The sequence below is a fragment of the Agelaius tricolor genome, unplaced genomic scaffold (genome assembly GCF_023055355.1).
Source record: "Agelaius tricolor isolate 1412-34295 unplaced genomic scaffold, bAgeTri1.0.p SCAF_23, whole genome shotgun sequence".
NCBI lineage: Eukaryota > Metazoa > Chordata > Aves > Passeriformes > Icteridae > Agelaius > Agelaius tricolor.
The window spans coordinates 8390787-8532800 of NW_027269283.1; the positions used below are offsets into that span (position 1 = coordinate 8390787).

The 142014-nt window shown below is 43.5% G+C and overlaps 5 protein-coding genes across 6 annotated transcripts; 2 read left to right on the forward strand and 3 right to left on the reverse strand.

The window, feature by feature from the left end:
• Window positions 1-5099: 5099 nt before the first annotated feature.
• On the forward strand, window positions 5100-52843 carry DIDO1 (death inducer-obliterator 1). 2 transcript variants are annotated; one of them, XM_071446905.1, is made up of 17 exons: window positions 5100-5247; window positions 17207-17396; window positions 18981-19085; window positions 19396-20305; window positions 20610-20928; window positions 22829-23041; window positions 23548-23773; window positions 36033-36483; window positions 37363-37522; window positions 37936-38052; window positions 38283-38387; window positions 38824-38959; window positions 39091-39637; window positions 40474-40627; window positions 41604-41693; window positions 42318-42513; window positions 47750-52843. In XM_071446905.1, exons 2-17 carry the CDS (start codon window positions 17312-17314, stop codon window positions 51115-51117), a joined length of 7182 nt encoding a protein of 2393 aa, XP_071303006.1. In that variant the 5' UTR covers window positions 5100-5247; window positions 17207-17311; the 3' UTR covers window positions 51118-52843. The 2 variants fall into 2 exon arrangements, with proteins under 2 accessions (XP_071303006.1, XP_071303007.1); XM_071446906.1 differs by lacking the exon at window positions 47750-52843 and having other exon boundaries at window positions 42318-44276.
• Window positions 52844-54541: 1698 nt separating this feature from the next.
• Window positions 54542-61795, forward strand: TCFL5 (transcription factor like 5). Its single transcript, XM_071446741.1, has 6 exons — window positions 54542-55733; window positions 56445-56631; window positions 57183-57342; window positions 58043-58283; window positions 58697-58838; window positions 59504-61795. Exons 1-6 carry the CDS (start codon window positions 55000-55002, stop codon window positions 59615-59617), a joined length of 1578 nt encoding a protein of 525 aa, XP_071302842.1. The 5' UTR covers window positions 54542-54999; the 3' UTR covers window positions 59618-61795.
• COL9A3 (collagen type IX alpha 3 chain) lies at window positions 60611-97066 on the reverse strand. Its single transcript, XM_071446740.1, has 32 exons — window positions 96659-97066; window positions 95439-95516; window positions 91184-91219; window positions 90549-90620; window positions 90236-90289; window positions 85770-85805; window positions 85157-85180; window positions 84215-84268; window positions 83989-84042; window positions 82868-82909; window positions 81355-81411; window positions 80050-80103; window positions 79455-79508; window positions 79062-79115; window positions 78225-78278; window positions 77249-77302; window positions 76811-76864; window positions 76475-76528; window positions 75892-75945; window positions 74765-74809; window positions 73812-73865; window positions 73391-73444; window positions 70668-70721; window positions 69792-69863; window positions 66896-66931; window positions 65608-65652; window positions 65350-65382; window positions 64818-64964; window positions 64401-64455; window positions 63529-63711; window positions 62434-62511; window positions 60611-61625 (listed from the first exon to the last, which is right to left on the reverse strand). Exons 1-32 carry the CDS (start codon window positions 96722-96724, stop codon window positions 61450-61452), a joined length of 2037 nt encoding a protein of 678 aa, XP_071302841.1. The 5' UTR covers window positions 96725-97066; the 3' UTR covers window positions 60611-61449.
• A 1651-nt stretch (window positions 97067-98717) lies between these two features.
• OGFR (opioid growth factor receptor) lies at window positions 98718-109301 on the reverse strand. The gene is made up of 8 exons (XM_071446576.1): window positions 108986-109301; window positions 105434-105478; window positions 104686-104748; window positions 104318-104402; window positions 103890-103968; window positions 103373-103439; window positions 102945-103093; window positions 98718-102156 (listed from the first exon to the last, which is right to left on the reverse strand). Exons 1-8 carry the CDS (start codon window positions 109196-109198, stop codon window positions 100803-100805), a joined length of 2055 nt encoding a protein of 684 aa, XP_071302677.1. The 5' UTR covers window positions 109199-109301; the 3' UTR covers window positions 98718-100802.
• Window positions 109302-110086: 785 nt separating this feature from the next.
• Window positions 110087-115579, reverse strand: MRGBP (MRG domain binding protein). Its single transcript, XM_071446709.1, has 5 exons — window positions 114630-115579; window positions 113611-113732; window positions 112994-113075; window positions 112429-112506; window positions 110087-111416 (listed from the first exon to the last, which is right to left on the reverse strand). Exons 1-5 carry the CDS (start codon window positions 115141-115143, stop codon window positions 111226-111228), a joined length of 987 nt encoding a protein of 328 aa, XP_071302810.1. The 5' UTR covers window positions 115144-115579; the 3' UTR covers window positions 110087-111225.
• Between the last annotated feature and the right edge of the window lie 26435 nt (window positions 115580-142014).

Below are 142014 nucleotides of genomic sequence, written 5' to 3' on the forward strand. Positions count from 1 at the left end.
TTGTAGGGAGCGGCCGTGGGAGCTGCGGCCCCGCCATCTGCCAGGGAAACGGGCACGGCACCGCCTGCGGGATCCCTGTGCAGCCCCGGCAGCTTCCACGAGTCGCGATCGCTGGGCTGGGAGCTGTCCTGGCTCAGGATTGATGGTATTGCAAAATGCGCAGTGGCTGCTGAGGCGTTCATGAACCCACGCCGGGGTTTGTGGGTCACTGCAGATAAAGCAGGAACACAATGTTGCCAAAATAGGTTCTGTTAAAAACGCCAATCACTTGTTTTTAAAACTTTAAAAGTTTAATAGTAATAAAATGGTTATAAAAATAGTAATACAATTAGAGTAGTAATAATTTGGACAATTTGAATTAGGACAATATGAGACAATAAATACAAAGAGTTACGGACGCCCGGGTACCTTTTTCTGGGCAGCAGGAGCCCGAAAAAGGACACCCGTTAACAAAGGATTAACCCTTAAAAACAACAGCCTGTTGCATATTCATACACCTCATACATGATGCATAAATTCCATTCAAATACAGGATTCTGTCTGGTCATCGTCAACTTCTTCCTCCGAACCCTAACAGCGCCTTCGAGGCAGGAAGAAGTTCATCTCTTCTGATAAGAGGGCCATAAATTCTTCTTCTCTGAAAGATTTAGGTGTCCTGTGGCTGCTATCTCGCTGCGAGTCCTTTCTTTTAAAAAAGTATCCTACATAGCATAGTTTCTATTTTAACAATTTTTATAACCTAAAACTATATTTAACACATTATTTAAGAGAATTAATACAGCATTACTTTCTAACACAACACATACAATATTCATTTTAATATTTGCCAAAAGCCAATCATAAAATACATGCATTTTTCACAGTTCTTGCACCAGGTGAACAAAAGCTAATCCACACACATAGTCGAGGTATTTGATTTATTTACAGTTCTGTGCAGAAACGGTGCTGCGTGGCAAATCCACAGAGCCAGCACACCAACTATCAAAATTTCTTACTATTTCTATATTTTAGCAAATGACTTAGTGGTCATTGGCTACAAGTTGAATAATCTGCATGCTCAGTGTTGTGTTTTGGATCCAGCAGTGGTCACGATCTGCCCCTGCCCTAATTACCTTTAACCCAGTTGGAGCTGATTCCACAACAATTGCTGAATTGGCTTTATTAGTGTCTTCCTTATCTTGGAGTTGTGTCACATGGCCTCGTGGCCCATGAATTCTGCATTCTTTGTGTCCACAATCATTGGTACATCCTTCTTACCAAGCTTTGTTAACTTCCCCAAAACGTCAAAGAACATCCTCCCTTCAGGAAATTTTACATATTCCACATTTTGCAACAAAACCTCGATTTGTACATTTCAAGGGAGAACAAGCTTAAAATGTACACTTGTCTGTGTGAAATGCTGCAAATGATACTCCTGAGAAAAATGTAATTTCACTCACACAGATGGGGAATATGGACACAGTTGTACACTTTTCACTCTTGATTTTGTAACTGCACTAAAGCCCAGGCTCCAAAACTCACTTTCATTACAGCTGTGCTTATGCTGAAACAGAAAAAACCTATGATGTAATAAATAATTTATTAGAGCCATAGAATATCCTGAGTTGGAAGAGACACACAAAGAACCAAGTCTTAACTCCTGGTTCTATGCAGAATATCATGGCCAGCTGCATTTCATCAGGAACCACAGTGGCAGGAAAAGGAAGAGTAGCTTTAAACTGGCAGAGGGCAGGGACACCTTCCTCTGGACAAGGCTGCTCCAAGCCCAGTCCAGCCTGGCCTGGAACACCAGAGATGGAAGTCTTGATCCATGCTTTTTTTCTTTTCCTACTAATTCTCGAAATGCAACGAAAATTCTGCATGTTTGGGGAGTTGAGCAGTATCTTGAGTAATAAATGATACATCTTTTATACTCCAGGAAGATCCAAAGCTGTGCAACAATGCAGGGGAAAAGGTTTCCTACATCATTTTCTCTTTTCCTTGCACCAAACACTGACTTCTGTTAAAAACCTTCATAATTCTCCCAAAAGTTGGAAAAAAACCCCTTTCTTTTATTGCTCAAGGAAAACCTTGCAGGTTACTCATGTGACTCCCAAGTTGGATTAAAATACACAACTACTTTGCTCTTGGGAAATCCTCCCAAAATACATCTTCCATATGCCACAGTTCTACAAGAATCTTACTGTGATGAGGCAGTAGTAACATGGAAAGTTGGATTTTTGGGGGCCAAGATGAAAAAAATTGAGATTAAAACAAATCTGTAACTGTAAGTGCAGTTTCTAGATTTTTAACATTAATTAGAATTTGTTAAATCCTAATTTCAAAGAGGTGTTTTGATGACTAATATTTGGGGTTAAGTGGAGTGAATCCCAAACCAAATCCCACTAATTCCAGTAGTCACAAAAATACTTGTATTGAAGGGAAGGAATTTACCTAGAATTGGAGAGGGGGAAAATTCTGCAAGTTTGTGTCAGCTGGTAAAGAAGGGGGTTACTTTATGTGGACATGATTAAACTTCATTCAAGTATTTCTCTGTGTTCTTCTAGTCTTTTTGGAAAATCTCGAGGAGCTTTGGAGAATCAAGAATCCTGAAGAAGCCTTACCTTGCCACCTGCCTTGCCTATTTTGTGATGTGCAGAGCTCTGAGGACAGAGGCCTTTTTCCACCAAAAGAAAAAAGGTAAAGTTGGAGCACAGCAAAGAGAAATTAGCATCTTCTGGCTTAAATGTATTAATTATCTGTTAAATACAACAAAATCACCAGAGACTGAGGAGGGAAAAGGACCTGCTTGTTTGCTTTCATCTGTGGGCTAACTCCCATCTGCAGTTTTTCCTGGCTGCTGCAATTGGCTCACTCAGAGAAATCAGTGATGGAGAACTGAGGGAAGGAATGAACACAAAATAAGTGTTGTGTTTATAGTTAAGGTTGTGCATCTTCAAACAGGGATTAAAGGGAAAGTGGGTGAGAAGTGACATCCCAGATCTGGGCACATTGTGCCACACAACAGTGATGTCACAAGGTTTTGTGGGTCACACGTAACAACCCTTGTGTAAGACACAACAAATATAAGTGAGGCCAATTTTAGAAACCCAAAGTTAAAAAAACCCCAACAAACATTAATTAGGGAAGGCATAAATGTGTCAGCTGCTGAGGAAAGTTAGTGCACTGACCACCCACTTTTGGAAGGAAGTGGAAAAAAGTTTTAAGGAGAGTTAGTGCTGAGGGATTTGTAGGTATCTCAGCATAAGCTTCTCTGGTGTCTAAGGAGGAGAGACAGCTAAAAGGCTTATGAGACTGTTTTAGAAGCTGGTTGATGGTTATTAGTCCCTTCTAGGATTTCCCAGCAGAGTTTTCATTTCAAACCAGTCACAAATGACCAGCATCTTACAGGAGAGAAGGCCTAAAGTGAAACAAAACTCACATTATAACCAGAAAAAGCTCCTCCTGCTGTGCTGCCAGGATGATGCAGATTCAGACTGGTAACCCAGGAGTAAATTTCCTAAATTAAAAGAAATTAGGCTGTAAAAGGAAAAGAATTAGGAAGACAACAAGGCAGGGAAAGAACTGAGGTGACACATGTTTAGTCAGCAAAGGTAGATCCTCTGACTGGCTTTAACACCAAGGTGTAGAGGTTCTGTGGTTGGAAGTGTAGTGTGCTCAGATTGCATCACCACTACCTTAAAGTGGTGTAAGCCTCTTACTAAACGTGTGTAAGAGGAATTTAATACCTGTTTCACTGCAGGACTCTTTGTGGCAAGCATCCCCCATTCACTGCTGCTGTGCAGTTCCTTGTTTTGCGTGTTCCCTCTCTGTTGGTGTGTAATTCCTGGGTTTGAGCACTCCCTAGATGCTAAATTTATCCATTAAAAGCATGTTACTAGCTTTTCCCAGAGCATAAATCACACTGCAGATTGACCTACCAAACCTTGAGGTATTTTCCCTCCATGTGATTTCATTTATTGCAGCTCTGTAGCTGCAGAACAAAATCTGAATTCCTGCTTGCCTGTAATTGTGGTGTTTTGTACTTTTGCATAGGAATCTGTTGTGGCTTTTTACCTCTTGGTGTTCCTGGGTGAAGTGTTAAAACTGCCCACTTTTACAGCTGGAGAAAGAGGCTGACTACGCCAATAACAGGTTTTCCAGCATTATCCTGAGCTTTTACCATCAGAAGTCTCATGAATAGACTCCTGAAAGATGTAATCAAATTACTTGACAGAATCCTGTAATTCTGTAGAATTATTTCAAGGTAGGTTTTTTTTTTTTTCCCTCATGTTTTCATTCCTTATCTCAGTAAACACTTTATCTATCTGGAATCTACCTGAAACCTTAGTAATCAACCCATGAGGAAAAATGTGCAGGATAGGGTAACAAAAGAGCCAAACCTCGCACCTCCAGCTGTCTAAAGGCTCTTCAGGTGCCCAGGTCAGGAGTCTCTGTGTGGTGTTGGGGGTGTTCTGTACCCCTTGGGATCACTCAGTGTCTGTCAGGAGTGGATATTTCTGGGTGCCAATGTCCCAAACAGCAACAGAAGGAATTCCACATGTAAATGGAAATTAACTCTCTGTAGCTATTTGTAGCAGCTTGGATCCTGCAGTGGTTTTTTAGTAGCCTAATCATTGAGCAAGGATGCTTCCTGTGGAGGCTCCATGTGTTGGATGGGCAGATTCAGAGAACATTCCACTCTCAGCACTCCGAACTCAGAGTCAGAGGAAGGCATTATAGCAGCTATTTACCAAACAGTGTGAGTAGAACAGAAAAACCAACCAAGTCCCAGTGGAATGCGCACAGGTGGGGAGCACAGCTGCTATGAGCAGGTGGCTGTGCAGCAGCAGCATGGCTCCTCTGCCCGTCCACCATAACGAACCGTGGCTAAAGCTGCCGTTGCCGGGATCACCGTGGGGTTGCGAGCGGAGAAACGGGAGCGGGCCTGAGGGAGCGCAGAACGGGCAGAGGGGTGAGGAAGGACCGCCATGGCGCTGAGGGCCCCGCGTGAGGCGCGGAGCGGCCGCCATGGCGCTGAGGGTGCTGAGGGGCGGGGCCGCCGCTCTCCCGCCCAGCGCCCGCCGGGTCCTCCGGGAGGCGCGCGCCAAGGGCGGCGCTCTGGCCCTGCTGCCGCCATCTCGGTGTCGATGGTGGCGGGGGCGGGGCGGCCCCGCCCAGCGCTGCCGCGGAGCGAGGAGGAAATGGCGGCGCGGCGCGGCTGAGACTTTTGGCGGCCGCGGCGAGAGCTCCCCTTCTCTGCTCGCGGTGAGTGCGGGAGGCGGGTGGGGGAGCACCGGGGCGGGAGGAGAGTGGGAGCTGGGCCGCCGCTGCGGCAGCGGGGTCGCGGGAAAGGCGGCCCGGCCACCTTTGGGCTCGCTATAAAATGGAGGCGGGCGGGCGGCCGGAGTGGCTCGGGTGTGGGGGGGGTTCCCCGGGGAGCAGCAGGGCGCGGGCACGGCACGGTCTGGCCCGGTCCGGAGGAGGCGGCGGCTCCGTGCGGGCCCCGGAGGAAGCGTTTGGCTCATGCCGCGGCGGGGCCGGAGCGGAACGGCCGCTCCCCAGGCGGAGCGGGCTGAAGGCGGCTCCTCCATCTTGGGGGGAAGGAGAGGCGAGGAGAGGCCGGGTGTGCTCGGAGCCCGTCGCCGTCATGGCCAAGCTGACACCGGGAACTGCTTCGTGACGGCACCACCGACTGCACCAGCGGCCCCGGGCCCGCGCCGGGGGTGGCTGGGGCGGGGCAGCGCCCTTGGGGACCCAGAAACCCAACCGAGCCCAACCGAAATCGTTCCGGGGCTCCGGCGGGTGGGACTGAAACTTCCCTGCCTTGGAGAGGTGTTGGTTTTCTCGGCAAAGGAGGGATCTCCTTATTGGTGAGTTAAACACGAGGAGTTGAACTTAATCGTGTTCTGCTGACCCTTCTGTGGGGAGAAAAACCAGAATATTTAGACAGTAGGAATTGTAGGTCGGTTTTAAATATTTAATAAATTCCTTGCCAATTCTCTGTCCTTGGCACGAATGTGCTTAAATGGTACTGATGTACTTAAATGCTGTCTCCTGGAGGTGGTGATAATTTGGAGCTGGTTTTTTTTTGCTTGGAAAAAACATTATTTGGTGGCAACCAAATTTTGTTTCATACACTTAAATAGTTTATACCTCCAAGCAACGCCTTATGTTTTAGTTGTGGTTTTAATAATCTTATTATCTTACCTTGTCCTTTTTAATTTGGAAAGAATGTTATAATCTCGCAATGTGTTATAAAATGAACGTGTATTATGCTCACCCTGCAGTTTTTATCTCCCAATCATTTGCAACAGTGTAACGTGCTCTTTTTCTTGCATGGGCTTTAATGGTTTTTCATTCCAGGAACTTCAGGGAGAAAAAAAAAGTTGATTCTTTTTATTACACTCAGAAGACTGTATATAGCATTCCTAAATGCCCTGGATTTTTTTGGTTGGTTATTTTTTCCCTGGATAATAGAGTTCACATTTTTGTCAGAAATAGGTCTTTTGAATACCTAGTAATCACAGTCTCGAATAACTAAATTCTTTGGCAAATAATATTAAACTATATTTTGCCTCATTTTATGATAACTTTTTCCACTGTTTGCTTTTTTGTGTATTTTTCCTCAGTTTAAAGGGTAATTCAAATTACTTCAGCTTTAACAGTCTTGGTGCTACTTCTACAAACAAAATTTACTAGCTGTTTAAGCAATTTAATTGCAGGTCAGTGAAAAAATGATGTGTAGTTACTGTCCAAGTGTACCATGTACTGTGTTAATTGTAGTAGATATTCTGGGTTCTGCTCCACTTTTATGTGTGCCAGCCACTTGTTATTGTTCCTTGACATTTAGAACTTTCTATAGGAATAAATATAGAAGTAAGCTTAAAATAGCTCTTCAGTTAGGCCTTAATTTTTTCTCCCTTGACAGTTCCAGAAATGTGTCACACATAAAGGTGTTTTAATGCACTGGGGTGAAACACTCAAGGCCCATGTTGGCCTTCAGCCTCCATTGATTAGAAAATCAAATAATTGGTGTTTTCAAGACCAGCATTTAAATAATTTTTTTACAAAGTTTTTAGGTTGTTTCTTTAAGGGGTATTTTCCGTTGGTATGCAAATGAAGGTTTTGCTGTCTTGCAAATATATGTACAGTGCAAAAATACCTGCAGCTTTTAAAACCGTTGAAATATAAAATAATAATATAAACTAATATCTATTCACACATGATTCAGAGGGTGTTTGCATATAACTAAAAGATGGATTTTGAATTAAAAAAGCAAATAACACCAAAACCTCAAAAGTCCCTAAGGCAATTCAAATAGAATCGAATCTAGGTTAGTAGATAAAATTTAATAAATATTTTTTCAGTGTCTAGTGGACTTCCAAAAGCCAGTGTTTGTTCTGCTTAATCCAGCTTTACTACGAAGATTTTTCTGGCAGTTGATCACGTTACTTGTTCCTGGTTTAAGATAGCAATTGTCGTTAAAGTTGTAACTTAACGACTGTGGGATTTTAATTCTGTACTGCTTGAAACTTTAAGCTGGAGGTATTAGTGGGAAGAGGAAGAGCAAGGATTAAAGGGGTTGGGCTGAGAGTTATAAAACATAACTGATGGCAGTAGGGGCAGGGCCTGGGCTGGGTGAGAGTGACACTAGATGGCTTTAATTGGCAGAACTGCTGTCTCTCTCTGCACCGTTTATTCTCTGGAGCACTTTCTGCCCTGTGTCTCTTGTGCCACAAGTAGTAGAGCAGTGGTAGGAGATACAAGGAGAGGATTTTAATAGCAGTAAGGTTTGCCCAATTTATGCAAAGCTGATTCCTGTTTGTGTGTGCAGTCAGGCCTGAGTTCTCAGCTCCCAGTTAATGCTTGGAGGATTCACTGCTGGGAAGTTTTTATCTAAGGCAGCTTCTGAAATAAGCTGATATTTCACAGGTGTTATTGACGGTGGTCTCAAGAGCACTGATAGACTGTGAGGTTAAAAAGCTTAAATTTCCAGTTAGGCAGCTCAGACACACATATTAAATGAGCATTATGCCTGTTCTCCCAGTAAATTCTAATCAAAACTGGAAACTCAACTGTGTTTACTGCATCCTTAATAACATAATCAGCGTGCTGTAATCAGTGTTTCACCAAATTTGGAAGAAGTTCATTTCTGTTTATTTAATGAAGTTGTTTTGGTGGAATAAGAATAAAAATGTTAGCTAGTTTCAGAGGTTATATTTTAGCTCACTTTTAACAGATAAAATAAGGGAAAAAGTTGCATAACCACGTGATTTTGTTTTTTACAGCAGCTGTACTGGTAGGATCTGAAATGATAGATTAGTAAAGATAAACAAGCTGTGGGATTGTGAAAAGTTAAAATTTAAGATTCTCTGATTTAGCTGTTGGATTTACAGCTGATTGTTTCTAACGGCCCTGATAAGAACTAATTTCCCTGGTGCCTCGGTAGAGAAATGCCAGGGGGTGTGAATTGCCTTCCCTAAGCAATGTTTCCTGGACAGTTGCTAAGGAATCAAGTTCAGTTGCAGAAACTGAACATTAGGCAAATATATAGTATGTATTTGCAAAATATTTTCATTCAAGATGACGGAAAAGGAGTGCTAAAGATACCCTGGCAGTGTTTGTAATTGATGCTTCTGTTGACTAAACTTTCAACCATGGCTTGTACAACTGGCTTTTGCTGGAGCCTTTAGGAGGTTTCTTGTTAAGAGATGATTGTGCTTGGGCTTTTAATCTAAGCATTTGACCGCCTAAAATTGTGTTCATTGCTTCTTAATCTGTATCAAAGGGAAAAAAACCAAAACAGTAGGACTCTCTACACTGCTTTTATTCTGCTCACAGCTTTCCCTAATGGGCAAAATCTGTTTGTTGCCTGATTTTTGCTCATGCTGTTCAGACCTTGAAAGCAAAAGTAAACCTGACCCAAAACCTCAGATTTTTGGGGGCTAAATTTTCATTGTTAGGGTGACTATGGGATTATCTTACTCAGAAGAATGTGACTAAAGGCTTCAGAAGATGATGTAGGAGTAGTGAAATGCCAAATGTCAGTCTGTTACTAAGTCAGTATCTGCCTAGGCTACCCATGGAGCTCTGACTAGAAAATAAAAATGACATATATGTAATACTTTACTTCCCTCTTTATATTAATGTTTTCATAAATACCAAAAGCACTACAGGGAATATGAATTTTATTTCCCAAACACAGTTAGGGGCTTGCAGGGTGTGCACAGTGCAAGTGCCTTGTGTTAGGGGTTACTGGAGTTTGTCAGTGCTGTTGTCACAGTTCTGTCCCCAGCTGCTGACACAGAGCTGAGCTGGCAAAGCCTCTCCTGCCTACACACTACCTACATTTGCCAGTGTAGCTTCTTCTCCCAAGGAATTTGATTGAGCTTTCCAAGTCTTTCTCCCCCCTTAGATGAACTCTTCCTGCTTGCAGGGGCCTGTGCTGGAGCTGAGTTCTGTGCAGCTGCACTCAGAGCCCACTGCCCAGGGTGGTGCTCACTGCCCCACCCTGCAAACACAGACAGGTAAAAGTGCAGTTTGGAGATCTGATTACAGCACTGTGAGGCACTTGAGCCAGCACAGCTCTGTTGATTAGGGGCTGTAGCCCTTGATGTTCCTGACTTGTGCAATTGTGACAGGCAACATCTGTAGTACAGATAGGATCTGTCATTAAATTAAATCTTCGTGTTTGCCAGATATCTGATGGGCCTGCTGCTAAAGTGCCTTGAGTATTTCTATAAGAAATTGCTATTCAGCTGAATTTAACTGTGAGAACTTCAATCTGGCTCCAAGAAGCTCTTTTTGCTACTTGCCCAGAATAAACTGCCTGTAATGCCTGGTGCCATTCTCATTCTGTGCATGACCCACCCAGCAGTCCATCCCTTCTTCCTTTGACTGCTCAGGTCTTGTGTGCTGCAATCTGAAGCAAGAGGCATCAAAATAAACCTGAGTGTGTGTGTGTTTTGCTTGGCATAAACCAGGGAGCTGCTCTGTGCTTTTGCTTGGTGCAGTTCTGTTGTCTTTGCTCTCTATCTGCTGCTGGGCCCAGTGTGTGTGTGCTGCTAATCTGATAATCTGCTCTGCACACACTGAAATTCCTCACTTCCAGGAGCTCTCCCACATTCCCTGCAAACGTGCAGGGCTGCTGTGCTGTGTGAGCACAGGTTTCCAGCCATCCTGTGAGGCTTATGTAAGGTAAGTGAGCAGCCTGACAGAAATCATGGAAAGCCTGAAGGTGTTTTAGTTTCAGACACAGCAGAGAGGGTTTATAATGTGTGACTAAAGACATTTTAATTTGGGAAGGTTAATGTCTTTATTATTTCAAGTACAGACACCAGATGAGTGTATCTTGTTATTGAGGGAAGCTATTTAATCTTGGAATTAATCAATTTCCTTGTATTTTAAAAAGTAAGCTGTTAGTTAAATTGGTTTGCTCTAAAGTTTATTTTAAAGGTAAACTCTTCATTATTTTCTGCTTTTGAAAAGTATTGTTCTTGTGAAATTTATAAATGTATTAAGTCTCATTTTTCATGATGGAAAAATCTAGAAGGCGATTGAAAACTTGCTTCTGCATCTTTGAAAATTTCAAAAAAGTAGTTAATGTTTGTTTACATTTAAAATCTCATTAGTTGATTGTCATCAGCACTGTGTGCTGGTATGTGGTGTCACGTGAATGTGCACTTAATAGGCTTTCCTGTACCAAGGCAGGATGAGTGTTCATACCATGAATGTTTGAAAGAATTTTTCAGCACCAAACATAAAAAGGCAGAAAGTCTGCAGTCCACAAAGTCCACTGAAATGTCCTAGAACCTCTCTGCAATGGGAGCTGAGGGCACAAGCAGCAGGTCTGAGTAGACTCAGGTGTGTTGTGAGACGACTGTAGGTGTCCATGGTGCCATCCCTGACAATATAATACCCTGCCATGCTCTGTACATCAGAGATTGAGATACTGTCCTGATACTAAAAGCCACCTTAAAACTAGATCTTGGTGATATTTTGTCTTAATTTGGCAGTAAAGAGCTGTTCCTACTGGCCCAGAATAATTAATGCTTCCTGTGGTGTTTAAGAAGAGCACAGGTTTCTTAAATTAGGCTGGGTTCTTCCTGAGGAGCATGGCTGTGTTACTGGTCAGTCTACATCTTGCAAATGTAAAAAGCTTGTTAAATTTTTAAAATGGGAGTAATAGTATTGTAGGTAGAAGTGGCTTTGTTTGTAATCTAGGAATTAATTTAGTGTGTTTAATGATAGCCAGCAAAGCACTTAGGGATAAGTATTACAGGTTTTGTAGCATTATTTCTCTTTGGTTTTATTCTTTTAGGTCTAACTCTAAGCACTGAAATGCTGTGATTTTATACAAACTTGATTTTTAACATGATATGTCAAATGTAAACTTCTGGCATAAAATTCTTGTGTTTACCAGGAATGTCTGGACTTTTGACCTTGAGCTGCAGCTTGGCTATAGCAGTCAAGCAGTGATGTAGTAACTTACTTGGACTGCAGGGGAGGAGTTAGGGCCACCGTTTTCCTGTCTCACAATATCCAGACTTAAGCTTTAGGGCTGTCACCTCTCATTCTTCAACTCTCATTTCCTCTCTTTGTCACAAGGTCCATCTCACAACTGTTTGGAAGACATTTCCCTTCCTTCATAAGACACTTACATTAGCAAGCAGTGGCTATGTTTTACATGAAAATAAAAGACTGTGCTGTGGAATCTGATTTTCTGTTGCTTTCCATGCCAGTAGAGGATCTGTCCTTGCACCTTTCATGGCTGAGCAGGTGGAGGGGGCATCTCCAGAGCCAGGGCAGAACCTGTTCCTGCTGTTCTTGGGGGTCACTGAATTGCACTTCTGTCCCTGCTCTCACTGGAGCTGCTTCTTCCTGTACAAAGCAGGTGATGCCCTACTGGCATCCATAGGGCTGCTTTTGTAGTGCTTGTTGATGCAAGGGATTAATTTTGCTGCTGCTTAGCAGAAGGTGCAGGTTTCCCAGCTGTCATCTTTGCCAAAAAGGGATGCAGAATAATTTTCAATGGGATCAGTCTTCCAAGTAGGAGTGCATCAGCTGAGCCATGCCAACATTTATTTGCATCAGAAATTAAATCCTTATGAGTTCTCACACTGTTTTGTTTTTGCTCATGTGATTGTATTTGCTGATTAGGAATTTTTAACACTTAAAGGAGGTTATTGTAGGCCAAGCCCAGTAACTCATTTACAGAAGATAGTGGAAATTGGGACTGAAATCACTGTTATACCCCCCTGGAAAGGATATTTTCCTGCCCTGTTTGTAACATTCTGCGGTTTCTTTGATATTTAAGAAACCTGACTGGGATATTGTTTCAGCCAAGTGCTTTGCATATGAAGCAAATTCTGAAGAAACCTGTAGAAAAATACATCCAAAAATCAGGTATAAGTCATTCTAACTGAAGCTAGTATTTTATATACTGGGCCAGACTGGATTTCTGTTAGGAGGACATGGACATGAAATTGGTCCCTGATGAATGATACCTGCTTTGAAAGCCTAGCTGGTGTAAAATCATCCTTGAATTTCTTTGCAGATGCAAAGTGTGTCTTCTCACCAGCCCTCACATTCAGAACCTTACAGTGGCCATTGTAATTGTTGAGATTTCCTTCCTGTTCTTGGGGTGTGGCCATTGAATTTCCTTAATGTATCTAAAACTATAACTGGAGTTTCAGTATGAAGACTTTAAAAACCTAAAAGATGTAAATGTTATCACAAGTCTTAAATAGGAGTGAATCTTCCTTCCATGGGTGTTTGTGTAGAGGTGAGTACCTGTGTGTGATCTTTCAAAATCACAGGCATGGCTGTAGAGTTCTCAAGGCAGGAGCAGATCAGAGAATGAGCAGGTGTCAGGTATTAATCATTTGGACTAAAGTATTTGTGCAAGGGGCTGCTGTAATCCCTAATGAGGTACCAGCTTTGGTGCAGATTGCAGCAAATTGGCTGAGTGTTGAAGGGTGCTGATCCAAGATCAGGGAATAAAATACGGCTTTTTTTGCTATCTAGATGTGAGAATGAGGGAATAAAGATCACTGGTCTTTCATGCATATTCCTCAATATGAATTTTTAAAATGGGAGTAATAGTATCAACATGAATAAAATCCCCAGTAAGCGGAATCTGAAAAGTTTATCCTGACTATTGACAGACTTTTTTGTATGCAAGTCCTCAGAGAAGCAAGAAATAAAATTACTTTTTTGGGGATGGATTTAGTTCTGTTAAAGGTTTTATTACTAGGCTTCCTTTCAAGATCATTCTTTAGATTGAAGTCTTCCCAGTTACCTGAAGCACGGAGTTCTTAATGCAGTTAAAATAATCAGCTCCAGAAAAGACAAAACCTTAATGCAGTCAAAGAACCCATTGAGCTTTCATCTCCTCCTCAGGGAAATGAGAAAAAATGAAAGTGGAAATTCCCATCTGAATGAAAATTTGTCATAATTTATTGAATCGTTCTTTATCTAGAAAAACAAACACAAAAAGATGGGCAAACGTTGATGTTCTTGAACTAGTTTGCTCTGTCACCTCAGATGAAGATGTTATCTTGAGCATCCTAAAAGGGCTTAGTGAAGTCAGCAGATCCCGGTGTTTTCAGCCCATCCTGCCATGAATATCTCAGCTCTGTGTTACTGGCAGAGATCATCTCTCCTTTTTCACCTGTGATTGCTTCGGGCTGGCTCACAATAGAAGGCAGTAGATAAGAGAGAGCTTCCGGTGAGTTTTTGTCTGAATGTGAAAGGGAGATTACAAGTGGGATGTTGTTTGATGAGTGAAGGTTTCTTGGAAAGGATTTTAGTGTCTGTTGTGAGGTGTTGCAGTAGCAGGATTTGAAATCTGGGACTCTTTTCAGGCTCTGATTGATTTGCCTGCCGAGTCTGCTCTGCAGTGTCTTCAGTCTGTTTATTGGAAACCACGAGGGTTTGCAGTAGTTGGAGAATCCACAGCTGCTGAATGTGGGTGCTGGGCTCTCTGCCCTTGCAGCGTGGCAACCCTGTGATTTCAGATTTGTTAGTGCTTGAGAATAGTTGACCAAGTTGAAATTAAAAGCTTGTGCCAGTTCTGTGATTTTTCTAAGTTACAATACCTGTATGCTTCCATTGCTTCTGGAGTTTAGGTCCAGAATGAAATCAAGTGCCTAACTTGTTTTGGAAAATTTGAAACATTTTACCTGAAAACTAATGGGAGAGGAAGAAACTAAATAAATGTTTCCTTGAGTGGACCTTCTTTCTCGAGATACTACTGTACATCAGCTTTGTGCTCTACTTCCAGCCAAGTGACTGTTCTGTTTCACTGGAATGCTCATGCTACTGCAGCGACTCCTGATTTGTATTTCTAAATTAATTTATAGTTGATCTTAAAACCTTAGACATTTCCCACTGGAGATTGCTTCTCACAGAAGCTGTGATACCAACAGGAACTCGGCCTTTTGAATATATGTCTGTTAATGTTAGCTTGCCTTTTTTTCCCCATCATTTATTGAGGTTTTTTGCCTCAGTTTTTTCAGAGGAACAAAATATCCTTTCTAATATTCTGCATAATATTAGATCTAGTTTCCTAACATAGATAGAAAGACAGGATGATGCTGATGGGAATTGTCCTCTAGGGGAAATACAATAATTTTCAGTTTCCAGCTGGAACTTCCAATTTCAGAAATGTGATTAATATATTGTGTTAGGAGAAATAAGTAAAATTATCCTGGATGTTCAGCTCGTCTAAAACAAGATTGCCAGTTTTCTGCTTCTGTTGACATTTCTGTCAGTATCTCAGCTGCAGTTGAACACTGAACTTGAGAACAAACAGAACAAAATGAACAAAAAAGTCCCACTGAATCTGGAAGAGAAAGAGGTATTTGAAGATTCCAAAGTTGCCATATGTTGCAGTAAATATTTTTGCAGGCAGTTTGTAGAACATTTGCTTAGAAGTGCAAAGTATAGTTTTGAGTTAGACTTCATCCTTTTGTGTTTTGATAATACTTGATTTTTCAGCTTCTTTTAGGCAATTAAGTTTAGTCTATATTAAGATGCAATTCTGCAAGAGCAGGTGCACGTAAAGTAAGTGTGAAACTTCCTCTTTTTCATGAAAAATATTTTGAACCACATGGGAAAGGAAAAAGTGGAGATACTAAACAATAATAAGAAACAACCAGGCATTTTACAGCAAACATGGGATCTGTAACTTCAGTGTTTAAGTGCACTGTATATTTATATCTCTCAAATTTTGAATTATTTCAAAATTGGAGTTCCATTAAATTTTTTCCTGTAGGTAATGGTGATAATATAGGTAATAGCAATTAGATAATATCTACTACAGCAAAAAAAAGAATGATTCTGGCATAGAATCTTTGTTTTCACGTGTCACAGGTGTTACTGCTGCTGTTCTCTGTTAGATCAGAGCTGGAGCCTGTGGAGCTGAGGCACTGGGTGGGCAGTGAGTGACCCTGGAAAATGCACTTTGTGCTCAACCAGCTGTGTCTCCTAAGAGTTGATGCTGGTTCTGGGTTTGGAATGTTGTGGTGATACTTGGTGACTCAACCATCATTTGAAGAGCAGGTTGCACACAGGGCCTTGAGTGCCCAGGTGCAGCCCTGTGAACACAGCCCTGTGAACACAGCCCTGCACACAGTTCCTTCCTCAGGGTAAATACCCAAACAGGAGCCACCTTTTGTGTGTGCTACAGACTGAGTTTGTTTCATAGCTTAATACAGAGTTAAATGAAGTGATTAGCTGACTTTCCTCTCCCTTTAGGCATATCACTTAAAAATTGAGTGATGTGTGATCAGTTGGAGATTCTGAACAGGGAGATTGAAAGGTTCTTACACAACTACACTGTAGAAAGAGGCACTTAAAACTCAGTGACAGAGTCCCTGGATATAATCCCTGAGTCAGGCAGTGGAGCCAAACACCTATTAGAGCAGGTATTCATAGCCATGAGATAGAGCACCAGGGGTTTTATAATTGGTGTGTTCTGTACTTTTTTGTTGTTTAATTTTTCCTCCTGTTCTTGGAGTGGTAGTGGTTGACTGAGGCAAAGAATGTACATAATCCCCTATAGGAAAGGCACAGGGGGAAGAAGAAATACTGATGTGAGTCTAGCTCTGTACTCCAATTAGTACAATTAGTATTGTTTTTACTAATTCTGCTCTGCCGCAGTCATGCAAATCTTGAGATTTATAGCTGATGAAATAAAGTGATCCACTGATGAAAATTGCATTTGGGGAGGGTTTTGTATTTTCCCCCTTATTTTTTGGGACAGTGACATTGGAGAACACCTAGAGATGATGATTGCTTAGGAAGTAAAAAGTGGTTTTTGAAGAGCACAGATGCTTTAGGAGTTGGAGCTTCAGGGATTTGTGGGGGAAAAAAAAAAGGTATTGTTTAAAAATCAAAGTTAGACTATATATTGGCATGTCTCAGGGATTATCTAACCTATTTTAAAATTTGTATGTCTCCTCACCTGAAGTATTAAAAACTAATTTTTATTCCTTTCAGAGAATTATTATTGTTTTAGTCAGGTCCTACACCTGCTGTGGCAGTTGCCCTGCATCTTTCATTGCAGGGTGCTGACTCACAGGGTCTGTGCTCAGTTTCGTTCCTTTGTCTCCACTAACTGGTGTCATAGTCCAGTTCATCCTGTCCAGCTGGTCCTCCTTTAACTCCCAAGTTCTTTTCCAGTGCTCTTGTATTCTGGTAGGCTTCTTTGGGTTAGTGCAGGCATTGCTGATGATCAAACTCAGGCACTCAAAGCTGCAGTGTCTCCTGGATTGAAATTTTGGATAAATCAGTAAATCTGCCCTATTGTAAGCTGGTGGAATTTAAAAGCATTTCTGTATTTTTCATTGACTGCACTTAGTAAATTCCACTGCCAGAATGCTTTTAAGTTCTGCACATGGACTAAATTCTTCATTACAGTTTTGTTACTGTTCTGGAAATCTTAATTGAATCTAAATGAATAATGAGAGTGTAATCATCTTTTGTATTTCTTTCAGAGGTCTTGGCTGTTGGTAACCGGGGAGGTGGTATTGCTTAATTTTGACTTTTTTTTTTCCAGTTCCAGTGTATTTCTGCAAGTGCAAAACTGTCAAGAAGACAAAATAATGGAATTTGCTTTATAATGTAATAGAAGCAAAACAATTCCAAATTTAGTTCAACAACAGTAAGATCTGTTAATAAATATATCGACGCCTTATTTTGTCCCTTTGTTGTTTTCCAGGAGCCAGCAGGAAAAAGAGGATTGATAGCATTTGGACCTGCTGACAACTCGGAGATTCAGTGTGGCACTTGTGAGTCAGGAAATTCAGCATGTGCTGGCTGGAGAATGCTGAATGATTCTGATCCTGTGCTGCCCTCCTCTGGCTCAGCCCTTCAAGGAGAAACCATTGGAGCCTCTGATGCTGTGTCAGGTACAGAGGACATTGGAGAGCCTTCTTAGTTATTTTCATTTTAGCTGAAATTTCTATCTCAAATTTGGGTAACCTCTGCTTCTAGGTTTGAATGTTTCTTCATGTTCCAGAGTAAACAAAGATGTAGACTTTTAACTGTTTTGACTTGCTCTCTTAATTATATTGTGACATTTTTGGTACAAATATAATTTTAGTGCTGCTAAAAAAAAAGTTAAAAATTAATCATTAGTGTTTTTTTAGTGGGGGCACTTAAAGGAATTTCATATTGGATTGAGACAGTTTGAGCTCTTTGCCTGTGTACTACAGGCTTAAATGTCACTTTTTATTCTGTGTGTAATGTTAAAAGTAATGAGTTACTATTTAAACTAATGTTCTGACGTCTGTTGCTTTTCCAGTGACATTTATAGTATTCACAGTTACAACTGAAGTGTTAATTTTTTCAACATATCTGCATAGATTTTTATTTCCATAGCACTGCCCCTTAGCGTTTCTGTTCCAGCAGTGTGTGTTACATTTAACACCAAAAGCAGAGGATTTGCAGAGGAGGGATTGTGTCAAGACAGAACAGTGATGGAAGTGATGCAGTATATGAAATAAAGGAAGCATTTATTCCCAGGGAACACTGGAAAACTGGGAAAAGCTTGCTGAAGGGTGTCTCTGAAACCTTGTAGCTGTGTTATGTACATCTGTTAAAAGCATCTGATCCTTCAGTGCTGCTGTCTAGGAATTCTGCTCATGTTCCCTTTTGATGTTCCAAAATTTGCAATTCCTCAGCCAGGGATGCACATATCCAGAAACATCCTTGAGGAGAGTTGGGGTGTGTCCTTTGTTTTCAAATAACTTTCTATTTATCCTGTTCTTTGAGGTGCAGTTACTACTGCATGTTCCAGGGCATGCAGCTCATTGGAAATATATCAGCTTTAATTCTTGTTCAAACCCGGTTATTCCTGAATTTATCAAAATACAGATCCTACATTTATTTCTGTCACTTGCTTCTGCCTTCTCAAATAAGAGTCTTCTAATAAGGTGGGAAAGACTTATGAGAAAATAGACCTGGTTGTCAGCACAGACTTTCTCTCTTTCATGGCTGAGTCTGTGACAGTTGGAGGTTCTTTGCTGAATCAGTTTTTTTTGGGGGGGTCATTCTGGTAGATCATGTAGGCTGAAAACATTTTTGTAAACAACCATGTCAAGGACCGATCTTTCTTACATTTCATTCCACACAGAAGTGAGTGGAACTGCTGCAGAGTTTTTGCCCAGACAAACCCCAGGGGGTAGATACGTACCATGAAGGAGTTTTGGGGTTTTTTTTGGGTTTGGTTTTTTTTTTTTTTTTTTTTTTTTTTTTTTTTTTTTTTTTTTTTTTTTTTTTTTTTGAGAAATACCAGAAATCCTAAGGCTACTCAATAAAATATGTCAGTACAGGATCCACAGCCATATGTTTAACTTAGTACTTTAAAGGAACATTTGTGGCTTGAAATCCAAGTGCTTGTTACAATTAATACTGCAATCAGAATATTTACCAATTACTTGGGCTATGAATATTTTTTGAATGAGAGTTTTAGACATTTTGTTTCTGTTCAGCATTTCAGAGTGGGAACAGTGTTGCCTGTACTATGGAACAAACTGGAAACACAGTTCCATTAGAGTCTGAAGCTAATACTGACAACATGGAAAACAGTTCTCCTGGTAAGGGTTCTTCCTTTGCAATTGAAAATGTGCTTATTTGTCCATCATGGGTGATGTGTGTAAATGATTTTAAATAACTCAAGAATTTGTAACAGGAACAGCTGGATTGTGTTGTCACAGTGATCAGTGATGTATTTAATTGCTACTGCTGTTGTATTACATTCACAAGAAAATATTGTATCTGTTTGGAGGCTCATCATATGAAGTAGAGGTACATAGATGTCACAAAGCAAATAACATGTTGAAAAAAGGTTTTATGAAAGCACATCATTGATCACCAGCACTTTATTAACGCTTCCCTTGTTTTTAGCATCAGTGTTGGATGATAAAGGTGAGCAAAGCAATGAGGAGGAACAAAAGTCTGTCAAGCCAACAAGTAAAGAGTTCAGGAAAACCTGGGGGTTTCGGAGGACCACGATTGCCAAGAGAGAGTGTGCAGGAGATGCTGATGTGGACTCCAGTGAGCAGCAGCCCCAGCAGCAGCAGCAAGGCACCAACCTCAGGAGGAGCGGGCGGCAGCCCAAGCGCACAGAGAGGGTGGAAGAGTTCCTGACCACGGTGAGGCGCAGGGGCAGGAGGAGCGTTCCCACTACCCTGGAGGACTCCAGTGAAGCAGCCTCTGGGCCAGCCACTGATGCTGAAACTGCTTCTGAAGACAGTGTTGAGAGCACTCCAGATACCAAACCTGTCACTCGCAGGATTTGCACCAGGAGTTGTAAGGAGCAGAAAAGCCCTAAAAGCAGACCCACAAAAGAAGAAGAGGAAGAAGAAGAGGAGGAGGAGGAAGAGGAAGATGCTACTTCTGATAGTGACAGTGATGGGTTAACACTAAAGGAACTGCAGAATCGGCTAAGAAAGAAACGTGTTGAGCAGAAACCTTCTCAGCTGGTGTTGAAGGATGTGCAGAACCACCTGAGGAAAAGGAACTCAGAAAAAGATCCTGCCAAAGCAGGTGATGTCACACCTGAAAAACAGGATGAGTCTGAGCTGCCTGTCAAACGGGAGCCTGAGACTGCAGACAGCACTGAGATTGCAAGTCAGGTGGTTGTGTCTGAGGAGGACACTGAAGATCTTGAGGCTCAGAAGGAGGAGAAGCCAGCCCTTGGTGCAAAGGGGGCCTCAGATGAGGAAGCTGAAGAACAGCCCAAAAGCAAACCTGAGTCTGAGATCTACGACCCAAATGCCCTGTACTGTATTTGTCGTCAGCCTCACAACAACAGGTAGGCCAAGGGCTCAGCTGCAGACACACAGTGCAAGGACTTGGAATTTTTCTGTGATTAAAAATTAAATTAGATGGTAGTGGTTATTTTTTGAATGAGCTTTTGAGTATATTGAATTTTGGCAAGGAGTTTAGAACAAATATTAAAAAGAGGATAAACAAATACTGAATAACCAGTGAGGCAGAACCATGCACTGGTGCTTTATTGGGGTGCTGAAGTTGTGTTGCTTGAAATAGTCACTGAATGTTAATTGTCTTTTCATTTCACAGTGTTTTACTGTTCCTTGGTGGGTTTTTTTTTTCAGGTTTATGATTTGTTGTGATAGATGTGAGGAATGGTTTCATGGTGACTGCGTGGGTATTTCTGAGGCTCGAGGGCGATTGTTGGAGAGGAATGGTGAGGACTATATCTGTCCAAACTGCACCATTCTCCAGGGACAGGATGAGCCTGTTTCAGAACTAGACCAGCAGGAAGCTAAAATGGAGCAAGGAAATGTGGATGGCACAGAATTCACAAGCATAGGAACAATTGAACAAAAATCAGTTGAGGACCAAGGAATCAAGGGTAGGATTGAAAAAGCTGCAAATCCAAGTGGAAAGAAAAAACTAAAGATATTTCAGCCTGTAAGTATTTTAATTGTTTCTTATTTTTCATGTTTCACTGAGTACATGGAGACAATGACCTGTATGACTATAAATCTGACTTGATTTTAAAGCTGCACATAAGCTGAACAGCCCACCAAACACTGCTGGCTAGCAGAAGTTTATCCATAATTCTATCAGTATAGGAATTAAAACTTAGTTTCAAGTGAGGGATTTAAAAATTTTATGTAGGTGTAGGAAATAGTTTTTGCTGTTCTCCCTTTTTCAATACTGTTTTGGAAGTCAAACAGTGATGTACTCTTTTAATAAAAATACTAGAATGCTGTGCTGTTTTATACTATCTTTGAAATAATCTCAAACATTTTGGACATTTTCAGTGGTAGTGAAACTTTTTACATAACATGAAAAAGTCTCTGTTGGAGTAAATGCCAGCTGCACTTCCAGTTAGTCTTTGAAATTCTGATTTTTGTCCTATACTGCTTTAGGTTATCAGCAAATAGGGAATTTCTTTATACTGCCTTTTTAAATCTAAAAAATATGTATTTGGAACTATTTCAATATTTGAAGTTGAAATTTTGTAATTAAAATTCCATATCCAATTGGAAAGGCATAGAAGCTTCTTCAGCTTAACGTACATGAACTAAAAAAAACAAGTGCTGCAGTGTTTGTCTTTGTTCTGCCTAAGGTGCTGCATTTTTAGTGCCAGTGTCTTGGACATTTAGAGCTGACCATGGCAGGACAGTGAGATTAATGTATAGACAGAACAGTTTGAGCTGAATATATAAATATTTACTGGTTTGAGATAAATATGTGGAAAACAGTATTCTCAAAAATATTTTCCAATACATTTGTTCACTTTTGCACACAAAGGTTTTTGAGAGTCCAGTGCTGTTGGTGTTGGCTCTGCTCCTGAATATCACCAAGTGCTCTTTATCTTTACTTCTCTGTTAAGTGTGTACATAATGGGAAAATTCCCAAATCCAGGTTTTATCAGGCTGCTGCAGATAAAGCTTTGTACTGACTTTTGATAGCAGAGAAGTCAATTGCACTATGCAAACAATATTTATTTAACTAGAAATACTCCTGACAAACTTACTTTTGGTAATTGCAAATGGGAAGAGGTTGTTTAGAACTACAATAGTTGGGAGTATCTTGTATTGTTTTTAGGAGTAATTTTCCAGAGGTGATAGGTTGGAGCCCAAAAAGCTTTCAAGTATTTCTACAATTCAACTTAATTCACTCTGTTTTCAAGGAATGTGTTATTTATTGAATCATAACATTGGAAGAGGAAGTTCTTCATCTGTAACACCTTGATATAAATGGAGAGTGATTTTGAATTAGAGGAAAATTCAGATTGCAGAGACAAACCTATAAACGTGTAAGGAGTAGGAGGCCATGTGAAAGTTGTGTATAAGAATCTAAGTTGGAGACTTCTAAAACTAAAATTGGTAAAACCTATAGAGCAAGAATAATCTGTACACCTGGATATCTGAGTGCTTCCTCTTACATGTGTGCATGGCTGGGGACAGCAGCTGATGGGGATGGTTTAGAGACCTTGCTGTAGAGAACCCAGCATTACATTATTAAGGACATTTCTCACATGATGTAAAGGATCAGTGAAAAGCATTTGTCTACTTAAGGGATTTGAAAATTTAGGAAACCAGCCTCCTTTATCTCAGGACTAGCAGACCAACTACTTGAAAATGCAGCACATCCTGAAAAAAATGTGTTAGAGAAGTGAAATTCTTATATTTGTATGGGTTGTTTGTGTTATGTCATGAACAGCTGTTGTTCTCATGTTGGCAGTTGTGCAGGTCAGAGCTGCAGAGTCTGCACATGAGCTGTGGAAGCATTTCTCCATGTTACAGAGGCTGTTTCCCCTTTGAAGTCTGACCTCACTCCATTTCTCTCTGTATTGAAGGTAATTGAAGCTCCTGGTGCTTCCAAGTGCATCGGCCCCGGCTGTTTCAACGTGGCCCAGCCTGACTCCGTGTACTGCAGCAACGACTGCATCCTCAAACATGCTGCAGCCACCATGAAGATCTTGAGTTCTGGCAAGGATGCAAAACCAAAACCTAAAGAGAAGATCAAACCAAAATCTGAAAAGCCTGGCATACCAAAACCTCAGCAGCAGGTAAGCTTGTGTCCATGATCTAGAGCAGTTGCCCTGGAGCACTGTGCTTTATTTCTGTGCTCTGCTTTTTGACTTAAATAAGACTGCCATGTCCTGCACTGAAGAGGAGCTTTTTGTTACTTTTTTGGTTGTTATTCTCTTGCCTTTTCCTGTGGTAAGGATAATAAAATGTTTTCCTGTAGTTAAAAAAAAATCTTAATAATTGCCTCTAGATGGAGATAGTTCCTTGCAAGGGTTGTCTAGATGGCAACGACTTTTAAGAAAGTACTATTTCAAGTAATTACCTCTTTTTTATTTTACTTTAGTCAAATTAATTTTGGCTTCTTAAACTGAATTTCACATTACTGGGTTTTGGAGTAATCAAGTAATTTAAAATGGTGCACTATAAAAGTAAGGAGTTTACTATAAAAGAAACTGGTGTACATGTGTGTAAACTCTCTCTGCTTGTTTGTGAAATGCAATACATTTGATGATTATTAGTAATCAAGCTACTTTTAATTACCCAGGTGGGCATCAAACCAGTTTCAAACCAAAAGAGACAGTTGCCTGAGAAAAGAGAGGTGAATGTGAAGAAGACTGTTGTGAGCACAGCCAAGCCTGAGGCCAACAGCCAAGCTCCTGCTCGAGAGGCAGCGGCAGAGCCCATCACGCCGTCCTGGGCCAGCGATCATAATTACAATGCTGTAAAGCCTGAAAGGACTGCTGCCATTTCACCTGCACTGTTGTTCAAATGTATGTATGGCTTAGGGATATTCCTGAATAATCATATTTTCTTTGAATACCCATCCATTCTTGGCTCTGCAGAACTAGGGAGTTTAGGATTTGGGGGTTTTTTCTTACTGTGGCACCAAGCTCCTTTTCTCCACCTTCAAAGATTCACACAGATACACACAAATGAGAGACACTTTTAGGAGTTTCATATGTATCATATGACAGTTGTATGATTAAGAGCCTGTTGATCTACCCAGCTGATTTCTGGATGAAAACTACATGGTTAAGCTTGAAATCATTCCCATAAAGAAAGTGTCTGTTTCTAATCTAGAAGGTAAGTATTGAGACATTTGTGTTAAGTTTTACAAAAAGGTTGTGCAGTGTGCACTGTGAATCAGCAATTGCCTGTACTAATTTCATTGTATTTTTGTAATTTAGATTTGGCACCTGTCTCTCAGGTCTTGCATTTTCAGTGCCTGGTGCCAAGAGTGAAATCTTCAGCGTGGTATCCAACGATACTTGACACCTCTGCAAACAGCTTTTAACTGTCAAGTATTCTCCTGCTGCTTTTCTTTCTTACATGAAATAACTTAAGGACCATCCTTTACTTGTATGCTGGGGGGGAGGCAGAACTCTGTTATCTTTATTTTCTTTTTTTTCCCCTTTCTCTGTTCATATTCCACACATTATCCACACACACAAGAGCACATCTCAGCTGGATGTTGGGCAGAGATACTGCCCTGCATATTTTTGCAGGTTTTGAGTAGCATCCTTGTAATTCATGCAAAGGTAAGTAAATACTGCTTTGAAGCCTGAACAACTCTTTTTGCTTATGACATTTTTTTTGATTGACTCACTCTGAGTAGTTTTATAATGCAGTTATGGAACTTGAGATGAAATCTGACATTTCAGTTACAAACCACGTGACCTCCACATTACTCCTTTGAAGAGTAATGAATCAGAAATTCAGTTCTCACAGCTTTTGTAACCACACTTCAGCCAATGTACGTTTTATTTTCATAAGTAAACCTAATTATTGAACACTTACATGTAAAGTAACTGATAACTTTATAAATAATATTTAAGATGAGATTTTTCTAGTTAGAGCTTTTAAGCACTGAGAGAACACCAGCTACCCTAAATTGCTATTGATGAACAAGGCACATACCACACTTATTTTAATGATCTTTACCCACATCAAGTTAAATGGTTGTAATTTTTCTCTGTGTATTTTTGCTGCATATTAGGCCCTTGACCTCTTGTATAGTAAACTCCCTTAAGGTATATATTTTAATTAACTGCCATTCCTTTTAGACTATTTTAAAGAAAGTTTAGCTTTTTTGTCAGAAACAGTAGTGTTTTAAAAATAACTAAAATTAGTGGAAGGACATAAATGAAACTATAAGGGCTTATTTTACATCAGATTTTTCTGACTGTAACAGTTACAGGTGTCCATAGAACTATTTCACTTTAAATGTCCTTATTCCTATAGGGTTTGTTTTTTTTTCCTGAGACAGGAATACAGTTTTTGAGGCAGAAAGTTTGAGGCTTTTTTTAAGGAACTTTGCTTTTAAGATTTACCACACTGTAGGTTTTACAGATTTAACCACTTCCAGTAGAAAACTGGATTCCTGCAGCTAAATAGTGAAATTGATACCAAAACATTTTAAATACCAGACTTTAGCAGCAAATAGAGAACAGCCTAGTTCGTGTGATGAAGAACTCTCATATCAAATGCAAGGAAGAACTTCAGATTTTTTTTTTTAAGGTAAGTTGTATTGATATGTGGAACTCTGCCATTACTAAATGCCCAGATAAATTGTTTGTGTATTTGTGAAAAAATGTGTCCTGCTTTTCAGTGGATAGGTCTGAGCTGTAATCATCCTGAGAAGCTGCCAGTGCACCAAATGCAGAAGTACTCTACCAGATTTTATTTCTTTAAGAAATCTTTATATGCTGTTCAAAACCTAAGAGTTACAGCATTAGGGAAGTTCATGAGAGTCATCTCACTTCACTTCAGGTTTCTAAGAGTGAGAAGTCTCTTTAAGTCTGAGTGTGTCAAGGAAGACATGTTCATTGGACCAAACATAGTCTGGTTTAGATGCAAATCTTAAAACCAAGCAGCTCCCAGATTAGAAATCTGCATTTCTGACCATTGATTATGAAGAACTTGTAGTCCAGAAGAAGCAAAGGACTTCCAAATGCAGCATTTCAGAATGCTGGCACTGTTCTTCCAGAGCTTCCAGCCATGTTCACCAAATCCTTGTTTGCAACTTCAGTGCAGGAGGCCTTTTAGGAATTAAGAAAACTTAACCTGACTGACAGAATCACTCTAATACTCTTTACATCAGACAGTTTATAATTTCAAACATAGATTTATTTTATACATTTACTCAGTACTTGTGAGTTACAAGACTTCATTGTTATTACATGAGATAGTTGTTTTGTGAAGTAGTACCAAGAAATCAAGTCACTTTCAAAGATGTACTGGGTGGTCAGAGCATATAATGTATTTGCATCTCAGCCTACCACCAGGGCCCTTCTCCCAACCTGTTCTGCATTTGTTTAGAAAAGGGATATTTGGTGCTCATAATGCAGAACAGTCACATTTTTTTCCTTCTGTTATCCCATTACTTTGTGTTTCTTCACTTCCTTACTTTTCCTATATCTTTTGGGGATATGAGTTAGGGCTGTACTTAAAAGTGACTTGGTACACCAGAATCTGGTGCCTGAAAAATGACACTCTCTTCCATCTTTTCTGTGCCCAGTGAAAATTAATTTGATTAATTTAAAAACAAGCATGCGAAATACCTTGATTTGATAAACTAATGTTAAGTACAAGTACTTCTGAAGTTTCAGACAGCATTTGAAGGACACATATAAAAGGAAATTAGGTCTGAGTCACATTCCCTTTCAGAAGAGTTGCTTTTACTTTTGTTAGCAAAACTAGTATTAATTTAATATGCAGTGCTCAGCTCTTACATTGCATTTCAGAAGTCATCCTGGCTTCCAAATTCATACAAGTATGTGGCTTGTTGAGATTTATGAACATTGTTCAGAGATCGATGTTACAACAGCAACACTTGTAAGAGACTTTTTCTGTATTTTTGCTAATAATTGTCAAGCAGAAGTTAGCAGCAAATGTGGTTTTAAAATAGAAAATTAATCCCAAAGGAAGGGAGAAGGGTAAACATTTGTAGTATCCTAGTTCTTAAACTACCCAGTCCTAAATATGCTAAGTATTCATTACTGCTTTAAAGCTTTGAAGTTCACCTGATTTATTAGACTTAAATACACAAAGTGATAATTTACTCAATTCAGGTGTTAAAAGGGTTTAAATATCTTGCCTGCTTTTCCTGAGAAGAGCAGCTAAGCATGCAGGAGAGTGAGGAGGGTTTATTAGATAAAAGCTCAAAAGGAAGCCTTAAGTTACTGTTCTTGTGGGAGAACTTCAGAGCAGCAAGCCCTTGTCACGCCAGATCACTGAACTTGTGTTTACATTGTAACTTCTGTTTGCATTAACTCCAGACAGATACAATGTGAATTTATAGCAAATTATGGTCATACCTTGTGTGGTACCAGTATTTCACTAAAGAGTGAGTGGGGTTTGGAAAGGGAGGGGGAGTGGTTCCTTCAGAGAAACCGTCAATGGTTGTGGTCCTGCTCCTGCTTCCCAGCAGGGAATTCCGAAGAGACAACGCTGCCACCTCCTGGAAGTAGGAGCCCTGGCTCTGGTGATAAATTTCCTTTTGTTACCCATTTTCAGTATTTTTAATCTTTTCGAGAGCTGAACTTTTCCACACACAAAGGGAGTAGGATGTGTGTGTGTAGTTACAGATCTTGGACTATTTGTTCCTGTACACGTCTAACAAAATAAGGAGACTCTGAGAATGGAACACAGGGATAGTGGGATGCCCCACCAGCAGAAACTGCTGTGGGTATCAAAATGGCAGGATTATAGCATGCATAATTTATGTGTGCATTTCCTTGTGTCTTGATTATTCTTTTTTCTTTATGTAATAACAGCATGAAGAGAGGAAGGAAAGAAAATATACCACTCTACAGAGAGCAGGAGGAATATAGAGTGCACTAAAGACAGGATTTATGGCTTAGGGCGTAATAGTGATGTAGGGAGCTGTAAGTAGTGATATGAAGAGTAAAAGATGAGGTCTTATCTACCCACAGGCTGGTGCCAGTTTAATGCTGCTTTTGAGGCAAGATCATACCACCTGAACTTGTGGCTGTTGGGTGCAGTGAATGTGGATATACTGCTGTAGGTTTGGCTTAACTTAAAATAATATTTTACTGAAACTTTGCTTTTTAAGCCATAGATATGTTAGCCTGCCAGGACTGATTGTAGGTAAACTGGATTCCTTTGGTTATGAGTGCTTCCCCACAGGAAAAACTAGGCTGTGCCAGGTTCCATACTGTTACAACTGAACTGTTGCTGGCATCTGAATTGACTCCTAGAAAGCCAAAATGTGTTGCTTAATGCTGTGTTCTGCAATGTAGGCCCATCCTGAGAGGCAGTAAGTATTGAGTAGTACCAGGGAAATGAAAAGAATTACTGACTTTGGTACTGTCCACTTTCTGGGACACCTGGCTGCCCTGCATGCAGGTCTGGCCTAGACATTTGAACTAGAGGAGTTTTCAGAAGGGCTGCTGACAGACCAATAATGATCAGCATACCAGAAATGAGTCTGCCAGAAGTTCTGAAAAATTGACCTTGGAGACGTGGCTTTGGAAGGGTTGTACAGCAGAATAACCAGCAGAATAACCTGGCTCCAGTGCTGAACTCCCATTGTGAGACTGGCAGGGGCTGTGCTGGCCTGGAGCTGGCACGAGACCTGAGCCCTGCCTGTGGAGGGAGGCAGACCATAGTGATGAAGTCAACATCCCCTGGGACCCAGCCAGTTAAAAGGAGCAATGGGATTCCTGGGGAGCCATTTTCATCTCCTGCCTGTGAACTCCTGGAGCTCCCCTTCTCTGCTCTGCAAGGTATGTCACACCTGTGGCTGGCAGCCACGTGAAGATTTTTGCCATCTCTTAAGTTAGGAAGGCTGGTCCCTGCTCCTGGCACGTGCCTCTCAAACACCCAGCAGCACACCTGAGGCACTTGGAGACAGCAGGCCAGCACTCCTGCCATCAGGGCTGCTTGGCTTCAGTGTGAGAACCATTGCTCAGGGGAAGGGTTGGGGGGCAGAGACCTGGTACAGCTTCCAGAGGCACTGTGCATATGAGGGTGGTTTATCTCATCATCAACACTGAAAGTGATGAAAGTTTGATTAAAAACACTCACCACCCTCTTGCTGTTTTGCTTTCTTTTACTTCAGTTTTTTGAACTTGCTCACTTGACTGCATAGCCAGTGAAAAAGTTCTTTGCTAGTCCCCAAATAAAAGGGATTTTTTTGAGGTGATCACTTGCACTTAGAGTCAAGTTCGCTGCTGATTCGCTGTGTCCCATCTGTGCTGAACTTGGAACCTGAAGATGGCCTGTCCCTGCAAGGAGTGATGATGCCAATCCATGAACACTGGAGAATAAGAAGCCCTTTTTTTTGCCTCAGACAGTGTTTCTCTCCCTCAAGAGGGGGGTAGGAGTAAAGATGCAGTTGTCTAATGGAAATCAGATAGATCACTACAGTATCATGTAGATTAAAATAAAGCTTGTGTGTCAAAGCTACAGATGTGCATCAGCACAGAGCTACAGGTTGGCTTGAACACAAATCACTGCAGGAAAGGCAGGCCCTTGTCTCTGAGTCTCCTGAATTAACTTTAGGGACAGGTTTACTTTGTGTGCCTAATTGTAGAGGCTTGGCACACAGGCAGCTTAACTGCAGTACAGATCAGAACTGATGGAGGCTTTCAAAGAGCAGCAGTGGGGCAGGCAGCATGTGCCAGACACTAGTGTTCAATAAAGTTTGATTTGGTCTTGCAAGTGGAAGGAGATGGGGCAGGCAACAGTGAAAACTAACACTGAAGCCGATTTAAGAGCAGCTCACCACGTGTGAATTAGGGCTAGCACTGAGTTATCTGTGAGGGAAGTGACAGAAAGCCCTGCAGAAGCAGGTGTGATGAGGAGAGAGCAGTGAAACAGGCTCGGAGCTGCAGCGGTGCCGGAGCTCCTCATCTGCACAGCCGCGGGCAGCGGTGCTCGGTGCCACCAGAGGGGGCTTCGGGGCACCCAGCGGCGCCGAGCACTGCCCGGGGCTCAGATGTCAGGCGGCCGCAGCGAGGACTGGGCACAGCTGGCTCGGAACTGGTAAGTAGCTTCCCGTTGTGGAGTGCTTGAGGACTGACAGCTAAAGCACCTGCTCACCCGCGTCTTTTACTCCGTTTTTTCAGTTCCCAAAGGTTGCACCTCGGAAGAACTCGTGGATTAAAGTTCAGTGGTGGCCACTGCTTGGGGTAGGGGGGTTGGTTAAATTCTGCTCTGTTCAGGTTATTCCTGTCACAAGTCACACAGGAGGGCGTCATCATCACACAGCTGTGTCAGATGGCACCTCTTGGGACATGGGCTGAGTGGCAGTGGGAAACTGCTGAACCACACCAGTTTGGAGGCTGGGAAATCCTGCCTGTCCTCTCCCACAATTATCCAGAGGGGAAATGTTAAATTCTCAGCTACTGGCCAAGGGGTGAGGCGTTTCCCTCGTAGGCCAGCAGCCTGTGCTGCCCTGTGTGCCAGTGGGCTGCTCTCACCTTGCCCCACTCGGAGCGGAGAAGCTGCAGCGCTGCGACAACGGTGCAGGGACGGCCACCGCAGCCACCTGCGGCTGAGCCTGAGGAGCCGCGGGACTTGGAGGCCGAGGTCACTGTCCGGGTCTGGTGTGACACCCAAAACGCTGGCAGGGCAGGGCAGGTCCTGCAGAGTTGACTGGCTCCACTGGGCTGTGCACACCTGTGTCCTGGCAGCTGGGTGTAAGGGCCAGTGCTGGTGCCTCTAGAGATCAGCTCTTGTCACAGGATGGAATTGCTCAGCTCTGCTCATCCTTTACACTGGCTGTGTATATACTTTCTAACAGGTATTAATGGGTTTATTCCAACTGCACTGCTGCAGCACTGTGGATTATTCCCTCTAAAGGCAGAAAAATTACTTTAAACAGCAGTAAATATGATCCGGTTTTGAACAGGTGGATCACAAGTGGCTGTTCTCTGCTTAGGTTGCATTATTAATTTTGTGGAATTTTACAGATTTATTGTTAAAGAAAAATGTTAATTACCAGTTTTCTTACTGTTGGTGCCACAGAAATTCATATATTGTGCATAAGACTGAAGTTAGTTACAGAGTTTTGGTTTTTTCCCTAAAACTATTGTAGTGAGAGAGAAGTCTGAAAAGGAGCAGTAAAATCCAGACAGGCTTGGGCTGACTCTGCTGGACAGTGCCCCCTGAAGTGCTGGGTTCCTGCCGTCCTTCTCCCACTGCAGAAAGTTCTGTGCAAGTTGGACACGACACAGCCATCGGCTCCTCACACTGCCTGAAGGAATTTTATCCTGGGAAAAGAAAGTAGATTATTGTAGATGGAAGAGAACACAGGGGGAACATGAAGACCATATTGGACAGCAGAGACAGTAGTGCTGGTGTATGAACAGCCTTATGCCAAAATCGTAATTCTGTGTAGAAAATTACAGTACTCTACATGGCTGCAAGATGTATTGCACAGAAGTGTTTTATGTCCTGTAAGAGGAGCTGTGATGCTTTTTTAAATTTAGAAAACCACCAAAAAAAACAGCTTTACAGGAGTCATTGTGAAATGGGCTCTTCAGGTGTAACAGCCTCTGGTTTATCTTCATGGCATTTAAAAGTTTTAACATCAACTAGAGCCAGAAATTAAAGTTCTTTTGAAGAGCTGTGATTTAAATAATTTTAAAGCTATACAGAGAAAAGGAATAGCACATTTTTTCTAGTATTGAAAAATTGAAAGAAGTAGGTAATAGTTTCAGCAAACCAGCTCATCACAAATGAGATATCTTACATAGAAATCAGGATTAGTTTTTGTAGTGGCTTTCGAAAGCTCTAACTCCAAAGAAGGATTGGGTGGAGAGGGAAAGGGGAAGGAACCAGAATAGACTTAAATGCTATACAGAAATAGTCTTTAATGATTGGAGAAGAAACAAAGTTTCCTTTGGATAATGTACCTGCTGGTGGTGTAAAACCCAGCCTCTGGGTGTTGATGAGGGACTGGGATACAAGTACAGCCTGCAAATCCTTCCTGTAAAGTTAACAACCCTACACTGTGGAAATCCTGCTTAATTGGGCCTCCACAATGGCCTGGCACTGCTGAGCCACCGTGTTGAGAGGTTCAGAAGTACCTGGAACCGTCAGGCTCGTCTGTCCCAGCAGATGCTGTGGCAGTTCTGTCCTGCTCTGCATGCAGAAGCCTCGTGCCCAGCTGGCTGTTGTAATGTCAAGTGTAACTTCAGGGGGGATTTCCTCAGGGGAGGGGTTCTGGTCCTGTCTGTAGTGAGCACACCAAGCAATGCTGTTTGTTAAGCCTGGGAGGAATGAAGGGGTTTCTGCCAGAGGATTCATTTGGGTTCACCCTGGGAACGTGTTGGCTCCTTAGCTACAGCTGCACCTCGGTCTCTTCAGCCCACACCTCCCTCCAGTCAGTAAGGATCCTGTTCCTCTCCTAACAAGTGGCCCACGGGACAAAATGGGGCAATTAGGAATTGTGTTTCTGACGTCAAGCCAGGGAGGTTTACCTGGGTTTTTAAATGGCTGAATAGAAGAACCACTAAATGCCTTTTTCTAAACTGCCAGTGGTGAAACTCCATGGTAATCTTTCAAGTAGCATAGGCTGATGTTCAGTGCTTGTCTCATCCTTTTATATCAGTTTGGTTTAGGGCATTTATTATAAGTGCACTGGAGCTACTGATGAAAAGATCAGACCCACCATAGTATAAAACACAGTGGCCAGTGTGTGCAGTAGCATTGGCTGTGCCTTCTCCTCATGCTGCCCATAGACTGCAGGGCCAAGCACTTGGAAATCATGGGCTGAGGGAATGCCTGCTCCATGATCTGTCTCATCCATTTGCTGAGCAGCTCTGGCATACATTCAGAAGTAAAGCTCCATATGTGTTGGCATACTGCTCTCAGAAAAGAGCACATTTTTCTTTTAGTGCTTCCAAACAGACACCTACCATGTTCCCATACCTGTCAGGAGGTGCTGTCAGCTTTGGGGTGTGCTCATGTTGTGGGTAGATCAGTAGAGTGAGCTGCCTCCCCAAGAGCCAGTGCTGCTCCTTCCCCACCCTCCACTGGCTGCTCCTGGGTCTTGGATAAGACCTGTGTAATGCACAGTGAGTTGCTTCAGCTGAGTTACGGGGCAGCACATTGACACTGAAACCCAAAACCTAATAGGACAAAAAATCTGATTTCTCATTGTCAAAACAGGATAAGAGGGTTTTTTTTTAGATTAGTCTCACGTACAGGTGTCATGGGTTGTTTGTACAGAGGATCTCTGGATTTTTTATCAAAACCTGCACATGCTTGATTGGACAGTGTCAGTTTGAACAGGACCTTGGTAGTTCTGGAGAACTGAAGGAGTCACTTATGGCTGAGTTAGTACATAAAGAATCTGTGCCATCCATGTCTGATCAACAAGTCCTGCTCAGGAGACACTAGAAATTAGTGTAAAATAGCACTGTAGCTTGCAACTGTCAGGCATGCATGATACTTGGGAGCTCTTTGCATGTTTTCTGTTGGCTAAAGAAGCATAAAATCACACACCTTAAGAATAGTCATGGTGTTAGCTGGCAGCTTAAAGGATGCCTCTGTGTGTCCTTGGACCTTACAGACTCTGCTGACCTTCAGCCCCAGGAATGTCAATCTAGCTTTGTACTAGTAGCTTTTATTTATTTATTTATTTATTTATTTATTTATTTATTTATTTTACAAATCTTTATTCTTATTGTCATATAGCTGTTTGTAGCAGTAACGTGTTTGATGTGGGTATAGTTCTTATATACACACAACATCTGATGGACACAAAACATCTTAGTTCTGCTGTTTTTAACTCTGTCAGTGTAGTTTTTGTTAACTACTTTGAGCTAATCATTAAATAGGTAGTGGTTAGGGGATTGAGAATAAATTTACAGTCATACTTCTGCTGTAACCACAAAGAACTAAACATCTTAATACTGAGGATTGAATTTTGCTGTCACTTTGCAAACCACTCTTCTGTCCTGCCTTGCTGTGGTAGGTCACAGAGTGTGCTGCTGTCCTACCTGCCTGGAAAGGTACAGGTCTGTGCAGAAGAGAAATAAACCAGGAGCAAGAGAATGGGAGTAATTCCTGCAGTGTTACCAGTGCACACGCTTTGGGTACTTGCCACCTGTCTCTTCAAGACTGACCTCAAAATAGGTTGGCTGGTTACTTCTTGGGTTCTGGGGACCCTGCTTGAACAAATCAACCATATCAGCAGTAGTTCCTTATCCTCTTCCTCCCTCCTGGCATTGTCTGAGTCCTCTTGACAACTGGAACAGTGTTAGGGGATACATACAGAGAGACACTGTGGGTCACATGGAAGGTGTCCCTTGCTCAGTCAGACAGGAATCGAGGCCAGTCTAGGGAGAACTCTGGAAGTAGTGTGAGGGTAATAATTGCATTTCATTTATAGCAAAATCATCACAGGCTACGAAATGATTTAATGTACTTTGCCAGCAGGTTTTGTTTTACACTTCAAGTAGTTAAATCTGGCTCAGAAAAAAATCCTCAGTTGTCAAATACTAGGAGAAAGCTGGGGACAAGATAGAGTGTCTCTCCATCTTTTGGTTTCTTGTGTTCCAGCAGAAGTTGAGCACACACCCTTGCACTTCAGCTTACAAAAGGTCAGTTCCTGTGGTGTTTCTTGGCTCCTCTCCCCCCAGTGTCCATGGAAGCTGCCAGCACGGAGGGCCAGTTGCAGGGAGGGGGGTGTGAGGGCATTGCTGGGAGTGCATGCTGCTGTCCAGGGAAGTGCTGGTCTCCACTGGGCATGCAGAGACTTGCAAGACCACTTCTTCTTGAAATAAGGTAGTATCATTTGTCCCTTAAGAATGCTAAATCCTCTGCAGTTTGAGGGATGATTACTTTGGGAAATTGTGCTGATGTGTGGGGTGTTTAGAACCAGGCCCCCCCAGGAGGGCTTGGTCCCTTATCAAGTCCATCTCAGGACAGTTTAGACCTTTTCCAGTGATTTCTGCTCTCATCAGAGCAGACCTGGGAGGTGAAGAGGGGACCAGTTGGTCCTTGGTAAACTTACTGGAACTCCCGAATATTGCCCAGGAGGTGTCCTGCACATTGCACCTAAGGGCTGTGGGCTGATAAACCTACAGACCTCCAACAAGGTTTGAAACAACTCTGTTTTAGGAGTTGAGTTTTGGTAGTTTCCTTCAGAACCCTTCCTCATTTGGGCTCTCAGGATCCATATGCTGCTGTTACCCAATATAAATTTGATGTCTTGGAAATTATGTTCTGTTATAGGGGCATGTGTGTATTTTGGGGTTTGGCTTTTTTTGCTGTGTTGAATTGTTCCTTTCAGTGCCAGAAGGTGGTATAGATGAAGTGCAATTTAAAAACATATTTGTTTTTAAAATCCTGTATAAGTATACCTTTTACAGCTGTGAAAATGAGAGCTTTTATTTAGACTTCATAAATTTTCTTGTATGTGATATGTATCAGTTATTGTAACATTAGGATTTTCAATGGAAAACTGAATATTAGGAACGGTGAGAATAGTGAGAATTACTACAGCCTGACAGCAGTGTTAATATTTAAATATTCTTTAAATCTAGACTCTAGCTAGGAATTGAATAGGTTTATTAAACTTCAGTAATACTCAACTTAGGGTAATACCAGTACAATTTCAAATTCATGGACTTTGTCATCAGGTCAACCTCTGTAATTAACTAGTTCTGTAAAGTGCTATGAGACTTTCTCTGTTTAAATGTAGTGTGTGGATTGTATTGCATTATTTTTATTTTTTATATGTGTAAGTATTTGGGTTGATTTTGAAGCTTAACCATGGAATCCCATTCAAGAATCTTTAAAGGTGGTGCCTTTCCCTCCCCCATATTTTTCTTATGCACAAAATTTTCAACAAACAAGTCAACCATGGCATGTTTTTGAAAAACAATTTTAACAAGGCAAATGAGAATAAATAGCTTAAACTGCTTGCCTGGTAGCTATTCACTGGAGATGGTATTTCACTGACTTTTCCTTATATATTGGTATTAGGTCTTCATGACTATGAAGTTATAAAATTAAGCCTTTAATATTGTATTTTCCTCTTTGTTTTAACAGCTCAAAGGGAAGAGAAAAGGAACGAAGATCGAGCAGAGTCCACATCGGCCCCAAAGAAGGCTGTGGTAACTATCCTGGAGAAACAGCCCTCTTCTGTCCCCAAAAATCTGCCTTCAAAGAAGTCCCCATCCTACCCCAACACCTCACTAACTAAACCACCACTGAAACCTGCTGGAAGTTTCAAAGGTGTCATTCCCAAGAAACCTTGGCCCTCGTCAGGCAGTGTTCCTTCCAAACAGTCACCTCTCTCTCATGGCTCATCAGTTGCCAAGAAAGCAGCTCCAGCGTCTTCCAGTTTGAGTGGGGGACTCAAAAAGCCTTCACTGTCTTCCGTGTCAGCTGCAGCTGGAAGTAGCCAAGCCAAAGCCTCAGCCAGTCCTGCCCAGTCACAGCCCAACTCTCAGATTCGACAGAATATTCGACGATCCCTGAAAGAAATTTTATGGAAGAGGTGGGAATTCAAAACACTTTATATAGGAAGCTGCACCTAGAAAAGTAGCATGGAGAGTTTAGTTTGTCTTGATATGGAATTTTGAGGGATTGAATTTATGCAACAAATGACTACAAGTGCAATCAGCATCTCAGGTTTATATTTGAAATAAAAATTCTTGAGAGAAAATAAATGTACATGTGATAAAACTTCTATAAAAAGAAACCTCACTATTCCATTTATATTGAGGCAATTACAGTAGAAGGATTAAATCACAGCATAGAAGCATTTATATAATGTAGGTGCTCTGAGATTTAAAGTCTGGAGATACAGAGTCGTAGGGAACATAGTACAGGAAATACCATTGTTAAAGCTCACTGAAGGAGAGATTGCCTCCTGTCCCAACATGAAAATCAACAACTAGAAATTCTTGTCAACAGGCAGCTATCACTTAGGACAGGAAAAAAATAACACCAAAAAATGCAGATTTTCTCACAATAATTATTAAAGAGAATGCCAACCATAAGGACTTGCCATAGAGCACTGCCCTCTGGTATTGTCTCTGTAAAGGCAATTCTGGTCACAGTGGGGAATCAAGAACTGAAAGTCAGGTGTTTGGGCTCCCTGTGTCACTCCTGGCAGAGAAACTCCAGGTGACAGTGCCACGAGCAGAAGTCTCCCAAAGCCATGTTGTCCATGGCCATCTGCAGGCAGTAATTAAAGTTTGCCAGAGTTCAAGCTTCTGAGATAGGTTTTGGCTTTGAGGTTTCATTTAAAGGAGTCTCATGCCCTTCTGGGTGAGGAGGAGCTGAGGTCAGGTCTGAAAAATTTATTTTTTGTGACTGTACCTAACCATTTACCCCTGATGTAACCACACATTCCTGTTCTTGTTTGCAACAGAGTCAATGACAGCGATGACTTGGTCATGACAGAGAGTGAAGTAGGGAAAGTGGCACTCAATATTGAGAAGGAGATGTTTAATTTGTTCCAAGTGACAGACAACAGATACAAGAGCAAATACCGTAGCATCATGTTCAATCTCAAGGACCCCAAAAACCAGGTTTGGAATTTTCTTAAACAGTAAACTTGTATAGAAATGTGCTTTTGGGCTTGAATGGTATGTCAGACTCTACCCTCAACATTAGGAGTTTCAAAATAGAGACTTATGAATTAAATGATAAAATGTTATTATAAAGCCATTTGAGCATTTTAATGATATTTTTATCTAAGTAGAAATTTTTAAAGTCTACTTTAGTTGGTGATTGGTATTTATACAGTTTGAGCATTTGATGTGATGTATTTATTATTTTTGGGGTTTATGTCATCCCTGATTTCTGGTTGCTGCACCTTTCCAAGTTTGTTTATAAGAAGGTGATATTTTTAACAGAGAATTAAGAAACTGGAGCAGGTTTTGCCTGCCCAGTTACCTGAGCAGATTCCCTTCAGCATGGCAAAAGTATCTTCTGTTTTCAGGGACTTTTCCATCGTGTCCTTCGTGAGGAAATCTCCCTGTCAAAACTGGTGAGAATGAAGCCAGAAGAACTGTTATCTAAAGAACTGTCTGTGTGGAAAGAGAAACCAGCTAAGGCAGTAAGTAACATTTTTTCCTATGTCTTTAAGTACAAATTAAGAGCAAGTTTGCTAACCTTTACCACCCATTATACAATAATGTACCATTTTCTTCCTAACAAAATACTAATAACACTCAGTTTCAATACACTTCTTCCCAACCACATACCAAATGATGGCAAAGTACAGAGTAAAATAAATAGAGTAAAATAAATATATGGAGCTTTTACCAACAGTTTTGTTTCTTTCAGGTGGAGTCAAGAAGCAAATCTCACGAAATCAAGAAAACAGCTGTAAAACGGGAACATGTGCCTGCTGTCAATATGGAGGATTCTCCACCAGTATCTGACTCTGATGTGAGTGCTGGGGCTGTTCCTTCAGATGAGGATGTGGAGGGGGAGAAATGGCAGTTAGGGCTTCACATTTGGGCAGTTTGCTTCACTGAACTGTGGGGATATCATTTGCCCTCTGGGTGTGCCATGAGCATTCCTCAAGTGTGTAGGTGTATTGATAGGTGTATTTTGCAGGCACTTCAAAAAAGCTGTATACTTTTCAGCCCTTGATGCCAATTTGCAGAAAACTCTTTTCTTTCTGAGCATGAGCTCTGCTTTAAAAGCACTGTGGCTTGAAATTTGGACACATATCATGTGATAACTCCATCTAACATGATATGCTTTAAGCAAGGACTTTTATGTATTCTTTTAAAAAACTGAATGAACAGTTTTACAAGTATTTTTTTATTCTTGAAGTTAATGATCAACTGTGATATTTTTTGTGTTTAATCACTTTTAGGAACAGCAGGAGTCAACCCGAACTGCACCCAATTTGAACAGTCCTCCTTCTCTAGATGTTTTTAGCAGCATGTTGAAGGATACAACAAGTCAGCATCGAGCCCATCTTTTTGACCTAAACTGTAAAATCTGTACAGGTATTTATTTACAATGCTCACCTTGGGCAAAGTGAAAGAGCTGTTACTTAAGTGTTGTTTGTTTTTTTATGAAATAGTTTCTCCAAACTACTATTAAATACTAATCAAAAATGCTTGATATAAATCTATAGGTCAGATTTCAGCATCAGAAGATGAGATACCAGCTAAGAAGATGAAGACAGGGCCTTCTGCTAAGAAAGTGGAGTCGAAATCAAAGCCAGAAGTGCAGGCCAAGTATGAGAGTCCTGCAGCAGCCCCGGCAGCAGAGCCTGACAAAGAGCCCGTCGCTGATGATGCAATGGAAATTGATGTTGAACCAGCAGCAGAAGCAGTTGCCCAGCCAGCCACAGAAGGGACTTACATTCCTACAAGCCAGAGCCAGAACAGCACAGACTCTGCTGTACCTGAAGAGGTCTCTGCTCTTGCTGCCTCCTGTGCTGGCCCTGTTGTCACAACCGTCACAGTTTCTGGCAGAGACCCCAGGACAGCCATGAGCAGCTCCTCCACGACCGTGACCCCGGCCCTACGTCCTGGGCCTGCAGCTGACAAAGTCTCCACAGGGGAAACCAAACAAGAAACTTCCAAACCAGTTATGACTGTTCCCAAATCAATATTAACCAAACCCTCTTCCTCACCAGATCCCAGATACCTGGCGGTTCATCAGTCACCCAACATCAAGTGCGTATCCTCAGCAGCTGCCACATCCCTCCTGTGGGACACAGATTCCCATGTCTCCCATATCCTGTTCTATTTCCTTCAGCCAAAAGGCTTGTTGAGGTTTAAAGTTCAGGGAGCCTGATTCACATTTTTAAAATGCCATCTCTCCTCATTGGCTTTCTCTAGCTTGGTAAAGTTTTCAGAGCATCGGTGTGTGCATCAACAGATGTACAGAGTATCAGCAAAGATTCTACAGTGTTCCAGCAAAGAAATAAAACTTGAGGGTGTCATTCAGACTTACAATCTGAATATACATTAATATCTAGAAAGACAATGCATTGGAGAGATTGCTCAGAGGCATTTATTTCCATTTTCATCCTGTATTAAAATACTGTTCCATCTAAATACGAATTAAAATTAACCAATTAGTCAGCTTGAAAGGAAGTGGATTTCCTTCACATTCTGAGTATACACAATAGTAAAAATAATTATTGCTGAGTATATCCTTTTGCAATTACAGTTAAAATAGTTTTATTCATAGCAAGTTCTTTTACTTTAGAATCGCTTTCTGAAGGATATTGTTTACTTAATCAGTGAGAAGTCTATAATTGGTTTTATAAAAGTCATACCTTTTGGCACCTCTTTGCCTGTCTGCAGCTACAAGTTTATTTTCTGCTATTCATTGCCTTTTTAACTATTACCAAGTTAATGGAAAACATTACCAAAGCATCTAGTAAAAATGCTGTTACTTATTCAAAAGAAAGTATGAGATCAATAGGAGGAAGGAAGAAAATTTAAAATAAAGGGCCCATCCTCATTGGCATTCTGTAACCTTTCTGTTTGCATTTCTTTTGCAGTGCTTCAGAGCCTCGCTCACCTCAGGACAGCGACACTTCCCTCTTTCTCTCTCGTCTCAACACCATTTGGAAAGGATTTATTAACATGCAGAGTGTGGCCAAATTTGTCACTAAAGCCTATCCAGTGTCCGGGTGCTTTGATTATCTTAGTGAGGTGTGTGTGTGTCTGGAATGGTCTGTGCTGCAGTTCCTGCTGCTAGAAAGGCTGGGGGCACTGTGTGTTTATAGAGCTACATTAGAACTGTAGCAATGGTAAATGACATCTTTGTAGTAATAGGAAAAGTAGCTCAAGGAAAAAACTCAGCCTTTTAAAAATTCCTCACAAATCTGAGGAATTCTAATGTCTTTGAACGTGTTTATACATATCTTAGGATCTACCGTGGAGTAATGGCTTTACATCAGCTTCCTTGTTTAGGAGCCAGTGTTTTAAAGTGTGTGCCTTGTTCTGTTATCAAGCTAGACTGGTCACTGATATGATCTGTTAGAAAATTTTGTTCAGCTGTTTATGAAAAGTATCATCTTTGTTACTAATTTTCAAGTAAAACCAGTTGGATGATACTGTTCTGAGAGGGTGTACATTCAAATCATGAGACAGTAGAAAGGTTTTTCTTTCTCTTTTTTTCTCTCAAGGGTATTTTAGGTGACCTAAGAATTTTCAATTACAAATGTATGGTTTAGGACTTAGTAGGTTTGCTTGTTCTTCTGAGTACTGCTTTTGCTGAAAAGAGTTTCACTGTCCTCATGACAGGAAATTCACCAGAATTCAAATGATGTGGGGTCACTGCAAATGTAGAGAAAAGCTGTATTTCATATAGCAGTTTCCCTGTAAAAGCCAATATATACATATATTATAGTTTCCCTGTAATGGGCATACAGAACTATTTGATGTGTTGCTGCTCTCCATGTTTGGGGTGTGTATCTGTTCCATGTATCCTGTGGCCTTTGTGTCACATGCCATAATTAAACACCTCCAAGTTTAGGAATAGTCTGTCTGAATTTAAAAACATAAGTACAAAAGTCTACTAAAATTTAACTGTCCACTGGGCTACTGGGATGGGGAAACATGCACTGCCTTTTTTAGTTTTAATTTTTGGTTTTTCTCACACTACCATGTAATACTTCTTGTTTAGGATTTACCTGACACAATTCACATTGGTGGGAGGATCTCACCGAAGACAGTCTGGGATTATGTTGGCAAACTCAAATCTTCACTTTCTAAGGTATTCACTTAAAATCCTATGCAAAACCCAGAAGAAATAGACAGCAATGTAAAATGACAACTTTTTATAATACAGAGTAGTAAACAGCAAATACTGACATAGATCACACATGGAAAATTACCTAAACCACTTTGAAATTTTTTATTTATTTTAGTAATGTGTTTATTGAGCTGTAAACCTTGCTCTCTCTTTCCTGCACAGTAGTTAAATCTTCAGACTGTTTTCTAACTGAAATACTGAAGATTGAAATTCAAATATTAAAGAAAAGGAACTTATCATTTAATATATTTTAGTATTAAAACCACTTCAGAGGTGAAAAAATGATAGACATTATAGAGAAAAACATGAAACTAAGAATTTTCCATTTCTTTTTCATTTGAGCCTCAAGCTGTTCAATTTGATGTAAGATACACAAGTAATTTGTGTTTCTTAAAATGACAAACCTAATTCTATTTTAATGTTGCAAATTGAACAGCAGTAGTCTCTTAAATCTAGAGTGTTGTCCTGAAGGCATAGTTGGAGTGATAAATGTGCAGTTTATTTTACCTCTGGAATTTGCCCTTTACCATTTCATTTGCTGGTATGTTGCAGGTTGAATTTTTCCACTTTGCTTTTGTATTCCAGGAGTTGTGTTTGATTCGTTTCCATCCTGCAACAGAAGAAGAGGAAGTTGCCTATATCTCTCTCTACTCCTATTTTAGCAGTCGTGGTCGTTTTGGTGTTGTAGCTAATAACAACAGACATGTCAAGGATCTCTACCTGATCCCCCTGAGTTCTAAGGACCCAATTCCTTCCAAACTCTTGCCCTTTGAGGGACCAGGTAAGCACAAAACAGGGGAGGTTCAATGCTAGGTAAAATCACAAGACAAAAGGCAATCTGAGACAAGTTGTTGAATATTTAATGTAATCATTAGTTAAATTTTTTATATAAAACCAATTTTAAAGTACCTAAATAGGGAAAAACTGGAAATCAAACTCTGCTAAGATAAAATTGTCCAAACTTTAGTCTTTCTAACAAGATGCTCATATGTCTTAAGAGAATGAGTTTACATGCAAAATCAAGGATGTGGAACAGCCACTATATTAAAAAAAAACAAACAAAACCACAAAGAACTCGCACCCTATTGTCAGCAACTCCTAAATTCACAAACCCTAGACCCTTACAAGCCATTCACCATCACTTAATTCAAGCAGGAAACTTATACCACAGAGGATTCAAGAAGTCAGAGTGAAGACACAGGTAACCTTTCTGGTGCTTCCACTGCAATGTCACCGTCCATGCTGAGTTAATCTGTACATGCAGTGTGGGGCACAAGGTGTTTGAAATGTTCTGTTCCACTTGGATCAAACTAGTCAAATCACAGGCTTCAGAAAATCAATCCTTTGGGGAGAAAGGAATTCCTTAGGGTTAGATTATTCTATCTTTAGATAAATTCACCTGTGATAGTGTTTGGTGAGTTTGCCCCATGTCAAACATGGTGATGGAAACACTGAGAATGAATTCAGCTGTGAAACATCCTTCTACAAAATTTGGAGTCATCTTCGTCTAAGGATAAGGAGATGCATGTGCTTGGTTTCCAAAGAAGGATGTAGGTTTGATAGCAAGTACCAGGTTGGGAAGCTGAAGAGCTGCAGGCTGCAGTGAAGGCAGAGCTCCGTTGTCGTGGCCATGGCTGGCACTGCATGGTAGGTATGGAGCAACCAACAAGGAGCTCACCTTTCTGAGGGCTGACTGAGCTCTGCCCCTCAGACACAAGTGTAGCACAGAACTCAATAAAGCACTCTCAGAGCTTTAATGCAGGAGCAACAGTGGCTGGGACAGGTTTTCAACAAATGGAGCATCATGAGTTCAGTGCTGTCCCTTCCTCCATGAGATGGCCAAGGGCACTTGCTCTGCATCCCCAGACAAGATTTTTCTCATACACTTCAAATCCCTTTCATCTGTCTTTGAGCAGTGCACTGACTAGGTAATTGTTTTTAGGCAATAGCTACCAGCTTTCTGTTCTACACTTTTTTTTACTTCTCCATTATGGGTTTCATTTCAAATGAAACTTTTTACCTTGGATTGAAGGTTGGCAGATGTAGCCAAACTTTACTATTAGTAATAGATACTTTTAATGTCAGACTGGTTTTGCTGAGTTTCAAGTGCACAAGTATTTCAAAACTGGAAGGAGTTGTTCAGAACAAGTTCAGGTCTCATCTGCAGGTGTTCGTGGAGGCAAATTTTATAAGCCAGGTTTTCAAATTGACATAAAAGAGTTGTAGGCCAAGTAGATTAAAGATTAGCAGAAACAAGTTTCCAAGGGCAGGTAGGCCATGAGATGGAACAGTTTCACAGAAGCTTCACTAAAGAGTTCTGCCATCAGGTAACACTTGTTGGAAACTCCTGTGGCAGCCTTTATCTCAGCTGTGCTAAGCTGTGTTGTGTTTTAAAAGTGGTGAAAAGAATCAGGTAAGCTGTTCCTCTTGTTTTATGTATGTATGAAAACCACAGCATGTAATCCACACCTTTTTAATGACATCTGATGGAATCTACTGTGTTTTCTTTCTTTCACAATCAATAAAAATATTTTGTGGAACGTGGTCATTGTCTCCTTAAATTTAATCGTGTGCCTTCCAGTAGAGTCTAGCAAGGCCTGGAAAAGCATTGCCTTTAGATGGTCTATCATAGTTAGATAAGTATTAGCTGAGGGGGGAGGAGGGAGAGGACAATCAAGCCCTGCCACTCCAGAAATCCTAGTTAGAAGATATTCCAGCTGTATCAGCCAGTTCCATCAGGCACATATGGATTAGGAATTTCTCCTGTTTTCTGATGGATTGGAGTTGGAACACAACTGAGGACTGCACTAGTACTTAGAAGATCTGCAGAAAACTCTGACGTGGGCAGCTTAAAATCACAGGAAAATGGAAGGTTATCCTGATTTATATTTATTAACTCAGATACTTATTACCAGAATTTATGTGTCATGGGCTCTTCTGCACTGTCCTTTTGCACTGGTTTGCGGTATGTGAATTATTTCTCTTTCACACACGCATTGCCACTTCCAGTTGTAAAAGGTAGTATAATCAGACTTAATTACTAATGGAAAGTGATTTATTGAGGGATTTAGTGGTGATGGGAATGTAACAATTATCTTATGTAGCTGAATTTTACTAAAATAGACATATATAGATATATATCTATATCAGCAAAGATTCCATAAATGCTGGTATGTCTTCTGGTAGTTTTTAATAGGGATTGTTAGTTTTCATAGAATATGAAGGCATGGAATCTCCTCATGCTGTTGGAATGGTTTTAAAAAAACAAATGCACCAAAATTTTACCTGGAGTTGGTTGTGTTCAGCTGAGCAGATTTCATTAGGAAAAGCAGCAACAGTAGAGAAGTGTGTCATAACAAACCTGAGTTTCTGTACAAGTCAGTTCCACTCAGCAGAGGAGCCTGAACATGGACATGTGTCACAGTGCTCTGAATGAAGGGGGCACAAGTCTGATGGCCATTATCAATTGCTCTCATGATTAATTGGGACAGATATTTAAATAGCATTGATAAGCTACAGATAAAGTCTTGTGTTGGCCTCTGCAGTTTAAAATTCACCACAGGTGTGCTTAGGCCCTCCCTTGGGTCTGTCAGGGACGGGCAGAAGCTGTGTCTTGAACAGTGCAGGTCAGCTTTTACCAGCTGCTGTTCACAGGGAAAGATGGGGCCACTATACACCATATAAATATGGTAAACTTGATCTAATGAAAAAATTTATTTAAGGCTAAGGAAAGTAAATATTAATTCAATACTCATGTTTGGTAGATTCTGTTTTATTTGCTTTAGTTACAGGAAGTAACTCAATAAAACCAGACTGGGGATTTCAAATGCATAATAGGATAATAACTGTTATAAATAATTTAGCACTGAAAACGACTAACTGCCAGCACAGCTTGCAGCACTTTTAAAACCTGTGTTTGTGAAAGGCAGTCACTTAGCAGTAGTGGCAGACTGCAGTCAACATTTTGTTGTTCCTAAAATTAGGCACTTAACCTATTTATGGATATTGAGATAAAACAGGGCTGTAGCCTTTGAAAGCTGCTCTGACCATGTGTCTTCATTGAAGGAATCATGTAGTATTTGATCTCTCAGAACTGAGTGTAGAAGTCAGCTTAGGCAGAATTTCTAAGATTTATGTAAAATTCCAGTATCAAAATGTAACATTTTAATGGATTTATTCTATTATGACTAAATTCTAAACATGATAATTTATAAGTAATGCTATTAACTTGCTGCTGGAATTTTTTGCCTTCAAAGTGTATTAAAACTTTACCCTGTTTTAATTAGTGACTTGATCTCTATTTCTTACAGGAATTCAAACCTGATTTCTCAGTAATTGCTGTTTATTAGATATCCTGCCTGATGGATTTTTGACACCTGTTTATTTCAGTTATTCAGTGTTTGAAATTCATTGTGACTAATTGCATAAATCACAAGTCTCTGCATGCAATTTGGTAATCAAAACATTTAACAACAGCAGAACAGCAAATGCCTACTGGCAGTTTCTGGGTGAGCTCCTGTTTGTGAGATGCTCTGCACTCACCCACCAACTGGGGAGTTGTTATTCATTAACATAAATTTAGGAAAACAGCTGATGTGTTTTCCTCTCTAGATGATAAATTTAGGAGTCCCAGTAAAACTTCTGAGTTGTTTCACCAGATTAATGTATGTGTGATGTAGTTTGCTAGTAGAATGTATCTGCTACTGTGGGGTTTGGGGGTTGTGTTGGTATGAAAAGGGTTTTGGTGCTAATCATTAGAAATTTAAAATTGTTCTTAGTGAGAAGTTGGTTTAATAAGAACAAGGACCATATATATAAAAATCTCCTACTTATGGGATCTTGAATAGAAGGGTCAACATAGGTCAGAGCTCTCACATTGCCATTTATCCACAATGAATATTCTCTTTTATTTCACAGGTTATTTTATCTAGCTATATTACTGCTTCCCTGCTGAATAGAAATCATAACTAATGGAACATATAGGGGAGGACAGTGGCCCTTAGATGAGGGCTTTTTAAAGGCCATTTAGTATAGAAGTTAAAAAATTTTCTACGTTTGCCACCACTGTATGTTAAAGGATTTAGTCCCTGCCCTTCATTCTAGGCATGTTTATCTGCCAGTGGAACTGTGCATGTAGGAGGAAAAAATACAGGAGACAGGCCAACAGCCCTCTGCATTTTTCCTTTTTATCTGAAACTTCCTTATCATTGGTGGATATACTTCTCCTTGAAGTCTGAAGCTCTTCACAAAGGAGCAGTTCTGCTCAGGGTGTTTTTTACTGACCTATCAGAGCCTGATTCCCACCCTGTGCCCAGCAGCTCCAAGGCCTTCTCGCCCCCACAGCAGGTGCTGGCCCAGCCAAACACCTCTCCTGGGCTTGTTTGGGACATCCCCAGTTTCCCTGCTTCTCTGGCCTCTTAAAATAATTTCTGGCTGGAAAAAAACACAACAAACTGGGAGTAATTGCAAGCTTTTAAACACTGTTTCCAAACACTGTTTGATGTGATCTTTTTTGCCATTATTGGTGTTTGTTTAACTTGGAGACAGACAAAATGTTTATAGATTGGTGTCAATGTGGACTTTTAGTCCAGGTTTTCTCACTTTTCAGTATCTCTGTCTATATTTGCAAACTAAATGTAAATATTTGCTTTTTCAGGAGAAGAGATGGGAGTAGTTGAACAGTAGAAACAATGTAAAGATACAAAAATAACAGTTTGCTTCGGTTTGAACTTTTGCGGAAACACTTTAACAATGAGGCCTGATGCTTCCATCCTTTATTAAAACTATTGAGGAAGGAATTTAAACTTTTAAACTTATGTATAAATACATTTAAAAAGTAAGAAATGCAAATGCATATGCTTGTGGACTAATGAAAATTGCTAATAGGTCTGATGGAATTTAGAAAACTGTTACCTTTATGACTTTTGTACCTGCCACTTTGTAAAATAATAGTTTTCTACTGAAAGCATCATTAAAAATCAGATTTTTACATATACAGTCTTTGTGTTCTCTTTCAGGTCTTGAATCATCTCGGCCAAATTTAATCCTTGGGTTGGTTATCTGTCAGAAAGGGAAACGTCCTGCCACTGAGACAGAAAAAATGGAGGAGAAGCGAAGTAGAATTCAAGCACATGAGGAAGCTGAACCATCCCTGTTCTCTAAAGGGCCTCCAGCTTCACAAGAGAAGAAAACTCCAAAATACTCACTTTATTCAGGAGACTCCACCATGAGTACAACACCACCTGGATCTCCTCCTCCACCTCCACCCCCACCTCCTGTTCCAGACACCTCGGCAGTGACGCCTTCAGTATTGAAAATACTGTCCTCCATTAAAAGTGGCCCCACAACCACTGTGACCCCACCGATTCCAACAGCCACTCCTGCAAGCAGCAATGCCACACACTCCTCATCCTCAAAAACCGCCACGCCTCTAGAGCACATCCTGCAGACCCTCTTTGGGAAAAAGAAAACTTTTGAGCCTCTTGCCAAGGATTCTGGAACTGTTCAGTCTTCCAGTCAGGAAAGTCAAGCTGCGGCAGATAGCGGGATGTCAGCGGTTCCCCTGCTGGACCCCATTGTGCAGCAGTTCGGGCAGATGTCCAAGGACAAAGCCATAGAGGAGGAGGAGGATGACAGACCTTATGATCCTGAGGAAGAATATGGTCCAGAGAAAGCCTTTGAAACACAGACTGGTGAGAGTGACAAACGCTACAGTGTGGAAAAGCCATCTACTACAGCAGAACTAGAGGATGAGGCCTATGATCCAGAGGATGAAACTATCTTGGAAGAAGCAAAAGTTACTGTTGATGATTTACCCAACAAAATGTATACAGACAGTAAAAGCAGTTCTTCAGAAGCATCTGCTTCATTTGTGTCTGATTTATCTGCATCCTCCTCCTTGGTAGAACAGCAAAAAATGTTGGAAGAATTAAACAAACAAATAGAAGAACAGAAAAGGCAGCTAGAGGAACAAGAAGAAGCCCTCAGACAACAAAGAGCAGCTGTTGGTGTTTCAATGGCTCACTTTTCAGTGTCTGATGCTTTAATGTCGCCTCCACCAGCGAAAGCTTCCCTAATGAAGCCTGAATTATTCCATCAGGACCAGCAAGCTGCACAAAAAGTAGATTTACCTTCATCTTTAAATCAGCAAGCACAAGTTTTAAACCAGGGCTGTGACCCGAGGCAGAACAGAGATCCTCGACAGGCTCGAAGGATGGTGACAGAGAATGACAGTGCTGATTCCCGAATAAAACCACAGGTAGTACAGAATGAGATAGCCACAAGAGAAGTTGCTCCAGCAAGTTTTCCAAATGCTTTGCAGACTTCACTTGGTAAGGAAGATAATGCTTTAATTTCCACTACTCCACCTGGTTTTACTGCTGATAATTGGGTCTCAAGTGAACAGACATCTACGATGCCCCAGAAAGAGACATCTAACAGCAAATTTGAACACACCATTCAAGTTACTTTGGAAAACTTGAGTCAGTCAGCTTCTGGAGATCCTTCTGCTTCCAAACCTATACGTAAAGTGCTGCTTCCAACCCCACCAAGTACATCTTTTCAGCCTAATTTCTCCACATCAAATGACAGCCCATCTTTGCAAGATATGCATCAAGTGTCATGGTCAAATGAGCCAAAGGAAGCAATGGGAAGGGATTCCTTCTCAAATACAATGTTTCCTCAGCAGGAAAAGGCAGCTGGACACTTTGAACCAGAGATGGGTCTTTCATCAGTGCAATATGATGAACAAAGAAATCCTCAGTCTCATCAGTTTGTAGAACAAACTGAATCCGCACCAGCTCAGAGTGAGGGTGGACCTCCCCCACAGCACTTTGAGGAAAAGCGAGCGTTTTCCATGTCTGGGCAGAAAGGGGGACCTCCAATGATGCTCAACGCACCTGGAGGACCTCATGGACCTAATTTTCGAGGGCCAGCACCACAGTTCTCTGAAGAGCACGGTTTTCCAAATAATGATGGGCAAAGAGGACCTCAGTCTGGAAGATTTGGAGGTCAAAAGGGTCCCATTCCTTCCTTATTTTCTGCACAGCATGGACCACCTATTTTTGGTGATAATAGGGGCCCTGCTCCTTCTTATCATGGTGGTGGTCCAAGAGGAATGTCACCATCTCATTTTGAAGATCATAGGGACCCTCACATGGAACAAATGGAATTTTCAGATTCCCAATATGATGAAATGATGGGGCCTCCAGGACAATTTGAAGGACCAGATTCCCCCCAGTTTATGGGAAACAGAGGACCTTCGCCTTTTCCTTACGGAGGTCAAAGACGACCCCCTCCAGGTCAGTTTAAAGGACAGAGAGGAGGCCCTCAGTTTGGAGGGCCAAGAGGTCCAGCCCCAGGTCATTTTGGGGGACCAAGAGGACCTCACCCAAATCAATTTGAAGGGCAGAGAGGTCCAGCTCCAAATCATATGCCTGGTCCAAGGGGACTTCTGCCACAGCCATATGAAGAACGGAGAGGGAGCCCACCACCCAGATTTTCCAACCAGAGAGGTCCAGGACCACATCAGTTTGGAGGACCAAGAGGAGGCACACCTCCAATGTTTCCAGAAGAAGATGAACCTCCTTCTAGATTTCATTACCAGGGTCAGTCACCACAAGGTATGAAACCACCCCCAAGACCACTCCTGGATCTTCCAAGCCATCCATCTCACAGAAAAGAGATGTGGGAGGAAGGTGGACCATCTGCATCTCTTTCCAATATGTCTGGACAAGGACCTGAGTCGGAAGGACAGTGGCCCACGTCTGACTTCCGAGAAGGCAAAAATCCTGACTATAGAGGCCAGACATTTGAGGGCAGACAGAGAGAGAGATATGAGGGAGGAAATAAAGATAAGGGTTTGGATCAGCAAGAGCTTCAACAAGCAGATAATCGCCAAGGTAGAGGCTTTGAGGAAAGACGAAGGGATCGAGAACATGGCAGACCTTGGGAAAGAGACCGTGGCAGAAACTGGAACAGAGAAAGGGACTGGGAGAGACACAGAGAAAAGGAATGGGATAAAAATAGAGATAGGAGCCAAAACAAAGATAGAGACAAGGATTCAGAGCGGGGTAAGGACTGGGAAAGAAGCAGAGACCGAGATAGGACAAGAAACAGAGAGAGGGACTCTTACAGAAGACGTGATAGAGAGCGATCGAGAAGCAGAGACAGGGATCGCGACAGAGAGAAAGACAGGGACCGGGATCGGAGCCGGGAAAAGGAAAGGGATCGGGACAGAGATCGAGATCGCGACAGGGAAAGAGGGAAAGATCGCAAAGATAGGAGTAAGAGTAAGGAAACTGGTAAAGAGACAAAGCCAGAAACACCGAAGGAAACTCAGAAACCGGTGGAAACTGAAGCTTCATCTTCCAGCAATCAGTCATAGAGCTGTGACTGATACTTCCCACAAATAATACACTTTGGCAACACAGCAAGGACTGCACATCTGTAAATACTGTACATATTCTCACCTTTTAAAAAATTCTGTTGTAAAACTAGCCTTACCCAATGTACTGACAAATAAGCAATTTTTGAACAACTGTGAATGAAAATAATCAGATAGATGAAAAAGCAAGAACATATTGGACTTACACTTGCTGCATTTTGTGCATAATGTTTTTCTTATAAAGATTCACAACGTTAACTGTACTGAAATTTTGTTTTTTCTACTTGCATCTTTATCTTAAAGTTTCCATTTACAGTACAGAAATGGAAAAAGTCTAAGAAGAGCATATTGCTTTTTAAGATTATAAAGTTATGTTTTCCAGTAACTTGAATTGTAATTTTATAGGAGAATTTAATCCAGACCTGAGGAGCCATACCTTTACATCTCAGTTACGTGATATTTTGGTGTCAAAATTGTTCCTACAGCACACACTAAAAATGTTGGTGTCATGTTTCTTTTACAATGGAAGGGTCATGTGTTTAGGAAAAAGCTGCAAAAGAACAGTGTTAATAATTACTTGTGACTGATGGAGGATTTGAAAATGGAATGTTATAAGCTTAAAGTGCACTATCTTCCTTTTATATACATATATTTTGGGTCTGGAATCCATCTGTTAAGTGTACAGCAAAGAAACAAGTCATACTTAGTTATTTTTCATGAGGTTTTAAATATCCCGTGTTTACAAACCTGTCATTAAAGAAAATACAAGAGTAGCACCTTTATAACCAGCAAAACTTATAAAAGCATCAGACATTTGTTTTGAAAAGTTGTAAACCAAAGGAAGAGAGAGCATTTGGTTAAATAGGCCACTAAATCTGTTATTTCAATTGAACTGATTTAGTGGAGCATTTTTTGGTTTTGTTTAGGTTTTGCAGAATTTTTCCACAGATTTAAGATATGTCCCAATCTGATTGAACTTTTCATTACAGAAGTGCTCTTTCATTCTAAAAGGGCTCTTGAAAAATAAATGATACTGTTCTTTTGTTAGGCCCTACTTAGGCTGGCAGTGTATATAAAACTCTCCACTGAAAAAGACACAGCTGCATTAAAGTTTAAATTATGGTGGTACATCATGTTGTGATTGAAGAGGGACATTTTTCATGGTGAAATACATCACATTGCTACTTCCCATGTAGTCCTCAAGCACATCATTCTAAAGTGTGAAATAAAACCTCGCTTGTTTATTTGAATGTGTAAATTGACCACTGGGTAAATATTTTGGTATTTTGCTAAGATAGATTTGGGAAAGTAAAATTAGATTCCTGTAAACATTTTGCATCTTGAGGACTATATTACAGGTAGAATGTGTGTCACCACTGTCACACTGGTGCATCCTTGAGGTCCTTGTACATCCAGGATTTGCTGGCTGAAATGATCATCTGTGTCCTGAACCTGAGGGAAAACGGTAACATGCAAAGAAATCGTATTAAATGCAAACATCAACTACGGTGTAAGATTTTTTTTCTTAATGAGATGTTTCTAATTTAAGGACATACATAAAAGTATGCAAAATGTGTGTTTGTTTAGGTTTACTTGATAGAAATTTCTGTAAATTGTATTTTATATGGCAAAATATATCACTGTACATTAAAATATGGGACTTCACAGGTTTTTGTTACTGTAAGTAGAATAAACACCTACAGAGAACTGTTGTCCATTTCTTAAATGTGTATGTGTATATTATTTTCTACATTTTGCTATTTCTCAACAAACCACAAGAGACTGATGGCACAGGGGTTTTGTTTCCTTGTCGTTTAATGACAGACATTTTGCAGGATGTCACAGCAATGTTTGATTGTGGGCCCTCTAAAAATAGTAAAAATCTGTGCTAATGATTCTTTCTCAGTTCTAAGGCATCCCCTAATTTATTTTGAAGGGGTTTTTTTTACATTTGAATCAGAATGCTTGGAATTTGAAGATTTTTTACATCAAAAAATCTGAAGAAAAAAAGTATTAATTCAGGTTTCACCATTTATGATTTTCTTGGCTTTGCATTTTTATGAAATAAGTGTGTGGCTTTTCATCTTTTAGGAAATCTCCTTTAGTAGATTGGGGGATCTATTTATGCTTTAGGATCAGTAAATCCCTCCTCACAGAGATCAAGTGGAAAAAAAAATCAACAGCATAGGCTCCAGTACTTTGTTAAGCCACAGCTTTATGTAGTTAACAATCAGCTGGAGTTGGATTTTGCAGCAGGGTTCCTGTATCCTCCACAGCAGCAGGCTAAAAACCAGGTTGAAACCAACATAACAATTTAACTCAATTTACAGAGACTAAAAATGGCACTGAATGATTGTCCTGCAAATGCAAGAAAGAGGAAAAACAATTCTCTAGCTTTGCCCAAACATTTGATTAACATGAAAGAACTCACTATTTTGAGCTTTTGTCTATGTTTGTACTAAGCTAACATTACAAAGAGTATTTTGATAAATCCTTTTCTTTGCAAAACTCCCTGCAAAGTCTAGAACAATATAAGCAGAATTATTATTATTTCTATAAAAGGCTGTACTACTCCAACTGTGAGCATTGTAAAGGGGAGTGTGGAAGAGGATTAGAGAAGTAGGAAAGTGTGTGTTGGGTTCAGTGTGCACAAAACTGCTTTTAAAGTTCCTGGGCTTGCGTCTAGATGGAAGTCACGAGTGAGATCGTCGGGATGTGGCTGCATTTCATGGAAACGTCAGTGCACGCTGCCTTGGGACCTTTTTTCCTCTCAGTATTTCCATCCGTACCCCGGGGCGGGATGGGCCGGGGAACCTTCACTGCCCCGCTGGGGCTCTCCCCGCGGGGCTCGGGGCTGAGGCGGCCCCAGGGCCCCTCGTGGGGAACAAGCGATTCCCGTTAACCCAGCTGCTTTCTCCCGTTAACCCAGCTGCTTTTGTTGCCTTTTCCTTCTGGCACATGTTTGCCTGCTCTGTGCCGCTGGTGATGCTGTTGGTGCAGGTGGGGCAGTTCCCTCAGCGCAGCCGAGCCCCGGCCGTTGCTCTCTGTGAGTTTTCCGTTAGCGACAAAGCCAAGTAACAGAGTTTAGCCGTACGCTAAGCAGCCAATAGGTTTAATTAATTAAAATTCAGCATAACAGCGTGTACCCAGCCAAGCACCGCAAATCAGCTAAAGCAGTGTGTCCAGAACTAGAAAACGTCTGTAAGCACACGCTGCAGCCGCACGTTCTTTTCCCTTATCTGCTCACAACACCGCTGCCCCCCCTGCTACCGCCGGGCTCCGCTCCAGGTCAGTTCCAGGCCTGAGGGGGCGGGCGGGGGCGGGGCCGGTCCCGCTTCAGGGGCGGGGCGGGGCGCGCGCGGCCCCGCGCGCGGGCGGCGGTTACGCGCAGCCGTTGGCGGCGGCGCGCGGCGCGCTCGGGCAGCGCTCGGCCGGGCTGAGGGCCCGCGCGTCCCCTCCCGCCCCCGCCCCGCCCGGCCCTGCCCGCCCCGGCTCCCCACGGCTCCCCCCGGCCGCGGGGGGCCCGCTCCCGCCCGCCCGGGCTGCCCCGCCGCCGTCCGGGCGCTGTCTCAGGGGGTGCCAGGCCGCAGAGTGCCCGCAGCCTCCCCGCCGAGGCCGGGGCGGGGACAGGTGAAGGCCGTTTGTCGTGAGCAGCTGTGCTGGAGGGGGAGGGAGGGTCTCACCCGGGGGGGGAGACATGGTCAGGGTGTCAGGTACCCCGCCAGCGGCAGCTTGGTCCCCACTCTGTTACCTCGCCAATCAGTGTTAAGTGCAATTTTTTCTGCCTTTGGGTTTTTTTAATGGATAGTACTGACAATTGTTGAAGGTTTTATGGTTTTCTGTTGCAAGGGACATTGGTAACTGATTAGGTTTGCTGTAGCCATGTCAGGATCAGCCCCCGAGGAGCCTCAGACCATTCCTCAGAGCCCAGCTAGTGTTCCTGACCCCGCTCCCGTTGCTGTCGGACCTGGAGGCTCAAGTGACAGTTCCTTTGGTGAGCAAAACCTTGGCTTCGCCACCCCCGAGGCCAGCCTGGTGGAGATGATGGACATTGAGTACACCCAGCTGCAGCACATACTTTGCTCGCACACGGAGGCGCAGAGTAGTGAAGGTGAAGTGGAAGCCAGGCTCAGCGCTTTCTCCTCGCCTGGCCCCTCTGCAGACCCCCCTCTGCAGCAGCCCTCCCCCAGCACCAGTCAGGACGGGGGCTCGTCCAGCAGCTCTGGGAACCAGTCGGTCTGCCCAGTGACCTGTCAGTCAGGGTTGCCTTGTGACAGCTACTGGCCGAGTTCTAACCCGCACCTGGGCTATGCTGACCTCCAGGAGCTCAGGATGATGTTACTTAGCGAGTCCAACCTCCCTGTGAACCAGAGAGAGAAAGCGCCCCACAGTAGTAGCTCTGTAGAAGTCTCGGGATGCAGTGTAGCAAAAGCTAAACAGGGTGAAAATTTCTTGGGGGAGAATAAGGAAAACATATTTGTTGAAAATTCGGCACTGGCACCAGAGGTTAGATCTAAACCTGCAGTCAGAGCTCGGTTGGAAGACAGATTCAACAGCAGCCCGACAGAAAACCCCAGATGTCAAGAACCCCAAGAATCTGGAGTAACTCTTAACAAGTGTGTTGCAATTACTTTTAGTTTATGTTGTTAAACTATGTATCATGTAGTTCAAAAGTGATTTGCTAAGTGAAACCTATGAATAATGCTTGTTTTAATATATGAGAAGGATGGGTTGGGCTTTGTTAAACTGTGCCATCAAACGTGGCTGCGACTCCACTGAGCTCAGCTTAGGCCCCTCTGTTTATTGCATAAATGGTACAGCATGGAGTTCCAAAATGAATTACTTTATGACTTTATTCTTGATAACATGTACTGTAAATAAAGGTGAGAGAACATTACCTAATTTTAATATGCAGCTTGCTAAAAGCAAAGTAGATTTTTTTATAATAATAAAAAAATAATAATAATTATGGTGATGATAGATTCGGGTTATAATGTGGAGGCCTGACTATGGGGAAAACTGGAGCAAAAATACTGTTTTACAACCTAACCCTGTACCTATCTTAATGTGCTGACAAAATGTTTTATTGAGGCATGAAGCACCTTGTTATTGCACAGAATAAAATACCTCCTTGGCTGATTTTTCTTTTCTTTTATTTGGCCCCTGAAGTGGGCAACATAGCAATAACAATGATTTCTGTTTACAGTAAATGAAAGTGGTTTCTTGGTGATAGTTTCTAGAATATTTGTAGCTGTACTTTATTTCTGCACTCATTTCCAAGCAGTCAGCCTGGTATGTTTTCTGTGTTTGTTTGTTTTTGTCTGAAGTTTAGTGACATTGATCCGCCAGCCCTCAGAAGTGGTGGGTGTTCCTCTTCACCAGCAAGGGAGCAGGTGTGCTGCACTAGGGAAAAATAAGGCTGCACCTGCCACACATTCCTTACCATTTACTTACCCGTTCTTTACCATGAATGCATGTTCTGCTGCTGGAAGTGCTAACCCTTCCCAAGCACAGGTAACTCTCCTCTGCCACCTTCCAATGCTGATAGTATTAACTTCCTGGGTGTGGTAGAATTCTGAAGGTTTGTGGTAGAGTGTGGCTGGGTTTGAATAGGGATGATCAGAATGATCTGTAATGCAATTTATTTATTAATCTTTAAGATAATCAAGTCACTTTCTTGGCATTTGTAATTACATGTATCCCAGCAATGAGCAGTAGGCCATCAGATCTCCTTTTTTCTAGAGTTCATCAGTTTATCATCTCTTTGATCTGTGCAAGACAAGAGACCATTTTCTGTAGTTCCTTTCTTTCTAATTCATTTTGGTGATAAAGATATTTCCCTCTCCACAACTTGCAGTAACCTCTGAAGCAAAAGTGATAGCATGGCACTGAGAAATGTCAGAGATATTCCCAAAATTCATCACTGTCAAAACCCCATGGCTGTGTGTATTTGGGATTTATTCAGCATGAAGAAGTAATTTAAGAAGCTAACAGAAAGATATCACAATAGTCTCTTTTGTTTTAATGTATATACTTCTGTAAGTATTTCCTTTTTGTTTTCACAGACCTGTGGAACATCTTGCACTATTTTGGAAGCTGCCAAACATCAAGACCTTGGGATACCCAAAACATTCCCTTTTCTCTATCAGGAAGTTGAATCCACAAAACAGACAGTAGGTGCTATAAATAAAGCTTTGCCTGAGGAAGTTTGGATTAAAGTTGGAGGTAAACCATTTATCTTCTTTTCACTTAGTTTTCTCTTGGTCTTCAAAACTATTTTTTTTTCTAAATTCTTTTCTGGAATTAATATGATTTTAGTAAATGTGGGAGGTGATGTTCTTATGGCAAAGATGTTCTATAGGCAGCATGGGGCTATATTTCTCCAAAGAGGTTCAACACCTGTAAGTTTAGCTGTACTTTCAAAATTGTTTAGCACTTCTGGCTTGAAATAAGGAGACTTGAGGTTACAAAGTACCTTTGAAAATCTGAGCCTTGGGTCAGCAGCTGGTTTCTTTAGAATCATAGAATCATTCAGGTTGGAATAGCCCTCCAAGATGACTGAGTCCAGCCTTTGAGCAAACACCACCAACCCCGTGGCAGAGGGGTACATTCTCTGAGCCCAAAGCTGATCCACAGACCCAGTCAGTATCAAACTGAAGAACATTTTAGGGCTCACCAAGGGCAGGCACAATCTCAGTGGGCTCTCTGAGAAAATAGAAGCTGTGTGGATTTTGGAATAGCAAGCAGTGCCTTAGGTCTTCTGCAGGACATGTCTTGCTGTAAGAATCAATGTAGGCTGGCAGTAAAGCTTCAAAGATTATTCCACATAAATAAAGCACCAAAAGAACTTTCCATTATCAGTATTTTCAGGTTAATGGGAGAGTAACAAATAGGTCATTCTTATCATTTTTATTTTTCCAACAAGACACCTTATGCAAGCAAGCCATAAACAGAAGTTGCAGCCGAATAAATCTGTTGGATGCAAACATGGATCGCAAACCTCTCGGGGAGATTCGGAACGCCCGGGACAACAACCAGAGCACTGCAGCTGCCCAGGGCCCCTGGCAGTCAGCACAGCCCAGCTCCAGTGTGCAGGTGCAGAGTGGTTCCCAGGATGGAAGTGCTCAGAGGAGGGAAAGGCACAATCGCCTGGAGAGAGACAGGAGGTAATTCTGGGAGCAGGGGTCATGAAACACCTCTTGAAGCCTAAAATACTGGTACTGCAGTACTCTGATTATCCAGAGTAAATGTAAGCTTGACATATTTTGTGTTAACTTCAAGATAGAGCAGTGCAGCAGGTGAGGGTTTGGTGTTTGTTAGAGGGGAAAAAAAAAATCTCTGTTTCATTGAGGTTGTCTTTGTGTTTTCACTCTGCAAACAAAAAGAGATTTCAAAACATTTCACCCATTCTATAAGGTTAAGGTGACTTGTGTGTAGCAAAACTAATACACAAAGCTTGTAGCAAACACAAAGCAGTCCCCAGAGTCCATGGCTGGTTCCACATGAGTAGTCTTCCTGTTTTCTGTATTTTTCCCTTCCCTCTGGCCCGTGGTTGATAACCTTGGGTGTTTGCCTGCAGGCGCAGGATCCGGGTTTGTTGTGATGAGCTCAATCTCCTCGTTCCCTTCTGCACCATTGACACTGACAAGGCAACAACTTTGCAGTGGACAACTGCATTCCTCAAGTACATTCAGGAAAGGCACGGCGACTCCCTGAAGCAGGTTTGAAATCTCATTTCATTCTTGGTCTTGATAAAAATGGGAAGTGTTTTAAAGCTGTCATAACGTAGAACTGAGATGCAAAGCTTCTGCTTGATGCTGTTTGTGAAGGACCCACCATACCCTTGAATCCTCCTTTAAATTTTTATTTTTTATTTCTTTCAGCTGTTTGAGTTCACTAGTAAGAAATTATAGGCTGTCCTCAGTCAGTGTTTTCAAATAGGATTTTAAAATTAATTTTTTTAGTTACACAATTCCTGAGCATGACCCTATTTGGACAACAGTATGAAATTAAGGTCATCTTCAATTATTCCTCTCCTCCTTCATTTTCTCTATTTTCTACCTCTTTCACAGGCTTCTGGTTAGTTCAGAGAGGGGGATCACAGCTAATGCCCACACTGTATTGAGTGGGTGAGCAGAGTTAAAGGGTTACATGCCTTAAGAGCAGCTCCTGTTCTCCTCAGCAGTAGTTGCAGCTCCAGAGTAACTCTGGCCCTGCTAAGAATTTTAGGAGGGTGTGTATTGGAAAACGTGCTGCTCTAGATATGGATATGGCCCCTCCTCCTTCCTATGGAAGGCACTAATGAAACAAAAGCATCCATCTCAAGTAAACATCTACATTAAATATAATATTTACCTTTTGTATTTTGATTTTTTTTTTTTTTTAGGAATTTGAGACTGTTTTCTGTGGTAAAACAGGCAGGAGACTAAAAATTGGAAGACCAGACTCGTGTGTAATGTGTCCAGCACAGGAAAACCGCACAGCTATGGAGACCAAATAGCCTGACCTGCCCACCCTGAATTGTGTGACAGTAGTGCAAACTGTGTTTCATTCTTTCCATTTACATGCTGAATAGGAATTTGAGAGTGTAACTTGTAAATATATATAAATAGAAATTTAAAAGAAACGTTCTCTATTGCAAATGGAAATGGAAGGTAACTACCAGCAATGGGAATCAGTGCCCTGTTCAAGGGGCTTTGGGACCAGAAGCTACAAGAAAATGTCATAACTAATTATTTTAACCCTTTAGTTATACAAAATTTGCTTGTCATCCTACTTTGGGGTCTCATTTAATTTTTTGCTCTTATTTTATTTTTTAAAGATGATGCAGTACAGATTGGAAGAGTTGTAGAACTTCTATCTTCCTGTTATTTTAATGGCTAGATGCAAACTCATTCTTCCAGTGTATAAAGAAACTGAAGTTACCATATTATAATGCCCATTTTTCCATTTAAAATGTAAATATTGTATTGGTTATTTGGACAAGTGCATAGTTTCTAAACTGTGTGTATTATGAATTTTGCATTTGCATACATATTTAACATAATTAGCTCCAAAGAGTAGTGCAATGGTGTTGGCATTTTTAAATTCAGTCCTATTTTTAATGTCTGCCACACAACTGTCCAAGAGGTTCTTGTGTTGTTACTTTAGACCAAAAGTGGAATATTTTAAACAGTAGATATTTAAATGCACAAACTATTTTTATATTTAAAGAGAAATATGATGCTTTGTTCATAGGCTTTGGCATATAGGACAGAAATAGAACTGTGTGTGAGCTGAGAGTGGCTTTATTAATTTTTTAAATAGATGATGCTAGCAAGTTTTAAAGTATAAAAAGTTCTACCAAAATTAATACTGGTTTAAATCACGGATAAGAACAATTTTGCAGCAATTTATGTCCAAACAATACTAGTAAAACCTAGTTCTGGAAAATGGAGTTTAGCCAAGTTAATTTGATTTGTATAATGACACTTACAACATCAAAAAGAAAAGGTTAAAAAAAATCTCCTTTTATTTTTACAACAGTTCATACAGGTGGTTTTGGCTGGACTTTAAAAGAGCATCCTTTCTTAGGTGGGGTTCCATCACAATTACTGTGCAAATAGCTGAAGTAGAGGTCATGAAAATGCTGTTACTTCATTTCCTTCGTTATCATATGGAAATATGCAAAAATTCTTCCCTGGAAATTAAAATATTTACATTACTCCTTTTGCAGAATTTGCTTGCAAGAGGATTACTGTTTACTAGTCTTGCCAAAATATTTGAGGTGCAATCTGAAAATTTTTAGCTGGCAGCACAGACTTAAGCAATGGTCATTCCTTAGGCCAGAAGGTTCAGATGTTAAAATACAGGATATTGGAATGCCTGATTTCCACTGATGGAAGAGGCAGCTCGGTGCCTGAGTGTCTTAACAACGTGTCTGAGAGCACAAACCTGCAGGACTGAAGTCAGTGGGAGCAGCACCAAGGAATTCAATGGAAAAGGCTCAAACTTTCTTAGCAAAAAGTCGTGATCTTTAGTACAGGGGGGGTGATGGTAAAAAGGAGCAATGCTTCCTCTTGAAGGTCTCTTGAGCAAAGGAAGGAAGGAAAGGTGAGGTTGTTTAGCAGTAAAAATTCTGGGAAATAATTGGGGGGAGGAAAAGATAGTCATAAAGCATCTTTTAATTAAAGTTTTCATCTGATGCTTTCTTTTTCATAGAACTGTGTCAAAGTCTCCACTTAATAGAATAGAAGGAGCATCTGTCCTTTTAGCACTAGAAGGATTCTGTTTTCTTACAATGCACTGTTTATTTAAATATTCAGTCACTTCTTCACTTCTTGTACTGTTGGTTTATGATTTTTTGGAAGTTGATGCTGCAACAGCTCCCATGCAAGCTGACGTGTCACATATTCCTGGAGTTCCCTGAGCCCCAACAGTGCCAGGAGTCCCAGGATCCCCTGGCAGCCCGGGTTCACCCTGAGCACCATCACGGCCGTTTTTAGTAATTCCAGGCACACCAGGTGGTCCTAAACAAGAGAGGGGAAAGATACATGAAATATTTCCAGCTTTTCTTTTTTAATATATGTATATATGTGTTGATTTTAGAGATCTTAATATACTTTGAGTGTCTGTACATCGCACTTGTTATGGCCTGTTGAGTACAAGGTGTTTTCAATAAATTTACCCTGAATCTGAAGTCTGTGCTTTGGATTTTTTTATCTCTAATTCGGTCAAGGGATGTCTTGGCTGTGTGAGCTCACAGTTTATTAACATGGAATTAATTATTTTATGGAAGATTCTGAGACAACGAGTATAAGTATTATAAAATTTTATGGTATAGATTTTGTGGAAGAATTTAAGATAACATGGTTGTAAAGATTTTGGCTTTATGAAATTCTGTGAACGGAGAGCCTGCTTTTGGTGCCTGCAGTTTATTCATTGTCCAGGTGTAATCCCAGTTAGAAAAGCTGCTTTAACAGGTGAAGGTGAGCAAAATAAAGAATATTCTTCCACGTTTCCAATAAATATTAATTAATTTGCATAAATTAATCTTGAATCTTTTAATAAAGGAATCATCAGGAAGTAGGCACCATCCTTTCCCTTAATCTGGACAGCCTCAGAGTTGTCACACCTTTAAATGAGTGATGATAATCTAATGCCATCAGCATGCAGAGCTGTCCCTCCTCAGCCTTCACTTCAGCCATGCAGCATTAAACTATATTAAATTATTATTATTATTATTATTATTATTATTATTATTATTATTATTATTATTATTATTATTATTATTATTATTATTATTATATTAAATTATTATTATTTCCCCACACTTACCCTGCAGCCCTTGGTCACCATCAGGCCCATCAATTCCTTGGCCCACAGGTCCCTTGTCTCCCTTTTCACCAGGGTCACCTTCAATCACAAACACAATTCCCACAGTCAGCTGTGCAGGCTCTGCAGCTGGAGCCACCAACAGCACGGGGAGAGAACAGGAGGAGCTACAGATAAATCCCCTGGGTGCTGCAGGGATCTTGGCTTACATGGCACCCTGTAAGAGCTTAAATGAGAGATGTGGGACTCCAGGTGGCTCTCTAAATGCAGTTTGTTCTATCTAAGATGTTACAGCAGCTCAGGGTTGTGGGTGACAGAGCTGTGCCTACAGCTGTCAGCTCCAGCTGCAGGCAGGCCCAGAGACCTTTTGGTTTTGGTTACATTGCATTCTATACTTTTCTTTTGGTCACAATGCATTCTATACTTTTCTTTTGGTCACAATGCATTCTATACTTTACTTTTGGTCACAATGCATTATAGACTTTTCTTTGCTGAGCATCTTAATACAGTAGAACCAATCTATACCATAACTATTATCTATAGCCTATCATAACTACTATAATTACCATATTCATGTTACTATTCTCCAATCACTAATCACACAAGTTAGTACATTACAGTTTAAGCTAGAAGTTGTTTTTCAGTTTTCTTGCAGTGGAAAATTCTGAGACTTTTTTTCTACTTGCTACATCAGCAGGCTTGTTTGTCTGTGCTATCTTCCTGCTTGGTAAAAACATCTTCTTGTTTGAGGTGGATTTATCCTGTGCTCTAGGTCATAAAAACCCCTTCTAACTAACACACCCTTTGCCTCCTTGGTTATCCAGTGAGACTGGCTCAGCAATTCTTTTCTTCTATATCAAAACTTGCTTCCAACTCTATTCTTTCATCAGACTCCACATTTAAAAATCTTTCTGCTAAGCACACATATCTGTGACACCTTCTTGTCAAACTTTCATCCTTTCCAAACATCACCCCCAAGGTGCACAACTCCACCCAGAGCTTTACCAAGGGCTGATCTCTTCTCCCCAGTGCTGAATTCAGTACCAGTTCATTTCAGTGGGCATAAAAGAGAAGCAAATTGTTTCCCTCTGCACTTGCCTCTGGGTCCGGGGTCCCCAAGCTCTCCTGTGGGCCCTCTGTATCCTGGGGGCCCACGAGGACCAGGGTGTCCAGCGCTGCCCGTGCTCCCAGGAGGGCCCGGGGGCCCGGCCGGGCCAGGCCGTCCCGTCACCCCAGGAGCCAAGGGCTTCCTCAGGTTAGCAGCCAGCAGCGCAATTTGCTCTGGAAAACACAATCAAACTCTGCATCTCCAACATTTGCACTCTTTCTTTAGGCAGAACTTCCTGCCACTGCTCCTGGCAAGAGGGAACAGTGAATTTGTCCTTTCTGTTTGCCTGTAGCTTCTTTTGGGTTTTTTTACATCTCCAGAGATGGAGATACTAATCATAAATCTGCAGGGTTGATTATTCCTGTTTCTAAAACCACTTTAAAGGATGTCAAGTATTCTAACAAATGACACTTAAATAATTTCCTGAAACAAACTTTAACCTGATCCCAAACAGGGGATGTAACCTCCAAATGCAAAGCAGTCACTTTGAATAAAGAAGGACACTCCCTGAGTACCTGCTCCAAGGAAACGAGGTGCACTGAGGAGAGATGGAGCTCAGAATGACACAGGTTAGGGCAGGAGGTCTCACACAACACTTGAGCCAAAGCTGCTTTCAGTGCATTTTGACCACTGCCATGATGAATCATTTAAAAATACTAATTTTAGAACACCAAAAGACATCCCCAACAAAGTGACCTCCTGAATACAACAAGGTGACCTCCTGAATAATTTCCTTACACTAAAGGCCAATGTAATTTTTTTTTCATATGAAGACAGAAAATTAACAAACCTCAGAAGCCATTTTATGTTCAGGACTTACTCATCTGGTAATTAAAGTCAGTTTTCTCTCAGTAATACTCACCATTTATCATTTCCCCACAGAGTTCTCTGATATGTTGTTCACTGGCCTCTTTGCCCTGCAGTTAACAGAATAATTTGTCTTTGTAGGAACGTCCTTATCAATAACCAGCCCTGGCAGAAGCTGCAGGACACAAAACACATTTCCAGGAGCTTGGGAAGCAGCACAAGGTCCTGCATGAAGAGCAGGGGCTTCTTTCCCCTCTTCAAAAGGTGACAGCTTCCCTTCAGAACTCTGCTGTACAAATGGCAGCAATTAATTTTAATGTCAGGCCAGATATTTAATCTGGGGTTTATTTGGCCTTATTTTTGCCTGCTAAAATGCAGGACCTTATTTTTTGGATAGCATCCAAAACCCCACAATCCATTCTTTTCCCTTCACGGGCTCCCTGGCTGTGCTGCAGAAGCAGCAGATACTTACAGGAGGCCCGGGTTTGCCTGTGATGCCAGGGACACCCCTCTCCCCCTGGTGACCCATGGGTCCTGGATGTCCTGGGATCCCTGGTGCTCCAGCTGTCCCATTAGGTCCTTGGACACCTTTTGGACCAAGTTCTCCTCTTTTTCCTGGCTGCAGTGAAGAATAAAAAAGACCAAAATGACTTAAAATGGAAGTCATGGTCCATTCTTTTCTGCTGGGGGTTATTTAAGACTTTCTTCAGGTTTCCTGAATGGATCTGGAGGATCAGATGCATTTCTTACATCCTAAGGGTGTTTCTGCATATATAGGCCATGATAAGAGGAGTCCTTGCTGCAGCAAAATTAACAAACAGATTTCAATATTTCTAATGCCAGAAATCACCATTTTTCTCATAGATTTTATAGCATGATAGTGAGGAAAGCCTGCTTCTAGGCAATGACACCAGAGCAGAGTTTATTCTATAGTTACAGAGGTGCAATGGTCATGCTTACTCCTAAACCCTTCAGGGCACAAGCCCCCAGGGTCTGACACTTACCTCTCCTTTTTGGCCAGGAGGTCCAAAGGGACCCTGTCAGAGAGAAAAGGGAAATAAGAAAGTGATTCATTCAGAAAATGCACATCTGAAGCCCAATCTCCCAAGCTGCTGTGATGTGTGCAAGGCTTGGGTTGCCCTCTTTTCACAGCAGGGCTGGGGATCTTGGGTGATGAATTCTGACTGACCACAGTGATCCATGGCTTTCTGCACTCATCTGTTCTTTGAGGAGTCAACTGTACTGAATTTGAGGACACCTACCAGCTCTCCTTTGTCACCTGGGAGGCCATCTGCTCCAGCAATGCCCTGAGAGAGAGAGCAGAGTTAACACAGCACCTACTGCTCCATCAAGGACCTGGATATATCCCCTGGGGTACCCTGGGGGCTCCAGCAAGGAGAAGTTCTCTCTTCCCAAAGCTGGGCTCCACAGAAGCTGCTCCCCTGCTGATGAGGGCAGCTGGAACAAGGCCTGGGTGCCCTTTGCCTCAAGCTGGGACCTGGATGAAAGGCTGAATTCATATGGGTGAGAAAAATGATGGGCTGGCCATGAAAGACATCCACAGGCATTCCTCAAGCAGGGAACCTGAATTTCAGCTCCCCCTGCTCTGTCTCACAAAAAACAAGGTTTGAAGCCACAGGAAGATACTGACTGTTCTCATGGCCTCCTGAGCAGGGTCCCAGCTTCATCCCACCCTCAAACTGCATGATCTCTTGGTGAGGAACATCCCTGCCACTGCTGGGACAGGAATGCAAGGGTGGCTAAAGCTCTGGTGACATCCCCTGTGCCAGCCCTTTGCTGCTCACCGCCACCAGCAGCAGCCTGAGCAATCTGAGCCTGCCTGGGTGCCACAAACCCCTGCAATCCCTGCCCAGGGCAGAGCTGGCTCAGCACAGGCTCTGCTGTTAGAGCAGATCATGAACATTGCTATGGACTCCATGGATTTCCAGGGGAAGTTTTCCAAGACAGAGATCAGGTTGGTCTTTCCCCTTAGCAACAAAACACAGAGCACACTGATGCTGGTGAACCAAACCAGCAAAGCTTGCTAGCAAAGCCCCACTTTCTGCAAGAACACAGCCATGCATTAATAAAAGCCATATATTTGATGAAAACTGGCCCAAAACTCACTGGTGAGATTAAACCAAGCATGGACCTTGAGCAGCAAAAAGTATAAGATGAAGCCAGTTCATTAGTGTGCCAGGCTTTGAGCTTAGGGTGAAATATCCTTCATCAGGCACATGCAGCTGAGCAAAAGCTGCACTTCTAAACTTAACTGGGGAGGAATTTGATGTGAGGAGCTCCTGCACAGGTCCTTGTGGCCACAAAACACCCAGGGAGGGCCTGGTGTTTGTGCCACAGCATTTTCATGAGTCCCCACTAGAACAGGCAACATCTGTGCCAATGCAGGGAAAATGGGACCAAAGAGGGGTTTGGTTTCTGCTGCAGAATATTTTCATTTGTGGAAGAAAAAGCCATTTGTGCTGTCAGAGGCTGTCTCTGAAATTTGGTTTAAATGCCTCTGCTAACAACAGCATGAAAGTTATCACTTACCTGGTTCCCCTTGGGACCAGGAGCACCAAGAGGACCCTGAAAATAAATAAGAGAAAGAAACAAATGAGCTCAAACTGTTACTTTCCTATGAATTTCTTGGTGTGGTCAGACACTCTCAGCAAGGGGTCAGAGTCTCCCAGCTGCCAAGTAAGAGGGTACAAATCTCATTGACACTTCCTAGAAATAAGAGGGGATTTAGGCACCCCTGCTAGCGCTGTGACACTCTCCACAGTCCCTGGTTTGTGTTGTGATGTGACAGGAGCTTGGATTTACTTGTGATATAAAACAGACAGGAATATTTTCATACCACAAGGGCAAAAAGCCAAGATGCTTTTTCAAGGCCTTATTAGACACTCAGTTTTCCTAGGATTTAGAATTAGGTGCTCCTGATTTAAAGATTAATGGAACAACATGGCCACAGGAATAAAATACATTTAGATGATGAACTGATTATCACCTCAGGAATGATCCAGGCAATTTGGAAAATCCTTTCATCTTTATCTACCTGACATTCACAGAGAGACATTTTCAGCTCTATTTGTGGCATTTCTGCTCCAGAGAGCAGAGCCAACAAGGAGTTCAGGAGAACCCCAGATTATTTTTCTCTGCTGCAAAATCAACATGTGAAATTCAGCCATTTTACCCTTCAAGCAAGATTTTTATAGCCCACTCATCAATCTGGCATCTGCAAACTGATCTTTTTTTTATTAACTAGATCTAGAGATGGCTCAGCAGAACAGAATCTTCAAGAAGAACAAACATACACAACAAGGACATTTTATTTTGGTCAATTCAAGCACTAAGTTAAAAAGAGGGAGGATTTCTATCAATGAAAAATAACTCAGAAAAACACACAATGGGATGTAGAAATGCAAGAGTGTCTAAAACTTTGTAACACCCATTTTATGTTTGCTGATGGCAAAAGCAACATATTCCTTTCTGAACATTTTAATCTAAATTTCATACCTCTGACTTCACAGAGGCTCCATGACAGTTTATGGCAATAAAACACAGTTCAGTCACCAAAGACCAAGCAAGGAACATTCCCTTAAGGAGAAGCTTAGCCCAGAGGATTTTCATTCTGAACTCCAATTCACTGCAGGAACAAGGAGCTCAGGACTGCCAGCCCCATGTCTTCAGACATTTCCTCTGATCAGCTCAACAAAACTCATGGTTTTGGCCAAGCATTCAGTGCTCCAGTAGGGAGCCCAGAGAGGCAATGCCCCAGGTGGCTGCTGGCATCCAGAATCCTCAGGAATTTGATCATAATAAAAACCCTTAGGAAAAATATTTGTCTATTGCTGCCTCAGTCAGCAGCAACAGCCAAGCCCTTCCCCTCCCCATGTCCCACCCCAGCAGGATGGTTGATGTATTTTATCTCAACACTGTTTTATATCTTACAGTCAGATGCACCACACCACTGGTATTTTCCATGCCAGCAAGCACATTGACTGAAATGCTGGTTTACATGCCTGACCAGCCAGTCCAAGGGCTGTGAAAAGCCTGTCAGTCCTCAGCTAGCTCAGGCATGAGGGGATTTCTCTTTTTCCACAGAAAAGTCTCAGTTGATGTCAGGAGAGTTTGATGAGTTGGCTGCAGCTGGGACAGGGTGATTGCAGGGGTGCTGTGTGTGCAGCTCTGCTCTTTATCCTGACCCAGGGCAGGTCTCTGGGTGCTCTGTGTGTCCCCAGCAGCACAGGCTGCTGGTTCAGGCTACAGAAACACAGCCTGAGGGTTTAGGGTGAGCCCAGCACCACCAGCATGGTCACCACTGAACCACCAAGGACCTCATCCACCCCTTGTTTGAACACCTCCAGGGATGGGGCTGTTCCATGGGCAGCCTGGCCCAATGCTTTGCAACCCTTTCTGGGGAAAAAAATCCTAATATCCAATCTAAACCTCCTCTGGTGCAGCTTGAGGCCATTTCCTCTCATTCTGAGCAACCAACAGTCACATCTCAGAGTAACTGCACTGAACTTCAGAGGCAGAAATAAAACCTAGATTAATTTTTACTGCTTTAAGCACAACATTTCCCCCTCCCTTGGCTTGGTGCAGCTCCCTGGGTGCCTCATGCAGGGGCCTCTTCCCCTCTGAATGTACATTTTTCACCAAAGCAAAGCCCTGAATGCAGCCAGGAGCCCCAGAGCTCCACAATAACGCTCCTGTTTCACACTTCCAGCCCACAGTCACTCCAAAAGGCTTTTTTAAACCTGCCTGGAGCCAGCACAGAAGGGCCATTGTGGAACCCCTGTGGTGCTGCAGCAGTTGCTTACACAGAAAGCAACTTAAAGCTTTTTTTTAAAAAAAAACTTTCACCTTAAAGTTGGGGAGGAAAGAGCTGGTGAACACATGGCTCCTGTTCTGCAAGCTCCCAAAATGCTGTTCACTTTGCCCTGATGGCTTCTTTCAAATGAGAATGAGCTCATTTAAATAAAAAGTCACATTTATTGTGAGGTGGGATGCCCCAGGTGTTTTGCTGTTCAGAAAGAAAAGTCACTGATAAAACTGTAATAATAAAAAAAAAACCAAAACAAACCCAGAGAGTCTAATCAAGCATCTGAGTAACAAAAATTCATGAATTCATGAATCTGTGCTCCTGGGGAGCAAGGCTTTGGTGGAACCAGTGTAAGGAACGGGTGAAAATCCAAAACATTCTGTATTTTGGCCAGGATAGGGCCTGGAAGTTGCTTTTAAACAATCCACCCTGTCTGAAAATAGTGTGAGTTTCTGGAGCGGGACAGAAACCAGGAACAGAGGGGACAGCACACACGAGTCCTGCTCCTCAGGGACAGCCTCAGGGACACCCAACACCCATCAGCTACACCAGGTTTTGGTGCCCATTGCCCTGTAAATCCCCACCCCAAGCAGGAAGGGCTCCCAGGAGTGCTGTCCTTACCCTGTCTCCTGTCTCTCCACGGATCCCGGTCGGGCCAGGCAGGCCAGGCTCACCACTGGCACCTTTGGGCCCCTGTTGGGAAACAACAAAACCAAGCTGCAGCTCACAGTGCCAGGACCCCTGGAGTTCACCAGGCTCCATAGCATGGTCAGAAGGGTTATTTTTGGATGTCTCTCTCCCTTTTCCCCCAGGACCTGGGCACCACTTGTGTTGGTTGGTAGAGCTCATTCCAGCTTCTCCCCTGGCCCCAGGTCAGGCTCGTGCCGAGGTGCTCCAACCTTTGGCCTGGGTCTTTCATTATAAACCTCTTAAAATTAATAAACCTTCAATATCTGTGAGGCCACCAAGTGATGCCCCCCTCAGCCAGCGCCAGTGGGGAGTGGAGGCCCCACACCCTTGGAGGAGGGAGGAAGAAATGTTGGAGACCCCAGTGCAGCAAAAAAGGAGGAGGAATTCACTGAAGAAAAACAGGCAGAGAGTGGAGCAGATCAAGGAGAAACTGAGGTGTCTTTACAAAGATCAAAAAGCCATAAAAACTTTAAAATTCAGCTTGTTCCACCACCTGCCACAGGCTGGGACACCTTCCACAGACCAGGCTGGCCTTGGACCCCTCCAGGGATGGGGCAGCCACAGCTGCTCCCAGGGAAAAGGCTCAAAACCCAACCCCTCCCTCTGCCAACAAACACTAAATATAAATTTCTCCTGCAGGCAGCTTATCTGGCCTTTTGCCCTTTCTACCGCCCGTGGCAATGAAGGTGTCACACTGGTTCTGGCAAATGGAAAGAGATTTATTTCCTTCCCTCGTTGCCATCACCCAAGTGTCTGAGAGAGCACTGCCCTGCCAAAACACCACGAGGACCCCTCTGTGACACTGACCTGGAAACCTCGGACACCACGGGCTCCTATGGGGCCTTGGAGGCCAAGAGGTCCCTGCAAAGAGAGAGATCAGCTTTGGTAAGTGTGGGGGTACCAGCTGTGGGTTTTTCTGGGTCTGGATTGAAGGCACTTGAGACAGTAGTTCGTGTTCAGACTCAGGTGTTGATTATTTCCTATCAGTAAAACAGTCTCACTACTGTGAGTTGGGCAGCTTTTCATTAAAGGCACAAAATGGCCAACAATCTCTTGGTACAAGGACTTTTCAGACTCAACTATCCAATTAAGAGCTGACACCTGGATTATTTTCCCTTTTAACCCAATAACTTATCCCACAGAGCCCACAATGCAGACTTTCCTGCCCAATTACAAAATGACAAACAAACCCATGGAGAAGGAGGAAGAAGAAGCATGAAGAAGAAGCCCAGGATGACACCCTGTGCCCTTCATTTTGCTTCCATCCACAACACACCAAAAACCCCAAAACCTCAATTTCTCACCAAGTGATTCACCTGCACTACTCTCTATAACCTATTTCACACTTTTGTGGGTTCCAGTCTATCTTGAATCTGGGAAACTTTCTCCATGGATGAGGGTCAAAGTCAGTGCTGCCCTGAGGGTCAGGGCACCCCAGAGCAGACACAGAAATATTCCCTGTGGTGCCCTGGGTTTGCCCAGGTAGAACACAGGTAGGGAGAACATTTGGGGCCAGGTGAGTCAGCTGTGTCACTGACCTGCAGAGTGGGCACTTCTGTGCTGCTGAACCCCTGCAAAGTTGGTTTGGAGTTTGCTGAGCTTTGTTAACTGCACTGTTGTTAACAGAAAGGCTTATTTGGATAATCAGTGCCCAAAAACATACTGTGCTCACCAGGAGTAGAGATCAGGGACAGCAAGGAGTGGCAGCATGACAGAGCACAGACAATGTCCATTAGAGGAATCTGCTGTCCCAGGGTCATGCTTTTAATTGATTGCAAGGAACTGCTGCAAAACACGAGCTGCAGGCCCTTGGAAATGAAAAATGGCAATTGCCTCCATTTGCTTGGGCATCCTTGGTTCCAGCAATGCACAAAAAGGCAGCACTTTATGCTGCCAGGGCTTTTAAAAGCTCACCAGACAGAACATGAACATTGCCATTAGGAGTCTCTATTGCTTTCTCCTGAGAAAAAAATCACATATCCAATAAAGATCTTGGATGAAAAAAAAAAAAAAAGTAATTTAGGCATTTAACTCTCATTTTGTAAACTGTCTTCTTGAAATAGATGCCTTCAGCAAGCTTCTGTCACGAGGCAGGGCTGCAGCTTTGGCTCCTTTCTGCCATCCCTGCTGGGTGGAGCATTCAGGGACACAAATAAACCCCAGACTGGCCACTGACATAAAGCAGCATCAGCCTCAAAAAGCTGAACAACTGCTCAGGTATTTTTGTGGTTACTGCTTTCCACTTTGCTTTCTGCTTGTAATTCAGTAAGGAACTTTAAAAGTTATAAATACAAAGCTTTAGGGAAGCTAAAGGGAAGCTAGGGAAAAGCTTTTTGAGTTAAATTGCATCAAAAATGACTCTGCTGAGCTGCTGATGGGAGCTGGAGGGACCTGACAGGTTCTGAGAAACCCTTGGTACTCAGAGCTAAAAAAACCATAATTATTTTGGGCCAAACAGCCTCAACACTGGAAAAATCCTGCACCTCTCTTGGAGCAGCCCACTCTTAACAAATAAATTATGATTCTAATAAAACAAATCAGAAATGAGAAGCCCTGGTTAGACATAACCATGGGTTCAGCTGCAACAGCACCCCTGTCAAAACTCTGCACCAACACAATCAGCTCAACTGCTTTTGCTTTTTGGCTGCAATAATGTGGTACCTTTTGTGAGGCCAGCCACTCTGCTGAAAAATTGCAGACATAAAAGCAAACATTATTAATACAGTTTATTTCTAAAGCTGATTTCCCTCTCCTTGGAAGTGAAAGCAGAAGCTGCTCACAAACAATAAATCATGCAGTTCAATTTCTTCCAAGTGGCACGTACCAGAAATCATATTAGACTTGCTGTAGGCTCCTGGATTTCAAAATGAGATTAAGATGGGAAAAAAAAAGGAAAGGAAAAAAACCAACAAAACCACTAGAAGATCAGATCCAACCCCAATAGCAGCAATGGCTGGGGAGTGACAAGATGAAAAAGTACCCAAGCATTTTCAGTAGTGGGATCAAAATCGGGGTTTTACCCTCCTGATATTATTTGTTATCATCTCTGCTACTGAGCAGGGACTCCATGCAGTTATTCCCAGTTTTGTTCTATCTGTGGCTTCAGGTTTTGCAGGGAGTCCCTCTGCACTGCTGCAAGGAAGGGGATGCAGGACTGGGGAGGATTTCAGGTGCCATGTGCTGGTGGCAAAGTCCTTTGTGAAAGCTTCACTAATGCCTCACTCCAGCACGGGCAGCACCTTCCTGTTCCTGTGCAAGGAGGGCCTTGCTGACTGTGCAGCCTCTCTGCAGCTCCACAAACCTCCTGGCAGCTGCAGCTTGCTCTGCCAAGGGAAATGGGAGGGATCCCTTGGCATTTGCACGGAGCTGTCAGTGAGAGCAGGACCTGGCCCAGCCTGGGGAGGAATTTCTCTGCTGCCAAAGCTCCCCAGAGACTCCACTGAGAGAGAAAGTGGCTTTGTCCTGAGAGTGACCCCCCATCCCAGCCCTGTTTTGGCACCTCTCTGGTTCACAGCCAGCTCTGTACTTACAGTTGCTCCTCTGGGTCCTGGCAGACCTCTCTCACCAGGGACGCCAACGTCGCCCTGGCAGGGACACCAAAGTCAGCTGTGACACTCAGGAGGCACAAATCCACCCTTCCCAGCCCTCTGGGACACATTCCTGCATCCCAGGCTGCTCAGTGCCCGACTCCTGCCCCACTGGCCCCTCTGCCAGCCCACTGCTGGGGGTTTTGCCCAGTACCAGTTCCCAGCACCCTGCCCAGCCAGCTCAGTGCTCCCTGGGAGCTCCACAGCACTGTGGAATGCCTGGAGTGCTCAGTCCCCTGGCACTGCAGGTGCTGCATCACTGGGAGATTTATTCATGCAAGGAAGCAGCACATGAACTCCAGCTCCCCAGTTGGGTTGAAAACTCTCCAGCAGGGCCATGGTCAGTGGGAATGGGGGCACTTACAGGGATGCCAGGCTCTCCAGAGGGACCTGCCTCTCCCATCTCTCCAGGGCTGCCCTGCAGAGCACAAAGCAAACACTCAGTGAGGGCAGCACTTCAGGGAGTCATTTCTGTCCTGCCCGAAGCAACAATGGGAGAGGGAGTTAAAACCTGGATCAGGGAATAAAAACAGCTTTGAACTTTTACAGATTTAAGGCAAAACTCGCAGCACCAGAGGGCAGGTGAGCTGCACACTCTCTCCTGGCACCAGGGGCCCTGCCAGCCCCAGGCAGTGTCCCCATGTCCCACAGCATGCCAGGACATCCCATCCCATCCCATCCCATCCCATCCCATCCCATCCCATCCCATCCCATCCCATCCCATCCCATCCCATCCCATCCCATCCCATCCCCTCCTGCACCCCCTTCACAGCAGCAGGAGATTCCTGCCCCACCTTCCTGCAGCTTGCTCTCCTCCCTGAGGATCAGCAGCAATAATGATGCAGAGGGAAAAATTCATAAAGGAGAGGGACAGGGGAAGAAAAGACACCTCTGAGAGCAGCTTTGTGCTGGACTGCTTTGGTGTGCCTGAGGCTTTCTTTTATCTCACAGGTAGGTGTCAATCTAAAGCTCCATGGAAGGTTTTTTCCTGAGGTGAGGGAAAATCTGCAGAAGGCAAGATGAGCTCATTCTGCTCCTGCTGGTGCTCAGCCTTTTGATTCCCAAAGACCAAACCTCCTCCTGGGACTCTGACAAAAGGATGAGGTTTACTAAACCACTGATGACTCTCCTGTGGATCTGCTGTGTCTTTACTGAGCCAGGTGCCAGCCCAGTTATTTTACCTAATTCCAGCTCTTCAGCCCCATCAGAAATACAGAAACCATCACTTTGGGGTAAGTCCTCCCAGTCCCCCAAGGATAAAAAGTCTTGCTGTGACCAGTTTCCCCACAGACCCCATCATTAGAGAGATTCACTTACTGGTTCACCCTTTGAGCCTTTAATACCTGCTCTTCCAGGCAGACCCTGAAAAAAATCATATTAAAGCAATGTCAGAAGAAGTGAAGTTATTAAATTTGTTATTCTGGTCTGATTTGACACACAAGGAGCGGCCTTTGCTTGAAGCAATGGAAGGTTTAGACTTCTGCAGCTTTCACTGTGAAAATTATGATTTCAATGTCTCTCTAGCTGCCTCTGCAGTTCCATGAACACGAATCCTTGGCATGAGAGCAAAGAGCAGGGATGTACAAATGGACCAGCAGCAGCAACGTTTTGCACTGCAGAAACCTCTCTCCAGAGGAGTTCAAAATATTCTGCAAATGCAGGAAGAAAGGAATACTTGATCTCTTTTAAATAGTTGGAAGTCTGGAGAGATGAAACATTTTGCCAATAAGCAAGGAGTGAGGCAGGGACAGAACTCAGGATATTACACCCCAGACCTTACCTCCCTCCATAAGGGATGCACATCAGTGGGATGTGAAAGAGAAAACCCCTCTCAAGTTTAGATTTCAAAGAGTCAGAGAAGCCAACAGGCAGGGAATTACTGTGAGCTGCTACTCCAGGTGTTCTCCAGTCCTGTATGGCACACTCCTTCCCTGACCACATTCACAGGGGTCTGAGGATGAGGGAAGAGATGAGGATCTGACTCCATGTTTCAAAAGGTTTGATTCATTATTTTATGATATATATTATATTAAAACTATACTAAAAGAATAGAAAAAAATGATTTCATCAGGAGGCTGGCTAAGAATAGAAAAAGAAAAGAATGAATAACAAAAGCTTGTGGCTTAGACAGAGAGTCTGAGCCAGCTGGGCTGTGATTGGCCATTAATTAGAAACAACCACATGGGCCAATCCCAGATGCACCTGTTGCATTCCACAGCAGCAGATAACCATTGGTTACATTTTGTTCCTGAGGCCTCTCAGCTTCTCAGGGGGAAAAATCCTAAAGAAAGGATTTTTCATAAAAGATGTCAGTGACACATTTCCTCTTGGCTCAACTAGAGCTCCTTGTGAAACAGCCCACAGAAGGACCCTGCCCTGTCCCCAGGAGGATCCCTGCAGGCACACTGAGCCCCCAGAGGTGGCAGGTCCTGCTCCATACTCACGGGAAGTCCATTTGGCCCCTTCTCTCCAGGAGCACCCACGGGAGCTGCGTCACCCTGTGGATAGGGACAGGTTAGGAGGGATCCTCCAGCACAGGGAATGGCCTGGCACAGGCAGGGGACACATTCCCACACAGGCATTTGGACTTTTCTCCTTCCCTGTATGCACAGGAGCAAGAGCTGATGTGTCCACAGGAGCTCCCAGAGTTTCCCTGCTCCCTGCAGCTCATGTCCAACATTCCTGCAGGAGCTCTGCTCAGGAACCAGGCAACCAGCACCTGACAGCACCTTGTCCCCAGGCCATTGAAATCAGCTCTGTCAAGGCATCTCTGAGGGCCTGGAGCCAGCCAGCAGGAACCACTGAACCCAGGGGCACAGCTGAGCTTTCATCGTTTGTGCACCTCCCTTCTCTAGGGAGTTCCCTCGGGATTAGCTAACAGGAGAATTTCACTCCCCTCACTAGTGACAATATCAGAAAACCCTTTAGAAGGAGAAGCTTTCCAGCCAAGCTTCCTGAGGAGCACTGCAGCCCTGCAGGCCCAGTCTGAGGAAGCCTCCCTGCAGTGTGAAGCAGGACTTTACAAACCTTCTCACCATCGAGTCCGGGAGCTCCGTCCCGCCCGTCCTTGCCAGGCATCCCCTGCAACCATGGACAGCACAGCTTTAGGTCAGAGGAGGCTCTGTGGTTTGCAAAATTCACATCAAAGAAGCTTTTGGCAACGAGTCCAGCTCCAGTTGTGCTGGGGGATTTTCATTAGCAGCAGTACAACTGTGGCTTAGCCCAGCTGGGCTTGCACAGAGAGCGCAGAGCAGGAGTCTGACAGCAAAGAGGGCAAGAAGCAGATTTTTGCCTGCTCTGTTTGATCTCCTCATCTGCAAGCAAGACAAACAGCAGGACCTGCCTCCTGCTTAACTGACTTACAGGTTCTCCTATGAGCCCACGAGCCCCTGGGTTTCCTTTTGGTCCAGGTTTACCCTAGAAAACAACAATAAATCCTGAATGAATTAACATGAAAAACAGTCAATGAAGACAACACTCAAATTCTGTAGGGACATTTCATTCCATTTCAGCTGGGTCCTCTCTGTCCACAAAAGTTTGGAGGCTGTTTTGGGACACAGCAGGAAACCAACCCAGTTCTGGATGCAACACCTGGGAAGATGCTTGATCATTTCAAGGGATGGAAATGTAAGATGTGCTCCAGGCTGTAGCAGCACTTGGACACCTTAAACATCTCATTTTTGAGATGATGCTTCCATCCCTTTCAAGCAAATGAAGGGAGCACAAGCCAGAATAAACCCGTGGAACAGTCCTGGCCTGAGCAAAGGGAGTTTGGAGCAAAGGGAGTTTGGCTGCACTTACAGTGTCACCCTTGGGCCCCCGGAATCCCTGAGGTCCTTTGCTCCCTTGGTCTCCCTGTGACAGAGGAGGAAAAGCCATTAAGCATCTTCATCACACAATGGCAGAGATTGCTGCTTTGGGAGTGAAATGAGGAGGGTTTTGTGCTGTTTGCTTTGGTTTTTGTGCTGTTTGCTTTGGGTTTTGTGCTGTTTGCTGGTGTCAGCAGAGGTGTGAGCACACACAGTCCCCCGAGAGCTGGGCTGCACTTTCTCAGTGACTCCCCAGTTCCTGACACACCTTCTGCAGCAGGGACCTTTTCCCAGTTCCTGACACACCTTCTGCAGCAGGGACCTTGCCAGCAATCCCTCAGGACAGGGACCATCTTCCCCTTCATTTAATGAAGCAATTTCTTTAAGCAGAAACAGAGTGGGAGAAAAGCTCTAATATTTACTGTCTAGGTCCTGCTGGGTGTAATGAAAGGTTTGCTGAGAAAGCACCTCATTTTGTTTTAGTTTGGATGAATTTCTTCTATAATTGCAAGACTAGGGAGGAGTCCCCAGAGGGTGGTGCTGCAGAAGGATGGGGATTTCATCTTCAACACACAGTTATTCCTGCTTGGAGCAAAAATCCTTGAGAGCTGTGGGCACCTGGGAACAGAGCAGGCTCAAGGGATGTAAGCTCACAAAAGGGCTGATTCTTCCTCCAAAAGTAATGGATATTCCCTTCTCCAAGGCTTGCCCACAGCTGCTGGTGCTCAAGGAAGGGCAGTGAAGGACAGAGAGCAATGGAAATGTGGTGAACTTATTCTGGTGTGGGGCATGGCAAAGGGAGAGACATCGTGAGGTCTAGGACAGGTAAATTAACATTGCTCTGAGTGGAGGGAAAGGGAAAAGGGAATAATCTGCTGGAGGTGGCCAGCACAGCCTCTGCTCACTGGCAGGAGGAATAAACAAACAGGCTGTGGAAGGCAGGGCCACAGAGAGCCTGGGATACATACAGCTCTGCCTGGAGGTCCTGGGATTCCAGGTGGGCCCCTGAATCCAATGTCACCCTGCAGAGGACAGACAGACAGACAGACAGACAGACAGACATCATTGTGAGCCTGGGCTTGGCAGAGGGTGAAGTAACAGAATCCCCACCTTGTACCACAGAAAACACAAAAGCCCTGGAAAGACAACCCTGATTCTCCTGCTGCTTTGCAGGACAGACTGCAAAAAATCCCACCCTGACCAAAGGGTTTTAGTCTGGATCTCCCCACCTTTGTATCTCTGACACACTGACAGCATTCATGACCTTGCTATCTTGATAACACTCTCACTCCTAAATAAATGCATGACTTCATCCAATTCAAAACCATTCAGCCTCTGGGCTGCTGGTCAAGGGACTGTGACAAGAATCCAAAACCTCAATGAGCTGGAGATTGACCCTGTTCTCACTGAGGAGCCTTTTTGTGTCCTGAAAACCTTTGTCTGGCTTTTTCTTATGAAGAGACAGACAGAAAGTGAAATGTTCATGAAATATTTATCTTTTTTTTGGGGGTGGTTTTTTTTGCTGTTGTTTTTTTTTTTTTTCCAAGATTCTATAGCACTGTCAGTGCTGCCCTTTGGTTGGAATGACTCAGTCTGGCTGGGGCTGACCCTGCCAGTCCCTTGGGTGTGTGAATTCCTGACTTGGGGAGGCTGTTCTGATGGAGGGGCTGCAGGGAACACACCACACTTTATACCTTTAGGAGTTTCCCAGTGGGATTCAGTAAGGACAAGTGCCACTGGCACCTGTCAAAAGAGAAACTGGTGGTGGAGAGGAAAAGAAAAAAAAATCACAAGTTTTTTCTTACTCTGTCGCCAGCTGGACCCATTGGACCAGGGAGGCCTCTCAGTCCTCTTGGGCCCTAATTAAGGAAACAAATCAATTCAAACTCAGTCACTGTTTGTGTAACCAAGGTGACTCCACAGGACATGGCCATGGGAGAGGAAGGGAAGGGAAGGGAAGGGAAGGGAAGGGAAGGGAAGGGAAGGGAAGGGAAGGGAAGGGAAGGGAAGGGAAGGGAAGGGAAGGGAAGGGAAGGGAAGAGAAGAGAAGAGAAGAGAAGAGAAGAGAAGAGAAGAGAAGAGAAGAGAAGAGAAGAGAAGAGAAGAGAAGAGAAGAGAAGAGAAGAGAAGAGAAGAGAAGAGAAGAGAAGAGAAGAGAAGAGAAGAGAAGAGAAGAGAAGAGAAGAGAATGGAGTTACCTGCAGGCCAACACCGCCGGGAATCCCTGGAGGGCCGGGAGGGCCAGGGTTACCCTGGGACAGAAAAATCAATCAGACAGAAGGAGGGACAGCAGGAGCCTGCAAACACAGCCAGGGACAGCCCCATCTTATTCCTCCTTGAGCTCCCTCCCTCTCTCCCTCCCTCCCAGATTTCTCTTCAGAATTTGTTTCTACATTATGGACAATTTCTATGTGCAAGAGCATTCAGATCAGACAGGAACTCATCCAAGTGATTAGAGCAGGAATTTATCCAAGTGATTATCAGTCAGGAATTTATCCAAGTGATTAAAGAAGGGCTTTCCCTGAGCTGACATCCCTGCATGGCAGAGAATAGCTGTTAACTCAAACTGATCCTAACATGATGATCTTGGAAAGATGAATTTTCCTGGGGAGTCAGCACATGGTCCTACAGGGAGAGCAGTGGAACCCAAAGCACTTCAGCCAAAGTGACTGCTCCTTGTTCAGAAACAGCCTCCTTCCTCCCTGCCTCCTTAAAAAAAAAATCCATTATTTCTTTTTCAAGTTGTTATTAAAGAGAAAAATCCCCCCCTGTTACTTTTAAGTTTAAATGTACCTTTTCTCCTTGTTTTCCTACTTCACCAGGCTCCCCTTTGTGACCAGTGTGTCCCTAGAAATAAGAGTTAGGATTATTCACATCCCAGTAGAGTCTTGTTTTAAAATGAGATTTGGTGAGACAGCTGTGAAGCCTAAACCCCACCTCCCAAATGACTTTCAGGGAGAGCAGAGCTGTGAATGGAGATCCCTCCTGGGGGAGGCTGGCAGGTACCAGTGCCACAATTGATGCAGCTCCTGAAAATGCCCAGATTTGGTTTTCCAGAGTGCCTTGCACTAAGCTCATGGTCTGGATGCAACTCTCAAACACACATCAGGGACCAGAACTCAGCTCCCATCACCCCAGAAAATGGGGATGAGTCACTCCTGAGAACCCCATCCTGCATTTTTAACCTCCCTTTTTACATCATCTGTAACGTCTGCATCATCAAGCTTTCAAAGAAATCCACGTCCCACCGAGAGCTTTCACATAAGCTCTGACTCACTTCGTGTCTTGGCTCTGTTCCTGTGGCTGTGGGAGAGACCCAGGCTCATTCCAGCCATGGCAGATGTTATCCCTCACCACAACAAAGGTCCTGTGCACCACTTGCATCATGATTGGAGAGTTTCACTGGGCTTTCCATTGCATGAGCTATGAATTTTGAGCAGTTATCCCTAAACATTTTGTATTTGTAATGATATTTATGACTCAGTGCAGAACCCAAGCAGACAGGGAAAGTGGGAAAGGTCACTTCAGGAGGAATTGAGAGCATTTCCCAGGAGTTCTCCCACTCACTGCCAACTTCTAAATCCTGCTAAAAGAACTTGAATCACTTTTTACTTTGTCTCACTGCTGGAGTCCATAACTGCAAGGACATAGAGGGGACAGAGGAGGAGATGTTTCACTCCTGAGTGCTGAAAATTTGCATACCAGAGGCCAACAAAATAATTCTCTTTAAAATATTTAAACATAAATCTGCCTGCTGCTACACTGGCTATAAAAACAACAATTAAATTTTATTATATTAATTATGTAAGTTACATTTTACAGTTTAAGAGCTGGTGAGGTTTTTCCAGCTCTCAGCACCTGGTTCTTGAGGCAGCCCTGAATTGCTGCCCCTGTTTGTTCCTGTCCATCAGCTCTGCCCCAGTGGCCTTGCAGGGGTTTTTAATCTATGCCAAAGGTTCAATTTCATTTGTAGGAATAAATGCAAATGCATGGCCGCTTTAGGAGCTGTGGAGCCTACATGTAGGAGCTGTACATACAATTTAATAGTGGCGTTTATTTTGGGAGACAAATCTGGAATTGCAGGTGATGCTTCCTTACCTTGAAGCCTGGCATTCCTGGGGGGCCTGGGGGACCTGGTGGGCACAGAGCTGGGCACTGCAGGGAACAGAAACACTTTGGTTTAAGGGGCACACAGCACACCCAGGGGGGCTGGCTCCATCCAGGAGGTGAAAAAGTCATTTTGGATTTTGGGCTCTAAATTCACTAAATCTAATGGAATCACAGCATCATGGGTTGACCAACATTTCCCTATGGAACAGGGTCCTAGAAGTCCTGGTACCCCACAAAACAATGATTTATGAATGGCCTACTCCCCTCTGGACATGGACTGGGAGCCTTTCTGAAGGCTGACAGTGTCCACAGTCCAAAATGCTGAAGAACCCAGAGAAGCTGGATCAGTTTCTTTAAATCATTTGGACCACATTAAATCCTCTGCATTAACTGACCCCTATTGATTTCTTTTAGCCAACTCCTTAAAAGAAACAAGGACAGCATCAGAGTTAATTGAAGGGCACCAATAAAAAACCAAAACCTATAAGCTGATATCTGCAGATGTCCAGGGGTGGGAGAGCCCCTGGTGGGAACTCCAGCTTGACTGGAAATTTAATGAGGAAAAGGTCATAGTCTTGAAATGTTACAAATAGCTCTCAATTTGTTTTGTTGTTTGTTTGTTTGGTTTTTTTTTCCTTTTAATACAACTTCAGGCAGCACCTCTGTAGCAAAAATTTAATTTTCTAGTATATTCCACAGGGTAACTTAAATTAAACATGCAGAAATAGCAGCATTTCCTATTAACTGCCATGTGATGTGCCATCAGGCAGTCTAAACTGACTCGGAGCTTTTTTTGGGACATGCCAATTAGGAAACCAGAGAAGCTGTCACAACAACAGCTGTGAAATCTGCAAATGTCACTTCCATCATTCCTGGACCCAACACTCCTTTGGTTCCCCCAAGAGAAGGGGATCAGGGCTTTCTGCTGGGGAAGGAAGCTTAAACAAAGCCTAAATGTGTCCATGGAACCCTGGGCCACCATCCCTGGAAACAAGCAGGGCTGCACACTCTGCCTTTCCTGTGCAGGATTGGAAGCATGAAAAGCTGTTGTCATGTTGTTACCAAATGCTGGATTTGTTTAGCACATGAAGAGTGCATGCAAAATGTGCATTTTGGGAACCAAAAATCGAGGACAAAATCAAAGACTGGTTTGGGTTGGGAGGGACCTTAAAGCTCATCCCATTCCACCTCTGCCATGGCAGGGACACCTTCCACTGTCCCAGGGGGCTCCAAGCCCTGTCCAGCCTGGCCTGGGACACTGCCAGGGATCCACAGCTTCAATGGGAAATCTGTTCCAGTGCACATCTGCCTCCTTGAATGAACATTTCACATTTCAGTCCAGAAAACACATACCCCACTCTGATAAGGTGCTTTAAACCCACGCCTGCAGGTCTGAGCAGTGCATGTTAAATGGTCTGACACTCCTCCAGCTGTGCCAACCAAAAGTCACATCAGGGATTAAAGCAAAGCATATTTCCATGTTACATAAAGAAAAACCTACCTGAAGGTCCCCACCGCCGTCAGGAAGGGCACCTGGAAGACCCTGCAATTCAGGGAAGGGTGGCTTTTAAACACAAGGCAAACACCAGGAGGAAACACAATTTCTAGGACAACTTTTACAGACCCAGCTCAGCTGGATCAGCACAAGGCACACCCAGAGCCAGAGCCCAAAGTGCTGCCCTGAACCCGGAGTGTTCTGAGCTGCACCAGTCCCCAGAAGCAGACACAGCAGGGGTGAAACCATCCCTGGAGAGGCCAGGGAAGACTCTCAGGCTTTAGGTGATGAAGGCAGCAATTGGAGGGGAGCAGATGAGCCTGGCTTCCTCCTGGCCTTGGGAAAGACCCCTCAGTCCCCCTGTTCAACACTGCAGAGAGGCCACAGCAAACCCAAAGCAGGGACTGTTGCAGACATTTTTATGAAAAATCCTTTCCTCAAGATTTTTCCTCCTGAGAAGCTGAGAGGCCTCAGGAACAAAATGCAAACAATGGTTATCTGCTGCTGTGCAATGCAACAGGTGCATCTGGGATTGGTCTCATGTGGTTGTTTCTAATTAATGGCCAATCACAGCCCAGCTGGCTCAGACAGAGAGTTCGAGCCACAAACCTTTGTTATCATTCTTTGCTATTCTATTCTTAGCCAGCCTTCTGATGAAACCCTTTCTTCTATTCTTTTAGTATAGTTTTAATGTAATATATATCATAAAATAATAAATCAAGCCTTCTGAAACATGGAGTCAAATCCTCATCTTTTCCCTCAACCTGAAACCCCTGTGACCATGGTCACACAGGGATTTGACTGCAAGTCCCCACTTGCTGGCCCTGCAAGCACAGATCCTGATCCAAGCAAGCACAAAAACCTTCCTTGAGAGAACAGCAAGCCCACCCCATGCCCTGTGTGCCATAAAGGTGGGGTTCATTGGGTGCCTCCTCACACAAAGCACCAAGAACAAACTGGGGATCATCATCAAAATGCCCAAGGGCAGCAGGGGAAAAGTCCTCTCCTCAGGACATGGTGCTTGCTGAATGATCATGGCAGTGGCAACAAATAAAAAGTGCAGCAAGAAGAAAATTCCAGACTCCCCCCAGGAATTTTCTCACATTTATTTGCAAGTCTCAACTTACAGGAGGCCCAGGTGGTCCAGGAGGCCCTGGGAATCCTGGCAGACCAAAAGGTCCCTAAAAGGAGAGGAAAATAGTAAGAATTCCCTTTTAAAGTGAATGCAAGGGGATGTGAGGGGTGGCTACCAAAATATCACTTCAGAGAGAGGTAAGAGACAAGAATTAAACTCATTCTTCTGTGGTTGTGGCACATTCAGCAAATGAGGATTAAATGGAAGGAGAAACTCACAGAAGGGCCCCGAAATCCATGTCCCCCTGGGAGCCCACTGGGTCCTGGAGGCCCCTGTTGGACAGAGAGAAGAGCTTCAATATCTGTGCTGACCTGGAGCCCCAAAGCCAGGGGTACCCAGCAGCTGTGATGCCTTGAGAGGCTGCCTGGAACAGAGGCTGGACAGAGCTAAGGCAACAAAATTGGGATTTATTAAAAGGCCTTCAAAGGATGCACCTTGGGCAGTACAAGAGCCCAGCCATGGCTACACCCAAGATGGAGCCTGAGTCACAAGCTCTCAGACTTTTATAAGTTTTGGTCCATTTCCATATTGGGGTTCAATGTCCAATTCCAGCTCCAGGTGATGCAGTCCCACCCTCCCAGATTGCTCCCTTCAATTCCTGCTGTTTGCACTTGTTGGGGCTGGAGCTGCAGTGTGTCCTTGGTTCTGGGGCTGGAACAGGATTGTTTTGTCTGACTACACTGTGAGGAGAACTTGCTAACCCTTCCTATGAAGTTTAGAGTTCCATACTAATGCAGTGCAGAGTCAGGAAAACATGAAAGCTCAAACTGAAGGCATCAGCTGGGCTGCCCCATTTGCCCATTCCCCCCAAGGAGCTCCATCCTGCACCACACCAGAGCTTCCCAAGGCACATCTTGCTTTTTACTCCAAGAATTCCCCTGGAATTCACTGCCAATCTGCATCCCTCAGGCACAGGGCAGCTCCCATGTGCCCACCAAACTCCCACTGTTTCCAAGGCTGCTGAGCCTTGAGTTTACACCAGAGAAAGCTTCCCCAGGCTGGGGACAGGATAAAAACCCCACAGGGTCAATGACCTGCAGGACTCATGGCACAGTAGAAGGACCCAAGGCCTGGGGTGGGTTTGGAACATTCAGGGTATCCAATAAAATCAGAGCCTTAATTTTTAATTTTTTTTTAAAAAACATATTCTTATTACTTACTGGAGGTCCTGGTAGTCCTTTGCCCTGAAAACAACATTTGAAACAGTAAAAGGTCACTCAGAAAATGTGCACACAGGAAAAATACTGCTAATTTTCTTTTTGTTCTAAGTTTTCTTATCACTCCCTTGCCCCATTATAATGATTGCAATTTGCAATCAGAGCAGAGTTTTGATGAATTCTTTTGCTGCCTCTAATAATTTGTATTCCCTTTCCATCTCTGTTACCTAAGAGATATCTGTGAGAAAAGAGATGTGTGGTGGCACAAGGGTGGGACATGGAGAGGAAGACAACATTCCAGTTTATCTATTTCCCCTTTTTCTTTTCCTTTTAATTTTGATTAGACATTAGACAATGTCTAATAATTGTGCTAGCATTTGATATGTCAGTCTGTATCCCAAGCTGGTTTGCTTTTAGAGCACCTCAGAGGATAAAACCAGGTCTGTGTTACCAGAGCAGGTCACACATACATATTTAAACATTTCAAACAATATATTCACTCATTCAGGCTTTGATCCTTTTGTTTGGGATACAAAGCTTCCCATCCTCTCCTGGTGGTGGCTTTGGCACAATATTCCACCCTTTCATCACGTGAGCTGCCCTGGGAGGTACTTACAGCTGGTCCAGGTGGCCCAGCAGGTCCTAATGCACCCTGTGGAAATAAAACAGCACAAAAATCAGCAGGGATAAAAGAGGAACCTCCACATGGAGAGTCACCAAGGCCTGCTCTCATTGACACCAATCTTTGTTTGGAAACTCCAGCAGTGTCTTGCAGAAGCAGGACAGAACTGGAGATGCTCAGCTGAATTCACACATATAAGGACAAAAACTTATGGATAATTACTCTGGAAGTCCCAGCTGGCCTCAGATGAATATCTAAAATATCCTCCATGAATATCTAAACGTTCATAACTTGAATTCTATCTACTTGAATTATTCTCATTCATAATACATTCATATTGTAGATCCAATTACTAAGTTTCCTAAAACTATTAACAGAATTTGAATTTGTTCTAGTGAATTGTATTAATTCATCTATTTTCCTTTCAAGCAAAGCCAAAGATTTGGCAGCTTCTGCTTCTTCACTTGCTTCCTTGGCAATTCCCCCCTCTCCTTTTCCCAGTTTGCATTCCCACTCTTAGGCTTGACTGGAGCTTGGTGAGCTCATGGCTTAGACTGGAATTGAGTCACTCTTGAAGCTGTGAAGCTCCTGCTTGACTGAAGATAAGAGCACAGAGAGGCCTCCTTAACCCCTTTGCTGCATTGCAAAGCTGCCAGCTGGCCAGCAGGCTGTATGGGAGATAATTCATTATGGGGGATAATTCATTATGGGAGATCATTCTGAAACAGCATCCCAGAATGGTTTGGGTTGGAAGGGACCCTAAAGCTGATCTTGCTCCACCCTCTGCCATGGGCAGGGACAGCTCCCAGGGCACCAGGGTGCAGGAAGAATCTTCCATGGCCTCTCCCCAGCCCAAAGCTCCTTCCCAAGCATCCCCAAAATGCTGCACACAAACATCCTGAGGAGATGTCCTGAGCTGGAATCAAAGGGTGTCTGCCCCTGGGAGCAGGAGAACAAGGTTGGGCTGAGCTGGAGAATGTCCCAGCACACACAGTGTGCCCCCAGGGATTACACCTGCCTTCTGCTCCTGCTCTGAGGGCCTGAGACATGAACTCTAAAGAATTTAGGGATTTTAGAGGAGGTTTTAGTTAGAGATAAGCTTTATTGGAGTTAATTAAAATAAATGGGTAGGCCTTTATGAAGTTAAGAGTTAGTAGTTAACTAATAATTGATTGCTTGTCCACACAATGTTTGGTTAGCTGGGTTTATAATGAAGAATATAGAAACTGGTAAATGGCTTTGAGGAACATAAGACAATTGTGGCCTCCTCTGTTCTGAAACCAATTGAAGATGGGGAATGGGAGTTCTACCAAGGGTTCATTTGTCAGATTTACATTGAAAAGGTCAGAACGAAGAAGACTTCATTTACTTCCTCATTTTGGGACCCCTCCCCATGAAAGGGACCACCAACCCATTTCAAGGAACAAACTACACATGCTTAATGGCTTTTGAACTAATTACCATAGGGGAAATGGGATGTACCAAAGTTATGAATATGCATTTGTATTTTGGGTGTTCAATACTTGTATAGATAAAAGGACTCTGTAATCACCTGTAAATCAATACTTGTATAGACAAAAGGACCCTGTAATCACCTGTAAATCAATACTTGTATAGATAAGAGGACTCTGTAATCACCTGTAAATTGCGGGGTGTATTTGGGAGTTATCCCACAATAAACAAACACTTTCTAACTTTAAACTGTTCGAGAGTCTTTGTCCATCACAGTTGGATATCAGTACTAGATCAATATCCATATTTTATAATAAATCAGGCCAAAGGAGATTAGAAATGCTTTCCCTTGTTAAGCTTAAGGAGAAAGACACAGAGCACCCAAGGCCTTGTTGAGAGCGGTCCTGTGAGCAGAGGACAGTAATCCAACAAAAATCAGCTGTGCTGTGAATGTCAGCTCATTCATTCATTTCTCCTGCTGCAGGTTACTCTGCTCTGCCCCCAGTCGCTTTTATCTGCAGGCTGAAAATCCTCACAACTGCTGCTGGCTGTAAGGGACCAGCTGGGGTCTCCTCCTGCAAGGAAAACATTGAATTCCTGGCACCTCCTGACTTGCACCCTCATTCTGAAAGCAGCTGGATCACCCCTTTCTGCTTTGTCCAACAGGCCAGAAAGATGGCACAGCACCCAAAATGCCAAATGGGCATTGGCCCTTTACTCCCTAATTCTGATTCCTTGGAGGGTGTGAGATGCAGAATGCAGCAGTGAACATTCCTGGTAAGGTAAGAGATTGTGAAATCCCTGAATGAGCTGATGCCACTGCCTTGAGGCAAAGGAAAGACTCTAATTTACATCTCAATTTTAATAACATTGTCTGATTTGACTCATTCTCCTGGTAACAATGTTCTTTCTCTTTTGATTAGAAAACACTATCATCATAATTTTTCATTTTGTAGTAATTTACCCTGTGAATAGACAGCTATGGAGTGTAGAAAACACTTGATTATTATGATATTCATAAATAGAAGTGAATAATTATGTTTTCTTCACTGCTTTCATTGGAAAGCAACAAACTTCAAAATGGCCTTTGAGAACTTTCCAATGAAGGATACCAGTATCTAACATGGAGGTCAGGACCCAGCTAAAAATAAAGGGGTTTTAAAATTGAAAAAACAAGTAGACTTGATCTAATCAGTCTTTAAGCAGAAGCAGGAGAAAAGCTAATGGATGCTGAGAGCAGCAGGAGGTATTTGAGATAAAAAACTTTTTGGAAATGTTTGGCAATAAATCATTACTGAAGACTGGCTTCCATGAGCCCACTTCCCTATGCTAAACAGCTTTGCTCTCAGACACTCCAGTTGAGAAAATTAAGCTTATTTAGAAGAAATCAGAGTGTTAAGCATGAATTCAAACCCACAGCAATAAGTAAACAGCTTATTTCAGTGAGTACTGCAAGACTGAGATCTGTTCTACAAGACATATTGAGAAAAAAAAAGTAAGCTGGGCTAACAATGCTCCATTTGGAGTGCTAAAGCTTTCTGAGGTCTGTCCTTTTCCCAGGTTTTTATCAGACCAATTAAAGCAATTTCCCAGATGGACCAGTGACCTTGAAAAGCTCCCATACATGAGGAGGGGTCCCAGGTCTGCCCATGCTGCCAGGTTGAGTTACAAGAAAGGGGAGAGCCCAGCAAACCCCAGCGCGCAGCGAGGGCAGCTCTGCCTGTCTGGGGCAGCCAGGGGGGAATTCCTGTGCCCAAAAATCCTCTGCTCAACTGCCCTGCAAGGCAGGAGCCGTGTGCTAACGTGGGCACTGCCACCCAGCCCCAAACAGGGCACAGAACTGCTCACAGCCTCCCACGGGCGCTCCCGAGCTTCCCTCCTTTAAAAATCAGGGATCTGCTCCCAGATGCTGCTGGGCTCTTGCCACAGAATGTCTGAGATTGCCAGGATGTGGCAGGTCTGCATCTCTGGGCAGAAAGATGGGCACAAGGGGCAGAAAAGGAGTGGGGTTTAGGGGGGTGGTGAGGACACAGGCTTGGGGCTGTGACCAGGATTTTTGGGTCCTGCCACTCAGCTTTGCCAGTGGCCACACAGACTTTGTCTGTCACATGGCAAAGGAAGAAGAGCATACCACAAATACATGGCTGTACTGTTCATCCCCTGAAATAACTCACAGATTTTTTAGATTTCAGTAAGTCCTTGGGCCAACAAGTGGATTATTGGGATATACTGAACAGGTGACAGAAATCCAGCTCATCGCTGCAGCCCTGAGTCCAAGAGGCCAGCAAGCCAGCTGTGGACACAAGCCTTGTATTGCCCTCTGGGAGGCAGGAGAACAGCCATGCTGGATCACAATCTGTGCTGAGAGGCTCATTAATGATTATTCCTTAATGTCACAGGGAGGCCTGAGAGGGGACACGACTGTGGATGATCTGAAGGACATCTGTGTCATCTCTGGCAGCTGTTCCTCTGTCCCTGTGGTGCCCCTCAGCAGAGATAGAACACACAGAAAACAGAAAAAACTCTTATTTCTTGCTAGGCTGGCTGGGGAACACTATGGCAACTAATAATGAAACCATATGGACAGTTCCAGAAATAATAAAAGGCAAAAGTTCAAACAATTAATACACAGTAGCATTAATTATAAACAACACAGATCTCACAACTTGGACTGCAAATAAAGGCCAAAACAACTTCATTTTGATAAACTTCACCACTGAGTCTGTTGACTGCCTCAAGAAATTTTTTGGATACTTGAAATATCCCCAGTCCAGCCACCACTGAGGCAACCCAAGCAGGTTCAAAGCCATGTGAAAGAAAGGTGGATTTCATGCCCTGCCTAATGAAAAGCCAACTGGGGCTGCATTTCAAGGATCCAAATATTCTGCAAGGGTTTACATCAGAATCAACACTTGAATATCCCCAATCTACAGCAGAATGTGAAAATCATCCCTACACTCAGTGATAATGAGCATTTAAAGGGATTTAGGATCTAATGAGGTACTCACACGGTCTCCTGGAGGCCCATTTGGGCCAGGTGGGCCATCAGTTCCTGTTAAACCCTGTAAAAAAAAAAAAACCCAAAAGATCAACAGAGTGCCATCCTGTCAGCAACACATCTCAAAATTGTTCTCATATTCCTTAATTCAGCCTGGAGTTGCTTCTCCTTCAATTTCTCCTGACATGCAAGACACAGATGTAGGTCCAGGACTCCCATTCCTTCTCCAGCAGGCACAGAGAAGCTGATGAGACACATCAGGAAAACTCTCCTGCCTGGGTGAAGGGTTTAAAAAACCTAAGAGGAGATGACAAAATACTCACATCCACTCCAGGCAGGCCAGGCAACCCAGCTTCACCTGCAGCTCCAGGCTTCCCTGGTGCACCTTTTGGCCCCTACATGAGGGAAACAGTCAATTATTATAACAAAATAACAGGAAAAACACAGCAGGGATGCAAGGATGGAAGTTCATTTGTTGATGTGTTAATCCTGCACCATGCAACATGGGAGAATCCTGCTACAAATCCATATCCAAATCCTGAATTTCAGAGCTTTGGCTCATTCCCACGTGCTCACAAGGTGTTCTTAGTAGGGGTAGGAAGGGATGCAGCAAGTGGCCAAAGCAAAGGGCTCTCTCTGGTACAGGGTTGGGCACCCTGGCAGGCTGAGGGGCTGCAGCAGACTCAGAGCAGTGCCAAAAATGACCCTGTAATGTGGCTTGGTGCCATGACACCCGTCCCCATACAGACAACCTTTATCTCACTTGTTCATCAATTTAACTTTCATTCTCTTTCACTGATTGCAACGAAGCAGGAGAATGTGTTTGTCCCCTGAGCATCCCCACTCCTGGGAATTCTGTGGCAGGTGAAGAGGAGAGCAAGGCTCTAAGTGCATCCAGCTCGTGTCCTGTCTCCTCTTGAAAGGATGGAAAAGTCAGTACCAAGCAGGAAATACTTACTGGTGGGCCTGGCAAACCAGGAGGGCCTGGCTCTCCCTAGAGGAAAGAGGAACAAGCATTAGTGCTGAACCTTTGTTGACTTTTTCCAGCAAGGGTGTTCCCAACTGCACCCAAACCTCTCCTTGTGCCCCTCTGGGATTTCCCTGGCTCAGTCTCAGGAGCTGATGCTCTAAACCCTGCTGCCCCCTCAGCAGGAGGAGCCTTTTCCAAATTTGGGGAAATCCACATCCCCAGCCCCCCAGAGAGAACCAGTGCTCCTGAACGGTGCCCCCAGAGCTTTCAGCTCCTTCCAGACGTGGTCAGAGTTTATTTCCCCTTGGGAGTGGCTGCGAGTGGGGCAGAGGGGAAGCTGGATGGGTGTCCCAGCTTCCAAACATCTTCCTGGTGATACAGGGATCAAATGCAGCTTTCCAGGGCACAGCATGGAGCTGTGGTACTGCCAGGAGGTGGGGATTACACCACAAAGTGAAGAATGAACCAGCTGTCTACAATGATTTTCTCCATATGACTAAACTTGGACAGGGAAAGCAAACAAGCACAGCCCCCAACTGATTTCCACCTAATCCAATTGCACAATCTGCATTAAGCACAATTTTCATACAATATTTCAAAAGCACTCTAATTTTTCTCTATTGTAATAAAAAGAAACTTTTAAGAACAGCATTAAAGGTGTTTGTGAGACAACATTTTGTGAGTCTTTAATCACTTCTTCCAGCTCAACCAGTTGGAATGCCCTTCACAAGTGCCGTGTGTGGACTCCAGACAAAAATTGGTATTTTATTGTTAGGCCCCAAAAGAAGCAAACTTGTGAAGAGCAGGAGCTTGACTGGAGCTTGGCTTCCAACTGATCCCACAGAAAAACACTTTGTGTCCCAGCCCAGAGGGTTCCTGCCCTGCTGGCTGCAGGGTAAGTGCACTGGATATTGTGAGAGCTATTGAGGGTGAGCAGAGGCAAAGGGGCAGCCCTGGAAGGGGAAGATCTCTGTGGAAGAAGGGTGGTTATTAACAGGGCAAGGCTGGAAATAAAGCTGGAAATAAAGCACCATCCCTCCCACCATGGGGCTGCTGACCGGGAGGCAGGAGGTGAATCAGAGCTGTGGGATTTACAGCATGTTTCTGTATTTACTGGGAGGGCTGGGGGCAAATCTCTCCAGCCTAGAGCTGCTCAGGATTTATGTCCTGCACCCCTGACCAAGCAGAGGGGCCCTGGACAGAGGCATCTTTATGCTCTGACTTGCTGAAGCAGCTCCTTCAGTGTCCTTTGCCCACAGCTTTTCCATAAATAGTTATCATAGCAGGCTGGGGAAGGTTCCCTGCCCAGGAAATGAAAGGAGCAGTTCTTTGGAAATGAAAAGGCAGCTGGAAAGGGCTGCAGGGGTGGTTTGCTCCCTCCTCCAGCACCTGGGACTGCCAGCCCCTTGCGTTTTTCCTTTCCTCCGTGGTGGGAACCTGCACAGGGAGGTCACAGCACCAGTAAAAAATGCTGGGGACCATCTTAGACCTTGATCCTGTGGTGGTGGTGGACCCCTGCAGGACCCTGCAGGAGCACCAGAACTTCAGAGAGCTGAATCCAAAGCCTAATCAGGGTATGCACCACCAATGCCAGGTCACTGGGAATTAGAGCAAGGGCTGTCAGCAAAAGGAAATGCTCCCCTGGTGCCATGTGGAAGTTTTCTCTTTCTCAGCAAGCCAAACAGACTTGCAGACAAGGAAGAAAGCAGGGGAAAAAAAAAAAAAAAAAAGCTTGATTTTTGAAAAGTGACAATTGCTTATTAGCAATTTAGGGAATTACATCTCCAGAAATAATTCACAGGAACTTGTCACTAATTCTTTCCATCAAAACATGCTGTCTCTAGTCTTGGGAGAGAGATTTTGCTTGTTACTGGGTATGAAACGAGAAGCTTGTTAAAGGCTTTAATTATAAAATATTACAGAGGGACTTAATGTTGCAGCTCCCCCTGAAAGGCAGGGATGAAAGCTGGGCCTTTGAGAAATTGTGCTGATGGAGTTCATGCAAGGAGATATCCTGAATAATTCAGCTGCAGGCTCTGCACCTCTCAGTGCTCACAGCTGATGGTAGGGGGCTGCTGAGCACCTCAGAGCAAGGACACCCAGAGCACTTCCACACCACTTTCATCCCAAGGCACCTGGCACACTGACCTGGCTGGAGTGACTTACAGAGTTCAGGAATACAGTGCAGAAAATTTTCAATTGCAATCTAAGAAAAAAAGTCTCAGCACCAGAAGAAAAATAAAATAATGATTTCACTCTGCAGTGGCATAATTGACACTGCCACTCAGGATCCACATGACCCTCCTCATGCAGCACTAGGGAAATGTAGAACAGTGCTGAATTTTGTTTGCCATCATTTTTTGGAGTGTTCTGACACAAAAAGGGCAGCTGGTAAGCAGGGAGGCTGTGTGGTTCTGCTCAACACCAGCCACAGCCCAGCATCTCCTCCTGGAAGGACTCCCTGTCCTGCTGAGGAGCAGGAACCATCCTGGAGCCTTCCCTGGACAGCCAGACCATCTCACCTGAACAGAGACCTGGCATCCTCCATCCATGCAGGGGATGGGCTTCAAGCTCAAATTAGGGATTATTTCTGTGCAGCCAAAACTCCAGGCTGAAGCTGGGACTGCAGGACTTTGCACCTTAAACACTTCACCCAGCCTTTTGATTAATTAGGGCTAAGTTCTTCACATTAATTAGATGTTGTTATTTGAGCCTGTCCCACGGGGAGCCTTCCAAAGCTTTTAGTTCTGAATAAAAGGGTGAAGGTCCACATGGACTGACACCTCCCTGGGCTCCTGTTTCCAGGAGCAGTCAGAAGCCATGATGCTGCTGCTCCACAGTTAAATATCCTGTAGAAAGGAGGAACTGAACAACTACAGGGTTTCTTTCCCATTTCCTCTCTGCAGAAGCTGAAACTTGAAGTCTGAAGGGCTTCATCCTTCCCAAACTCTTCTTTTTGCTTCGGCAGTGGATCACAGGCAGCCTTTCCCAAGGTGTGCTGGCCACAGCAAAGCCCTGCTGCAAAGGGGAGCCAGTGTCCTTTGCCCTCTTCTGGGCTGTCCCCTGAAGCCTTTTGTGACACCACCAAAACCAGCTGGAAGCTGCCAAGGGCCAGCTCTGAACGTCTCTCTCTGAACCACAAAACCAGGGGGGGATTCCCAGGAATAGAGACTCCTTGAGCCAAAAGGACACTCAGAGGGAGCAGCTGGAAATCAATGAGGTTCTCTCTTCAGCCCAGCCTGGCTCAGGGAGCTGCAGGGAAAGCTCCCCACTGCAGGCACAAACACTCCTTGTTCACCATGTGCCAGGGAGCTCATACATTTTTTATTTTTTTACCTCCTTATTCAAAAGAAAATGACCTGCATGGAATGAATAGATATTTTCAAGGTTGCTTAAGGGCCCAATTCCACTAAATGCACTTCAGATGAGCTTTAAAAACCCCTGCACTGTTCCATAGGCAGCTCAGAGAGACAAGAGCTGCTCAAAGTGGAAATTGAAGCAGGAACCCAGATTTTGCATTTGATGTGGTCTTGCTGAAGGTCCATCTGATGCTCATTTTATCCACTGCCAACTACAGGACACAATTCAGTCCTTATCCAACAGATGCACAGAAGCAATATTTTGAATTTCTATGGAAACATGAATTAACAGTAACAGAACAAGACTTTCTCCTCCATTAAGTCCTGGGTTATGGAGTCTTCTCCCTCTGCAGGAGGTGTAAGGAGCTGCCTGCTGAAACAAGGGCTCTTCATTTAATTTGCCTTTTGGGCCACTACAAACTCATGTCTGGCAACACAAGAGCCAGATCCTGACACATCCTGTGCCAAAGTGAGGGATAACCATGATGATGATATTGAAATAAAACTAATAAGACAAAAGCAGTGTCCAGTGCTGCATATTTGAGTCTCTTGCAGCCTCTCTATAAATGTAGATGCTCTGAAGCACCACATAAATCTGTCCTTGAACTGCTGAACGTGCCCTGACCCCACACACATCATACCTCTGCACAAAAGAGAAATATTCTACTTTGCAAGCAGGGTCCCAAACCCCTGAGCTCTCCCTGGGGACAGGGGATTGATCCTGCAAAGAACCTGCTCAGCACCCCACAGGCTGTTCACAGCCTCCTGCAGAACAGGACAGGGATTTTCCAGGTCCATCCCCAGGGATGCCCAGAGGATCTGCAGAGCAGGAGCAGCTTCTCTGCCCACCCCTGGCCCCAGCAGCCCTGCCCTGCCCCACTCACATCAATGCCGTCCTTGCCAGATGGTCCAGGGGGTCCTGGAGGTCCAGGAGGGCCTTGGGGTCCAATTCTTGGAAGGGACTGGGGAAAAGTGAGAGACAAGAACTTGTTTGTCCAACAGAAGGAACACATGGGCAAGATCAGAAATCACTGGCAAAATCCTACAGCTTAACCCTAAATCTGCACCCCCTGCCAGCCTGGGTGGGCTCAGAGCTGCTCCAGGGTACTGCAAGGCTCTTTGGAAAACCCTTTTGACTGAGCACATCCCCAGCTCCTTTTACTGTACTGGGAATGCAAACTGGTCACTGGGCAGCAAAGGGGTTTTGTTGTATGGGAAATTGTTCTGATTACAGGCACATTTTGGGTTGGGCAGAGGAGGAAACGCAAAGCCCATGGAAAAGATGCTGTAAATTCATTATTTCTTGCTTGGCAGAAATAATGAATTTGTAGCCCCAGTTTGATGGGGTGATGGCAAAGCCAGGCAGACACCAATGAAGACAAGAGGGGAAAGAAAAAGTCTCCTTTCTGAGCAGTGTGCCCGCTGAAAATCTGGGATTTTGGAAAGGTCTGAGGTGGGGGGAAGCAGAGAAAGGTCCAATAAATGACTTCTGTATGGAGAGGGCTCCAGAGAGCAACTTACTGTAGCTTCAGGGAACAAAGGTTTCATTGTAGAAGCAGCTCTGCTCACAGCAGAGCTCTGAATTCCCAAGCCAGGCTGCAAAAATTCCTCACTAACAATGAAAAAGTCACTGAGGAGTCACTTCCCCAGACAATAATATTAACACCAGACAGGGAAGTTTAATACAGCTTCATGTCCCAAGTGAGCAAGGGTTAAACATGCTGTAAGTATTAAATTTGAAAATTGATTGAGGGAATGAGTAAAGAAATTCTGATTCAGATAAAGACCCAGATCAGATCAGTTTCGCTGGAGATCTGTTACTTCATTGTAAAAGCAAACTGTTTCTCTTGAATCAACAGATCTTCCCTTTCCAAAGCTTTCCCTCTCATAATTGCAGTCCTGAATGGGAAAACACCACTTCTGCAGAAACAGAAAGCAGCAGGTTTTACACCTACCCACAAGGTACAAACCCAGGTGCACATTTGTAATAAACCTCAGAATAATACCTGCCTATTGCCACATTTCACCCCACAGGTACAACACACACTCTTTTTTACCCTTACAGGTTTTCCCCTGAGCAGGAGACACAAATGAGGTTTCTCACCTGAGCTGCTGCTGTGGCCAAGAGCTGACACAGGGAGAGGAGCCCAAGAGCAGAGATTCCAGCCATGGTGCCCAGGCTCTGCCTCTCTCCCTTTCCTCCAGGCTGCCAAACCCTTTCTCCTCCAGAGTCCAACAGATCCCTCCTCCTCCTCCTGGCTCTCAGCTTACAGAGCAGAGACTCCTCGCCTCCAGATAAACCTGTGGCTCCAGCTGGAGCAGGGAGAGGGGCTGAGCTTGGAGGAGGTGGGAGAAGGAGGGGGAGCAGCAGAGCAGCTCATTCATGCCCCAGCCTCCTGCTCCTGGAGCCTCTGGAAGGGTTGGGCTGGGAGCAGGGACACAGGAGCACAACTGGGATACTCCAGCTGCAAACACAAAGCTGTTCCTTGGGTCTCACCCAGGATATTTCCCAAAGCCCATCACCACCTCTGTGCTGGACAGGTAAAAAGGAACACAGGGGGAGTTTTTCAGTGAATTTTACATTTTTCACCCAACTCCAGGAAACCTGTGATAGTGCATGATCACCACAGAGAAATGCACTTACTGCATAGTGAGGTGCTTTGTTAGCTCTGGAAGTTGTTCACATCTGGTTTCAGGGGTTTTTTTTAGGGTGATCTGAAGAGCACTGATTCCTTGAGAAATGATGAATGCTGGTCAGAAAACACAATCACAGACAGGTACAAGGAGGAAGGGAAAAGGAGGAACATTCTCAAAGGCACAAAGAAGTATCTGAAAGGCTGTGAGGAAGGAAAGAGGACAGTTCCCTGCCTGGTGACCCCAAATGGCAGGAGATTGATGAAGATGCATCTCCTGCAATGAGCTTTATGATTCCCTTTGTTGATTAAAGGCAATTTCATCCAAAGCAGGGCTTGGATGTGGGGAGGAATGGTGGCCAGACTCCTCAGGGCTGAAATGACACAGCTCATCTGGTTAGGAACACAAGAGGAGAAGTGGAAAGCTGAGGAACGGAAATACCTGATTTTAGCTTGGCATCTGTGCAACAGGAGGCTTGTAGGAGCACCCAGTGTTTGTCTGACCAGCTCCCCAGCAGCCAGGATTCCTAGAGCTTTGGCAGAGGGATAAAGGGCTCAGATTTACCAGGTTCCCACAAGATTCTGTGGAATAGCTGGGGACAGAAAGTGTGTCTCTAAGTCTCCTGATGGCTTCAGAGTAACTGGAATCCTTTCTTAGACAGCCCAAACCCCCAAGAGGGAGAGCAGCTTTGCCCAGCTTGTACCTCCACCTCCACACTGAGGCCAGCTGGTGGCAGGAGGGGAGGCAAAGGAGATCCAGACCTTGCCCAGAGCAAGCCAGGGCTGGGGGCTGCAGCAGGTGGAGCCTGCCCAGGAGCAGCACTGGAAGGGCCCTGGGAGTGTTCACCTTCAAGACCATCCCACATTTCCAGCAGCCCTCCATCCCACACCCACAGGCAGCACAGCTGAGGGGACACAATGGCTCAGAGGAAATTTTTAATTAATTACCACAAAGACACCCCTGTTCTTGTGTCCTGAAGGGAATAAAAACCCCTGAAGTGAAGCTCCCACAGCCAGGCTGGGCAGGAGCCCCAGGGGATGCTCCAAGCAGAGTCCAGGTTTGCACTGCAGAGCACAACACCTGTGGGAGAAGAGCTGCAAAAGCAACACAAAACATTCTGAAACAAGCAGATACCCCATCCCTGGAAGTGTTCAAAGCCAGGCTGGATGGGGCTTGGAGCAACCTGGTCCAGTGGAAGGTCTCCCTTGGCAGGGAGGTTGGACCAAGATAAACCCTGAGGTCCCTTTCAACCCAAACCATTCTGCAGTTCTGTGATTTCCAAGCACATCATTAAAACAAGCAGCATGGGGGGTGTTTTCCTCTGAAACATTCACTGGACACGTTTTAGAGGTGGAGGAGGACTGGGCAGCACCTCCACAGGAAGAAACAGCAGCTGTGTGCCATGGTGAGCCCAGCAGAGCACCCTCTTGTTGGGGGGAAACAGGACACAGCTCATGGCTCCAGGGGCTGGGTAAATACAGGGTCATATCCCACCCTCAAAGATGGAAAAATATAAAAGGAAACTGAGATGCTTTAAAGTCATGCTTTAATAGGGGAATTAACATAACAGACTCCGTGATACAGCTCCGAGTGCTGGCAAACACCTTGTGAACTCACCACACACACCTACAGCCAAAAGTGAACCTGGCAGGAGAGGGAAGGGCTTGGTTTGAGCACTCACTCCAGGCTGGGGATCAGAGTGAAATCCCATTGAACACAAAACCATAACAAGATATAGGATCTATGCCCCAACTGAGCACATATACACAATGAAAATTTCATTAAATAAGAAAATTACTAAAATCTGTACAAAAGCCACAATTAACAATTCTTAGGAATCTGTTAGGAAAGAATTTTCACTCAACATCTTCAAGTATTTCCATCTGTAGTTAAGTGTATTCTTATTGGCTATTTACCTCCATCTGTTCTTAAGAAGAAAGAAGTATTTTAAAAATATTAAAGCCTTATTTCAGTACATGTGTGACCACGAACATCAGATGTTAGGCTTGCAGACTTTTATTCCCACACACATATGTGGCATGCTGGATCAGAACCTACAGGCTGGGAAGGCAAATCACCCCTCAAATTCCTTGAAAGATAAAGCTTCTTAAGAGCTGTAGCAGAGAGGAAAAACATTGACATTGCACAAGCTGCTGCATCTGCTCCCTGGCATCTCCTACACAAACCAAACAGCACCAAAGAACCTCAAAACCAACCCAAACAACCTGAGCAAACAGCAAGTCCAGACCTTCAGGCTGTTGGAAACAATTTCCTCTGCTTCGTGAAACAGATCCTCTGTTGTAAATTTTTAGGAGTGAAGGTGCTAAACTGTTTTAATGCTCCTTCAGACCTGCTGGAGGATTGTGCAGTGTGGCAGAACAGCTGACAGGGAGGTCAGGAACAGAGGCAGGCAAAGAGCTGGCAAGGTCTGAAAGTAAATTCTTGAGAGCTGGAAATAAATGAACCAGACAAGCATAGCCTCTCCAATTAACGTTTCAATTAACTGCCCCACAAAGCTCAGTGGTTTCCAGACATGCTGCACTGGAGCATGCCCTGGCTGGCTGACATTAAAGGCAAAGCAATCCTGCCCTAAGAGGGAAACAGGCTGGATCTGACACATCAAACCTCAGCCATGGGCCTGCAGGAAAGAGCCTCCCCAGGCCACTGCCAATTACCAGCTAAGGCTGAAAAAAATGCACTGGGAAATACTTGTGCTGCTTTGGCAACTGAGAAATGAGAGCCTCTGAAACAGTCATGGACAAAAAAATCTGTGGAAGACTATAAAGGGGTTGGAAAACACGGGGAAGGAAGAGCAGCTCTAAACAGTTTTATGCAAAACCTGGAGCTTTTTCTCTTAGAAAGCAGCAGGCAATTTGTAGTCTTAACTCTAACAAGAACTACAAAGCAACCTCTGTGGGGATAAAGAGAATTACTCAGCACTTTGCACCTCAAGAGAACAGAATCTCTACACAAAGGTTCATACTGGTCAGAGACACATTTTGGCTACAGATCTATCCCAGTCTAAAGCCAAACCTACCTTCCTTAGAGGAAGAGAGGCAACTACATTGACATCATGTGAAATCCATATACTCATCTCTTTTAGAGAAACAGCAATTTTGCCAGGAAAAAACTCCTGGGAAGGTACAGCCTTTCACAGTAACAAACAGAAGTTACACAGCAGTAGAAAGGCATGGCAAATTAGGTCATGCTGTCTTTACATTAAAAATCGTGTCTTTAATAAATACTTAAGTAATTCAAACAAGGAGACAGATCAGTTTTCCTCTTCTCTTTCAGTAGGGACATAATCAGAATCAAAGCAAAGTGCAAAAATCCCCGTTGCTCCAAGATAGCCCTGAACATCAGATAAAACCCAGCAACAGGACACAGCCTGTCCATGAAGATGAGTAAATTAAGTTTTCCTCTTTAGGGTACCCAAGAGCTGGATCTCACTGAGTTTACTAGAGATGATTAAAAAATCATGGAAGGGTGAAAGTGAGACAGGGGCCAGCTGGATCATCCCAAAGGAAGTTTATTCAGTTCTCCAAGCCACCAAAGCTGGCTCCCAGTACAGGGCAGTGCCATCTCTGCTGGCTCAGGTGCTCACTGTGCTGCTCTCACTCTGCTGCTTCCTGCTCTCCACCAGGCTCTGCTCCATTCTCAGAGCCTTCACCTTTTTCTGGTGGGACCTTAGCACTGTTTTCTTCAGGACAAGTGGGTGTTATGCTCTGCTCATGACTCTCTGGAGCTTGCTTCTTGTCTGTGTCTTCTGCTTGCCCTTTTTCACCTGCCTTTTCCTGCTGTCCTACCTCACCTAATTCACTTTTACCCCCCAGGAGTTTGCTGTTGCAGTGGTGCTGATCACCCCCTGCTGAGTTTTCATCTCCACTGGGCTTCCAGCCATCCTTGATTGGAGCAGTGCAGCCAGTCCTGGAAGCAGCTGGGGGTCTCGCAGCCCCACCATCTCCATCACCACCACCCCCCTTCTCACTTGGCACTTCCACAGCTGCATTTTCCTCACTGACACTTCCTTTTCCAGCCTCACCTTTAGCAGCAGATGGATTTGCCATGGCAGCAGAGGCTGAGGGCCCCATGCTCAGGTTTATGGCCAAGCTCACTTGTTTGCCTCTGGATGTTTTTTTATCAACCTTCCTGCGTTTCACAGCCGCGTCCGCGGCCTCCGGCGCCGCCGGCTCTTTGGTGCTTGAATCATCTTCCTTCAGAGCCTCCTGATCCTCTTCTGCCTGGGAGACTGGCTCTGAGCAGGGGATCTCTGCATCAATTGCACACTCTCCCAGATTATGGGAAATGTTTTCAATATCAGCAGAGTTTTTCAATGATCCATCGCCTTTAGCATCTGCCAAACCTGCATTCAGTTTTCTCTTCTTGCTCTCCTTTGTGCAATCATTCTCTGCAGTACCCTGCCCTTCTTCAGCTTCATTTTTTAATTCCTCTTCCTCCAGCTGGCCAAATGAAGCTTCTTTTTCCTCTTCATCATCTGCCTTCAAAACAAATTTGCTTATCTTCTCCTTTACATGTTCATCACTCATTGCAGGCTGCAACTCCGCAGCATCTCCAGCTTTCTGTTCCACTTCTGAGCACTGGTTCTGATCCTTCTCCACAGGATCACATTTTTGACACTGAGTGTCCTGTCTGTCCTCAGGCCTTTGGTGCAGCTGTGCCTTGGCAGAGCGGGGTCTGTACTTCTGGAGTTTGTCATGAGGCCCCCACACGAAGCTGCTCTGAGGTTTGAAGTGTTGCCAAGCATAGTGGATGAGTTCCCGCCTCTTTTCTTTGCTTCTGACAGTGAACAGGAAGTAATCCAAGGCACTTCTCTTGACATTTGGTAATGTCTCCTCAACAAGAGTTTCTGTGAGGAAAAACTTCACCAAGTGCACTTGATAGTCTTCATATCCCATCTCCCCCAGGCACTTCAGGATGCGAGTAATCCTCAAATTGTTGTGGCTGAACCTGGAGGAAACAGATAAGCAAAGCTATCAAGGGAAAGTCTTACAAATCACTGTGAACCTCTGGGACATCTGGAAAATGTTTTATCATTTACTGACTGTGAGCCATTAAAGACTGTTTGACAATGCAAATGGGAGCACAGATGGGCTTACTTTTAAGGCACCCAGTGCTGCTGTTTCCCTTCAGCAGCTCCTTCCTAACCCTCCCTGGGCTGATAGGATTCATCATCATCAGCTGCTTGGAAAGGTTCAGGCTTTCTGAATCAGCCACCAGTAGGTAAGAACCACCATGTTGGGGCAGATACACAAGTCCTGCCCCTGACAGAGAGCCTGCAGTGTTGAGAATGAAAGGATGCTGCCAAAACCTCAGGACTTAAGCTAGACACAGATGGTTTTTCCTTTTTTATTTTAGTACTTGACAGACTTCAAGTTGTTTTTTCTTTTGTGATTATGCTCACTCCTTTCAAGAGGTTAATATTACCAGGAAGGGTTGTTACTCCACAAAACCTGCAGTAATATAAAACCATCCCATTTGCAGAGCACTTTTCACACAAGGACTCACAGCATTTTACACACATTAAGGGTGCTTCATAAACAACCAGGGAACCATATGGAAAGACTTCTATTTTGTAGCTTAACAGAATAAAAGTTAAAAATACTTTTACTAGATAACATTTATCAACAAAAGTCTCCATTCCTCAATGGCTGGGGATTTCCTAGGCTTAGACTTTTTTTTCCCCTTTAAAGAAGTGCCTGGCTGCAGTAAATGCTCAACAGCATCAACACAATCACCTGTTCAAGTTTTCAAATCGTTCTTGCCAATTCTCTGCTCTCTCAAGTTCTCCAGTTTCTTCATTGACCAGGTTGATTCCATAAAATCCCAGCATGAGCTTGTAAGCACGTAAAAACCTGTCCATGACTTCCTTGGACTTCCTAAAGGCCTGAAAACAGGACACAGCAATTAGAAAAAAAATGCAACTCCCTAATTACCTGCACCAGATTAAGTGGCACCTGAATTCTAAACAAGGGTTGATTGTATCACTAGCATTTCACTGCTGACACGAGACAGGCAAATGCTTCACTGTGAGCTCTGTGCACACTAAAAACCCAAGGAAACAACAGGAAAAAAAACACTAGACTTCAAATATAAGGTATTTAGGGGAAATCTTAACACGCTTCAGATCTCAAATTAAAAAGAGACAAAAGCTTAGAATAAATACCTGGATTTCTTGACAGGTGAGTTGCTTGGCATGCCAGTTCATCCCACGTTCACGTAAAGGGAACAGCCTGAAGAGAAAGGAATCTTCAGGTCAGATGAGCAAGGATGATATCCAACCCAGGGTACCCAACTTGTTAAAACCAAAACAGATTCCAAAATTTGTGGTATCACAGGCAGCTCTCGGAGAACTCCCATCCTTAGGGACACAGAAGTAATTTTCTAGTAAACTCCTCCCATACAAGTATTGTCTACACTAATAACAAAAAACTTTGCTTATGTGGATCTCCCTCTTTGCCTTAACTTTGTGCCACAATACCATAAATGATTGAGATCTACTGCAACACCTGCACTAGAAACCTGTGAACCTGTGCTTTCAGGACTTCTAGTGCTTTGCTTCCTCAGGAGTGCACCTCAACTAACTGAAGTAATTCTGGGCCACGTGTGAAGCTGAAATCAGTACTCCTGACACTTGAAAGAGGCACAACTAGAGAGGCACTGTGTTCATGCAAACAATTTACCACTGTATGTAGGAATGGTTTTCTTCCAGTGTTTCATACTTGTCCCCCCAAGATGAGAGCAGTGTTTCAATAGTCACACCTGCAAGGAAAAGGAAAAGGTGAGGCAAGAAGTGGCACCAAATTAAAGTCAGCCAGTCAGTCACTCCACACAGCTCACTATCCTAACCCAGATATTTACACACAAGCATTAGCTCCTCCCACAAGACAACCAGCCAGAAAAATACCTTTGTTTCCTACCACCAGAATACTAAGGAAAATACAGCAGGAATGTTAAAAAATTTAAGTTCTTGATGGGTTTTTATTGGTTTGGGTGGTGGTTTTGGTTAGTTCCTTGGTTTGGTTTGTTATTGTCTCACATGGATGAAACTACTCTTTCATCACCCAGCTGCAGCAGATAGCATAAAGCAGCCACCACACAAGGCACTCACCGTAGGGCACAAAAGGCATCTTATTTTTGTAAAAGTTTAAGTTCTCCATCTCTTCATCCTCATCATTCTCTGGTTCTTTCAAATCCTGGAGATGAGAACAAGAAATGAACAAACAGCAACCCTTTAAAAGGCAATAGCTCTCCTTGCTTTCCCTCACATTCCCTATACATTTCAAGCTAAATCCTCAAAATGTGCTTTGGAAAGTAGCAGCTTGTTTCTGATGCACCCACATGCACATCATCCCTTCCCCCTCACAAATGAATCCTTGGAAGGTGCTGAGCCTGTAAAGCAAAGGCAAAGAGGTGCTCCCAGCTGCAGGAAGAGTTGCTGCAGCAGGAGTGCTGAGGAGCAGCCCCAGGAGCACCTACTGGGTAATGGTTTCTGTATCTCTGCAGGTCCCTCGCCGCGGTCCAGTTGCGCCTCCCGCTGCACTGCAGAGAAGGGACAGAGCAGAGATTCAGAATAAAATCACCTTCTGCAAAATGAAGTAACATTATATAATGTTCTGACTGCCTTCAGCACCTCACACAGGTTCCCCTGCATGTCCTCTGCACTCCCAGCACCCCCAAAACCAACCAGACTGGTGCTGTAGTCGTGTCTCTGCATTCCTGAAGACAAATTTAAAATAAGAGAAGATAACACCATCTCCTGTCACCAAAATACTTTTTTTTCCTTCTCATCTTATTAATCAAGGTTTTTATGTTTTATGTATATCTTTTATCCCATTGGGTTTGCCAATGGAAAAGATCAGAACAAGCTGGAGATCCCAAATATGAAAATGGGATTGTTTTTCCTTAACTTAAAGGTTTCAAAACAAGACATGTCTCTGAGCTGCTATAAAACCTAGTGAAGACAGAGGCTAGACCTTAAAATTGTAGAATTTAGGACACAGAAATATCCCTTGAATTCAAGATTCTCATTCCCTGCAGACCTTGCTGAAATAAAAGTTTTCTTCATCTTTGCTTTATGCTCAAGATCAGCCTTGCTGATTTAGACAGTGGATAGCACCAGAGCCACATGGTCACATTAGATATTTATTGTATTGGACTTCTCTTCCAATCATAACCTTCATTATTACCCATCTTTCCATGTAACCAAATTTTATGTCAAGCCTACCTGAGAACCCCTCCAAGACAGCAGTGAGGAATTTGAGCTTTGATCCTGCAAATAGAAAACATTTAGTTGGAACATTTTGCAACCAAACTTCACTAAGAAAATAAAAAAAAATAGATACAAAATGAGAATACCCACAGCAGTGACTCACAGGATCCTTATTAGTTGCCAAGTGACAGATTTACCTAGTTACAGCTGAATTCACTGTATTTTATGCATAATTCAAATTGCTTCAGAGAAAAACCTGTAGTGCCACATGAATAGGCACCAGGTTCTCATCACAGATGTGCTAGGTTCATTCCAAGTGTCACATTTAGACAGAGCTCACAAAGAACAGCTTTATTTCCCCTCTGAACTACTTCATGGAAATAGAAGTTCCACGTATGCCTTAGTTTGAAGTGCATTTTAACTGAAATATATACGTATTTATTTATACATTTGATTACCTCAGTGATAAGGGATTTTGTTACATTTCACAAGCAACATAGACAGGTGCAATCTTGCTGAGTGCTGAACCATCTTATCCCAAACCATGACAGGATTTTATTACAGTGTTCTGTGAATTGAGAACCACCAAAAGGAACAAGACTGCTCATGAATAGAAGGCACCCAAAGCACAGCACAGCCAGGGGGTTCAATGCCAGCTCACAGAGACAACAGGGAAGTTGGGAAATGGGTGTAAGATGTGCAGAATCTTGCAAAACAAGCATTAAGTGAAATTTAGAAGAAAGAAGCAGCAAAAACTCCTCTAAGTCACTTCAGAACCTCATTTGATATTTCTTAAAATCACATGCACAAGAGAAAAATAAAATCACTTTCTAACACTGATCACTAGTTCATTTATTATTAGGGCAGGAATTGGTCTAGATTTGTAACACCTTGCTGTAAAGAAGTCTCCCATTCAGTTGCCCTGATGACAGTCATGTGGCATTAATGACAATTTTGTTCCCAATTACCAAATAATCCCAGAAATTCTTTACATTTAAGGTTCTAAATAACATCCTTGAAGACAGTCAGGTGGGACAGGAGAACAGCAGACTGGATCCCACTTGGAAAGAGAAGGGGTTTGCTGAAGAGTCATTGAAGGTACAGAGACAGATGCAATGCCATCTGCATTGTGCAAGAGGCTGTAGAAGGCCTGTCCAGAAGGAAGCCAGATCCAGGGAAAAGGCAACCTGGAGCACAGCAATCCAGAGAACAAGATGGGGAAGCAAAGAGAGCAAAACTCAGCTTTGCTCCTGCAAGCAGGTGTTCCTCCTGGCTCTGTACCAAACTTAAGGCCTTTCTTTCCAGGTAAGAAACACAAACTGAACAGCAAGGCTGAAACCTCTCTGTAGAAATCCAACACCTTTTTGTCTCACAGCAAAACTGAGTGGGTTTCACACACCAAACCTGCATCACACCAGGCAGAATGTGCATTGCTGTGGGAAAGGCAAAGGGAAGCAGAGAACATAACCAGGAGAGGGTGACAGAAAGAGGATCTGGCTGAGAAACCAGCAGGAAAGCTGCTGGAACCAAAGGGGATGCAGACTGTGAACAAGGCACAGGAGCATGAAAGATAAGAGTCCAGAAGAGTGACTGAAACCCTTTGTTGATGCAGATTTAGGAGGAGGCAGGCCCATGGGTTTGTTATTAAAACAGCTGATTATGAACTCCAGGTATTACAGCAGCCTCAGAGGGAACTTCTTAAAATGAACACAACCCCCAAAGTTTCCAAAGCTCACCCATAGAAGCTGAAGGCACTGAAATGCAAGAGAGCTGGAAAGACACACCTGCAGGAACCTCAGGCTGTGAACACTCAGAGACAAAGTGAAATGCAAAGACAGAAGCAGAACTTTATTTTGGAAGCCCATAGCGAAAATAGAAATAAAAAACTCTAACCTCAATACCAAAGAAAGACTTTATCTGCTTCAGGCATAAAGAAAACCATCCAAGCTGAGGGGAGAAGAATGAAAATTAGTGTAAAATAAGCAGAAGTAAGGAACAAGTTTGGGAAATTGATACATGCCTTTGACAGGCTGCAAAGGCATAAATGGCTAGCAGAAGATTTACTGCTTCTTTGTGCATTCATTCTCAGTGCCCTTACAATTTTTTGGACACTGCCAGAGAGAGGTGCCTACACATTCATCACTGAAGGAAGAGCTCCTATTTAAAAATGTAGAATTATATTTCAAGGCTGTCTCAGAGACAACATCCTCCTTTGTAAGGCAAAGCTGGAAAAGTTCACTCACTGGAGTGAAAAAATGGTCCTTGCTTTTACAGTTGTCACCATCCAGAGCTGCTCTAAGGAAAACCTGAGGAACAAACACATTCAAACAGAACAATGGGAATGTTCTGGAGTTATTAAAGTTTGTGAAGCCCAGCCACGTACAAAGGAAAAGTTGATAGGGTGCACTCGAACAATGCAAAAAACTTCAAAGGAAATCTCCACCTCTTCCCCTCAGAATTACAGCTATTCCACCCAAAATACCTTTGGCCTTTCCCAGATCTATGTGCACAGACTACTGTTCCTTCAAAAGTGGTTATTTCTATTTTAATGTTTATCAGGGAAAAAAAAAGGAAGTTTAATATCAAGCTCTTTTAAAAGTATATTCGTTAGAAAGCTTTATTTGCCTATTTAAATTCTAAAGATAAGGACGAGCCGCAGAAATGAAACTCAAAGTGAAGCAGTGTTTTCCCTTTCTCAGAAAGGGGAGGAGTTAAAGGACTGTAGTGTGTTTTACCTGGCATAGGAAGTACTGAAAAGGATAAAGTTCTATTAACCAAAGCAATGCTGGAGAAGAAATAACTGACCCCCGATGTCAAACTGAAATCCACTGAAAATAACAGAAACCTCAGATAAGACTAACAAATTCATTTTGTTTCAAATAAACATTATTTTAAGGCACCAGACACAAGTGCTTGTGTTTTGCACCTTGCTCAAAACTGCACATGTACCTCTAGTTTTTAAAGCACACCGTTGTTTTTTTTGGTTTTCAAAGTTGCTCTACACCCGTTCCCTAAGAAATAAAACACGTCTACGAGAAATAAAGAGTTGCAGCTCATTTTTTAAATTGAGCAGGTGTTATATAATGGATTTTTATTGATGGCATGACAGAGCCACCACACAAAGCTGAGGATACCAACCAAAAACTTAAAAGAACATCAATGGCATAACCTCAAACCCAGCAGCCATCAGCAGGGGCGAACAGGCAGGTACCACACACCACCTGTACTTATGGGATAAAGCACCCACATCATAGGGAGCGGCGAGGAAAAACAAATTAAAATTACATCGCCCAGCTCATGGCAATGTAACCGATCTTGAGGAGACATGAAGTGACAGCACCTCCGTAAACCCTGCTCCTCCAGGGGGATTTGCTTCCCCAAGATGAGGACAAATTCCGTGCCGCGGATCCCCCGAGGGCCGCGGAGCCTCGCCTGGCATCGAGCAGGCACCGAGCAGCGGCTCTGCCCGGGGAACGGGCAAGGAAGGGCCGGGAAGGGGCTGGCAGGGCTCCCCTCAGGCCGTGCCGCCCCGCAGGCTCCGCTCTGTCCCCGTGTCCCCACACGCACCTGGCCGTGCCACCAGCCGCACGCCAGGCCCTGCCCGGCAGGCTCCCCCGCATCCTCCGGATCCTCCGCCGCCTCTGCCTCGCCGCCTCCGCCGCCGCCATCCTCCTCCTCCTCCTCCTCCTCCTCTCCCTCCCAGGTGGAGTCGTACTTCCAGAGGTCCGCCTCGTCCTCCGCCTCGTCCTCCTCCGCCCTGAGCGCGTACCAGGCCGCCATGGGAAGGCGAAGAGAAAGGGAAAGCGAAAGGGACCGGGATGTAGCGGCGGGACCGCCCGCGCGCACAAAGCCCGGGCACGTGTGGGGGGGAACGGGGGGACGGAAGCGCGGGCACGCCCCGCCCCCTTCCTGCGCCGCCGCGCCCCATTGGCCACCGCCCGCGCGGGCTCTGCGCCCGCCCGCACCGCGCCCGGGGGATCCGGCACCGCCCGCGGGCCCCGCGCGGAGCTGAGGGAGCGGCACTCGGGACAGGGATCAGAGAACGGCATTGCCGGCCTTGTACAGGAACAGCGATCAGAGAACGGCATTGCCGGCCTTGTACGGGAACAGGGATCAGAGAACGGCATTGCCGGCCTCAGACAGGAACAGGGATCAAAGAACGGCATTGCTGCATTGTCTGTACAGGAACAGGGATCAGAGAACGGCATTGCCGGCCTCGGACAGGAACAGGGATCAAAGAACAGCATTCCCAAAGAGCCAGCACTCTGAAAGTGAAGGGAGCAACAAGCAAAGTGTTTACATTTGCTGATACTCAACTTCACATCCAAACAATTCCTAAAAAGTCGGCATTGCTGCATTGACTGTGAAATCCCCAAGTGCACTTTCCGTGCTACGAGGTTGGTGCTGAGTGGTTGCACCAGTACACGCCATTGTCGACATATTTCTACTTCAAGCTGTATAAACATTTCATTGGTAGAGCAAAACTTTTTGATTAGAATCCCATGGATGAGAAGGATTTGCCCACAGGGTCATGAGACTTGAGTTCCAAAATCAGCACTTTATGGCCAAAATCTATGTAGATTGTGACACAGTAATCAACGCTTTAATGCTAAATTACTTCTAAAATAAGTTGGGCCAGATTTTAATCAAGTCACACAACAACTGTCATTTAATAAAATAAAAACAAGTCAAATTTATTCTTTGTATAAAACAAGATAAGCAAATTAGGCAGACAAGAACTTGGCTATGTACCTAGAATACAACCAAAAAATGAGAAGACTCCTAGTGCCTCACCTTGAAGGCAATACTCAAAGATCAAGAAGTAATTCTTCTTTTTATTAACTGATAGTTAATATAGTGAAACAAATTCAGTACCATTTCAGCCTGCTTCATTCACCATTTAACAGGTGTGTGTTGACTGCGATCCATCTTTTGACAACACAAAAATAGGAACTTCATCAAATCTCAATGTTCTAGCATATAAAAGATAAGCATTACAATGTCAGCAAGATTCTTCAGTTGTAGAACAAAACAAACATTTTGGAAAACCAATTCCATTCACATCTACTAAAACTGCTTTAAAAAAATAAATAATTAAGTACAAACCCCACTGTCATACACTACTGTATTACAAATGGATGAAGCAACACCTCCACATTCAGGCACAGCTCAGCTGATCCCTTACAAAACCGTGTGTCATCACCAGATATTTAGGACACTTTCTAAGTATTTGGGCTAAAGGCATTATAATTTTCACTTTACTTATGGTTGAAAAATTTTACATCAAAAAGGGTGAAATGAGGTTCCTCCAGCCAAGAGAGCAACAGAACCTTTCAAATGCAGTGGTCATCTGCATTTAGAATTATTTTAGTTTTACTGAACCAACAAATTGAGGCATTTGATACAAATGGAAGGGAAATGGCCAAACATTACCCACAGATGGTCTCTAAAAGTCACAGACAGCAATGGCAGAAATCCCATTTACAGAAACCACCTCTGCTTTTGATGGCCCATGTGCCCCGTGGGGCACTCTTCCCTCGAGCTGTGCTGACACAGAGTGTGTTGCTGGTTTGAAATGCAGCCCTGGCACTGCCACACCCACCCTCCCCTCTGCCAGCTTTGTCCCCACACCCCGGGGAGGCGGCTCCTCGCTGCTGCCCAGAAACCCCCCAGGAGAGACAGAGCCAATGCGCAGACTCCTCAAATACTGGCTCAGGTATCTTTTACTTCCTCCCAAAGTTTGTGTGCTGCTCCTTGTTTTTCCTGCTCCCTCCTCCCATCCCAGAGTTTGTCACTGCTCCTCAGCTCTACGTCCTGCGTCGTTTGGCGGCGCTGGGACTCGAGGGGTTGCTGTTGGCATTGAGAACCTTCTCGGTGACTCTGTTGCGCTTCCTCTTATCAGACCCTTCTTTGGATCCGGGATCTGATGAAGTTTTCTCTTTCTCTTTGCTGCTTGGCTTTTCTGTTGTTTTTCCTAAACTTCCAGAGGGTGCAAAAACTGAAACAGGACCAAAGTAATGATTCCAGATCAGAGTCATACACAAAGGCAAACAAGAGTGATATCAAACTTCTTTATATTCCATAAAACTTCTCAAAACAATCGACTCTCAGCATACTTGTCCATCATTTAAGTCTTAAGAAAAAATCTCTGAGAAAGGCACATCTTGCTTTTATTATTTGATTTAAAGACAGGCATATATTTTGACAGGCTAAAAATCAAACTCATTGAGTGGAATTAAACAGCACTTAGTATTAAAATAATTAAAAGAAACACTTACAGAAACATAGGACCAATCTATGGAATTTATAATCAACAGGAGTCATTACATTTGGTACCATAGATAATTTTAAAACTGAACACCCAAAAATTTAATATATTTTAAAATACATTTTAGATCTTTTATTACAGTCTTTAAACACCACTTATTCAGTGATATAAATATGATGAAATTATATAGATAGCAGTTGGCTTTGTCTGTTAAGATAAATAGCAGGATCTCTACTGTTCACATTTGACTTGTTCTACAGCAAAGTGTTAGGAAAACAAGCCTTTTATTTAAAAGCAGCAAGATAATGAGAATAAAATAAAATAAGCACTCTGCCCACCTTCCCATTTCAGCACGCAATTTTACAATCTCTTTTGATTTCTAGGTCCTATTTCCCCCATGACTACAAAGTTCCCAACACAAAGCATTCAAGTTCAGCTTTCTTCCAGAGATCCCCAGATTCCTTCAGACTCCCAGGGGTTTGTCAAGTACATATTAAAGCAAAAAAACCTCCAAAGCTATACAACTTTGTACAGATGCATTAGGAGCAAAGAAGAAATCTTTTCAATAAGCAGCTGCTTACTCTGTGCACTCTTAAATTAGTCAAGTTCTTAGCATGAGCACAGGCTAAGTCTGAGTACAAATCACAAAGTACACTGCATTTGGATTTACATTTTAACATTAATTTCTCAATTACAGTTGGGTTTTAATCTCGTATTACACAGTAGAGAGTTACAAAATTACCTTCTTCAGGACCTGCATGCGTTTCCATCTCTTCTTTTAAAACTTCCTCTTTCACTTCTTCTTCCATCATTACTTTTCCTACAGAAAGCATTGTTGGCAATGGTTAGATGGTTTTAAAGAACCACGTGGACTTTTTCTGGATTAGTAGCCTCTGCATGTTTGCACATATTCCATGCAGCGTTCAGCAATAATTCAGTGCCAAGAAATTATTATTAACATGAGAAAGTGAAATGCTAAACAGGCAAAACATATTGCAATGTCTTATTTGTACTATGATTTTACACTGAATTTTTAGTGTACCTAGTAATTGAGAAACATTCCACTGAAGTTTAAAATATTCCAAGAAGTCCTTTGGCAGGTGCTTGAACTTTCTAGTTTCTACTTTGGATAACACACATCAGCTAAATTTCAAAATCCAGCTCTCACTGCTCAACCTGAGATTTCTGTCAAACTCCTGCTCATTTCTATTAGACTTGACAATACATGCTTTTTGGGGGGAGTTTTGTTAAAGATTCTGAGATAAGATTAAAGCAACCAAGAATCAGAGACTGCAATCACATCTCACCTTCTCTCACTTCTTGAATCATTTCATCAGGAAGAGCAAAATTCTTCTCTATATTAGGGAATGGAAGAATCTCAGATTCATGCTTAGAAAGAAAAGAAGGATCTCTGTGAGTGACTGGTAAAGACTTTAATTTGAATTTTGACATGCAATCTCAAGTTCTATTTTACATGCAATTAGGAGCTAAATAATTTTTAACATGACATCTTAGATGTTAGAATCAGGAGGCTTCTGATATCAAGCTGATTACTGAGGTCAGGATACCTGAGATCACAACTCATGATCATTTGAGCTCATTTTAGGAACCTAAACATAGCAATTTCTTATGTAACTTTCTCATTTGACACTTTTATATGTATATCAACATTTCCTGGATCAGCATTTAGGCAACTTTAATAGAACATGGTATCAAAAAACCCCCAAAAAATCCTGAGAAGCCACTGCAGGTTTTATTGTCTCCTACTTGATATACTTTTTTATTCGGGGAAAACCCCATCAACTCACTGGAATGACACCTAATTCTAAGTACCATGAAAGGCACAACAGGCCCAGTGATTTTGGCCTGGCAAAATTTCTGAACTCCATGAAGTCATGTGGCAGCACCAACCCTTTATACTCACAAGAGCCTGCATATCATACATGGTGCTGAGATGGTCCCAGATCACTTTGGATGAGATCTGCCGTCCGATATTCTGGCTGAATTTATCCCGGATACAAATCATGTGGAAATGCCGATTCACACCTGGGGGAAGAACCCAGTGCAATTAACACTGCTAGCAGTTTTATTTATGACACTTAGAGATATAAAGAAATTTATTTATTTACTTATAAATTAAAAAAGCCATGTTATTACAAGGCATCAATATATTACAGGAGAGACAGCTGGCCAGGCTGATCTTTCACCCAACACTGCAGGTGCTGATCTCTAGGGAGCTGAGGGTGCCCCTGTGGGTAATTCTAACACAGAGCTTTTAGAGGGGCTGTGTGAAAAACATCCCAAGGGATATAGAGGGAGTGCTGTGTCCAGTTCTGGGCTCCTGAGTACAAGAGAGACACAGAGCTCCAGGTGTGGGTCCACTGAGGGCAACAGAGGAGGAACTGGAGCATCCCCCGGACAATGAAAAGCAGAAAGAGCTGGGCCTGTTCACTCTCCAGATGAGATATCTAAGAGGGGACATCAACAATGTTTATGAATATCTAAAGGGGGGTGCCAAGAGCAATAGGACATAAAGCACCGGGCAGAAACTGATGCACAGGAAGCTCCACCTGAATACGAGGAAGAACTTCTTTACTGCGAGCACTGAAGCTCGCTGCCCAGAGAGTCTGTGGAGCCTCTCTCACTGGAGACATTCCAGAACGGCCTGGACACAATCCCGTGCCATGTGCTCTGCAATGACCCTGCCCAAGCAGGGATCCAGCGCTCTGCGCTGCTGTGGAAGCGCAGGGCAGCGCTCACCCGACGGCTCAGGGGCCCGGCGGGCCCGGCGCTCCCTCCCCAGGCCCCGCCGCGCCCCGCGGGCCCGGCCCGGCTGCAGGGCGGGCGCGGGGGCCGCTGGAGCCGCCCGGGAGCCCCCGCCCGGCCCCGCTCCGCTCCCAGGCCCGGCCCCCGCCGCTCCCGGAGGCCGCGGCCCGCGCTCACCTACGGGCTTGTGGCCCAGCATGGCGTGGAACAGGCACACCTCCACCTCCGGGCTCCACACCACCGCCGCCTCCTCCGCCGGCGCGCCGGGCTCCGGCCCGGCCGCCGCCGCCGCCGCCGCGGCTGCAACAGCGGCAGCGACCGCCGCGGCCGCCCCGGGCCCGGCCACGGGCAGCGGCGGCTTCTCCACGGCGGCGGCCGAGCCGCCCTCCGCCTCGCTCATCCCCGCCGCGCCGCGCCCGCAGCGGCTCCTGCCGGCCGGGAGCCGGGCACGGCCGCGCCGGGGCCGGGCCTGGGGCGGGGGAGCCTCGGCGGGGCCGCGCAGGGTCGGGGGGGCTCCTCCGGACGGGGCCGCCCCGCGCTCGCAGCGCCGGAGGCGGGAGCGGGGCACCAGCACCGGCCCTGAGGGACGGGCGAGGCCGCGGCTCGGGCCGGGAGGAGGCTCGGGGACTGCTGGGAACAGCGTGGTGGAGCGCTGGGAAGAGCTTGGGGAACAACTGGGGAAAGAACGCATTACAGGCCTCTGGAAGCGCCTTGCCTCTGGAACACCGCGGATGTGTTTCAGGGTCTCTTGTTTTATAAGTAAAAAAAGCTGCCGATTTTTTTTAAAAAGGCTGCAGAGTGAGCAGATTGGACCAGTTGCTGCCAGGGTGGAGTTCTAGCTGTTTGTTATTGTAATCACCGGTCGTTTTCGTTAACTACCTGTCGTTGATGGTTAAGAATTCCGCCTTTTGTCGAGTGACACCCCGCTGCTTCCTGGAGGATGACACCCAGACGGTGGAGGAGAAGGGACATGGAGTCAACATGCAAATGATACCGGATCCAGCACGCAGCGGGAGAGACCCCTCACCAAACCTAGCCAAAAACCCCTAAAACAACGAGCCAACACAAAATTAAGATCTCAAAGTGATGTCTGGAGGTGAGGAACAAAGCCCAGAGCCTGAGAGACGCTGAGACCCTTTTTTGCCCCTAGCCACGGAAGGACCTCGGCTAGAGCCAGGACCCTGGGAGTCAAACCAAAAAAATGAACAAGGGATTTTTCTGACAATCTCGTGAGGACGGAATCCCCAGCTCTACCCACAGACCAGTGGCCAAAGCTGTACTCTTGCTCTGAGTCACCCCTGGGAACAGCAGCGGCGTGAGCGCGGACCTGTTGGTTCTCCCCACCCGAGCTGATCACTTTTAATAAAGGCATTGTAATATATGATAGGGAAAATTCATGCTATTAACGTATTGTATAAAATATTGTGAAATCCAAAAGCATGTCTTTTGACCATCCCAGCCGGGAGCAGCTGTCTCTTTAGATTCAACTAGTTCCCGGACACAAGTTAAGATGACGATCGATGCCTTAACATAAGAATAGAAGCTTCCAGGGTGATAATCACCGGTTTCTCGAGTTGTCCGGAGCCACCCAAGAGCGATTATTGCCTTGCCGATTGCATCTATCAAGACAATCAGCGGTGCCAAACTGATACATCTGAATACACGGCTTCCCGGAGCCTTTTGTCGCTGACTGCACACCTGGACCCAGCTTTTGTCCAGCTCTGCATATGGAAACAAACAGCAATGCGTGTGAAGAGATACAAAGGAAATTCGGTCGTCTTTGCCTCGGGCAGAATAAACTGTATAAAATCTCTCTGCAAGAAGCAGCATTTGTGAACTGAGGGGGAGACTGACACTCTGGAGGTCAGACCCAGGTTCACCCGGTGTCGACCCCGGGCTCGACACTGTATCTTTGGCTGTGGTGTTTTCGAAGACCGAACTTCAGGCTCGCAGACAAATTAATAAATCTTTGCTAAATTTTTGATAATTTTGGCTCATGATTTGATAATTTATAACAGCATAAAAAAAAGGAGAAAAGTCTTCTGCCCATGTTTATTTCATCTTGGGCCGGTCGTGGAGGCAGCAGAGTGCTGCCATCCCCACGGGCTCTGCAGGGCTCTGCTCTGCATTTTGAGACCCCTGGACTGGGATGGGAACTGGGGGTCACAGCAGGGCTGGGGGTCAGCCCTGCTGCCCGGCAAACCTGGGCCACCCCCGTGCTTACCCGAAAACTGCCACGGTGGAAGGATGTCCCAAGCCCTGCAACCCTTCTCCTTGTTACAAGAGGATGGTTTGCTATAAAATTGATCGGTTTTGATCAATATTGATCATTTACATCAGATACCAACCTGGCACTGATGCTTAACAAATAACTGCTTGGCTTGGTTACAAAATGCAGAACCTACCAGCTTTGCCCATCATTTAAGACGTAAAAAAAAAAATTGTTTGGGAAGAAAGGGAATGTATTACTCCCTCGGTGATAAGGGTTTTTGCCTTGTTAGGTATAATTAGACACACAGGCACGAAATAGGAGTGCTGTTGCTTAGGTGATAGGGCTTTCCAATTGCTCACTCACTTGAAGATTTAATCCATTTTGTGACATTAAAAGTATTTCAACAACAAATAATGATCACATCATATGCAAGGAATGAGTGTTCTGAGTGAATAATAAATCAGTGGGGGAAAACACTCACAAGCAGAGACATTATTTTAATGCAAATTATCCAAATAATAAAAAGCAGGAAGGGAAAGATGCAATTTTCTGAAATTGAACTTTCTGTACCTGTTTGTGCCCAAAGAGCTGACTCGTATCATTGTTTTGGGCTTGATGTAATTAATACCCCAAACAGGTTAGTCTGACATTAAATAAACATTTGAAATAAGCTAAACCCAGAACCTCATGTGTGAAGCCTTGGCAAGTTTGATAATGTGAATCATGGATGTGGATGCCTGGGTACAAATCCTCTTTTCCAATGGGGTTCAGTCTGGAATGGAAAGGATTCTGTGACGCCTGTCTGGCTTAGATGCTGTTGAAGTTCTCCTGGAGTAGCTTTCTCTGAGAGCTCCAGAGTGACCAGAGATCTTGCTGGAATGACTTCTCTGCATCAAGAGTAGAGGAATCTCAGAAATATTCCCTCTGCCCGCTGTCACTGCTGTACCGTGTCCTGGCTGTGCTGGACCTGCCTTCACACAGCCCAGGCTTCCCAGATTTCCTCATTTTGAGCCCAAATTACCTACCCACAGGTCTTTGCCACTCTCAAACACAGGTCCTCATGTTTTTGCAGTTAAACCCAGCCCTAAATCTCAGCCCTGTTTAATCTTTCAGTGTTTATTTCATCTATGCTGCTGCCTGGTCTTCAGCTGCTACTGAGAAAAAGGCTTATGATTTCCTGTGATGGTTGCACAGCAGGAGGAAATGAGTTCCTGAACAACTCAATCCCTGCTTTCATACATGTTTCTAGACACAGAAAAATGAGAGGAGAAAGAAAAACAAATAAATTTCAGAGTATAAAAATTGTTCCCCAGTAGAACAGTTTTCAAAGTTTTGCAGGAATAACTTATTTTTAAGCCTGTGTAAGACACCGAGTTTCAGCACTTTCATCTGTCACATTATGCTCCTACTTAAAGACATCAAGAGGGAATAACTGTGTCAACTCAGACAGCAATTTTTATGTCACTAAGTTCTGATGGCTAAAAAAAGTAACATGTGAAACAGAATATGAAAAAAAACTATGCCTACCTCTGAAAATACAACAGCATCTGAAAACAATTCAATTCAGTGCAATAATATTAATGCAACAGGAGCAGTGTGTGCATAAACTGGCTGCTATTTTGTTTCAATCACAAATAATTACATTTCTGTGTGTCTGAATTCCCTTGTCACGTTCAATGCCTCTAGGAAACATATGGGAGCCTATAATAATGCCACGTACAGCCTCCACCTGGATCTTGACCAGAGTTTAATTTTTCCCTCATTAAATTTGACTGGTTTGGTTTTGTTTTTTTTTCAGTCACCGAACAGATTTTTCAGAAAAATTTACACTTCTTTCGTTCAACTTTAAATTCTACTTTTGGGTTTAAGCAGATATGGGCTCTGTAAGACCTGCATGATTTTATTCCTTTCTTTTTCTTCCTACTCTTTAGGCTGCTTTCAGCCTTAAAATCCTGGCTGGTTGTTGTGTCACCTAAGGGTGCTGAGCCCTTGGCTGGATCAGTGTTTCCCCCACCAGAAGATGATCAGTAATTCCCTAAGACTTTGCAACAACTGAGAAATCCGCCTGGCATTTGGCATTCTCCCTAGAAACGTTGGATTTCTGGGATAAGCAATATGGCTACAACTATTTCTGTCATTATTTTAGAACACCATGTGCTTGGTGCCCTTAACAAAGCAAAAATTTTATTCCAAATCCTGTAATTTTTTGGTGTGCCTCATGAACATTTGTAAAAGAGTATCATCTGCCTACTTTTAAACCCAGTCTTTTAACCTTTGCTGGAGAGGTTTAGAACTTCTTAAATATAGAATCTAACAGGATTTTTCTTAAACAGGTAAGAAGTACATGCAGAAGTACATTTTTTCTGGAGCTTCTTCATGCACCAAATTACTCTCAGATCCATAAATCCTCCTACAAAATAAGTAACCTTGGTACCTTGGCACAATCCAGTATTTCTGAATAGAATACCCTTTGTGACTTGGAGGACCTCCTGCAGAGGAGTTCTGATGTGATTTGCAAGCTTTAGCTGTACTTTCAAAATTCATTTTTTTTTCAGTGTGAAATCTGTGGGAAGTTTTGCTTTAACAGAGCTACCCAGGGAATTGTCCAAAACTTGGAGCTTGTTTATTTTGCAGATCTTTTAATAAATCAGTGAAGATGCTTTGATATGTGAATGATTTTCTCCCCATTCTAAGATAAAGCTGTTTGTTGTCAGTCTTATCACAAAGCCCTTTAGAGCAGCATTGCCTCTTCCAGTTGATTACCTTTTTCCTTTGCTTAAAGGTGTATTTGATTATATTAAACAAGGACATTGAATGGAAATTTCACTCTCAAGATCTGCCCTGCATGGCTTCTTACAGGTGCAAAATAGGGAATTTAAATCAAAATAAGGGTGAAGCAGCAAGGCTGAGGGCAGCAGCTGTCAGACAGGGGATCCACTCTGCTCAGACATATGTTCTCAAACTGAATTTTTCCCTTGTGATCATTTGTGCTCGTTCTCCCGGCGGAGGGAGGCTTCAAATTAGGTGGGCATCAGATGGCAAACGTTGGAAAAGTAGATGGAAACAGTGCAAATAATTATCTCTGAGCATGCACAGAGGCGTTTGTTATCGCTGCTGCTGTGCTTTAAAATATCCCAGCACAGAGGGGATTGGAGAAGGAAAAGCCATTTACTGATTTTTCAGTTTAATAAATCCATCATACCCCAGGCTTGCAGAGAGGCAGAAAGATAACCAGGGGATTTATAACGAGCAAGCTCAAGGTGAGCACAAGGATCAATTCCTGAATCCTTGGCTAGCCCAAGCCAACATCAGAGGATGGTTTATTGAAGGTGGTTTTTACTGATAGTGCCTAAGTGTCATAAAAACTGAAGTCCCATTAGCCCAGCTGGTCAGGACAGCTCCAGAAGAAATTCCCTTCCTCGACAGTTTCAGCATTGATTAGGATTGCTCAGCTCATCCCTTTCTTCTCGGGGGCATTAAAAAAATTATTCTTTTTCAAACTACAACTACTAGTTTGTAAAACAACAAAGAGGCAGCATGAGCAGAGAGGATCTTCAGAAGGGAATCAGGGAAGCAGCAACCCTGCCTGGCTGGCATTAGAGCGACAGCCACACTCAGCTGTAGCTGTGGCAGAGGGTGGCAGCAGATTTGCATGGAGCACGTGTGCTCCTTTAAACACTCACAGAACCACTCAGGGGTCTGGGAGATCCTCTTAGGGACCTTTTTTTTGGCTTTTTTTTTTTTTTTTTTGCTGAGGGTATTCACAAGCACCTTTCAGCAGCATCATGCCTTAGGCTGCAATGTGATGCCTGAAGTTGTTTCCTGGGATGGATCCAAAGCAGCCACAGCCAGGCAGGGAATGCTGCTGGCACAGGAAACAGCACAGAAAGCTTGGAAGGAACAAGTCCACTTGAGATTTGGCTTGCCATGATGATAAATCATACAACCAGCCAGGTCTAAGCCAGGTAACTTGTCAAGGAATGTCTGAATTTGTAGAAATAGGTCTCTAGAGTCAGTGTGTCTCTGAAATGAGAGTTCATAGAGTCCTACTCACTGGACTTCTTTTTCTCAATGGTCATGGAAATCAGTCCAGTCCCATCTCCTGTTTTGTTTTATAAACACTTCTGGTTTGATTCTAAATTTTCATTTGATTTACAGAAGCAAAACAGAGCTGTGTAATTCTGTCTTTCCTCAAGATGCAAAGTGTATAATTACTCACAGTAGGGAATGCTTGATAAACCAATACATTTCATCCTGGAGCTTTATCTGTTGAACCAAATTCCTCACTGTCCATCACCTGGAGAAGAAATTGGATTCTCAGAAACCATCAGTATATTTGCAGTGATTCCATTGGTAGGAGATGTTCTTAACCTGAGTCACTTTGCCTTTAACCAGGCAGATGCAGCCCTGGATCAGGAGCAGCTTTGCCTGGTGTTACCTAAAGTCTCTGAGTCTTGTCCTTCACATTTTCAATGACTCCACCCACATCTTTAATAACACTAAACCCCCAGACTGACTAAAAAAAAAAAAAGTAGTTTTATGCCTAAGTGTGAATCAAAGGGGAAAAAAATCCATTGATGTCAGTGAAGGTAGAATTCCCTGTAGAATGTATTCTGTTTTCTGTTTATTTGGTTATTTAGGATCTACCTGTAAGAGGAGACAGGGGACAATTGGTTATTATTTTTCAGGCCTGGGACTCTTTCATTTGTTTTTTTTTCTGTAATTTACAGCACATATTGCAAAGCCAGCTATTCCTTCTAAAGCAACCCAGACAAAAAAAAAAAAAAAAAAGCCAAAATAACTGTATCAGTAATTTAAAGTATTTGGGTTAGACTGAAGTGTTTCCATCTTCATAGCCAAAAAAATGTCAGTTTTTACTGTGTGTCTGCCTAGGGTGTCTCAGGAGCAAAAAAAACCCCCTCAAGTAAATAAACAGGTTTAAAGAAAGGCTGTAGACAACACTGTCATGACTGACATCACTATATAAAAAACATGCTAAAAAAATCTATATATATATATATATATCAATCTGTTCCTGTAAAAAGGCACAGACACAGCTAACAATATCACCAAGGTAGAATGTGCAATTGTTTTTGTTATGGATTGATACACTTGGCTACTTGCTGGTTTCTGATTCAGCAGGCAGAACTTTATTTCAGTGCATTGCAGCTTGTGTGGCAAAACTCAAGGATTTTTTAAACTGTAGTGAGGAGCCATAATTTGATGTAAAAGCCAATGATGCCAATGAGGGATTGCTTAAGAAGTTTGGTAAATTATGTATGATATCTTCATCAGAGACTTAATTGCATAAACCTGCCCACTGGATCAACAGTTCTGTATTGCATCCAGAATTCTAATTACCAATTTCTGCACGGTTTCCTACTCAGAGCAGCACCTCATCACTCTGGAGCTGCAGGAATTTATAGTGGATTCAGAGGCTGACTTGGCCAATGTGCTCTGCTCCTTTACTAAGATCAAAATCTGCCTTTAAATGACTGCTCCTGCTTTATTCCTGGTTTATTTTGCTCAGTAGCCTCTACCCCAAAGTTGATATTTGAAGTTTAGAGCATTGACTCCAAACTCCAACTTGAGATTCCTATGGGAATGCAGCCTTTGCTAGGTCAGGTCTGTGAGCAATGTTACATGTATATCAGAATTCCCACCTGAGCACATATGTTCAAGTGTTCTGAGGACAGCTGTGATTCACAGACCTCTTTTCTTTTCTTTTTTTCTGGAATGGAAGTAATTGAAAACTTGCACCTTTAAGTAGATTTTATCTCTTTGCATTTTGGGGATAGTTTTCCCCCCTTAGCATAAATGGATAGAAATCTTAGCACTTCCCATTTCTTCAACTGCATCAATTGCTTTGAGTAAGGATCTCATTTTCACATGATTCCTATAGACCTGATGGACTTAAATTTGGTGAAAATTACATAAAATTGAAGAGAGCCAATGTAAGTGATGGCATGGCAGCACTATTACTGTCACCTACTTTGCATAATCATGTTAGGGACAGAGCCTGGGAGCACATTCCACAGCTTTTCCCAGCAAGCTGTGGCTGGAAGCTCTTTGCAAAGAGAGAGAGCTTCCCCTCCTGCTCAGGATTTCTCAATTGCCTCAGCCATTCATGCTGGTTTTATGCTCCTTGAGACAATATCAGAGGTAAAGTATTAAATGCAAGGCATTTTCTGAAAGGTAGGAAGAGCCTGATTTCTTTCATAATAGATAATTTCACCATTTATCCATGTGAGACACATAGAAAGAAAATACCTGTTGGATTTTATCATGTGTGTTGGGGGTCATACTTCTGAAAACTCATAAAATCTGTCCTCAGAGGCTGGAACAGGGAGGTGAGGGATGAGCTGATCATGCACACAGGGCTTGGGATCCCACCCCCACAGCCTGGTGCTCCTGACTCATCCTCCAGCCCCTGCAGGAGAAATCAAGGATCTCTCACTCTTCTCCCATTCTTAAAACTGTCTCTGATGAGATCTGAGTTACTCACACTTTTATACCCAAAAGGAAATGCTGATTCAGAAGGTGCCAGTGTCTGTGGGGGTCTTTCTCCTGCCTTCCCAGGACTTCTGATCTGCCCTTGGGAATGGGGGTAGAGAAAGCAGCATTTGCTACAGATTTGCTCTTGGAGACATAATTTAAGAATATCCAAGCAATATCAGGGTTCTCTGATTCCCCAACATTTTCATGCCTATTCTTTAGGACACTGGAGATGCTGCTGCATGGCCAAAAGAAATTAACCAGGACAAAAATTCTCTTTTTTTTTTTAAATATCTTTGTTCACTAGCAATTTTTCCTATTTGCCAAGGAGTCTGGATCTGGCCATATGGGGCAGAGGCAAAGCTGACCCCTCATTCACACAAAATAAGTACATTTATTAACTGCTATGCTCATTGTGGGATTTTTTATTATCTCTGATGTACTTTGTATTATAGGGACTGAATATATGTGAAGGAAAATTTAATGTCTAATTTATATTTGCCAAACTTACTGTACCTCAGAGCTAACTCCAAGTCTTTCAGAACACAGATCTTTTTCAAGCTTTCTTGGCTGCTATGAGATACTGAAACCTTAAAAATAAAAATTTCTTTTTGCAGTAACTTTAGAGAGACTAAATTAGGCTCAAAGTTCACTCACAGACCTGCAATAGGAGTTATTCAATCACATATATCTGACTTTCTAAAGCCTTTCATTTTTAACCCTCTATTAGTAGCAGATGAAAGCTTGTTTGGAATCCAGATAATAGAGTTCAATAGACTTCAAGAAAATAATAAGTAAAAATCTCTTTTGCCTTAGCAGTAGGAAATTTGGGGCTCAGGTGAACTATAATCTGTCCTATTAACATTGCACACCAGAATTCTGAATTGCTCCTGCAATGATAATAAAAATATACAAGGTTTAAAGGATGGCTTTATCCCCAGAGTTTCATTTCCCCTCCATGGAAGCTATTACCTTAAATGCTCTCCACTTTTGCTGATGTTAAATATAATCACCACAGTTTTTCATTTGAATGACTAGGTCTCCACTAGAAAATATTTACAGCTGGGGTAAGTTTAGAACTTGCATCTACCAATGTTTTGTTTGATGCTTTTAAAGGAAGGGTTCTGTGACCTTACAAGGACCACCTGACCTTGGTCAGGGCTCCAGCTCTGTTATGTGGAATAACCTTCTACCAAATCTACTTTAACAAAGTTGAGTTTCTCAGAAATTCCCTTCTATAATGGCCTGTCTCACAATGTCTTTTTTCTCTGATATCTGGGTCTGCTATTCTCCCTTTTACTTCTTAATCTGAAGGCCAAATGCTCAATAGCCCAAATGGAAAAAGACCTAAAATAAGAGGTGAAAAAATAAAGTTTGTGGCAAATTTTTTGTGCTGGGCTGTTCACTGCCTCTGTTAAATGATGCCCTTCAAACTGCTCTCATCATTTTAATGTTCCTTTATTTTGTTTTTTAGCTTTTTATGGGACAGATTTTCATCAGTGAAAGCAATAGAGACCCAGATGTAGAGCCCTGGGCCTGCTGTGACTGCTGTCCTTGTACAGGTGCCAAATGTTCATCCCTAGAGCTGATTTTTTGTTGTATTCTCATTTCAAACGCTCTAGTCCTGCTCAGGACAACATTTCATTGCCATTGCCTCTCTGGGTGTCCAGCTGGGATGATCCATGGTGGCTTCCACCCCTGGGCACAGCAAGGGAAGGGGCACTTTCTCCCCATTTTGTGTTTGGCACTTTCTCCCCATTTTGTGTTTGGCACTTTCTCCCCATTTTGTGTGTAGCAGTTCCTAAAATTGTTTTAAGAAGTCTGGCTGTTACATCCATTAATTTAATTTAATTTCTCTCCATTGCAAGGGAGTCTGGTTTGTTTCTGAATATATTCCATGATCAAAGTTGGGATTAAACGAAAATATTTCCATCCTTAGAAAATTACTTCACCTTTTAGGTGTGTAGCTGTTTGTGTACACCTGTGCAGAAGTGTAATTCATCTTCAAGGGATTTAGGGAGAGCTGATGAATTTTCCGCTTTATCCACAGTCTGATCTGGAAGAGGAATCCAAACCCACAATATTCTGCATTCACTTTGAATTCTTTTCGTTATTCTTCTTGGATCAACTTAGTGGAGTTGCTATGAAAAATAATCTTATCTCATTTCCCACTTTACCTTTTATTGCTGCAGTTCATATCTGCATATTACCTTATCTCTGCTCCCTGATGGGATTGTTGCTAATTTATTCAAATTCACAACATTTGCTATCTGCTCCCACTATGATCAAGGCGGGCTCATGCAAAACTGTGCTCTTCTAATCAGTTTTATTAGACAGGATTGCTGATTAAATGCCTTTGTACTTGTCTTCCAGACCAATTTCTGAAATGAATTTTGACAATGGCTGTTTGAGGCTCCCGTTTCTAATACAGGTAATAATCAGGTTCATAATAGGAAGCTCTTTGACAAACATATTTCTAGAAAATGAAGATCACAAACTTACTGGAACAGTGAATACCCCATTTGTGCTGCTCCCTTTACTCTTCAGTTATGAGCAAACAGTACTTTAAATAATTTAAACATGATGAAGTTTTATTTCACTGGGCTGAATCCTCTGAGTTCAGTCACTGGAGCTGCTCCTAACTCTTTAATATGTCTTAATAAAAGAAACTTCTTTTGTCACCAAACCATTCATTTTAATTTTCAGTTTGAAGCAACAATTGCCAATTACATTGTAAAAAAGGACCAATCATGGAAGATAATGGAATTGTAAAACTTTGTGACCTATTATGACAAGAGGGCAGCTGAGGAAAAGCTTTTCATTTTGACTGTTAACTGCATTGTGAGTCTAAATATTTTTTCTCAATTTTCTGTTCAATTGAGTCTTCTGCTAAGAGATACTATATTAAAATAGCTTTTCTCTTTATCTACTTAATGAGAAGTTATAATTAAGATAAATGGGATCAAGCATCAGATCTCAAACTGATGTTATTGGGTGGACACAGCTGTATTTTTCCTGCTTTATAAGTCTTTTTGGTGTTAGCAACTGGAAACCTGAATGTTCTTTAGAATCATCATTAGGTTTTTTTTGTGCCTTTGCATTCAGCTTCAGAATGAAAACTCTTTGTAATCCTCTGGGCTGGATGCTGTGGTTCCATAGGCTCAGAGGACTCACAAATTCAGGTCATCTCAGGGGAGGGGGCAGCCAGAGATGAATGCAGGATAATTACTTGGCCTCGTGGTGCACTCTGACAGTTCCTTCCTTTCAAATTCAATACAACTTTTTAAGTAATTAAACATAGCTTGGCTTCCTAAGGCAAAATGGTTTTAGGAGTGGTCAAGCACCTCGTGGAGCCCTGCTGATGACACTGGTGTCCCTTCTGTGACATTATTGCATGTGGCAGAGCAGAGCAGTAGCAGTTTCTAGCCTGAAGGTTTCAGTTCTCCAATCTTTTCACAGGTACCACTCCCCACTCCAGGTACCACGGGCTGTTAATCCATACTCTGACTTCTCTTAGTGTCAGAAAAGGTCTGATGTTAATCCTCAAGCTTCAAATCTGCCTCTGGGAAAAATCCTGGCACAGAGCTAGCACTTACAGAGCTGGAACTGTTTGGAATAAAACTGTTTTAAGTGGCAAACCATTTATTTTAAGTGTTGGATCTATAGAGATAACAGTTTCAAAAGGGAATCTTAGTCCCTGTACAGATTTTTCTTGAATTTCACATGAAGCAGAAGTGCACCTTTATCAGAAAAGAAGAAATTTTGTTGGAAGTTTAGAAGCAGCAATGGCACTTTTGTAGATGTTTTTTTTTTCTTTTTCAGTGTGAGTAGCAGTGGTGAATTTGTCCAACATCCTTGTGCTATGTGCAGGGTTATGCCTTGGAACTGCAAGAGAGGCACTGCTGTCAGCATTTCTGGTACATGCTGTGCTTCCCCACTCTCACGAAAACAAATTTTCTGGTTTTCTGGGTTTTTCTTCTCACCGTGCCACCCCAGACATCTGACTCCCAATGTATAAATTTTCCTGTAAAGTTAATCCCACACGTCCTCAAATGCAAGTCTGTGACTAAGTTTGTCAGAATTCTTTGTCTCAATGCTTTTGTGTTTCTCTGAGGGGCACAACAAGATGAGAAGTGGCCAAGTCCAGCTGGAGGTGGGCTCCTGCCTGGTTTCTGCAGGAGGAGAACAGACTGTTCAGAGAATCATTTAGCAGCTGTTTATTAGAGGCATAGGCATGTGATTTTGGGGGTAGTGAAACTTGGCAAGAACTTATATTTCAAAAGAAAAAACAAACCAAGCAAAGAAAAGCAAAAAACCTGCCAGTCACTGATCTCCTTCTGCTTTCCAGCGAGTTTAATCTTGTGTTTCCTTCCAAATTCACATGGACATTCCAATTGTTGTGTGCAGCACCTGAGACTGAATAAGAATCTAATCACACTGACAATTAATTTGCAAAGAAACTTATTGAAAAATGCTGTTAAGTGCAAGAAGTTTTGGAAACGCAATAGAGAAGCTCACCAGGTGCCCATTTTTTAAGTCTGAAGGGCTCTAATGTAATCTGACAAATTGAATCTGGGATGGAGCTGCTCTACTGCATTTCAAGGCCCTCAGCAATGAGGAAAGTGATAAACTTTGGTTTCCTTGGACCTCTGAGGCAGGATATATTTACAGAACAGAATTAAACAGACTGAAAACTCCAATGCTTGTGTAGGAGCTGGGAGATTGGGCATTAGGATACATCCATGAGTAGCTGCAGCTCTGCTCCCCCTACAGCAAGGATGATTCACCACGTCTGGCCCTGACATAGGAGACAGGCTTTGAATTCCTTTTGGATTCAGCACTCACTCTATCAGCTCTCCTTAAGCTTTCCTCATTGCTTTTTGTCCTGAGTCCTTCTAACCATGCTCAGCTACCCCACAAACAGGGGGTCTGGGATTCTCCTCTGGATTACCAGAGCCTTTTCCCCACCTTTGTACCATAACCCTGAAAATTTCTGTAAAAACCAAGATTTTTATTCAGTAAATCCCTTTTAACCAAGCAACAGTACATTAAGAAGAAACTATAATATCTAAAATAAAAAAAATAAAGCTGCCATGAAAGCTGAGCTTTCACCCCAAAGTGCAAGAAAGGCAAAGAATTAACTGAAGTTTATATTCCCTCCCAGTTTGTATGTGGGAAGTGTTCAGATACTGTGCTGATGAGGGGTGATATAAAATGGTTGCATAATATCAGAGTTTAAATAAAAGGGTGTGGAAAGCCAGTGCAAAGATGTGTGAATTCTGAGGAAAATTCGAGTTACAATTAATCTGGATAATGTTGCAGAAGGATCTTCCCTGAAGTCCAGTCACCAGGAGTTGAGACTCCCAGCAAAACTTTTCTTGTTCTTCAGAAAACACCTGTGAGCATGATTTTAAATACTGTGAGCATCCACACAGTCGATTTTTGCAAGGAGGATCCCTTAGGAGGAAGAGAATTAGAAAAATGCTTTAATTTCCTTTGCTGTTCAGCTGCAGTTGTTCATCAGGATGGACACATGAACATTTCTGTTTTCTTGGGCAGACAAGGATTTGCCTTTGTCCTTTCTGTTGCTTAGGGAGCTGCTGAGCATATTTTTAAGTAGAAAGTTGTGTAAAACAAGAACTGAGGTGTATCTGCCTGAGAAGAAGCTGCTCCAACAGATCCAAAGCTGCCATTCAATGGAAAACTCAGAAACCAAATTTTTTTTTGCTAAAGGAGTGAAATAGCTCCTAGAAAATCTTTCTCACAGTCATGGAAAACACAAACATTTACATTAGACAGGCAGAACAGGCTGGAAGGATAGGAAAGGGCAGGTGATAAGGGAGGCTCTCCCAGATCTGGGTATTGTCAGAGGCCAGCTCAGGGTGGTACCACCACAGCCAACACAACTGTCCATGGTTTGTGCTGTGAAATCCACAGGATCCTTGGCCAAAGCTGCAGCTGCATCCTCTGTGTCACAGCCATCCCAGCTTCTGGGGCTTTAGTCTATGTCCCTCTACTCCCCCTTCTCTGCAGGAGACAGAAAAGATGCTGCTTGTGCATTTGCTGCTCGCTGTGCCAAGACCCTGGAGTGTCTGGAGTGCTGGAAACGCTTCCACAGCCTGAGCGGAGCCGGCTCTGCCAGGGTGCTGACAGCTCACTTCTGGAAACTTGAACTGCACGGAGGCAGCAGTTTGTCTGCAATTTCTCATTTTTAGTTCTTTTATTCAGCCTTAAGAGGGGATTCACAGGACAAAGTGGGCAGAGCAATGCTGCGGGCAGAGGCTCCCAGGTCCCCTCTGCATTGAATCTGAGGCACTTGGCTGCAGCACTCTCCCTGTCTTGGAAGCTGCATCTCCCTGCTCCAGCAGAACATTTAAATCTGAATTTGTAAAAAAGCACATCTGGTGCATACACTGCCCTTAAAAGTGGGAAGAGCCTGTAAAATGTCAGGATTGGCCAAAGCCATGACTTGGAACTCAGTTGTGGATTTGTGCTTGAGGCTGGGAGAGAGTGGCTGGTCCTGAACCACGACTTCAGCAATGATCTGAGTTCAATCCTGGTTTCCCAACTCGTTTCTCAGGGTCTGGATCCTCTTTTCTGTGCTTCAAACTACTGCAAGCTATGAATTTTGTGGTTTTCCATTCCTAAGAAGACAAAAGATTCTCCTTTAGCACAGTGTCTGATCCTTGGGCTTGGGAGACACCTCTTATTGTGTGTGATAAATTGGATCAATGTGATCTTCCTTCCACCTGCTGCATTGCTGTTTCTGCTGTCTCTGCTCTAGTGCCACTGATATTTGGAGCAGATTTTCAAGAGAGAGAGGAAAATTCCCTCTTCCCCATATATTTTTCATCCCTTTGCTTTCCCCAGCCCCACTAAATCCTCTGATGATATTTCTGCCTTCTCTTTCGCCATTAACAACAATGTTTTGTGACAAGAGCTATAGTTGCAGTCAGCATGGAAAATTTGCTGTTATTTTAAATAACCATCTGCTCTCCCCACAGTCTGCTACCTCACCCTTAATTTCTTTATTTTTTGGATGTTTATTTTGATTAGCTTTGTCACATGGTGCTATAAGGAAATCTTGCTTCACTTCACACGCTGCTGCCATGTTGATACAGAAAACTGGCTTACAACCAAAAAGATGCTATTTTTTTCCATTCCCCCTCCTTTTTTATTTTTTTTTTTCCCCAGCAAAAGTTTTATGTAACAAAGTGTTGTGTAAGGGGGAGAACAGCAGGGAGTACATCAGAACTGATGGATTTTATTTCATCTCTGTCACAAATTCACTATGGAACATTGGCCAAAGTCAGTACAATCCAAATTTTCTTATTTGGATCAATGTGAGAGCTACTGAAATCTCTTCAGTAGATCCATAGTCACACATGTGTAACAAGGATTAAACTCTAACCCAGAGCAAAAATGGAATATTAGAAGAACCTTCTATATCAGGGAGGAGCTGATGCACTAAAACAGGTCACCTTTGTTTATTTACATTAAAATTGCTGGCACACAAAACTTGAATTTCAGAGTAATATTTAAATGTGGGTGTTTGATATCTGTGCTGTAAATGCTGTTTCTCCATTAGATGTGCACTGACCACAGTGCACAAGGTTGTGGTAACTAAGCAGATTCAATCCTAGGTGGGAAATCTGCACATGTGGTGGAAATGGCCCAAACCACAAGAAATCTCTCTCTGAGGAGCAAAAAATCACGAAGAAATTAATACTCATTCTGCAAATGCAAATTTAGCTGGTGTGGTTGAATGAAGAAATGTAATTTGGCTTCCTGTGAGGAACATTTTCAGAGGAAATTCGGGTCCCCCTGAGTCCTTTGCATACATCACAGCTCCTGCAGATCCACGGGGAGCAGAGGGAAGTGTGGGAGTGCTGGGAGTGCTGCTGTTCACTTGCACTCTGCTTTTCCATAGGGCTTTTCTCAGTGTTGGCTTTGGGTGCACAAACCAGCCCTGCTGGCCCTGGAGGTGAGCCTGGAATCAAGGCACAATTACCTTGATGAGCCTTTTGGAGAATGTTAGTGCACAGTGCACAGCCTGGGTTTATTTATTCTCGTGTATCAGTGTAAACTGAGTAATTCTACCGGAAAAAATTAACAGAGAACGAGGTCCTGTGGGTCTGTCAGAGATTTCAGGAGTTCATTTAAGGTGTAGCTGTTATGTTACAAAACACAAGGGATCCCTCCAAAAGCTTAAAAAAAGACATTTGTGGCTGTTTTAACAGCACCAGGGGTGTGTGTGAAGAGCAGCTCTTCTGCAATCAGAGCAGTTCAACTTCTCCCTGAATTAATGCTGTAAAGATATCGTTGGGTGTTTGATACATTTTTATCCATTTATCTTGCTTTTTCTCGTATTACAATCCAGTTTCTGCAAACTGAACACCAGCAGGGGTAGTGAGCAAATCTGTTCTGTTTGTACCCAAAACTGAATGAAATGAAAAGAGAAGTGGGAGTGTCCCCCTCAGGATGGATTTCCCTTTTTCCTTCCCTTTGTCCTAATCTCCATTCAATATTGGCTTCTGCCAGTATTTCTTCTATCTGCCCACTCTGTTAGGTTTTTCTGGAAATAAAACCCCAGACCAATAAACAAACTTAGCCAACAATAAACTTGAAAAAAAAACCACCAAAACAAATGAGTCAAGGAAACAAAACCACAACAAAACCCCAAGCAAACAAAAAGCCACAAACAACGACAATAAAAAACCCAAAGAAGCAAGCCTACAAAGAGCAAACTAAACCCCACAAAACCCCCAAACAAACAAGCCAGGAAACCCTTCCAAAACAGAAAAAAAAAAAAAACAAACCAGGAAAAAAAATAAGGCCCAATAAACCAGAGTTGCTGCAGTGATGTGTTAATGCTTACTAATATTGGCCTGCAGAAAAGAAAATCTTCATTACTGGTGACAGCTAAATAAGCAATATTTATCTTATCTACAGAGTGCAGCCATGGATTCACACAAGAAATGCCCTTTTCTATGGCACAGCTCTTTCTCTGGGCTGCTGCTAACTGCACTTCAGTCTTCTGGGATTTCATTGAGTTTATCTGGTGAATTAACACCATGAAGGACTAGAAAGTGCATTATTTCCTACAGCACAGGACAGCCACTGCTGCTGCTGTGGTACTCAGAGAAAAGCAGTGATGGATGAGCAGAGGAGGCTCCCCTGTCCCAGCCAAGGGGAAACCACATAAATCTTGTTAATGCAGAGCCACAGACAGGGAAGCTGCTCCAGAGGATGGATTGAGATGGCCGGGGGAAAGTTTCCTGAGCTCATTCCAGAATGCTCTGTTCTGATTACTGCTAACCTGGGGCAATAACAGGCAGCTCTCAAACAATCAGCCAGAGAGAAACTTCCAAAAATCTTAAGTGACTTTATTTTTTAAAGGGGAAGAGTAGCAAAGAAAGTGTTTATTAACTTAAAACCAAAAAAAGTCATAAGTATGAAATCTGTTTTGCCCCAGCTACACTTAACATGATCCTTTGCCTTATCCTGTCACATTAATCTTTGTTCAATGTCCAGGTGCATTTCTTCTTTGTATGGCCATGCTACTACTAGCCAGAAAATCCCATAAGACAAATCCCAGAAGAATCCTTTTGTAGCAGTCCTTTGTAGATGTCCCTTCCCTTCCCTTCCCTTCCCTTCCCTTCCCTTCCCTTCCCTTCCCTTCCCTTCCCTTCCCTTCCCTTCCCTTCCCTTCCCTTCCCTTCCCTTCCCTTCCCTTCCCTTCCCTTCCCTTCCCTTCCCTCCAAACTTCCAACATCCCAATGCTTTCAGAAAGTTGGTGGCACTGGTTTTTGCCAAAACACTACACAGAAATTATTATTAAATATATTAGAATATAAATAACATAGAATGGGATATAATATTTAAATTGTTTTACTATTTATTATTTATTATGTATAAAATTATATATTATTATTATTATATGCCTAATCAGTGATTGTATATACTTATTCATGAGATGGCGACTTAGGCACCTGTGATACAAGAGAACTTGAGGAATTTTTTAAGAGGTAAAAAATTCAGCTCTCCCTGCTGGAAATCCCTCATCCACTGGGTACCAGGAGAGACTGGCCCAGCCTTCTGCTCCAGTGGGCACACAGCAAAAGGGGCTGAGAGCCATGAGGCCAGTGTGACACAGCTCTGGTTTGCATCTGCCCACACCAGGGTTTGAAAGGTGCTTGGCAAAATTAAAGAGGACTCAGAGCTCCTGCCCTGTTTTCCCTCCTGGTTAACTACTTTGTTGTTACCTCATTTGTTTTTGTGCTGTTTAGTGGGATGCTGACCAAGCTGCTCAGGGGAAGTGTCATTAATTATTAAGAAATTGTCTAATCCATCAGGGCATCAGTACTGCTATAATGCTTCCCCTGAGGAGACCAAAAGAGCTTTGAGTAAGGAGTTGGAGGTGTTCCAGTGAGAATATGCAGCCCCAAAAACCAACCTTACTTCTTAAGTTTGTTAAATGAAATTTCCAGATGTTTCCTTCCTTCTCAGCATTGTACACCCAAAAGGCACAACAGTCAGTTTTTGGAAAATGAAATTTGTTTTCTGGGAAATAAATATTGCTGAAGGGACTAAGAGACAGGAACCTGAGGGATGAAATGCTCCACGTCCTTTGGACACCACCATGTTATTACATGAAATAATACAAAAGGTCTGACCAAGAACTACTTTATAGTAGTTTATAGTAACACATTACAAACCTGTTGATCTCAAAGCTAGAATGGAATAAAGTCTTCTTTTTTTACTTCCAGGTGCACCACAGACATGAAATATCACCCATTTACCTTGCTGTTGACTTATTTTTGTGTGACTGATACATGACTAGGGGGATACCCAGGATCAATCTGGAGATAACAGGATTTTATTTACTCTATTGCAGTGTCTGACCTCAGCTTTCAGGTGCTGAATTTTGTCCCTCTGGGACATTAGGCCAGAGCCAAGTGTGCATCATGTGTCAAAGATGGCAGAGATTGCCCACCCTGGTCCCCCTCAAAGAAGGCTCTGGGCAACTCCAGTGCTCCTCTGCCAATAATTCCCTTCTGTGGGAAGAGGATGAAAAAGTGCAGCACAGGAGGTTCTGTAGCTGGGTATGAATAAGCTCAAATCTGCGTCTCTCAGTCCTTCCACTCTGGGGGAGAAGCATCTGATCCTCCTCTCTGGCATTTACTTGATGGCTTGAAGTGGGAAAAACCTCAATAAAGCATTATCTATGAATCACTCCAATTTAAGAAGGAGTTTTCATTAAATCTCCTGTTCCCAACCTTTCTTCTCCCCTTCTATATTAAAGCCATGAGCTAGGAGTGGAAGGCTCAGGAGCTGCTGTCTGGAGTGATAAGGACACCTCCTTTGAGCTGATTAAAAGGCTTTTCCTAACCATGAGAGCTGTAAGCCTGCAACAGACTCCTCATCCTTAGATGTGATAGCTTCACTCCCTCTCTGCAGCTCCAGGTGGCTGTGATTCATCTTGGAGCTCTTGATAGCCAGGACTTCTCAGGATGCTCTGCATCCTGCTGACAGCTACAGCTGCAGATGGCTTTTCCTCTTGAGGCCAATGCTGTGCAGCCCCTCTCTTCTTTACAGATGTTTGTGACAGGACTGTGAGCCAAGGCTGGTCAGAAAAAAAATTCTGGTGGAAAAAAACCAGTTTGAGTAAAGCTTTTGTCAGAGATTGGTTTCAATGTTCTGTAAAATTAAATTTCTTGTTGAAATGAAAAAGCATCTATGTCACTCTCACTGTTCCTTTGTGATCTTCAGAACAGCCTTAGATGATTTTGATCTCCCTCAGTGTTTAATTTGTGCTCCAGACTTTGAAGAAAATGCTGCTTGCATTGTCGTGGCATCAGCATTTGAATATATAAGTTTGCTAACAATACAGTAATCCTTGTCTACATTAAAGACTCTGCTAATCTAGGCTGAGAAGTTTGAACATGGCAAATATATTATCCAAAGAAAGCAGCTTTCCAAAGGAAAATAATTTCTGAATGGGTTTTGACTGCTGTGTGCTAAGGGTATGTGGTAAGTTTACCAATAATTCAATACACTGCAATTTCACTAATTGTTTGATTAGGGGCAATTCTCTAGACATTCTAATGTGTCAGGTTTTCAATGACAGAGCTGACAGATTGGTCTCTTATTTTCCTTTTGCTATAAATCATGGAGTGTGACTTGCTAGGAAACTGGAAGTATGGAAATGAGACACAATGAAATGCAGAACCATGCAGGGACTGGAGTGTTTACATTTCATTCTAAGCAATAAGGAAAAGGAAAATACCTGAGGGAGGGAGGGAGGGAGTCTGTGTGTGCAAATGGTTCTCTCAGAGGCAAAATCAAGCCTTGCACAATCACATTGAGGTACAATTATATGGAACACAGAAATGTTCATTTTTTGTAAAAAAAAAAGTCCAAAAAACCCTGTTGGGTTCATCAATAATAAAGAAGTGACAGGAAAGGGAGTGAAGGTAAAAGAGGTAATATTTGAGAGTGAAGGAAATGATGAGAACAGACCAGCTGTGACTTACCAGAGGGAATGGGCCTGGATTCCACATATTTCCAGCATGAGAATGTCCTAAAGGATCTGGAGAGAGGTTTGTGCAAATAGAAATGGCCACTGCTGCCCTGGGGTCAGGATCAGGATCAGGATCAGGATCAGGATCAGGATCAGGATCAGGGGATCTCTCCCTGGCCTGGGGATAAAAAGGATATAATGGGGCTCCCCATTAAGAGGCAGGGAAGAAAGGGTGAGGCTTTGAGGCTTTGTCAGGAGATTGCCCCAGGGGGAGAGTTTGGATCTCCTGGTCCAGGTAGATCCTTGTCTCTGCCTTTGTGAGCACTGCTCCATAATCTGCTTTAAAATGCAAAAATCTTTGTTAAGAAATAAAAAACCATCTTTCAAGAGCTGTCCTGCTTCTCTCCAGGAAATCTGACTTTGTCTACCATCCTGGCCTGTTTTGTGTTCCCATCAATCAGCCCCTTTTCCTCATTAAATCCTGCCCTGTTCCTCCAGGTCCAAGTCTTTTTGTGAACCTCAGTGCATAGCCAGAAAGCCTCAATGGATTTCAGTTCTTGGAACTGCCCTGTTTCCTTTGTCCTGGCATGTAGCTTGCATGCAGATCTGCTCTTTAAAGAGAGCTGGAGCATCAGTCAAGTGGATTGCAGGGAGCTGGCAGATTCCAAAGGCTCTATGAAAAATGTCTGGGTTTTGGCAAGCAGATTGTCCCTTGAAAAGGGAATTCCATCAAAGCTGAACTTCTCTGACTCTGAGAGCTTCAGATAATTTGTGAAATACATACATGCTTAATTTTTGCCCACAACATGGATAAAGAATGGTGAAAAGAACTTATTTCTCTTTACCATTCTTTTAATGTCCCATAAATTAGGAGAGAGCAGCAAATACAATAAGAGGCCATTATCACTTATTATTCCATAATCTTTGTGTTCAGACACAGTCTCTGAAAAACTAATTAAGGCACCAGTGGTACCTAATGCATGCACTCCAAATAATGCATGCACTCCAAATAATGCACACTCAGGCTCTGTTTCCAGCCAGAGCAGCCCAGGTTCATTAACATTGCACACCAACAAATGAATTCAGTCTGGGATGAATTAAACTTTCCACAGCCCACTTAACTGGAGCTCTGGTGTGTGTTTGACAGACACTTTAAACCCCCTGGAGACCCTCTGCTCTCCCCTTTGCATCCCAGCCCCTTCTAAAGGCCAGATTCTGGCTGCTCCCAGCTTGATTAGTGACTTGCTTGTTCTGTGGGGTTTAATTGAGATGAACTGCAGGGCTGAATGTTGTTCCACCTGGGGAGAGGTAACAGGATGGGATCAAAATGGTGATGCTGATAACAAAGGGGTAATTTTAAAGTCATCCCACCACAGCCACAGCTTGGAAAATTGGCTTCAGGGAAGACCCTGGGCTGGGATTCAAGAAATGGGTCAGCCTTAAGTTTAAACTTTAAACTATAAAATAGTGGCAGGACAAGGAAGAATGGCTTTAAACTGGAAGAGAAAAGGTTTAGATTAAATGTTAGGGAGAAATTCTTCCCTGTGAGGGTGGTGAGGCCCTGGCACAGGGAAGCTGTGGCTGCTCCATCCCTGAAAGGGTCCAAGGCCAGGCTGGACAGGGCTTGGAGCCCCCTGGGAAAGTGGAAGGTGGCACTGGCTGGGCTTTATGGTCCCTTCCAACCCAAACCGTGCTGTGGTTCTGTGAAAGTGACATTGCAGAACCTGGTTCCCCACCTTGTCTGTTCCCAAAATTCCCAAAATTCCCAAAAGTCCCTCCACCCTCTGCCTTCAGCTCCCAGAGGGCTCCCAGCAGGTCCTGCCTCTCAGCAGAGCTGTGCAGTGACTGTCACAGTGGGGCTTGCACAGGGAATGCAGGGAAGCTGCAAATGGACCAAATCACACAAGTTTGTGCCGTGAGAAGCAGAAGAATGGACAGCCAAGCCTTGGAGCCTCTGACAGATGGGGATGGCAGGTTGGACCCTCCCCATCTCACAGGGATGACAAGCTGTAAAAACCCAGTCAAGCAGTCAGCCAAAAACCCTGCAGATGAAGCTGCTGGAATCACCAGCAGGTGTTGGGAACCAGCTGAAGATGCTGCCAGACACCCACATTCAGCAGGATGGGGATCCCTCTGCTCATTGCGTGGGCTTGATTGAAATGACATTCAAACAGGACTTTTTTTTTTTTCTTACAGGTGGCAGCTCTATGCAAATTTGAAAGTGAGAGTTGATAAATACACACTCAGGGATTGCTTTTATCATCCATTTTGATTTTTATGGTAGAGTTTTATGTTTTTCCTCAGGAAAGTGAAGAAACAAATACTGTGTTAATAATTAATGGCTTGGCTAATTGAATTGCTGCCCTTTTCACTTGTGTGATCAGCTGGTATTCACAGCTTTTTAGAGTTTTTTTTTTCCATTAGGATGAGAAGTGGTTGATGTCTGCCTTGGATCTTCTTTGGTATGAATTTCTGAGGAATATGCACCAATTTTCAGTGAACATTGCAGAGGCACAGCAGGCAGTTCCCTTGATGAGAAAATCCTTGTCTGGACCCCCTGCAGGTGCTCCCTCCAGAGGGATCTGCTTTGCTGCCTGAAGGAAAGGAGGAACCACAGAAACCCAGGGAGTCTGAGAGAGCCCTGCTTCCTCCAGTGACCCTGGGCAATACAAAAACAAGAAGAGGTGGCAGCAGCAAGAGGCTTTTTTGTGGTACAGTTTGTTAAACTGTGCTTTATAACAAGCACAGGGCACTACCTGTGGCAAAACTCATGCTTAAAAGCAGAGAAGTTCCTTCAGCCCCTGAGAGTTGGAATTTCTGTGTACTCCAGGGGACTGATGTGTCTTGATGGCACCTGAGCTCCATGGCCCAGGAGCACTGAGTCCATCCCCAGCCTTCACAGCCAAGCAGAAAATCCTTAGAAATCATCAACAACTCCAAATACAGCGTAAAAAACTCCCCTGAGTAATAGGAAAGGCATCTGGAGAGGCTGAATCAGTAGAGAAAAATGCTTTCTGTCACTCTTACCTTTGTCTTCCAAGTATACACAGTGGGCAGAATTTCCTCACAGTCCCATCAGTGTCAATGCAGTGCTCTGCTTTCTGAGGGGGTTTGGATTGGATTCCAACACACACACAAACACAGACCTGCATGTTCTCAGTGCCACACCTCCCTCCTGGCAGTGCCTCAGTGTCCCCTGGCTCTGAGCTGTCCTGTTTCACCCTGTGTGCCCCCTGAGCTGGGTGTGCATGGACCAGGCAGGGAATCAGTCTGGCCTGACACAGCTCAGATGGCAAAAATCCTTGACTGATCTGCCAAGAAAGCTGCAAATGTGCTTCAGCTGAGTCTGTCAATGTGAGAGGAGCAGAGGGGTGCCCAGTCAGGCAGAAGATGAATTTCGGCTTGTTCTGTCAGCTGCTGGGGATTGGAGTGTCAATATTGAGCCTAATAAACTTCTAGTTTCTAAAACATTATCTGTGCTGAGATCATGTTTAATAACAATCTGCTCTGCCTCAGACCATGCACTGGTCTGCAGGGCTGTCTCTGGGCTGGTGCTGTTGCCAATACTCTGGTTTCTCAGGTCTGCTTAGGTGTGTGATTCACCCAAATTAAATTGTGGCCTTGGGCATCTTCACTCTCAAACCTTCCATGTGCAAAGCAAAGGAGGTAATTTAAAATAAAAGCTGGGGTCTAGAGACTGAGAGATTAATGTATTTTCTTAGATTTCTCCTGAGAAACTGTAGCAGAGGGCAGGAACTGAACGAAGACAAGCAAATATCCTCATAAGGAGTGTGTGACACTCCAATTTCAATGGTCAGCCCCTACAAAGGGCCAATACAATCTCTGTGACTAATCAGGCTTCTAAAAGACCAGGAGCTAAAAGTCTCAGATCCTTCTGTGGTGCAGACAGCTGTTTCCCATCCAGCTTGCAAGGCAGTTGGAAGTGCAGGGAGAGCTGATGGATGCCTGGGTACCAAAATGCTTTAATTGCACTGCCCTCCCCAGAGTTCCTCTCTGTGACGTGTACAAAGCACAAGGAAGATGTTGAACACAGAGATTCTTTTTCCTTTGTTTTTGTCTTGGCTGGATTAATTAAAGATGTCATTGATCCTGACAGGGCTGCCTTGGGGTAGTGTGGCTGATGCTGTGCTTGCTGCAAGTAGCTGGTGATGAGGGATTTTTTTTTGTGCTGTATTATTCCATTCGGGTCCACTTGAGTTCCTTTGGAACAACATTTCTCTCTAGAATTATTACATTCTCCCTCTATTTATTGGTAATGTGTGGTAACTTATTCCCTGACACGGGAAATGAAATTGGTTGCTGGTGACTGCAGGGCTTTTGTTTGAATATTCTTTAAATCACAGAATCAGACTGGTTGAAATCAGATGGGTTTAAATCAGACTGGTTTGGGTTGGGACTTTAAATCTGATCCCATTCCATCCTCCTGCCATGGACAGGGATATTTTGCTCTAGATCAGGCTGCTCCAAGCCCCATCCAACCTGGTTTTGAACCCTTCCAGGGATGGGGAATCAACAAATGCAACAATAATTTAAAGAGAAAATGGGAGACAGTTCCCACCAAATGCAACAATAATTTAAAGAGAAAATGGGAGACAATTCCCAAAAAATGCAATAATAATTTAAAGAGAAAATGGGAGACAGTTCCCACCCTGTGCCCAGATACCTGAGCACTGGAGAATTACAACAGTGCTCACCTTGCAGATATCCCAAAGAAGCTCCTAAAGATTCCTCATCAAAGCCAGGATTCAGTTGTCAAACGCTGGCAGACTGGAGCTTGCAATGATGGGGAAGGGTGGCATAAATGGATTTGTGGGCAGAGGGCAGGTGGCAGGGTCAGAAGCACATGACAGATCCATTTCTCCCAGAGCCCTGCAATTTATCCTGTGTCTGTCACTTCCATTTAGAGGGTCTGGAGTGACCTGGTGACCCAGAGGGGAGTGGTGGGTGTGGAACATCTGTCTTGGTTCCAGTGAGGCTGCAGCCTTGGCACTGCTTGGGTGCCTCAGAGGCACAAATGCATTTATCACTGCAGTACCCTCTGGCTGGGCAACAATACTAGGATTTTTTTTTCTTATTTTATTTATTTTGGAGGCATCAGAAGAATAAATATGATGTTACAGGTCTAAAGCACATTCTTCTGACTCCCAGTCCAATATCTTGACCACAAGACTCACTTGTCAGGTGGCATCCTAAAAACCTGTTCTATTTCATCTATTCCTCCAGGGACTTCTGAATATGTAAGATATACCTGCTAAAAATAAATCTGCAGAAGATAGAGCTTGACAAGTTTTTCACTACTTCTCCAAGAGTATGATCATTTTTAAATCAGCTGTGGCCTGTTTTCTGTGTTATGAGTTATTGTCTTGGATAGAAAAATCTCAGTTGTACACTGGCTTCTACTCCACGTCCATTTATACCTGATACCTCTCTAAATCAGTGATGGCTAAATTGCAGGTGACTCATGGACAGTAATCAGTGCTAAATCAAGTTTGATTCCTCTGATGAGAAGCCTGGAAGACAGAAATAAGGTGCCTGGAACTTTAGTCCTTTCCCAAGAAACACCTTTTTCTTCCTATAAACCCAACAAATGCTTGTCTGTTACCAGAGACACAAATTCTAAATTAGCCTGTTTCCAAAGAGATCTCCATGAGTAGTTATTTATTTGGTGGTATGTAATTTCAGAAAAGAAGGAAAAAAAAAGAAGAAGAGCTGTTGTCTGGTCTTAATTTCTGTGGGAATATTTCTTTCCCCCCCCACTTCTGGATTCCCTTAATTGTTCCTTTCCTCCTTTCTTGCCATGTTCAGGCCACTCCCTGAGCCACACTAGGCCTCTAACAAGAACTAGGAAATGTAATTATTCCCACTCTCTCTGTTTTCATTATGCCTGTATTAATTGTCTTCCTTTCCCCAACCAGCTCTGCTGACAGGGAGCCATTATCATCTGATGCACACAGACTGAGCACAAATTCAGGTTAATACCCCAGGATGCTGTGTAATGCACTCTCCTGCTGCTGGGCTTAATCCAATCCAGCCTGATGGAGGAGGCACCAGGGCACAGCTCAGAGCTTCAGAGCAGGAGGCAGCACCTTGTCGGATTTTGCAGAGGGCTGTTCTCATCCTTGCACCAAAATCTCCCACCCCAATGTACGGGGCAGTGGTGGCTGCTTCTTTCAGTGCCACCCTGGCCTCTCTTCACCATCTCTGAGGAGAGCAGTGAGGGAAGAAAGGGGCATCCCAAAAACACCAGCAATCCAGCCCCTGGCACTCAGCTCCATGAGCTTTTCTCCTTACACCTTCTGCATGAAAATGAG

Excerpts from the sequence above, each read along its gene's own strand:
- DIDO1 (XM_071446905.1), top strand. The coding sequence starts at position 17,312 with ATGCTGAATGATTCTGATCCTGTGCTGCCCTCCTCTGGCTCAGCCCTT. Across the intron at positions 23,774-36,032 it reads ACCTGCACTGTTGTTCAAAT|CTCAAAGGGAAGAGAAAAGG; the intron begins GTATGTATGGCT and ends TTGTTTTAACAG. Across the intron at positions 37,523-37,935 it reads TCAAGGACCCCAAAAACCAG|GGACTTTTCCATCGTGTCCT; the intron begins GTTTGGAATTTT and ends TTCTGTTTTCAG.
- TCFL5 (XM_071446741.1), top strand. The coding sequence starts at position 55,000 with ATGTCAGGATCAGCCCCCGAGGAGCCTCAGACCATTCCTCAGAGCCCA. Across the intron at positions 56,632-57,182 it reads CTAACCCTTCCCAAGCACAG|ACCTGTGGAACATCTTGCAC; the intron begins GTAACTCTCCTC and ends TTGTTTTCACAG. Across the intron at positions 58,839-59,503 it reads ACGGCGACTCCCTGAAGCAG|GAATTTGAGACTGTTTTCTG; the intron begins GTTTGAAATCTC and ends TTTTTTTTTTAG.
- COL9A3 (XM_071446740.1), bottom strand. The coding sequence starts at position 96,724 with ATGGCTGGAATCTCTGCTCTTGGGCTCCTCTCCCTGTGTCAGCTCTTG. Across the intron at positions 65,383-65,607 it reads CAGGTGACAAAGGAGAGCTG|GGTCCCTTTGGACCTCCTGG; the intron begins GTAGGTGTCCTC and ends TCTCTCTGACAG. Across the intron at positions 61,626-62,433 it reads TGGTGACCAAGGGCTGCAGG|GACCACCTGGTGTGCCTGGA; the intron begins GTAAGTGTGGGG and ends TCTCTTGTTTAG.
- OGFR (XM_071446576.1), bottom strand. The coding sequence starts at position 109,198 with ATGGCGGCCTGGTACGCGCTCAGGGCGGAGGAGGACGAGGCGGAGGAC. Across the intron at positions 104,749-105,433 it reads TGTCTTGGAGGGGTTCTCAG|TGCAGCGGGAGGCGCAACTG; the intron begins GTAGGCTTGACA and ends CCTTCTCTGCAG. Across the intron at positions 102,157-102,944 it reads CGATTTGAAAACTTGAACAG|GTTCAGCCACAACAATTTGA; the intron begins GTGATTGTGTTG and ends TGTTTCCTCCAG.
- MRGBP (XM_071446709.1), bottom strand. The coding sequence starts at position 115,143 with ATGCGTTCTTTCCCCAGTTGTTCCCCAAGCTCTTCCCAGCGCTCCACC. Across the intron at positions 113,076-113,610 it reads TGTATGATATGCAGGCTCTT|CATGAATCTGAGATTCTTCC; the intron begins GTGAGTATAAAG and ends TTTCTTTCTAAG. Across the intron at positions 111,417-112,428 it reads GCATGCAGGTCCTGAAGAAG|TTTTTGCACCCTCTGGAAGT; the intron begins GTAATTTTGTAA and ends GTCCTGTTTCAG.